This window comes from Phyllopteryx taeniolatus, chromosome 1 (assembly GCF_024500385.1).
Source record: "Phyllopteryx taeniolatus isolate TA_2022b chromosome 1, UOR_Ptae_1.2, whole genome shotgun sequence".
NCBI lineage: Eukaryota > Metazoa > Chordata > Actinopteri > Syngnathiformes > Syngnathidae > Phyllopteryx > Phyllopteryx taeniolatus.
The window spans coordinates 38,235,957-38,380,135 of record NC_084502.1 but is presented as its reverse complement, the minus strand read 5'-3'; the positions used below and the strand labels follow the sequence as shown (position 1 = coordinate 38,380,135).

The window sequence follows — 144,179 nt, the reverse complement described above, 5'->3', positions numbered from 1 at the left end:
AGGAATCTTACTCTTTAACATGATGACATTATATCACATTAAAGGTGCAAATCTTAACATTGTTCTAACCTGTAAGTTAAAACGAATGAATTACAACGATATTCAGATAGTTTTTGACAAGACTTTTTCTAAAATGGTCCAGGAGGATCTTGATCGAGATCTATCATCTATCTATCTAGCTCCACTGAATCGTACGTCAACCTCACTGCCATATTGTATGTGGCAAAGTGGAACGATCGGATATAACTACAAAATCCCATTTCTTTTGTTGCAATCTCTTCAGTCATTTCTCGATTTGCAACCTCCCTGGTCCTAGATCCTCGCGCCTCTGTTTACATATTAGTTCCTCCCAGCAGACATCCCATCGAGGGATCGACGAGAACAACAAACGAGCCAACAGCGAGGAGGAGCTGTCAGACAAATGTTTGGGGAAATCAGACGTTCGCTCCTCGATGTCGTCATTTCCGGGAGACGTCGATTAAAGATGACGCACGCCTATGCGCGTCTCCATAGCTAAAAAAGAAAAACAAAATAAAACACAATAGTCTTCGTAACTGAATTATAACACCTCAAGTCCACCGTATGCTTTGTTTCAAGGGGGATTAAATTTAAATCAAACATGATCAACACTGTTACTCTTCACAACTCGCAGAGCCTATTTATCGTGAGTGGACTGCCTCAGCCGTTCTCCACCTTTACCCCGCAGCGCATATTTGTATTTACTGTATGCATACCAGGCACGTGCACAGATTTTTGGGGGGCAAGTGCTCCAAAATGCACCTATTGCCAAATTACAAAATAATAATAATAAAATAATAAATAAAATAAGGAGAGAAAAGAAAACTGGATACAGTATATATAGGGTAACTCCATGGTCAAAATGAATAATAATAATAAATGGTCAAATTTAATAAATGAAAGAATAACAGGCAAAAAAAATAAATAAATATATTCAAACTTGAACATCTAAAGGGCTCTGATAAATGAAATAAAAACAAAGCATCAAATACATTTTATGAAATAAAACTTGTACAAAGGAGATAAAGGGAACAGCATCGTTCAGCTACTTCACAGCAGCGCCCTCCTTGGTGCCAACTCTCGGTAAAAAAACAAAAAAAAAACAAAAAAAAACTTTATGACCTCACTGGTATGTCTTTTTCAATGATGCAAAAGATAAAAAAAATCATAGCCCCACGTTAGATAAGTTAATGTTAACGACTGACCTATTATTATGCCAATAAAATAAAACAGACAGCTAAATAACATTTTCTTATTTATTTAGCATTTTTGTATGCTGCTTTGTATGAGCATTATAGCTTTCCCTCTACATACGTATACTAGTGTGTAATATTAATTGCCTAGCAAAAGAATTCCTCATTTGTAAACCTGAACTGTGGAAGTGTAACAAAATATTGTGTTTTTTTCTATTTTCAGCATTGTATTGTGAGAGCTACTTGACATTCAACTGCAAAGTCATTGCTGTCATGCTTTATTTTCTTCAGAATTTCACATTAAAATAAGATTTTTAATTAAAATAAAACTTGTGACTCCTCCTTTAGCTGTGTGTACATGTGTTCAGTGATCATAGGAGCTAAATTGTCAGGGCCTTTATGACCCAAGTATGGTCACCAAGGGCAAATAGTTCCTAGGGGAGGGACCAGACAAAGCACAGCTCTGAACCCCCAATAAAGAATAAAATACTTGTTATATTTATTTTCACTCGCCCAGTTGCGGGTCATCAGCTCCCCCTAGTAATAGGTTAAAATGGCAATTATATTGTTTGTCATAAATTGATTGATTCAGTTACTGGTTTGATAGAAATGAGGGGAAACTGTTGATCATTTTTCGCAAATGTTTTATTTTAATTAAATACAAAAGATAATCCGTCTGCTTTCATGAAGGATTACAGAAATCGGAGAATATTTACTGTTGAGAGGCTGAATCAGAGGATTTGGACAGTTTCAAGGTAAACAACGGACAATCAAAACTGCTGAAAGGATTGTCGGTACCACCCCTACCCACCATTGAGGACTTGCACGCTGCCAGAACTAAGACAAGGGCGTGCAAAATCCTCTCGGACCCTGCGCACCCCGGTCACCAGCTCTTCCAGCTCCTTCCCTCAGGTAGGCGCTACCGATCAATGCAAACTAGAACTAGTAGACATTCCAGCAGCTTCTTCCCTCTTGCGATCAACTTCTTAAACAACTAACCTATAATTCCATAACAACAAGCTGGCAATTTTTTGACTTGAGTTCGTTGTCACATTTCTGTGGGGCCAATTTTGTATTACTCGTGCACTCACTGTAGTTGTCTCGCCATGCTGCACTATTTGCATATACTGGCCACTCATGCCAGAGTAGCATCTGCTCCATTTGCACACTGATTGAGGAGTATCTGTAACATTTGCACAACCAACATTGTCCCAGATTATCGCACTACTCGTCACTTTAAACCGCATACAATCCTTGAAGTCTCAGCGCCCCTTGCACAATGTTCATTGCACCGGACTATTGCAATATTAGTCATTCAAACTACTCTAAGTGCGAGAGGACTCTGCATCTTTTTGCACAATTGTTTTTTGTCAATGTCTTTATGTCTCCAAAGTGTTCTGTAAATTGACTGTCTGTTGTACTAGAGCGGCTCCAACTACCGGAGACAAATTCCTTGTGTGTTTTGGACATACTTGGCAAATAAAGATGATTCTGATTCTCGAAATATCCATCCATCCATCCATTTTCTGAGCTGCTTCTCCTCACCAGGGTCGCGGGCGTGCTGGAGCCTATCTCAGCTGTCATCGGGCAGGAGGCAGGGTACACCCTGAACTGGTTGCCAGCCAATCGCAGGGCACATACAAACAAACGACCATTCGCACTCACAGTCACACCTACGGGCAATTTAGAGTCCCCAATTAATGCATGTTTTTGGGATGTGGGAGGAAACTGGAGTGCCCGGAGAAAACCCACGAGAACATGCAAACTCCACACAGGCGGGGCCGGGGATTGAACCCGGGTCCTCAGAACTGTGAGGCTGACGCTCTAACCAGTCGTCCACCGTGCCGCCGATTATCGAAATATGTTAAATATATTTTTTTAAATGTGTGTGTGTGTGTGCGCGCGTGTTCAATATTTCATTAACATATCGTTTTATCGTATTCAACGGGTTCATAGTATTTTCCGACAGATGGCAGCAGACAGCCATATGGTAGTTGGAGCCGTTAATCGTCTGTTGCTCGACAACAACCGGCACCGACAGACATTTCCGGGTTCCACATAAGCAAACGCGAAAAGCGTAGAGGGAAATGATGTCTTTTCGTTTTGCCACCAGCCTTCTTTTGCGCACGGAAGTACTACATTTCCAACAATGCACCGCAATTGTTTTAGGGGCCGTCCCTACCGGATGCTCAGGGCTGTCTAAACAGCGCGCTCAGCTGTTTCAATGACGCTACTTTGAATCACATGAAAGTGCCGGGAGTTGATGGAATTCGCCTTCGAAATAAAATAACAATTGTTTATATTTTGGTAAGACGTGATAATGTTTCACTTTTATTATTTTTGATTCATTTATATATGTATTTATATTATGAAAAAAATGAAAAAATGTTATGTAAATATTACACAGTAATACGATCTAGTATGATTTGGTGTATTTTATGTTGAAAGTAGCAAAGAGAATTAGTCTATCCGTACAGTGTCGTCACAATTAGTACACTCCCACTTCAGTGCGCGAGAGAAGCCGGTGGAGGGGCGAGGAAAACCTAGCCACACAACGATGAAGCAGTCGTAGGGGTTACGGTTTATATCCTCAGTGGGGTTCGAGCGGAGTCTTCTACATGACCAAAGACGCTACACCAGCCACGAAAGACGCAAATGTAGCAATCATGCAATTCAAATACAGACGAATTTGAGCAAGCTACCGTTCTTCAAGGTTACATCGCCTGAACGCGCACCGCATCCTTGCCGTCTGAGACCAGCTGGTTGTCCTGTCGTCATCCGTCACGACAATGTCCGTGGAAGAGCACAGCTATGCCGACTCTTTGCTGCTGCTCCAGGCCGCTCCGGAGTGGATGCGGGCCGAGATCCAGCGCCTATCTCGGGAGCTTGGCGAAACCACCAACGAGAAGATCCAGGCGGCTGAGTACGGGCTGGCGGTACTGGAGGAGAAACAGCAGCTCAAACAACAGTACGACGACTTGGAGATTGAGTATGAAGGTGTAAGGCAGGAGCTCGACTTGCTGAAAGAGGTAAAATCCACAAGAACTCCTGTGTACTGTACTCAGATACGGTATTGGCCTTGAACGATAATCACTGAAATCAATGAAGATGTCAGCTCACGCTTCATTGCCATTATTATGGGTTTTAAAAATGTTGTACTTTTGTAAATAGGTTGCTTAGTGCTTTATTTGAAATAACTTTCATCATAAAATCGTTGTTAACAATGCTGCAAGGTCAAGATGAGGATGGGCCCTGTCTACATCCAACCCCCTTTTTGCTCAGGGTATCCCTGTTGCATTTAAACCTTTATTTATTAATTCATGCTTCTTGTTCTACCTAGACGTGTCTGTCATGGCTATGTAAGACCTTATGTGTGTGTGTTTTGTGCCTTATTTCATCGTGTTAAACTTGTGCTTGTCTTATATTTTCAGGTGGTTAAGACTTGTTTGTTTTTCTACACCAATCTGTACTTAAAGAAAATCAGCACATTATTTCACGTTATCATACATTAAAATGAACACGTCAAATCATCTTCAAAATGACCACATTTACATTGCCTTTCTGGTTAAAAAAGTTGTAACAAGAATGACCAGTTTCTGTTGGAAGGGGTGGAGTAAGTTTGAATTTGAAACCTTCCCGCTCAGAAGAGAGGAGGATGAGCAACCGACAGAGGAAAGCAGGCTTGTTCCAATCCTGTGGGAATGGAAAGAATGTGACAGCTGAAGTTTGGTTTGAGAGTAGCATAAAGGAGGAGCCTGTTTCTCAACTGTGGCTGGAGTAACTCCCCTTCTCCCACACTGTGTCCAATTGTTTACCCCTGAGCTGCACTTTGTTATTCGATTGTGGCCAGGGATAGACATAAGAATTGGATGCTAGTCCTGGAGGGGGCAGATTCCTACCCTGACTCAGGTTAGTTTGTAGTTGCTCATATCCTGCGTTCCGATACTGCAGGACCTGGTCACACCATAGACAACCGGGTCAGACGAGGGACAGCAGGTTCAATGTGGTATCAAATTCTGCCCATCACTCCCAAGTTTTTGTTGTTCTTTGCAGAAAGAAACATTCAATGAACTGTTGAGTTATCTAGTTTTCTTTTTTTTTCTTCTGGTGGCCACCCCACAAGTACTTGTTCTGGCAACAAGGCCTTGGTTTTCCCAGGCATATCTATCTTTCTCACAAAGATGGAGGTCTACCATTGCTGACTATAACCTGGATATGCCCCTGTAATGGCCTCTTAAAGCCAGTTTTCATGAGAGAAATTAGTAGTTTAGGTCAACAAAATATGACTATCTCCTAGACTGGGAGAGTAGACATCAGTTTCAACACCAATGCTTAAACTCCCATGTTTCAATAGAAATTCAGTCAAAAAGTTACTTTAAAAAGCAGTGTTTTTCTCATTTAATATCCTTCCTCCTTAGTGTGATAAAAGTACAAAGTCAATACTGTACTGTAGTTGGCTCCCTGTCAAAGGAGGGTTTCTTGCTGGGTGGAGATTACTGGCGTTGTTATCCACAGATAACTGGAGCCATGTTCCTTTATCACTTCAACCCCATCCAACAGCAGTCTGAAGGAAGGACAAAAGTGATGTTATCCTAAATGAAATACAAACACATTCCTCTCCTCTCCCTCTTGATTTCATCTATACTGCCTCTTGAAGAACCAGTGACAGTCATGAGACTATAACGGAAGTGGAATAGTACGCTGTAACTCGAGAAATGTGTACTGTAATTTCTCGTGTATAATGCGCATTCCCCCCCCAAAAAATTGTCAAAAGTCAATGGTGCGCATTATATGTTGGTATAGGGGCAAATGGAAAAAAACCTTCACATTTTATAAATGTATGCCGCCATCTAGTGGTTATAAACAACTGTACACTTTCATTCCAAAATGCCACCGCCACCTAGTGGTTATAAAAAAGGTGTAGCCTACACTTTCATTCCAATATGACAGGGGGTACGTATGACTGCATATATGTACAGTTATGCTCATAGGTTTACATACCCTGACAGAATTTGTGAAATATATATATATTTTTTTAATATGACTGATTAATGATCAACAACCATCATTAATTTCTTTATGGTTATGTTTTGTTGAATGATAATGCTTTTCTGAAATGCTTGACCGTTTAATTTGAATCCCATTAAAATTAAATTAAATGTGTTTCGCCTGGTCCTTTTCTTTAAAGAATTGTACCCATCTTACGAATTCTGCCTGGGTAATCAAACATATGAGCACAACTGTGTGTTTTCTAATTTACTAAATAAAAGTAGGACTGTGAATTTCAAAATAAGAGCCAGTAAATTCCCAAAAAGGATTACGTTTTCAAATAAAGTGCTTAACTTCAGAATAATTATTTGAAAAAACTAACAAAATACAGATACTTAATGTTTTGATCATATGGGTAGAAGCAAAATCACGCATTGTAAAAATGCACTATACATGGGTAGAAGGGTTTTTCGGAATTTTGAGGTCAACTTTGGCGATGCGTATTATACATGGGTGCACATTATACACGAGAATTTGCAGTAATTGTCATTAGTGCCTTACTGAGTATCATCTTCTAAGCAATTTCTAAGTCTTTTAACAAAACAAATGAGATGCTCAGGTCTTTGGTCAGGTATGAATGGCTTGTTCTCTGAACCACACTGCTGCTATTTACAATGACAGCAGTGATGTTTCACTTAGCCTTGTTGTGTCTAGGACTTAGGCAGACTGGAATAGAATGTCTAGGAGATTTTACCTTTTAAATCAACATGTGATTCTCCTCAGTGACCCTAAACGCTTTTTGCATTTGATGCATAAATACAACAAAAATGTATTTCTACTGATTTTATTTGCATATGTGGTGTCCGACAGTTAGCAAGATGATCCTCTTTTGTTCAGTCTTGGACAGAAACCAAAGATGATGTGTAAATATCCATTTCCATCATGTCAATTCTCACATTCTTATCTTCCTGAGGATAGGGTGCTAATATTTCCACCCACACCTTCACACTACTCTCCAGGCAGTGTGATGGAGGAATTTTGTGCCGTGGCGTTGCTTAGTAACAGCACACTTCTATACCCGAAGTTTGAGGGTGTTGATTGGTGAGTGCCGACGGATCCTCTCACAGCTAGATGGATATACTCGCAATAATTAGTAGTTTTAATGGTTACCTACTTATTGGTTTATGCTTATCTCATGGTATTATGGTAAATACATATATATTCATTTATATTGTCAATCAATGGTATTGTCAGCCATCTGGCATCATGTCGGCCAGCCGGGTTTTCCAATCTCTCATTTCCTTTCAACCACGTTATTCGCTCTCCCATTATTTGCATCTCTTTAGGGACACTGTGTAATCCATTATGTTTATTTCCTCTTATGTGGACATCTCTTAGGCGAAAGAATGAGGTAAAACTAAACAAAAGCCTAACATGTGGACTGCCATTTTCCCTTTAGTCATTGGGAGTGCTACGGTGCCAGAGGCCATCTGCTGCTACTTTCTGCTATATGTGTGCTTGCAGGATCAAATCAAAGACAGAGTATATATAGGTATCAGCCAACCTACTTGATATGGTCCAAATCTATTATTTATTTCAGTGTCCTGCAATGCAAGCTATTTAATGCATTGAACTAATGCATTGAACTAAGCCAAACTGTTCTATGTGATGGAAACAAGGTCAAAGCTACTCACTATTTACATGGTGTTGAGATAAACTGCATGGCAGGCTGATAATGAAGTTGAGTGTGGTTTACTGTTGCAGTCAGGTGAAGGCACTAATGACATCATACTGCACTACACTGTATAGGTAGTTAAAAGGCTTATGTTCCCTCAGCTGTTGAGATTATTATCCTAAATCAGTCATAGATGATGACATGTGCCACGCCTTCAACTGTTAATGCACGAGTGAGGGAAGCTGTAGCTCCTGTCACAGTGGATAGTGAAATATTTTAATTGTTTCTCTGTATTCTTATTCATAAATTTGGATGCTGTCAATTCCTCACGTCCTTGGCACACTGAATTTGTTTGGTTCACACCATGTGTCCTTCATGTCAACACGGCAACAGCTCTGCACTGTGGAATTTTACCAGACAATCACAACCCTAAATATTTTTCAACTCTTATAAAGCTTGTAGGCTCTGTGGTCATCCCTGTGGCCCATTGTGTATGTGAGAGAGCGGGTTTCAGAGTCTGTTGGGGTTATGGGGTTATCAAGGCTTGGGTGTCACAAATCAAGACAACTTAAAAAGCCAGCAGAATAGTGTTGAAATCAGTGACTGTTGTGCGTACGTCTGAAAGGATTGGTCACTTTTGTCCCACATAGCCCTGTGTTGTTGAACAATGATATCTGGAGTTGCTCTTAGGCCTCAATGAAGTGATTCTTGAATGGATGTGTAAAACTCTGACATCTGGTCTCCTGTACAAATATCCATAAAATTCAGGTCAAAGGTATGCTTATGATTAGATTAACATTATTTTAGCTTGTCACAAACAATCACCTTCTCTCTTTCACTGAGCTTTCAATATATAGACCTAGAAAGTGCGAAAACTTTCAGCATTGTTGAGGTATTCTGATCATCCCTTTTATCCATTCTTGACTGCAAGTCTGCAGTTTGAGGGGTAATCTTTTCTAAATGGCTCTAAATAAAGACCCAAATCCCCTCCCCTCGGCTCATAAGAGGATGAATCCCCACCACTATACAGGGTTTAGAGGGTACTGGGCATCTGCCAGGCCCCCCCATTCTCTGCAGCCTTTGGCAGGTGCCTTTTCAAGGTAATGCCCCAGGTGCTCTTGAGAAGCTAACCTTTTTCCTGGCCCAGACCTTGTCCTGCTCCATCAGATGCCAAGTCTAGAGTGTAATTTCCAGCTTCAGTAAAGCTGTGGAAGTGATTCTGGACGAGCCACATACAGTATGTACCTTGATTATTTTATTTTTTTGCAGCAAAGTCTGAATTTACTTCTAGAGTGATGTGCCAGTCTGGAATATCACTTGCCTTTGTGTCACCAACAGACAAGACAACCATATTGTATTGCACAATAATGAGGGAATAATTCACCTAGTTTAGGTAAAACGACCCACTGCTAATCTGCAATTATTTTAGGACCTTTCGTCTTTCAGGAACTGCCTACAGTTAAGGCTACATTTGCTCAGAAAGATTAGTAGATTCTTTTGGCAATTTGTATTGTATAGGGATGTCTGACAAACGCAAATGTTTTCTGTTATCCCACTTGTTGGTTTTGGTTATTCCAATTCAAAATGCAATTTAATTTTAGTTTTGGTAAACGTATTTAAGTGCATAGTGCCAACCCCATATTATGTTTTATATAAACATTATGACATTTCACAAATTTTTCTCGGCAGTACATCTTTGCAGAAGTCAAGCGATGATGTAGAAAGGCAACAGGGCTGTCTAGCGTGGTTCCACCAGTGCGTAATCCAGTTACAGGAGACTACTGAGATCTAAAAGCAGATGATGAGGTCATTGAAAAGGCTGTGTGACAATATTTCCCTTATCTTCATTTCCCTTCTGTTTGACATGTGACCAAACCACAGAAACAAGGGTCTCGTGTCTTCAATATGTAATTTAGTTTTTGGATTAATTGTTTTCCTCTACGATTATGAACGAGTTTGTTTTAGGTCATGTTAAGTCATATTTGTGCTGACACAGCGGCATCTTAAAGGTGAATCAGCCTGGCATGTAGGAAAAGCATTAGTTTGCAATTGTGTGTGTTTTGTATCTCATTACAATCATACCTTTTTAAGAGTTTATAGAACAAACTTGTGGGTTTTATCGCTCTGCCAGAAAGCATGCTCATCTTTACCCCAATATGTAAACAACATGATCAGTATAGAAAGGCACCCCCATGGGGATGACAGAATGGTTTCTGATCATGTTAATTAATTGAGTTCAATTCAATTTCATTTAATTACATGGATTTCTGTATTACTTGTTCACAAAAATGGTTATTGCAAGTTACTCCTGCAAATATTCGTACCTCATGTTAAGTTAAATATTGTTGTTGTTCTATTACAGGGGAAAGAGGTTTAATTCCAGTGTCATCCCAAAAGAAAATAGAAATGTGGAACAAACATTGTTCTTAGTCCAGCAAATCTTCCTCCTATTGAAATACAGTATAGTCAAACAGGTTCCTCCGTTGCTGTTCAATCTACTGTACATCCTGTATATTTGAAAGGTGCCTTTAAAAAAATAGCTGGATGGGGAAGCATGTGAATTATGGCTTTAAAAAGACCGGATATCTTGAAATGGATCAGAGGAAATGATCATGTGGTTCAGCAGTGAAGTCATTTCAGCCAAAAACATGTAGGAAGTCAACACCCATTTTGTTTCATTTCCGTGCGATTACCTTTGTTTACAGCACCAATGTAATGCCACTGCGATTGTTTTAACCCCACAAACAAATTTAGTGTTAGCTTTTTGCCACCTCAATATAAACCGTCCAGCACTGCCATTTGTATTATACTTTGTAGTTTCCATAGATTATAGTAACAATTAATTTTCATCACTTGTATTACATTCTGACTCATGTCACTCTTACTCCTCAGACCGACTAGTTGCTCCCATCTCCTGTAAATTAATTAAACCAGAGAGCAGAAACTGAAAGGGAACTCCTCATTTTAATAGGGCACTTGTACGAATCCAATTTCAAAAAGTTGCTGCTTTATCTTTTTTTCTTGACACCACTATACAATCAGAAACTAGTAGTACCTCCATTCTGTCCGCACACTGTAACCACTCCCCACCGATTACCCCCTCCGTCCCCTTCCCAGACTCCTTTTATAGTTAGGCTAGTGGGTCTGATTCTGTTATGACAGTGTGTTGTTCCCAAGACACACAAAGTCTGTGTCTTTGAGTTTTCTAAGCCCTCATGCATGGTGAAGTCTGTGATAAATGGTAAAAGTATGGCACAAGTTGTGGGCCCGAGTTTACTGGCAAAAACAAATGGATAGATAAATGGGGGGAATGCCGACAGATAGGTTGGAGTTTTTAAAGGGAGGGGCACCCATCAATGCAAGTGTCTTCCGGGTTTCAGTTGAACTGAACAATGATTTCGGCATGTGCTGGCTTTAAATGGAACCTTGAAACGAACTGTTTATCCTTTACAGAGTTATACAGAGGAGAGACTATCCCATCTGATTTTCGGTGAGAGGTGGACTGATAGTCAGTCACAGTACTTACTTCTAGACAAGCAAACATACTGTTTCAAAAATTAGATCAGCATAAATAGAACAAAATAGGATGGAGCTGCGATTGACTGGCAACCAATGCAGTGTTAGCTGGGATAGGCTCGTGCTCATCTTCAAAATTAATGAGGACAACCGATATAGAAAAAAAAATTCTGACCAAAGCCCATGGTCCAAAGCCCATTATACTAATTTTCTCCACCATTTGTCCACCATTTTTCTGAAGTCTGTTGGAACATGACTTCCTTGTTTAAGATTGTGTTGCTGCAGGGATCTCGGCGATTGCCAGCGCAAACATCTTCATGATTTTTGAATTAAAATCGAATTATGGATGAAATATACCACTAAACTATTTCTATAATTTTGTTTTGAAAAATATTGATCTCTTTGAAAGATCGAAGGTGTTCCTGAGAATCTGTCTAGCCTTATTTTTAGGGCTTTGCATCAATGGTCACTTGTTCGAAATATTTTACATACCGTGCGTTTCACCAACACTGACCCAATTCTTAATGACTGACAGGTTGTTATGGCCTGCCAGTGTGACCCTAGCTGAAACGCCATTTGGTCGAAAGAATGTGAACAGACAGACATACAGGATTTTAATTGTTTTAAAGGAGGAAGGGAGGTCATGAGTTCGCTTGTGCCTGGAAGCAAGAGCAGGACAGAGACAAGACAACGTAAATAGAGAGGAGGACTTGATGACAGAACTGAGCTTCTTGAGTGTTCGTCACAATTGTCTAAAATTGAGTGCAAATGATAACTGTTGATTTATTGAATTCGTACAACAATACAACAAGGCATGTAGCTGCTGCTCTCCTCTGCTGTTAACAAAAACAAGGGCCTACTGGGAAATTCAAGGAAAAAAAACATCAACTAGAGACTTGGTTTGCTGTGATGGCTTGGCCAGATGCAGAGAACAAATTGGTGTAAGTTGTACATTTGACAAAGAAAGTAGCTTTTCAAGTAAATCTCAGTTTGGAGAGGCACAAGACAAGAGTGTTGATGGTTGACAAAACAGTATCGAGGAGCTCAAGCTGTGTTGAGCTGAGCCCTAAAACAACCATCTGTGCAACCTTTACCCCGTTCCCTGCCACTTTTGACTGCCTCTTGCGCAGTTAGTGTAATTAGCACAGCAACTGTGGGGACCACCATTTTCCAGGGTGTGGGTGTGTGGACCTACCTCTGCCTTCCAATCCAACAGCATGAAACTAGTTGAGATAAGGCAGGTTTTTCATTGCAAATTGAAACATCCCAAAAGGGTGTGGGACATAAAAGACATACAGAGACAATAAAGAGACTGTGGTCTCCCTTGAGTCACCGGCTCCTCCCGTTGTTGAAATGCTGATTTACCATCAGAAAAATAAATAAACAACACAAGCTTCCTTGTGATTAAATGATGGTTAATATGAAAAAAAAAAAAAGATTGTGGCTCATTATCACACAAAACACACACAAATGCACTGGAGCACAGTTTATCTTCTGGGTATGACTTGTATTTCATACAAGTATCTTAAAATGTACTTTCTCTCATTACATTCCGCTTCACTGTGTTACAACAACCTAAACATTCTACAGTTATGTAGAAGCTAATTAATCTCCTCAGACCCAGTGGCATAATGACTGTTTTTACTCCCGAATAGCATAGGAACCAACCTGTAAACACCTTTGTCATGTCATCCTTCTCCGGGTGTTTCCTATCAGTGAAGAGATAATTTACTCTTGTGCTCATGTCTTTGTTAACCTATAAAGCTTTGCTGAAGCCATGAAAACAAGATTTAAAATTGTAATGCCTAAAGCCAGCCGCACACAGAGGAACAACAAACTGTACAATCACAATCAAATTACAATCGGTGAGAGACACTCGGACACCTACCTACGATCAAGAACTTGCAACAAAAAATGCGACCCCTGGCGTTCTATCATGGAACAACGTTTTGAAGTGCCTCCTATGTTATTTTGTTGAACCACAGACAACATGACATGATTGTCAAGGAAAAAAAAATTGATTGGCATGCCACTTTTGCTTTATTTCTCCGTTGCTGGAGAACACACAGAGAGGAAAATGCGAGAAGAAAGGAGAGACTGTAGATAAAGCCCCACATATGTTTTCATGATGATAAAATGGGCATTTACCAGGTTTCAAGATGTACTGTACATTACAGACTTTTGTTTCCGACTAGATTTAAGTGCAGCTTCATGATCAGCACTTTGCTTTTTAGTTCAACCACACTCCCACGCACTTGAGTGCTTCAGGCCTTCTCTCTTTCACTGTCAAGAGAACCTCTGGTACGTTTTTAGAAGTGTCATGCCTCCCCAAAAATAGCCTGTGTGTTTGAGGCAAAAGTACAGGTACAGCTCAATAAATTAGAATATGGTAGAAAAGTCCATTTTATTCAGTACTCATACATTATATAGATTCATTAAACACTTGGAAAAATACTTTTCGGAGAGCAAATTCCGGCCTTATTTCTACATTAAAAATCATTTTCATTGTTTCTTGTTTCTCTATTTTCTAGAGATGGTGTCTTTTGCTTTTTGTTTGCTGTAACCATCCAAATTGTATATATATAAAATAAATATTTCACTTTGAGTGTGTGTAGTGTGTCTCTGAGTTCCACTTTTTAAATTTAACTACCTAAATTAAGCTTTTGACGCTATTCAGATTGATTGAGCTGATTGAGTTTTGTTTTCAAGGAAGTATAAAACTCCTTAACATTTTCGCTGGTGCAGGTCGTGCTTTGCCTTGATGCGTTTTCATTGATTTGTTTACAACAGGTTTTTATGCCACTCCTACATATCAAAGGCGAGTCTCTACAAGGGCTGAACACAAGGTGCTGCAGAATCTCAGACTGATTTTTTTTCGTCTCTGCAATAATTCCCTGTGTCGCAGTGCCATGGAGCAGCTTATATTTCACCCTCCCTCTGTTATTCCCCTTCTTGAAAGTCCAAATTCAGAATTGATGATGAAACTGTTGAGTCAATCAAGAGAGAGGCGATCTCAAACCAGTGGGGAGAAATTAAATGCAGATGGCCACTACAGAATAAAATCTAGAGCAAGCTTCTCAGTTACTCATTAGAGCAGTGTCATTGGAGTTGGCATTGCATCCACTAATCAGTAACTGGCTGTAAATTGAGTTAACTCCCGCCAGCACACAGTGGCACGTGACATGGTTCCTCACACAAATGTTGTTACAAAAATAGCAGTGTTGTTCTGTGCACAGTACTGGCTCATCCTGTAGTGCTGGATCATGGATGTTTTTTAATAAGACCGCTGTTCTCCAGATGCTTTTAAACCAAATGCCCCCAAAAGAACGGTATTGTGTAGAGTTGATAGTCTTCACCTTAATAAAGAAATGCAACACATCTTGGAGCAATGTTGCTGATTGCACAGTGGGCCGTGAGTGAATATGGAGACACAGGAAGAAGGAGGGAGGACGACATTCCTGTTTATTATGGCAAACTCTTACTCCACGTGAGCTGTGATTCACGGGGCAGGAGATTCCATTTATTGCGTGTGACTGTTTCTCCCCATTCCCGTTCTACTGTTCTTGCTCTGCAACCACATTCAGTATCTTGGCACTTTCTGAAAAACCACTGTAGCACCCAGTGGTCTCTGCATCTGAATGTCTAATCTTCTTTTAGAAAGCGGTTTATTGTTCCACACTACTTCCATGCCTTAATGCCATAACGAAAGTTGCAGGAAAGCCTAAACATCAGCACCAGTACACTCTGGTACTCATGTCTTGTCATGTCTATTGAGATATCACATTTCTACATCTCAAGGGGGTGTTATTCCATTTTGCCCTGATAGCATCATTTCATCAATATGTTGCCTCAATGTTATAGTCATGGTGTTTTGTTTTAGGTATTGATCAAAAGGATCATCTCCTGGTATTGATAGAAATTCTCAGTGCGTGTTGTTCAAACCCAGCCATTTTTTATTACACATGCAATCACTCATTTATCCATTGAAGAGAGACTGTGAATAGGTTTTTGTTTGGAGTTGGTTATTAACCATGAGTATTGATCTAGTGAGTGAACCAAAGCCCATCTCCTCAATGCTCTCTAGGCAATGGATTGGTGGTCATGGTGCTACATGCATGATGTTGCAGTCTAAAACCCTGGACCTCGAATTACAGCCACTTTCAGACCTTGTTCTAACATGTTTTCAACAATATGCATTTTTCCTAATTAACAAGTTTTCAACAGTACGCATTTTTCCTAATTAAAGATTTAACCATCAATGTTGTAGCAACATTTGAGTTGCTGAACTATCAAGTTACAAGTGGCAGGTGTAGAATTTTTTCACATGCAGCAATGTAGACCACAGAAACCACATTACCATTTAAAGTCTCGCTCCACATGTCAATCATTTGACCAGTATAGTCACATAATTTTTATAATGGATGTAGAATTAATTAAATGAAAAACATGACTGATGAACAGAAACAGTATTTAATTCTGGAAAAGGGAATCGATTAATTGGTTCTGGGATTATTTTCTTCTGTCACAGTAGGTTTTCAGTCAACCATATCACTGTAATCCACATTAGGAGAATCAAAGGTTGTTCGGGTCTTGATTGTTGAAGACGAACCCTTTGGTTCTACTCCCGATATACTGTATTTGTCTCTGGTGAATTTTGTGATAATTTTTTTCATAAAAAAATAAATGTCCTTTTATCCTGCGTGGGTGTTTAGAGACTAGCCAGGCAGGGTTTTGAGCCTCACCCCATGAGGTATGCACTCAGCTGGAATCAGACATCAGAGGTTGTGTAGAGGGCTATGACAGTCTGTTCAGCAGTGCCATAATAAGTGATGTTTTCTTCAGTGAACAAAATCTGTCAGGCATCCACACTATACAGTGTAATAATGACTAAAGACCAGCCTTTGATTAGCTTTACAAAAGATGAGTAATCCATGCTCTCATGTCCAATGTAAAACTGCAGCATATGTCAAGCTAAAGATGAGATGAATATTAATTTGGGTAGGCAGCTCACTGAGATTAGAGGCTTGGTGCCATGCGTCCCAAAGTTACACGCCCTAAATCCATGCTTTGGGCGTTGAGATTAGAGGCCTTCAATCAGTTTGCTTTTGTGTTGGGGTGCACATGCCTTAAAAGACAGACCTTTGATTGATGCTCCCTTTTCAGAATCCAACATGGGCCAAAAATTAAATGATGGTATTCCCCTGATTTCTCATTACAATCCTGTCATTTGGAATTACTTTGAAATCCATTGCAAAAATCTACTCCTTTTCTTCCTATGGTTCACCATAGTAATTGCCATCTTTCTGTCAGTTAACAACCATTTTGGTTTTGGAATATTGAAACACGCTCCATTTTTGTCATGAATGATGATGCCAAAGTACAAAACTGTCCTTTGGCTGGCTGACTGGTTGATAAGCTCTTGTTTTGACCACATTTTTATTGACCAGGTAAACTAGTATTACTTAAGGAGGAAATCTCTTCCTCTCAGCAGCCTTTCCAGACTCTAATCCATTATTTTCATTGGCGGAAGGAGGTTGTTTTTCCCAACGTTGGTTTGTCTGTCTGTCTGTTAGTAGGATTAGGCAGAAACCACATGCACAGGGCTTATTTCCTCCAAATTTGGTTTGCGCAGTGTAGCACACTGCGATTGGCTGGCGACCAGTTCAGGGTGTTCCCTGCCTCTTGCCCGAAGATAGCTGGGATAGGCTCCAGCACGCCTGTGACCCTAGTGAAGATAAGCGGTGCAGAAACTGGATGGATGGATGGATGGAGTGAAGCACAGTATAAAGAAGAACCTTTTAAATCTACTACATATGGTGCACTTTTCTTTGCTACATATTTGACTGGTTTTACCTGTGGGGACTAATATTATCCCCTTACCACTTCATAACACCTACATATTTAACAAAATATAGACTGTGGTATGACATTTTCCTTGGTGAATAAAGACACTAGTCTCACAGACGTGGACATTATGTGACCCACATTTACATACATACTGATCCACTACTGCCAAGGACTTGTCAAATTCTGAATTGAGATGGCTAAAATGTACACAGTTATGACTGGGAATGAGGTGATTTAGTTAACTAAAATTTACAAATCTCATAATCCAATACCGACAGTTTGTTATTGCACAAATCATCTCCATCCAATAACCCAGTGAAACTGTAGCATATTCTCATATTCGTCTACAAAAGTCATGAATAGGAGTTGATACAAATGTCCACCTTTTTCTTCTCTGACAGAATTCTGGAGCTTAATCTAATATAGTGGTAAATGGAAAAAAAATCTGGCAGCAACCATTCACGTGCAGGTCTGCAGTCAGAGATGAGCGCACTATGTGGTTGCAAACCAGGTCAGATAAAGGCCGCAGGTGATTGTAGGTTATGTGACGCACTTGACGGTGAAGCAAGATGAGAATCTGCATTTGTCAATGAAACGCTGCTGGTGACCGAGTGAAGAATTAAATCTGGGAGGACATGATTATGATGAGAGGGAATTGCCTAACCTAGTTTCTACTCTGAGCAATTCATTTCCCATTCTCTAACAGGCTGGGCATCTCTGCCTGCACTTTTTCGCTCTTCCTTAAAAGCCAGGAACAAATTTTGTTTGTATTTTGTGAGATGTAGTTACAGCTGTTTCCCAGCTTGCAATAAAGGATGTAAGCCCTCCAGAAGGTAGAATTCTCCTCATACGTGCCCTCTTTAGTTACTTAATCTGTATAAAATTCAAATATCCAGTGACCTTTCCCATCTCTGTCATGATCTCCCTATTAAGAGCATTAGAATACAGGCCTCTCATGATCACCCAGTCTTTGGACCCATTGCTCTACTTTTCCTGTGTGCTTTCCCATCAGTTCACTCACTGCAATGTACGTGCAGGGGTAAAGATTGGGGGGGATGGGGTGGAATGTATGAAGCGGCCCAGATGGAGCTAAACTGATTATTTTTCCAGGGTGATGCGAGTCCCAGTCCTTAGCTAAACCACTGTGATAGACCAGCAGTGATGCCGGCCTATGGACAATAACGACCTTTTTTGGAGTAACGTGTTATTCCAAAAATCTGCCATTTTGAGTAACGAGGGAAGTAACAAGTTACTTTTCCCGGGAAAGTAATTAGACTACAGTTACTTCTTCAATCCATCAATAGTTACTTTTGCATCATTGTCTCGCACCACACAGTAATTTGTAGCTGGTGATTCAAACGAAGAGCTGTCCAAGTGTGCAGACGTATTTAACCGAGACCGCCCATTTTTTTCCCCAACGAATGGAAGAAAGCGATTGGGAAGTGATTGTTGATTCTACAATGCACAATAATGATGCAGTACCATAAAAGTGCAAAGAAATGCCCGATTTCACTGTCGCCACACTATTTTTATTTTCCTTAGTAAAATAGTAAAAAGTGTGTTGGATTGTCGTTTTGTTTTAATTTACACATTAGGAATACAGTTTTACTTGCGTGTTAAACGCGCAATGCATTTTGGGTTAATTATTCATACCGAGTGCGTGTTATCAATCGGTCATGGAGGGTAAGGACTGACTCACTGAAGGACTTACAATACTTAGCTTAAATAATATTTACAATGAAAAGTGAGAACTCTCAACTTCGTCTGTGAGCTGGTTGAACGCGCTGCACGGCTGACGTCACGTAGTAAGAAAATAAGTTTTCTCGCTCTTCGCATCAAAATTACTGTGGTGGGAGCGATGGTGTGTGTTTGTCACTCTCACGTTTAGGTACACGCACGCACAAAAACACACACACAGTTCCTTTCATGGGCAACAATCGGCAGTGTACTGAGAATGGTGTGCATGTTTACGTTTAGGAATTTATTGTTTTGGCATGTCAAGTCTGCACTATGTTGCTGATTTAATGTGGCTTCAACTACACTAATATTTAAGTTTTTGCTTCATGTTGATGACATCATTCTGTAAGTTGTGTGGCATAAATGACCAACTAATGGGTATGGCTAAGCTAATGCTTTTTTGTACTGTGGATAAGTGTTATTACTGCCACCTGCCAGCTGCCAAAAGTAACTAAAAGGTTACTTTTTTTCTAACTTAGTTACTTTTGAAATCAGCTAAGTTAACTAAGTTACTTTTAAGCTCAAGTAATCAGTAAAGTAACCAAGTTACTTTTTCAAGGTAACTGTGGCAACACTAGACCAGTTATTTCAAAAATACTCCTGCTTAGTTTGAGTAATTGACTTTTTTTTTTTGCTTTCTGTATATTCTAACTCAAGTTGTTCTCCTATTTTCCAGGCATTTGGGCAAGCCTACTCCAACCACCGGAAAGTGGCAGCGGATGGGGAGAGCCGGGAGGAGTCTCTTATCCAGGAGTCGGCCTGTAAGGAGGCCTACTACGAGCAGAGGGTCTTGGAACTGCAGAATGAGCTGCGCCAAACTCGCAACATTCTCACCAACACCCAGTCTGAGAATGAACGCCTGAGCGCAATCTCCCAAGAGATAAGAGAGGTAACAATTTACCAAAAGTGTATTTTGCTCCAATACACATGATGACTGATAATCATGGTTATGTATTTTGGAGAATGGATTGTTTGAAGCAAAGTGTTATGTCTGCGCTTTTTGCCTACAGCGATTAAAAAGAAAATTGAAGCCATTTTGATTGCTAGTATTCGCTGCACTAAACATAGCAAATATTGAACTTATCCATCCGAAACAATGTGCAGTGGAGCTCTGCTGCGTGTTGCTCTGTATTAACTTCGTATTAATTTCATATTGTGCACGGAACAGTAGCTCATAGAAATGCATGCAGTGTATGAGTGTGGCATTTGGTCATCTCTGATACTTTCAGTGTTGTCCAAGCCTCGAGGAGTTGGGGTTTGATTGCAGCTTGCATAACCTGGTTTGTTTTCACCTGACTGCTAATTATTTCCTGTATATTGAGCTGACTTGAAGGAACATTTGCCTTTGGGCTCTTTGTGATGTTTTTCACCTCTATTGTATATGCAGGGTGTAGTTCACATTACATAATGAGGGGAAAACACTGAGGCCATGTGAAATAACTTTGAGTGCCCCTAAAGCCACATTATTTGGAATTCAACCTTAGTTTCCTGGAAAAATACACAGTTTAAGGATTACAAACTGTGTTTTCTTTTTCTTTGGCTTTCTTTTTACAATTCCACCACAGGAAGCTCGCAGTTATGGCAAAGACGAAAAGTGCGATGCACTTGACTGAATTGAACGTTCATAGGAAGAGTGGTATGGACGTCTTTGTTGTGACTGCTCAGTACACTATGAATCGATCTAAAAACCGAAATATTAGTCCTTACCGGGGAATTTGCTTTTTACAGATTCTATCCAAGACATTCTACTCCTTTTAGCTTCCCAAAAGTTAATAATGCATACCCTTATTGTCTATGCCCTACTTTGGACAATGTCTGACCCCCGTCATAGCATCCATTACTTGCGCTCACAACTGACCTCATTAGGGGAGACAAGAGAGCAGTGCAGAGGCAGTGTGTGCCTTGCGTGTCTTTGATCATGTGACGTGTGATGGAGCTAGGGATGGAGAGAGCAGCAATAAAGAACTTTGAAGAAGAGGCCGTGTTTGATTGAAAGACAGGGGAGACCTTAATGCAGGGGTGTCAAACTCATTTTTGTCACGGGCCACATCGCAGTTATGGTTCCACTCGGAGGGCTGTTATGGTTGCAAACCCATATGAATGTATGACTGCCTTGTATTATTACATACACACAAATTAATGGATAATTACTCTTGAAATCAAAATCCAGTAAAAACTGTTTGTTCAACTACAGTATGAATGAATTTTATTTTAAAATTGGGGTTGGTAACAAAAAAATGCTTGCAATATCTCAATATTTTTAAAAGTGAAGCCAATTTGGAATTTTGGTATTTTAGCAAGAAACAAAGTTGATGCACACTCTCATGGGCCACATAAAATGATGTGGCGGGCCGGATCTGGCCCCCGGGCCACCAGTTTGACACCTGTGCCTTAAGGGATGAAAAGAGAGGAACAAACTGGTAGGAGCAGAAGAAGTTGCTGTTGACCTTCAAAGCCTTTATTTGATGTCCATGTATACCAAATTTTAGGATGCTTGATTGGAAGACTTTTGGGCGTTTTCAACTACGCCAAATGTCATTCTCTTACACTTAAATGCATCATATTTTCTATCTATCACTATCTATGATCAGAGCAGAACCACAAGGTCAAATGTATAATTAAAGGGGATGGTGGTGGTAAAATAATAATTTAAAAAAAAAATAAAACCGTAGTGTAGCTGCAAGGGATCATTGCTGTTTTCTTTGAGTCATTGCTTGAGACAGATGTCAGCAGTGTTTCTTACTGAGATTAGTGCAAGACTTAAAAATGGCACATCCCTCACAACGACTTAAGTTCTGAAAATCTCTTGAGTCCCCCTTTTTAATTGGGTCAACTGCTGCTGAGCACTGCATCCAAGTTGGTGTATGTCGAATGTCACGGAAACAAGATGATCTTCACCAGATTAATTCAATAGAGCATTGATTTTCAAACATGTTTTCAAATCGTATTTTGAAATTCATGGTTCTTCAGATAACTTTAATGTATGAAGCAAAATGAAAGCCATTCAAACACAGCATGGTCGAGGTACATCCTTAGTCTTTGAAAACAATCACAGATGTATAATGATTTTCTGGTATGTAAACACTTGCAAATGAGTTAGTTACAGAGCATAAGCACGCCAAAAAGTGGTTTGCTGGTGGCCCACATTGCTGTATTGTCCACACCTTTCCAGCACCATGGGCCTCAGCCAATACCAATTGGTTTCATGGAACTGTCTGAATCTGTAAATAGCCCCATCTATGGCAGATAATGACCCCTCTAATGGTGCTTCTGGTGGTACTTGGCAGAATTTGTGTGGCAAGCAAATGGAGGCAGCACAGGCCCCAACGTTGGCATTGTGACCAGACCTGAAAGAGGCTTTTGTTGCCTCCATTTTAAATTAGCCCAGAAGCTGAAGCCAGGAGAGAGAGGGAAGTTATAGGAGGAGCTCAAAATGGCATGAATAAAGGAAAGAAGCCTAAAGTCTTTTAGGAAAGGAGACTGGCTTAGTGAGAGTGAATTTCATTTCATGGGGGACGGTGGTCCTTTCCTGAGACGGAATTTGTCTGAATAATTTAAATAATTGTAGAATAAAAGTGACAATTGTGCATTTTGTGTTTCCTCAAAGGGGAAAAGCTTTCCTGGCATCAGCAGTGCTTGAATAGATCCACACATTACACAAATCACAGCTAAATCTCACAGGCTGTCTATGATGCCAACATGTCCAAATGTATCTCACAAGAACACACATTTCACACAAGACACGCTATGATGCAGTCGACAGGATTAAGCCTTCACAAAGAGCGAGAAACATTGTAGCGTGGCGCAATCTAACAGGCATGACTTCATTAAATTAATTTGCATGTCATAAGAGGACTGTGCCTTCAGTGATAACTTCATTATGTGAACAAAATGGGGATTTACATTGCCAACGTCTTACTGCATGTACTACACTGAAGTAGAGGTGTGACAATTGATCAATTAATTAATCAACTAATTGACTATTTTGATAATGGATAATCGTTTAGATCCATTGTTTAACTGAAAATTGTCCGAATCCTCTGATTTCAGCCACTCAACAGTAAATATTCTCTGATTTCTGTAGTCCTTCATGAAACCAGACTGATAATCTTTTGGGTTTAATCAAAATTTCCAAACCTCTGCTTTTACGTAAAGCAATGATCAACATCTTTCCCCTTTTTCTAATGTTATGGGCCAAGCCAGCAACAATCAATTCATGACAAAAAAAATAATAAGTTTAATCTATTATGGAAATAATCGTTATTTGCAGCCGGAGTAGTATGAATAACCTGTAATTGTGTCAGTGCATATCAAACCAGTAGTCCTTCACATTAATCAGTACCCAAGAAGTAGCTCTCTTTCAAAAAGGTTGGTAAGTACAACATCACTCCCTCTTGTGCTGTTTATTTTGTTTTGTTTAACCATTAAAAATAACAAATAAGCACCGACGATAACTGCTTTATTATCAGCGTAATCTCGACTTGCTGTTTGCAGTCACTTACTTTCTGTATTATCATTCAATGCTTCTTTTCTGCAGTGGCATCACTCGTGGTGCACTCTTAACACGTTCACTCCTTCTAGTCCTAATTTCAATCACCATAATGAGAAGGCCATTCAAATGTCAAGTATGGTTGATTATGATATACACAATAGTCTACATTAGCCTCTTCCCATCTGGGTTTTTTTCACAGAGATGAAGATGGATGGATAGATGGATATTAGGAATTGTTTCATCAGCAGAACAGATGGATAGATTTGCACACTGCATGGAAGCTTGAGGTTGATTCCAGAAAGGTCAGAGTCGAGTGGTAAAACGAGCCATCCTTTGTTCCCTTTTATTATTCTCTAACGTAAGGCAAATATAACAGGACTCCTGTTATTTGCCAGATTACTTGTAACGCTGAAGTAGAAGGAGCTCTGCTCTTGTCTTGTGGGAGCATGAGGGCCATCAGCAGAAAAACATGAGCTTGAAAATTATTTTTTACTGTGATATGGAAGATTCCATCATAGCTAGGTGTCTCATTACCAATACATCATACTGCATAGCCAAATCCAAACGATACTAGTTTAATAAAACCAAACCTTCCTATATTCCTGCCTGCTTCAAATCCCTGAATTTTGTTTGAAGATTCATGCATACACAATTCTGGCAACCACAAACAAATGATGATGAAAACTGTAGTTGAACTTGGTGGTCATTGTGGTTGGCAGTATTACAGTTTGAGCAGTACAACAGAAGCAACAAATGAGACTGAAGAAAACTCTTTATTGACTGATGAGGTAAGAAGACATGTTAAGGGTACCACGTCAATAACCAGACTCACAAACTATTGAGACTGAGTGACCAACTGCTAATCAGAAAGCATTCTGAGTAGCTCTTTGACTTATTTCTGACTGCTTTAGGGACTTCACAGCTTTACTATTCTAAACCCTCCAGATGTTATTTGGGTTAGCTGGTCACAGCTATCAGCATCATTTAATCCAACTCTGCTAAATCTGTCAGTCTTATAACCATTGTGTCTATTTGTAACCTTTAAAATCACTAGACTATATCTGGTAGATTTGCCATCCCATTAACCCCAAAAGATGTCTAGTCTTTTGTCTGCTTTCAGGAAGCAACCAAAGTGTTAGTCTTGATTCAAGCCCAAGGCTCAGATGACAAGAGGGTGTTTCTGTGCTGGATGAATTGATTCAAACAAATCAACAGCACATAGACTAGAGTGTGACACATTCACTTCACTAATGGAGACATGTTTCTCCACTTTTGTCCAAGTGGCCTAAAAAACTGTTAAGTGCATAAAGGCATTTAGCAGTTGCACAATGGGAAACGTACAATCAAGAACACACTCCCAAATTCCCATTCAAACTTACGATGTTATTTTGAAAGTATGCGTCCCTGACACGAGTCAGGAAAGTCTGTGTCGAATGACAACACCTGGCGCTGGAGAGACGCATGAACGCATATCTCCTTTCACCATCACAGACAGTTGCTAAGGTTGACTGGGCGTCGATATTCCCCCTGCTCTGTTGGGTCATGTGATGGAACTCAAGTTGGGTGAGCATCTTCCTATTCTACTGAAGGTGATCTGAGCTGAGATATGAACAAACAAGATGCTGTGCTCTTGTGATGTTCATTTTAAGTATACTAGATGGAGGACATATAATGTAGCTATAAATGTACTGTACTACTGTAAATGTTGCACCTATGAAGATACTCGTCTGCCTGAGTCTGGACAGCACTCGCTTCGGAGCCATCAAATTAAATATCGACTGTAGAATGGCAAGTTGGATTCTCTGGTGTTAAGAAAATAGCCTTTAACAAAACGCTAAAATCCTAATCTACATTTGGCGTAATCTCAATACTTTGCCACTGTGACTGAGCTATTTTCAATTGAAGTTTCAACTATAGCAGCTTAAACACATTGGGAAATACCTCCAAGCTTTGGGGTGATTTAAGCAGGCTCAGCGTCACCACGCTGTTAAGCTTTTATTGGTGCATTTGACAGCCCTGTCGGCCATGACTTTTAAAAGCCTTGCCGAGTAATGTGCTTTTGTGACATTTTGCAGCACTCTGTGGCCTAGAAATATTATGAAAACAAACTACTCTAGATTCTTCCTTCAAACATGGCTGCCTTTAAGCATTTTTTGCAAAATGGCCACCCAGTTTGAATGGAAGTGGCACATTTGTCTGTTCGTGTGTGGTGCATGAGCAGCTGTCCAGACGTCACCTGCTGAGGTTGGGGGAAGGAGTGACGTCTCTTTTGGTGGCCCTTCAGATGGCCGTAGATCACACCCTGCTATCTAATCAGCCAAACACATTTTCATACCATCCCAGGATATGTTAGTCTCCCTTGCCTGTTTGGTTCACAATGTTTCCCCTGGTGACTTACTCAAATGACCTTCGGTCAGGCAGCCGGGCCATTTGACCTCCCCTTCAGTGTGGAAAGGGATTGTATGGCACAAGATGGTCAAAAAGGTCAAAGCTCTGGGATGCCATGTAATCTGATGGAGGGGGGGCTTTTAATCAGATTTACTACGAATACTGGCCTATATTCATATTAAATCAACAGCACGGTCCTTCCAGCTGAAACAAATGACATTTGACCCAGAAGATACCTAAGCAAACAGCTGCCATAAACCTTTAGAATTTCTGATTCTATGAAGCGGTTAGAAGAGGGCAGAACTCGCGTTCTACATAGTGCTGCATTTAGTTTAAGAATGGACATTTGACTAATTGTCTAATTGAGGTGAAAATAAACTCTGAACTGATTGTTGTGTTTTGAATAGATTTTTAATGGGATGGAAGGATCTGTCTCAGAATGTTTTGACCTTCTGTTTTGCATGCCAGTGTCATAGTGAGCAAAATCATGCTGGAGGTGTGTCAGTTTCAGAAGTCTGTGTGGTTGTAGCTTAATTCACTGTCAGCCTCCCCAGTTAAAATGGATATTTGATTTTTGTAGCCATCAATGGCAGTGAATAAGTTGATTGTAGATGTCATGTTTTTCTTATTTAACTAGTAAGCTAGTTGAAACTTCCTTTTGCCTCTACAAGACTGACAGAAAATCTTAAATTGTAAATCTTGTTTTTAAACTTTGGGAATTTGGGGAATGGAAGTCAGCGAAACAGTGTGAAGAGGAAATGTGGAAGGGGGTTGGAATAATGTAAAAATCGCTTAGTTTGGGATTTGTATTTTTAAAAAAATTTAGGAATTCAAGGAATGGGAATACACTAGTTACCAAGATGTCGAGAATGGGCTGAACATTTTGAATTTGGAATGATTTGAATTGCTCAAGTAATGTGTGTTCTACGAAAATAAGAAAACATCGACATTGTGGGAATTGTCTTTTTAAAAAACTGAGGAATTTTGAGAACAGTTCTTAAGATACCCTGAATGATTTGAACATTTTGAAGTTGGAATGGTTTGAATCTTTCAGTAAATGCAGAAGTTGGAGGTACAGTAAATATGTAAACATCACTTAATTTGGGAATCCCTTGGAAAATATTAGGACTGGGCTAAAAAATGTAAGTTAGAATACTTTAAATCGGTCAATAATTATGAAAGGAGGAACGAATAATGGAAATCTCTCTTAATTTGGGATTAGATTTGGGAAAATGTGGGAATGGGAATAATTCCCAAGATGCCCTTAGTGATCTTAACATTTTAAATTTGGAACGGTTTGAATCTGTCAAATAAAACTGGTAAATATAAAAAAATCTGTTAAATTGGGAGTTTTATTTGGGGAATAGGATTAGTTCCCAATAAGGTTTAAATTGGCTGGACATTTTGAAGTTGGAATGCTTTGAATCAGTCAATAACTGGAAGAAGTAATAATGTAAAATATGGCTTAATATGGGAATTTTATTGTGGAAAAATCATGACTTTTGCTGTGAAAAATGTGGGATTTTTGAAATGTGGGAATTCTTGGAATGTTGAAAATAGTTCCCAAGGTTATTTGAATGAGCTGAACATTTTGAATTTGGAATGGGACTGATGGGGAACTTTGTTGAATGCGTCATTTTGAAATAGTATATTTTTTTAAAATGGAAAATGTGGAATGCTTTCAGAATTCACACAAGTAATCAATTATTATAGCCATCTCTAATTTAAACAGAACTCTATGGTGGTGTATGGTTGCGAAAATCTTCCCACTCATTAGACATGCGCAACCCCTCCCGAATATGAATTAGACTTTAAACATCCACCCTAGCTCAGCTGTGCACAAGATGATTAATCATTTCATGCGGCAAACAAAAAGGGCGTCGTCTTCACTAGCAGAAAACACTTTCAGACACAGAGATTGTGTTCCATAGATTAAATTTCTCTTGAGGCACATTAATGGCGTCGATGTTGTCAATAAAAAAAATTAAAAAAAAGAAGATGAAGAGGCCATTTTAGTGGAAATAACAGTTGTGTTTGAGTGGAGAAATCACTGATGTGTTCACCGTAAGACATTTCTGACTATCAGGTCACCCAATTGGCACAAGTTATTACCTTGGAATGTTGTTGATTCGGTCAGTCAACCTGTCAGGTCTGATTTCATAGAATAATCTTGCATGCACTGGCTAATGTGATCACATGGTGCCAGCGTGACTGGCAGTGGCCACCTGGCAAAGGGATTGGAAGGCTAATTGTGCCTCTGCTACTAGGTTCTCTTTGCCAACTCTGCTGACAGAATGATACACATGCACGCACGCACAGGCAAAGTCACACGTGCTCCACACCCGGCTCAAGCGATGACACCATCCTTGGTGTGTGAGTGCATGTGCTTTACTTCCGCTTTCTAATGTGACCTGATAACATGGATTTTGCAGTTTGAAATTGTCTTTTCAGCTTTTACCGGTATGTGCTATTGCTCTGAGATGCGAATGTCCTGAGTAGTGTGCTATTTATCAAACGGTGGCAGCCATTTAAAAGTAGAGGTTTTGTTAACAAGGGCAATAGATGAGTTCGTAAAGAACCAGGTGGCCCAGTAGAACTGATGGTATACTTACAGATTCAGGTTTGTGGGTACAAGTGGGGGAAGGGGCTTTCTCTTGGCTCTCTTACCTTTTTATAATTAATGAAGGCTTTTTTACACTGCACAATCGCGCGCTGCACATTTGCCAGCATGTAGTCTCCAAAATGTACCTTCATTCTGTTAGATCTGTACAATTATGCCATTGAATACTTGTCATCAAAAAGGTTTAACTTTTTGTGGCGTCACAGCCGGAAGACACCTGGCATCTCACGTCTTCCATCAGGCGCATGCAGCAAGCACATGTTGGTTCCGACCAGCTGGAGATTTAGAATTAGTTAATGAGACAATCTGACACACAGTTACGATGAAGTACCATTATGCTTTCAATTGCCATTTTCTCCTATGCTTTTTTTCACATTTTTTTCCCCCTTTCCTTTTAAAAAGTTTGGAAAGTTGGTAATTGACAAGTTGACAACTCTTTCTCGTTCCCTGTGTCGCCGTTGGGCCATCACTTTGACGCCACAGAACAGCCAGACGGTGGAGCTCCAGAGGAATCAGTTGCGTGATGACATCAAGGAATACAAGTTCCGGGAGGCTCGTTTGCTGCAGGACTACACTGAGTTGGAGGAGGAAAACATCTCACTGCAGAAGCAGGTCTCAGGTCTCAAGCAGAGCCAGGTTAGTTGGTGCTTGTTCATGTCTGTAAAATTACAGCAGCAGTTTTTTTTTGTAGACTTTCTTGTTCATCCATGTTCAAGACACACTGCCAAAGAAGTGCTGAATTAAGATTATTGATGGTAATAGGCCCTTTTTCAGCAGGGATTTTTCCCAAATTCCTAGCTTCTTCCATATGCCATGGTCGTCCTATAATATGATTCTGTGCATAGCATTAAGGAAACAAAGCAACAGCACCACAAATATTTTCATACATTTGCTTGAAATGATCTCTCCATCCATGATAATTTTGGGTGTTGCACCCATTCTGTACCTGCTTACCCTACCCCACTGAAAGTATCAAGCACCACCAAGTACTGTGCCGTGTAGTTGGTTCAACTATAAAGGGGTAACTATGGATTTCCAACTTTTTCAATAAAATACACCAAAACTTATTAATACCAGGATCAAAATGGAAATGGGACTCAGTATAGTTATTGTGGAAATCATTTCATGAATATTAACTTCCTCGAGGACGTAATGTATCAAACCATAGCTATCTATGCTTTTCTTGCCTGCCCAGGTTGAGTTTGAGGGTTTGAAGCATGAAAACCGTCGTCTGGAGGAGGATATGCAGTTCTTGAACAGCCAACTGGAGGATGCCATCCGCCTAAAAGAGATTGCTGAGCGTCAGCTGGGTGAAGCCCATGAGACCATCAAGACTGAGCGTGAACTGAAAGCCTCTCTTAGGAAGGAGCTGTCCCACTACATGAACATTGGAGACACACTCTACAACAGGTAAATGATGAACAGGACGACAACCTCTGCATTGACACCAAATACCATTATGTTTTCATATTAATTTTCCCCTTGCAGTCCTCTTAGTATCTCTCTGGATGGACTCAAATTCTGCGATGACGCCATCACCGAGCCCAACAATGATGACGCTCTTCATGGTTACGACAATAGCTTCAGCAAGCTGCTCACCGACGACAACCGCATGTCCAAAAAAGAAGAGCTGTTCCACCCAGCACCCAGTCTTGTGGATGACCTACTGAGCGAGCTGAACATCTCTGAGATCCAGAAGCTTAAGCAGCAACTGATGCAGGTTTGCGTTTTGGCCAAGACCAAGGATATTCTACATATGTCCATTGTATTTTGTGTTGAATGCCTACAGTAAAGTCCATAAATGTTTGGACGTCAACACAATTCTCATCTTTTTGGCTATAAAGACAATTTATTTGAAATGAAACAAACAAGATGTGCTTTAACTGCAGTCTTTCAGTTGGGGGTATTTACAGCAAAATCAGGTGAATGGTGTAGGAATTACAACAGTTTGTATATGTGCCCCCTACTTTTTAAGGGGCCAAAAGTAGTGGGACAATTGGCTGCTCAGCTGTTCCATGGCCTGGTGGGCATGTATGGCTGACAATGAAACTGGTTCCATTTTATTTATTGATGAGGTGACTGCTGTCAAAGCATCATTATGAATTCTGAAGTCTTTTGGACAATACTATCTGCTCATATTGAGCCCAATGCTTCAGAACACATTGGACGGGGCTTCACAGTGCAGATGAGCAATGACACGAAGCATACTGCGAAAGCAACCCAAATCCTTTTTTTAAGGCAAAGAAGTGGAATGTTATGCAATGGCCAAGTCAATTACCTGACCTGAATCCAATTGAGCCTGCATGCCACATGCTGAAGACAAAACTGAAGGGAAAATACCCCAAGAACAAGCAGGAACTGAAGACATTACCAAGGATGAAATCCAACATCTGGTGAGGTCTATACGTTCCAGACTTCAGGCTGTAATTGACTGCAAAGAATTTGCAACCAAGTTTTAAAAAGTCAAAAGTTTTATGATTATTTCTTTGTCCCGTTACATTTGGACCCTTAAAAAGTGGGAGGCACATATACAAACTGTTGTAATTCCTACACAGTTTACCTGATTTGTAACTAAATACCCTGAAATTAACTACTGTAAGTTCTAGGATGAGGGAAGTGATGGGATGTTGGAGTACACGTCTACACACACACACACACTCACAGCCTTCAGACTGCTGAGCAGTGAGACAGCGGGTGGTGGCACCAGTTGACCTGCCATCTGCTTCATTGCCACTCCATGAGTTCAACTCTATGCCTGAATGGCTACCATGGTTACGAGAAAGAATCGGGATTGTTTTCGTAGAAGTTTTATCAAACATACACACGACTGTGAGATTTTCTTGTGACAAGCTATTGCCTGCTATGGCTGCATTTGCCTACATTGCTGTAAGATTCAAATTCCATACAGAAATTGAGGAGACTGTTAAAATCTTCCTAACGTTATCTAACTGAATGAGACGAAGTTTTTTTTCTCTGGCTTTTTGTTTTGAGTCACTAATGGTGTAGTCACAGTGGTTCATTCGCCTGACTTCCATCCAGGCAGCGTGGCTTCAGTTGCCGCTCAGTAACGAAGTAAATGCAATTGCGAATGGTTGTCTGTCTCTATTTGTGCCCTGTGCTTGACTGGCAGCCTTTTGCCTGAAGTCAGCTGAGTATTGGTCATCTATCTCATTGCACTCTGGGTTTGGTTATCTCTCCTCAGATGGAGCGCGAGAAGGTCAACCTGCTGTCCACTCTGCAGGACTCTCAGAAACAACTTGAGCAGGCCAATGGCGCTCTGTCAGAGCATCAGGAGAAGGTGAACCGTCTGACAGAGAACCTTAATGCCATCCGCAAGCTTCAGGCTAGCAAGGAGCGCCAGTCTGCCCTGGACAATGAGAAGGAACGTGATAGCAATGAAGACGGAGACTACTATGAGGTGGACATCAATGGGCCAGAGATCCTGGAGTGCAAGTACAAGGTTGGGTGTCTTGGAGTTGAACAGAGTAGAAAGAATGTCTTGAGGTCAGTTTTAGTTACCGTTAGCTTTGCCTTCCTAGGTTGCCGTGTCAGAAGCTGGGGAGCTAAAGGAGGAACTCAAGACATTAAAGGCAGAGTACCAAGCGTGTCAGTCCCGTTATGAAGAGGAGCGCACCCGGCTGGAGAACGATGTCACAACACTCGGAGAGAAGCTGTCTACTCTGGAGAAGACAAGAGGTTTAGAGAAAGACGAAAAGGCCAAGCTGGAGAAGGAACTGCGTAAGGTACCGTAATTTTTTGTGTATAATGCGCATTTCCCCCCCCCCCCCCAAAATGCCTAAAATGAACATTATACTGTACATAGGTATAGTAAAAGCTTGAAAATTATTGAGTTATATGAGTAGATGTGTATTTTAGTAAAGCCATCAATTAGTTTTAAATCTTGCAATTTAGAAGTTTACATCATATTTTGGGTCACATTAAAAATTTCATAATTCATCTATCTACTCCTTTATTGTGTATTGAGGCTGTGATGCACCCTAGTGTATAGTTTTGACACTGCAGTTTTATTATAATGTGAATGTTAATAGAGTTTATGAGTGTTTATCCGCCCTCTGCAGCTTTTATTTTATGTCTTAACATTTATTTTTATTATCTTGCACAAGGAGTGAATTTGCTATCTGGGCACATGACCTCTCTAGCTTTCATCACATTGTGCAAGCCGGCTGACATGCCAATGGTCACGTGAGAAGTGGAAAATACCTCCGCAAAGCCGCAGTGTTAAAACTAAACACTGGGTCCGCCACAGTAATTTATACATTACTAAAGAACAAGTAAACCTTTAGTATTAATAACAATACTGATCCACCCTAATTAGAAAAAACAAATAGGAGGAGATCACCACTAACATTTATTGCATATAAATATATCAATGGATAGAAAGTCATGGGTGTGCATCATTCATAGGAAGAAGGGCTTTCTGTATTTTTTTTTTTTTTTTGATTGAATTTTGGGTGTGCCCATTCTGACATCTTACTTGAAAGTCAGCATCAAGTTTGTTTATGCGCTTCATTTCTGTCCCTTCTCTTCCAGCTGAGTGACGTGGCCGGTGAATCTCAGGGCAGTCTGAGTGTGGCTCAGGACGAACTGGTCACATTCAGTGAAGAACTGGCGACTCTCTACAACCACGTGTGCATGTGCAACAACGAGACCCCGAACCGCGTTATGCTCGACTTCTACAAGGAGGGCAAGGCTGGGCGCAGCAGCCCCGAAGGCCGTGGCCGCCGCTCTCCCATCCTGCTCACCAAGGGCCTCTTCCCAGAGCCTGTTAAGACTGATCTCAACGATGGCGCTCCATCTCCGGGCTCATCTCTGCCTTCTCCTGTGTCTGACCACCGCCGCGAGCCCATGAACATCTACAATCTGGTGGCCATCATAAGAGACCAGATCAAGCACTTACAGCTGGCCGTTGACCGCACCACAGAGCTGTCGCGCCAGAGGGTGGCCTCTCTGGAGCTGGGCACCGTGGCCGACAAGGATAAAGAGGCCTGCATGGAGGAGATCCTCAAACTGAAATCCCTCCTCAGCACAAAGAGAGAACAGATTGCTACTCTGAGGACTGTTCTGAAGGCTAACAAGCAGGTCAGTTTGTCTTAGTTTTATCCTCTCTGGGTGTCTCTCACAGTTGATTCAACATTCCAAACATGCCTTGAAGGACACAAAAAGTAGATTGAAGCAGAAGCTATTTCAAAGCTTTTCAGCTGTTCAGCAAATGTGGATGAGGTCTATAGCTAACATGGGTGGGGACACCAGTCTTTTGGTGTCAATTGCACAAAGAAGGGGAGCTTAATTGTATCTACAGTTGTTGTCCCTGTAAAGTTTGTGTGCTACAGTCAGAACAGAGACATGAATACCCCTCAATTTGTAACCCCTGACTAACAATAGACGCAAACGAGCTTTCTACGAAGCTACCCTTATGATTTACGTGGCAGAATTAAGTAGCTCTGTCATAAAGGTTGTCGTTGGTTCCAACCTCACTAACGTTGTTCTATCTTGTTGCTGCCCACAGACAGCTGAAGTTGCTCTCGCCAACCTTAAGAGCAAGTACGAAAATGAGAAGGCTATGGTGACCGAAACCATGATGAAATTGAGGAATGAGCTCAAAACCCTGAAAGAAGATGCAGCCACCTTTTCATCTCTCCGAGCTATGTTTGCCACACGGTAAGATACTTGCCGTAATTTTCCCACCACTTTGCCGCTCTTCACGTAAAATGTGTTGTAATAAATGATCTTAAATAGAAAACAGTAACACAGTCATTCACACGTTTATGATGTCAGCTTCTCTCTGTGGTATTATTGTGATGTTACATATAGTAGGATTTTTTTGTTTCCTGAGATTCATGTACATAAATAGTACACTGTTTCTGAGGTACTAAGAGGAACAGAAGGCGAGAGAGCGAGAGAGAGAGAGAGAGATCGATATCTTGTTTTTGATCTGTGTGTGTGTGTGTGTGAGAGATGTTGTTTTTGACATGTATGTGTCAAAGGAGGGTCTCAAATGCCATCCCCTCACTAATCTTATCGTATTTCAAAGAGAAGACGGTCAAAGGTTCTGTGTGTAATCCCACCTCAGTTTGGTCTGGATTACAAATCGACCCCTTGACTCAAGAGTATTCTTACTCTGTTTTTTTCATATCATGCGTGCATGCATGTGTCCTGACATGTCTACTTTTGAGTTTACTGAAACTTTCACCCTCTTAGCCATTTCGAGATGACTAGTTGTAAGCGAGGCTTATTCCCCTTATGTGCCATTCTTAGTTTCTAATGCACTTACGGTCTTGTGAACATCATCTCTGACCCAAATGGCTGCACTGAGACAGCTTTCTGTTCCACATTCATGACTACTCTTGAATCCACAGCTGTGGCTCAGGCAAACTTCCGACGGGAGATGGGGGGTGGTATTAGAGAGTGTTGCTTTCCTCTTAGTGTACAGGAATTCAACATGGACAACTCCCAAGTCTGCATATTTAAAAGACTGGTGTCACTTTGGTACTGTGCAGAACAGGCTGTGGGTTGTCTATGGAATGCTGAAACACGATCTTTAATCACACTGTTGTTGCTATTCGTCATGTGTTTTCTCCCCAAAACACCTCCCTTGATGACAATATCTGTCAGCCTCTGGTTCTATCAGTGTTCTGTTTCCTATGCATGAATTACACTCTGTTTATGGGATCCCTCATATTGGTATGTAAATTCTGTCCTATAAAGCAGGAGGTTAGGTCGGGGGACTGTGTGAGGGACTGGCAGTTTTCCCACACTCCCTTCCCTTTGTGTACCAACCCCTCCGTCCTTCCTAACCACCAACCACCAGAGAAGAAAGAGAGGAAGGAGTCTTTCACATAGTAGTAGTAGTAGTATTAGTAATAGTAGTAATGCCTGTGATCAGGGTTCGCGCTGCCCGTTCGCCACCTCGCCAATGGCTAGTTAAAATAGGATGTAGTGAAGCGAATATTGACCATGTTAGCCACACTGGTGAATCAAAATCACCTGTGTCAAAAGCCTTTCCTGATAAAAGTTCAAGTGGGCGTGCTCATTCTGCTGTGTGTTTATGATGTTAATAGTTTAGTTTTTTGCCGGTTTCCTAAAATGCTTCAATCCACCGTCCAGCCGGCTAGCTGGCTGCCAAGGCAGTCAGGCTCATGAGCTTTCCCGACTGCGGGGATCGGCGCATCGGTGAAGACAAGACCCGATGCCAGTTGGCGCCGAATTGAAGCACGCATATTACCGCGACGTATGTTTGAAGTGTCGATGGTCAATGTGTCTTGCAAGTCACATTAGTTCTCGTAGCTAGCTAGCTGCCTTCTTCATCAATCATACATGCAAATCTGTCGCCATTCAGCAAAATTTGCCGTTTTGAACTCAAAATGGGCCATTTACGTAAATCGTATAGATCCGAAGAGTTTTTCCTGGAGGAGGGGGTGCGTCGCCGTCATTGACATCATAGGCTGTTTCGTACTCCTTGAACACTGGCAGCTTGAGCCATTCCACACATCCACCATCAACACACAGATGTATTTGTGAATATTACTCCGCGGCGGACTAATATGCGGCCTGAAATGAGGCAAATTTTATTTTAATCTTAAATTTGTACATCAACATGTACTTGAGCGGTGTAAATAAGTTTTTCTGTGTTTTTAGTTGTTTATTTATTTTTGCCTTATTGTACTCTTTAGTCTTCCAGATTGCTTAATTTATCTTCAAATCAAAACGATTCTCTGCAGGAGCTCTGGGTATCCCCCCAGACCCCACCTAATGATTTTTTTAAATTTTTTTTGTCACCTTTTTCATACCTTTGGTGTTTGCGTGTCTGATCAATGCACAAGCTGCTAATCCCTCTTTGCTTGTGATGTTGAGCGGTGGTGGAGGCAGTGGCGGCGCTGGCTCAAACAATGCATCACTACCTAGTCATTTGGGGGCCAAAGGCAAACATAGTCATAGTCACTCTCCACTTTACACTGCGACTGACGAGCAACATTATGCAGTATTACAGTTTTACAAAGCATTAAGCTAAATCAATAAGTCAATATTCTACTGCGATGGGAGGTTTTTCTTTTTACAATTCAATAGTAAAATAAAGATTTGTTATTCATAATTTATCATAACATTTAGGCCTGGCGTACAGGAAAGAGTTGTTTATTTGTTGGCTATATCCAATGTTGTGTTGGTCATACTATAGAATAATTTATTTATTTCTTGTTTACTGAATAATGCTGGCGGCACGGTGGACGACTGGTTAGAGCGTCAGCCTCACAGTTCTGAGGAGCGGCGTTCAATCCCCAGCCCCGCCTGTGTGGAGTTTGCATGTTCTCCCCGTGCCTGTGTGGGTTTTCTCCGGGCACTCCTGTTTTCTCCCACATCCCAAAAACATGCATGGTTGGTTATTTGACAACTCTAAATTGCCCGTATGTGTGAATGTGAGTGTGAATGGTTGTTTGTTTGTATGTGTCTTGCAATTGGCTGGCAACCAGTTCAGGGTGTACCCCGCCTCCTGCCCGATGATAGCTGGGATAGGCTCCAGCACACCCGTGACCCTAGTGATGAGAAGTGGCTCAGAAAATGGATGGATGGATGAATAATGCTGATGAAAACAACCCCCCCCCCCCCCCCCCAAAGAATTGCACACTAAATCACAATATTTGTTTTAAAAGAAATCTCGCAATTAGAGTATTTTCCCAAATCGCTCAACCCTAGTCCTGATTGATGACTTGGTAGTTTTAATTGGGCCCACATCGTTAAAAGCTCATCGGCTTCCCAGTGAGGAGGACTGGCTAAGTGTGGCTAAAGGTTTAGTCACATGAACACGTGATGTTGTAGCTAACTATACACAAGTGTGGCTAAGAGATTTTTATACTGTTTAGCCACACTGGCTAAGAGGTTTCATGACCAAGTGCTAACCCTGTGTGATGGTGGATTTCTGGGGAGAACTTGTATATATTGAATGATTTGACAGAGAAATAAAAAGGACAAAAGTGTATTTTTTGTGTGAGATCATGCTGCAAGGTCTGTATGTGCTTTTATCTCAGCTGCTGTAAGTGTGGCTTTCCAGCTGCAGCGTCTGGTGTCATGTTAGCTCTTGTTTCTTAACAGTCCAGCCATTCGCCTGAATCACTTTTGCTCCTCACCCTCGTCAGACCTGCTGTTGCTTTGTTAGTTGTTGTCTCCCCTCATCATTCAATTAAATCTCCTCCTCCACCCTTCTCTTTGAGGGATAGCCAACCCACCATGGCCAATCGAGGTCCAGACAACACAACAGCTGTGCATTTGTATGTTTGTGTGCCTCTTAGCGATTCAGAATTACGGCTGCATGAATGATGCAATAGTTGAGGGATCAAGTGACAAGTACAAGTACAGTGTCATCACATGATGCAGAAATGTTGCTGTTTGCTGAAGTTGTGAATGTGCTAACTATTTATCAGCCTTCCCTCTGCCATTGTGCCTCTCACACCATCACCAGCACAGAAACCCTCCTATTGTAGCCAAGCAGTCCCAAGAATAGACTCCTCAGTTTGTTTGTTTTTCGGGAAAAACCCTCTCAGCCCCCACCCACCCTTAAGTCGACTCGTCCCCCCTCCCACCCTCATCATGGTGGGTTAATGAAGCAGGACTGATCCCTTTTGTGTGTGTCTGTGTGTGTGTGTGTGTGTATGTCCATCCGTGTCTGTCCGTGTCCGTCCGTCCCCCACTGGGAATCAAACTGCGCACACAAGGTTGGGGCTAAGGTTATGTTTGTCCGGTAGTCAGTCGAGTTCACACTTTACAAGCACGTGTAATACGCAATATGCACGCAGCAAAACATTTGCACACTGTCACTGTTTTCAGATTGTGCCCTTGAGATGTTTTTAAAACAATAGTATCCTATTGTATGCTACTTCTTTTATTATATTTATAATCTTTTAACTGGAAGGAAAATAAAACATGAAAAGTTTTAAACCCAAAATTACATTTGGAAAATATTTCTCAAACATTTTTTGGCCTGGGAATATGTAAAAAAATAAAATGAAATAATAATAATAATCAAACAAAATGTTGTGACCGCATGATAAAATAATCTATTAAATGGAGAAGCATTATAATTTAGCTGGAAACCATAGCATCAAAATTAAAATGCATTTAGTTAACTAAAGACAGAGAGACAATGTGCACTGATAGAAATAGGAGATGGGTGAAGTAACCATTGGAGACCATACTAAATAAAAGACTCCTCCATCAACGGAGGTGAGTTGTCCCCTAAGGAATGTTACTTTGATTTATTTGTCAGCAACTTTATGAGTAAGTCACTGTCAGTATTTTACCTTTTCTACTGACAAGCATCAAATTGCACCAGGCGATTGATGACATTGCCACAGTGCAGCATGCAAGCAGTCATGTGGGACTGTTGTCGTGCACTATTCTGCTCATAGATGGTGAAGGATTGGCTGTACTATGATCTCACTTCTGTTTTGAAAAGTTATGATGAGGTGTGAGGAGCTAAACCGGGTGATGAACAATGTCTTGTGTTTTTACGTTTGTTCAGCTCATTCACAGTTTAACTAATTAGCCATTGGACAAGACTTTTTGGTTCCTCATTGAATCTTAATTCTTCTTCTTACTGAGCCATTTTGAACAATTCTGTTCTCCCGCCAGTTTGGATGAGTTTTGTGGATGAGCTTGTAAGCCCGAACCGCAACCTTGTTCAACAAATTTGAGTTGGAATAGAAGAGAGATTGCGAGCAAGACATAAGTGACCTCACAGTGTCCTCTGAATGAGTGGAAGTGGACAGCAATCTCACCAACATGCTGCAAAGTCTAACAAGATGAACATTTTAATTTCTTACCTCTTGCTTAGGTGTAATGTCTTCATGTATGTGGTTCTTAATTCTCAAGTAGAGAGTGGGGGAAAAAATCCCCATACATTTATGATGCAGTAATTACTCCAATGGAATCAGGTCAGTGATAAACTCTAGGAATTATGAGAACAAATGTGGCTCATGCCGCAGGAAGTCTGTACAGACTTGGCTGTTCAATAGCGCCGCCTGGTGGTGACAAAAAACGATTTGTGAAGGGTGTGTGTGTGTGTGTGTGTGTGCGCAATGCAGTAGTACATAAATGAAAGTGGCTCTATCTCACTTTTACAACATACAGTACAGTCAAGCGAAGCATGTTTTCATTCCTGTCAAAACCTAACTGTCATTATCCGATGGTTGTGTAATGGTCAAATGTTCAGGTGAATACAATGATAATCTTCCTGCTCCCTGTAAAATGTTTCCATGTTTCAATTCACCTACAGATGTGACGAATATGTCACTCAGTTGGAGGCCATGCAGAGGCAGCTGGCTGCAGCAGAGGATGAAAAGAAGACCCTCAACTCACTGCTGAGGATGGCCATCCAGCAGAAGCTGGCCCTGACCCAGCGCCTGGAGGACTTGGAGTTCGACCATGAGCAGACGCGCCGCACAGGCACCGGTGTGCGATCTAAGACCCGCAGCAAGGCCTCTGCGAACGCTGCCGGCAACACCAACGTAAGCCAGGGTTTCACCTGCGCTGGCTCCGGCCAAGCTGAGCACAGCAATGCCATGCCCAGCGGCCTTCTGGGAGGCCCTGCTGTCTTCTGCAGCGAGAAGTACAAGATCTACTGCGACTGAAGCGGCTGCCGAGTCTGCAAGGGACTGCTGTGTACAGAGGGGAGGGGGCCCGAGGGCCAGACCCTCCCTGCCATTGTGTTAAAGAGCCCCACTCGCTCGCTTTGCTCCTTGGTCAACTTGTGCTCCTCGAGCGACTGCTGTGTGACTAACCATCTGCTTGCGTGTGCTAGTGTAAAGGTTTGGTGATGCGCAGTTGTATGTGCAGAGTGCACTAGACATTTGGGCTGTAGTAGACAAACATGGCATGTGAATCGTATGGCCCTGATTATGTTCAGGGGACTCTCTGGATACTCTGGAGCGTCTATTCTTTCCATAGTCTGTGTGCTGTACATACGAAGTTCAAGGTGGCGTTGTGCTTTGTGCTTCAATCCTCTGCCTCATAAGTGTTGCCTGGCAACAGTAACACATCATGAAGATATGTTGAAGAGAAAGAACGATGTCCAAAGATGACATCTGGTGGCACGGGTGCTCCTTTCAACAAAAGCTCAAAGCTCAGCTGACCACTGTTAAATACATGTTTACAAGAAAGAAGATTCAACAAAAATATGCAATCTTGCCCTGCATTCCGGCCAGGGGAGTACTATTTGAAACGACACATGAAAATCTGAAATCAGGTTTTATGATGGGCAGTAAAGGAGCACCTGTGACCTTAGCTGTTTTATCATTTCAGGATTGCTTTCAAGTTCAAGCTGTGACGCTAATGCAGCGATACGGCTCAGGCTCAATAGAAACGCATGGCTTTGCAGTTGTATGCGCTATTTGAAGTGCTTTTCTTTTGTTGAGGTACATGATCAACTCGTGTCAGCGAGGAGTCATTTGCGTGTTGAAATGTAGGGGGTCTTTCCAGTGTGACCTATTCATGTTGGATTTTTTTCAGAGCCATATGAGGAGGGAGACAGGATATTTGACAAATCGATCTCCAAACCTAGAATAAGTGCGCTTCAGCATAGGTGCCTCAGGTCAACCTTCTGGCAAAAATAGATTGTTTGATTACTGTCAACAGAGCTTCGTTATAGTTTTGAACAACAATGATTATGATTATTTCAAATCCTAAAAGAGCACAAACTGGATGATAATTCTTCACACAGACAAACCACGTGGCGAAAGTGCCTGACAAAGCATATTCATCAGGTGATGTAACGCTTGTGTCCTACTCTCCCTTCCTCGGTCTTTGCGCTTCTGATGTCTCCAATTCGCCACGAGGAGCATTAGTTTGCCAGCATCCCTCCTCCCAAGGTCAACCTTAAAGTACAATTGAGGATTTGTGTCAGGTAATGTCCTCACACTTGTGTTTAACCCTTTATAACTCGTGCGTGTTGCTGAAGTGCGTTGAAATGGAACCTCATCGTCCTTTTTTTACTTTGTTGGTGTGTGAGGACAAAGCGAAGTGCTGTCTTTAGTAGCCCGAATAGCTTTAACTCCTTGCCGAACTTATGTTCCGCAAATAGTAAAAAAAAATATAAGTGGGGCTTGTGTTTTATAGTCAATGTACTGCTTGTGGATCATAAAAATATTAGCTTTATGATTCTAAAAGCAGGGTTGATGCGAGGGATTCCTGCAAGATTGAGCAAAATTTGCAATTTTTTTCTACCAATATATATTTGAAACTATATTCTTAACACAATGTTGTTCAGGTTAATGACCTTGCAGGATCTTGCTACGGTATTTGTTCCTCTCAAATGTGAAGAGAGCGGCACAATGTCTGCGTCGCGTCAACCCTGCTTGAGTGAGTACCAGTCAAGCGACCACTCACGGCATGGAGATGGGGGCCTCCACAGGCGTCAGTCACTCTTCTGTTGACAACTCACCTATCTCATGTTTATGACAGTGACAGAGAGAAGCAGAGGAGGGACAACTAGTTGTTGACTTGACTGTGAGAGGAAAGTTTATATGGCGGCATATTAGCGTGTCACCTGATCGGCTCCTCCTACCGCTCCATCTTTACATCATTCTACACACGATGATATCATATAAAACATTCTGCATGTCAAAAACATTACTCATGAATTTGTGTTTTTTGAAAAAAAGCATCATCTCCTCTGGTTTGGGCTGCTTGTTGAATCCTGTGAATTGATTATGATTGGCTAATCCCATTCACCAATGACAAGACAGGGGAGATGTTTGTTTGTTTTTTGTCTGTTTGTTTTTTCATTTTTTTTGGTTTTTGTTTTAGTTTGTTTTTAATCTGTGCACTTTCATAATATAGAATTTTAACAGACTATGATTAACCTTTAGGAAAGCATGGTAGTACTATGGTTTGTGAGATATTCAGTATAGGATGATATAAATTCAAATTATGTGTCTCCCACAAAATATTTACTCGACTAAAGTGTTCTCCACAAACCACAGAGCTACAATTGTTGCCTAATCCTAAAGGAGTTACACATCAGTTACTCATTCTTTAAGTTATGTTTCATTATATGTTGTGCTGTTATTTATCTGTTCGTTCTACTGCCATATTCACTACAAAAATCCAGGGTGATCTAATTCTGGGGTTTTTCATGTATTTATTATTCCTAGGAATAGTTCAAAATAACTCTATGAAACTTGACAACGCTCTCACTTGGACCGGTAAGTTATGTCTCGGGAATATTTGAGCGATATGACTTTTCCTAACTTCTTACCGAGGGCGTTCCACTGAAACGGGATCACTGACCTTCAGAATTCTCTGCAATAGCGACCATGAAATTCCAAATTGGAATTGTTTCATTCTCTCTTGGTTTATTGTGCCAAATCTTGGCATACCATTTAAGATCTGACAGACAAGCAACAACTGCAAAAGGTGTCAGTCGGGCTGGGGGTCTTTTTGCGTTGTTTAGTTCTTCGTTTTTTGACCAGTAGTGCCTTTCATTGTTTCAAGGGAGAATTTTAGACTAGCGTTTTGTTTTTGTGTCTCTGGGTGAGGGTTTGGCACGCAAAATGACTATGAGCAGCAATAAGTGCAAAGGGAATTGTGCCCCTTTCTACATGACTCAGAAGATAGTTTTAGAATTAGCTCAATAAATCCAACATTGTATTGAATTCTGCATGTCAGTGATCCTCTCAATAAATTCAGGGGTATTAAGAAAATGTTTTTTGTTTTTTTAATCAAACTTTGAGAACCAAAAGTCCCTTTGGCCTCCTGTTTTTGAACAAAACGGCTCCAAGCATCTTTCGTGTGTTTGTGTAGCTGAGTGTGTTATTGGAAACTACAAGCTTTGTTTGGTGAAGGTCATGGGGTATCAATAGTATTATTGGAAAAATGTGCAGAGAGCGCATTTTATCTTGCTTTTGTCAATTTTTTGGTTTTTCATTTTTCAGTCTTTTTTTTCTACATCGTCTTTAAGTAATTTGTTTTCAGGAAACAGAAAACTAAATTAGCATCAACAAGCGTGAGTAGTGCCATGATAGTCAGTGCTCGTTTGTTGAGGCGTCAAAGTCACCGATAAGGAAGTAAAGCTAACGAAAAAAGTGCAATTCTGATACAGTTGGACATTGAAAAAAAAATGATAATTTTCTGTTTGCTGGAAGCCACAGCATTGTGATGATTAAACTAGCTGTGCAAACTTTATATTGTCATATTGTGTTTTCAGTATTGATCCATAATAAGAGGGACATCTTTATATGAAATAATAACTTCACTAGTATGTTAATATTTATTTGAATTGTCATGCAGTACTGTATTCATATCAATAATGTGCATTATGATGAGTGGTCTTGATTACAAGTAAATGTCATATGCATGTTTATCAGCTTATGGGACCTTTACACAGCAGTGAAAACAAACGGGTAAACCTTTTAGGGTGTTGGAAAATTAAGACATAAATTAAGTGAGAATAATCTGATGTATTACTGCTGAACTAACCCAGTGAAAGTGTTTGGTTTGTTTTGCAGCTGGGACGTGTTCGAAACTGTGTAAAGGTAGTCATGCTGGCTAAAATCAATAAATGTGACTTAAGTCGCAGAACGCATCAGTGTTGTTTTTTGTGTATGCAGTAGCTCCTCTACAGCAGCCGATGAAGGGGTTAACAAGGGAAGTGTGGTGAAACGTAGCAACTTGTGCACTCCCAGATGGACGCCATGCACGGGAGAGCTTCCCAGCTGTGGAGGGCTTCAGGATCACATTTCATACAATGCACAACAACACTCCCACTGCCTCTCCCCAGCCTCCATACTCAACCAAAATCTCCCTTCTCGATTTTCCTCCTGTTCTCCTGCTTCCCTCCGCCCTAGCTTCCCTCTGGGGACACGCCCACACATCTCATCACAACGAGTTTCCTCTGACCTTTGGTGCCCCCAGCGCTTCCTGTCCAGGCTCTGGATACCAGCTCTCACTTTAAACACTAGTTGTTGTGCTCTTAAACACAGCCTGCACTCTGATTTAAGTGCAAATCAAACACTAATGAATGAAGGATATCACTGACAGAATGCTACGATTGGATTGACATAAGCAGAAGTCAAAATTAATGAAAAAACATAAGTACAGTTAAAATAACATTAAAATTGATATTTTGATATATATTATCCATTAATATGTGTGTGTGTGTGTGTGTAGGACTAGGGCCTGACCGATTAATCTGCTGGCTGTTTAAAATCAGCCAAAATCATTAATTTTTTCCAAGATAAAATGTATTTTTTTTTAACACATTACAACAGTGGTTTTCAAAGTGTGGTCTAAGTACCACTAGTGGTACGTGGGCTCCTTTTACTGGAGCCCGCATACCGCTAGTAGTACTGAATACAAATGTTTAACTGTGCATACTGTTACAGTGTCATAAACTACTTTTTTAATCAAGTAATGTGTATTTGTTAAAGTACAGTTCAGTTGTATGTAACTGTTTGGTACAAAACATTTATATTTAATATTTTAGAATGTTTTTTTTCTTCACACATTTAATTATGTATAACATTCATTCTTATTTATTAAATGTATTTTAATTTAATCCTTATTTAAGTAAAAAATTTTATTTTCCTGTATTTAAGTGCAATGTTAATGTTCAAACTGTATTGTTACAGTGGCATACAATATTAAATATACCTATTTTTAACACTAATGTTGCTCATTATAATGGTACTTGGAGACCCAAGTATTATTTGAGGTGGTAAATGCTGTACATGTACACTGTAAAAAAAATCGGGCAATTTTGCCTGATTTTTTATTTATTTTTTCTCCTAACACATTACAACATAAAACAAAGATAATGACATTCAGACAAAGAACAATACGAAGTTTTTAGTAAGTTGACTGTGGACACATTTCTTGACAGGAAACTTTGTTTTCTGGAAACTTTTTAAAAATGAATAAGAGAAAGATTGGCTCCTGTTTTATTTTAACTCACTCTCTGTACATCATATATTTAAAATGCAACTCTGTCAAAGATGATGTTTTGACATTTGAGAAAGGTGCCTCTGTTTATTTTGAAGTCATCATGACAAAGAAATTAATTATACAGATAGAATAAATGCGGTGAAGGGCATGGTGCATAAATAATGTTTTGCCAGTAACTTCATTCTTGATATTGCTAATATAGTGCATACATCTAAAGATAAATTGATCAGTTAATGCTTTTTTTGCATGTTTTTGTCCTTGAAAATTCAACTTGTAAAGCACAAAGTATTGTAAAACAGTCAAATGTTCTGCCTGTAATTCATAACTTTGTTATTGAAAGCGTGAAGGGACAAAAAATTAAGTTAATTTATTCATTAATTGGCCGATTAATTGGTTATTGGAATTGCATCAACCTAAGAAAATCCTTATTGGTCACGCCGTAATTAAGACATACGAAAATTGTCATACCGCCACCCCCCCAAAAATTGTAAAATGGCTCACAACAAGGCATCACTTGTAGGATGTAAAGGCAATCAAGAGATGACCTGACTTTTGACTTGACCCTGCTTGGTTTCCTCTCTAGGCTGAACTGGCAGACAAAATGTGGGTCAGTGGGACTGCTCCCATGGCTCCATGCAGTAATGTTAAGGGGCGGAGACATACAGCAAGAACAGCTGTTTCACATCTGAAATGGTGTAAGCGCTATTAAAAAGCACCACTTGATGTCGCTATAAAACAGTTGTTTCAGGTGAGCTTCAGGGCAGCACTGAAGTAAAGTTTAGATTAGATACTTGTGTTTGGGCCTACAAAGAGCCCTCTTTATAAGCATCAGCCATGTGATCAATCCTTGTGGAGCCTGAAGGAGCAGTGAGCCATGATCAGCTGGTCTGAAGGAGGACACACACTCACGTGGCTCTCCTTAGTACGCGCGCGCGCACACGCGCACACACATACACTTTTTTGGAAGAACTCCACCGGAGCAAGAATAAGACCAATGACCATTGATGGTGGCAACAAATGCATGACGAGTGGGGCTGTGAGCTCGCCTCATGATGTGATTCAACACGAACTCACTGGAGTTTTAACTCCACTGCACATTTTTGACTGCAGAGTCACTGTGAAGATGATGACTTTACAGAAGAAGCCTCAAAAGCTAAAACAAAACAAAAAAAGCAATCCTGTCAAATACAAGCATAACATCAGCTCTTTATGTATATAAATATATATTGATGTTGAGGGATATCAAGCATGCTTGAAATCATAACCCTTACTTACTATCAGCTATTGTGTACGGCTGTTTTTTGACTGTTTATTTTGGGAAAAATTTTGTGCAAACCAAACACATAAATGAAGGTGAATGTATAGTAGCTGATAGTAAGTCTAGGGTTAAGACTCATATTCATTACAATCAGTAGGTCTCTGTTTTGAGCATCTCATGAGATTATGGGGGTGTCCCTATTGTGACTATGGTGATTTTACCAAAACACGATGTTTCATGTATATAATGTTATAATGTTTACCACTGCTGTGTATTGGCTTCATTGCAGATCACCCTACCTCCTGTAACCCCATAGTAGTGTTGATTCAAACAGTAGGAGGCTTATTTGCACCTCCAAACGAGAAACAATGCTGACTGTCGTGTCTCATCGAAAGTCTGTAGGATTTGAAATTTGAAAAAAGAACCAGGTGGCTCAACCAACACGGATTGAAAAAGAACCAGGTGGCTCAACCAACACTTGTCAGTGTTGGTTGTCACACCGGTTTAATTGCTTTAAACCTAGTTGGCTCCATCTCACGCCTCCCCCTTTCTGTGATTGATCTTATTTCTCTGCGCTCTGTAGTTCTGAATAGAGGTCCCGCCCAAGGGAGCAGAGGTCAGAATGTACTGTATCCCAGAGGGGCTGTTTGTATGACTTGGTAAGGTTTGCTGTAAAGCAACATAGCCCTGGATGGCCTGATGGACATCTCTTTGTGCTTGCCAGCCTTTAAAACAAATTCACACAAAACTCAGCCTTTCGGACACAGCAGAGATACAATTTATGTTCATTTGCAACTGTACTCTCTAGTTTGAGAAAAAGGGAGTCTTAGTTTGCCAATTAGTGTGTCTGTGTCAGTGAATGGCTGCAACTGGACATTGATGCTGTATACGTTTGCTTAGAGAACAGGAGATACTGTCATTAGAAGTGTGTTGTAGTATGTCATCTGCTGGACCCCCTGCAGTTTGCCTACCGAGCAAGCAGGTCTGTGGATGACGGAATCAAATGGGACTACACTTCATCTTAGAACACCTCAATGGCACAGGGACCTACGTGAGGATCCTGTTTGTGGACTTCAGCTCTGCGCTCAACACCAGAATTCTCGAACTCCTCTTCTCCAAGCTTCTCCAGATCGTCTCGTCTGCCAGCTGCCAGTAGATTTACAGCTTCCTGATGGGCAGGACGCAGCAGGTGAGGCTGGGGGACACCACGTCATCCACACGCGCCACCAGCACCGGGGCGCCCCAAGGATGTTTCCTCTCTCTGCTGCTCTTCTCTCTCTACAGAGCGACTGCACCTCAACGCACCCAGCTGTGAAACTCCTGAAGTTAGCAGACGACACCACAGTCATTAACCTCATCAAAGACGGTGACGAGTCTGCATATTGACAGGAAGTGGAGCGGCTGGAGCTTTGGTGCGGCCAACACAACCTGGAGCTGAACATGCGCAAGGCTGCAAAGATGATCGTGGACTTCAGTAAACATCCTTTGCCACAGCTGCCCCTCACGCTGTCCAACTGCCCTGTGTCAACAGTTGAGATCTTCAAGCTCCTGTGAATTAGTCTCTCTCAGACCAACATCTTCAAAAAGGCCCAGGAGAGATGTACTTCCTATGGCTTCTGAGAAAGCTGTTGAGGCAGTTTTACACAGCAGTCATCGAATGCGTTCTTCCATCACAGTCCGGTTTGGTGCTGTCACAAAAAAGGAGGGAACTCCGACTGCAACGGACAATCAAGAATGCTGGAAAAATTGTCGGTACCCCTCTATCCCCCTTAAGGACTTGGACGTTGCCAGAACCAAGACAAGAGCATGCAAAATCCTCTTTGATCCTCCACATCCTGGTCACCACCTCTTCCAGCTCCTTCCCTCAGGTAGGTGCTATTGATCAATGCAAACTAAAACCAGAAGACATTCTAACAGCTTCTTCCGTCTTGCCATTAACTTCCTAGACAGTTAACTTACAATTCCATTGTAAGATGCTGCCAATTTTGTCTTCAGATTGTCGTCACAGCTCTGTCGGGCCAATTATACATTATTCGTGCACTCACTGTAGTAGTCTCGTCACTAGTCTGCACTATTTGCATATCTGTTGACTATTGGTCTTTGTAGTGCATTCAATCAAAGATAGGTTGAACATGATTTGCAAATCATTGTATTCTGTTTTTATTTATGTTTAACACAATGTCCCAACTTCATTGGAATTGGGGTTGTAGTTATTATTTTAGCCATAATCGTGCAGCCCTACTTCCAACAAATGTTGCCCTTGGTTGATCCAGAGTATGTGAGCTGAAAGCGCTTCAGTGATCAGTTCTATTTGAATAGTTGTTGGGGGCCAGTGTCATCCTGCTACATTCCGAGGATGACAGCAATTGGGCTCATACATTTAAGAGAGTCACAGCGAACAGCCAATCCCAAGGGTAGCAGAAGCAGCTAGTCCAATTTACAACAGAAGTGATGCACACAGAGTAGAACAACAGTTCTGGCCACAGGAAGCAACTGGTCAATCAGAGCTCGGCCCACAGCTGAAGGTTCCTACTAACATCACCATCACCTCTTTGAGACCAGACATTGTCTTGTGGTTGGTTGATGAGACGAGGGTCCTGATTGCTGAGTTAACAGTCCCATGGGAAGAGTATGAGAAAATGTGGCTCTGGCTACGTAAGAATAACAAGAGCTGGGGGACCCAAACAGTAACATAGTGAAACCTGAAGATCGAAATTCAGCTGCATGGAGCGGTCACCATCCTGAAATGTACTGGGATCAAAGGGGAGAAACATCAATGAAGTTTGAAGTCCCAACTGACGACCATGCAGCTGGCACCTATGGCACCAGCGGAGGTGCGACAAGCAGAGATGCCGTGCCGGAAATTACATTAAACTGTAAACCAAATGATACACAAGAAAATATTTATCATGAAACTATTACTGGACTCTGTGACTGGCTGGCGAACAGTTCAGCGACCCTAGTGTGGATAAGCGGTACGGAAAATGGATGGATGGATACGACTGAACTCTGAGTACACAAATTCATCCATCCATCCATCCATCCATCCATTTTCTTTTATCGCTTATCCTCACTAGGGTCGCGCGGTGCTGGAGCCTATCACAACTATCTTTGGGCAGGAGGCAGGGAACACCCCGAACTGGTTTCCAGCCAATCGCAGGGCACATAGAAACAAATAACCATTCACACTCACATTCACACCCACGGGCAATTTAGAGTCTTCAATCAACCTACCACTGATGTTTTTGGGATGTGGGAGGAAACCGGAGTTGCAGGAGAAAACCCACCCAGGCACGGGGAGAATATGCAAACTCCACACAGGCGCGGCTGGGATTTGAACCCCGGTCCTCAGAACTGTGAGGCAGATGTGCTAACCAGTCGGTACACAAATTCAGAAAATATTTATCATGGAACTCCGACTGAACTCTGAATAATGCTCCAACAACTTTACATTTATCCTATGATGTGCATGGGCTATACGATGCCTTTATGACACATAAAGGCAGTGACTCCTTCAGCTGATTGGAAAGTAGCACAAAGCATGCATGGAGACTGTTGCCATTCACATTTTTCCTCACGAATGGGCAACCCAGAAGAGATGAAGGTATGTCTATAATTGTATGTCTCCAGTCATTCTTATCCAACCTTCTCCAACAAGTATGCAGTGCTCAAATGAATGAGTACACTCCCTTTGAAATGTATGTGTTTTGTCACTTTCTCAGTGAAAACAACAACTTCTTGGAACCTGCGGTAGAATTCTTGTGATTTTTTTTTATTTACATCCCAAATTTAGCTTTGCTAGACTTTTGTGTCTTAATCACTTTTACATTAAATCAATTTGTTAGAAAAAAACGAAAACTTTTGTATTTACTCATTGAGCGCCACGGTCTTTTGTATTTATTAATTGAGCGCCACGGTGGATGACTGGTTAGCACATCTGCCTCACAGTTCTGAGGACCCGGGTTCAAATCTGGCCTCGCCTGTGTGGAGTTTGCATGTCCTCCCCGTGCCTGCGCGGGTTTTCTCCGCGTACTCCGGTTTCCTCCCTCATCCCAAAAACATCCATGGTAGCTTCATTGAAGACTCTAAATTGCCTGGAGGTGTGAATGTGAGTGCGAATGGTTGTTTGTCTATATGTGCCCTGCAATTGGCTGGTGACCAATTCAGGGTGTACCCCGCTTCTCACCTAGAGTCAGCTGGGATAGGCTCCAGCACGCCCGCGCCCTTAGTGAGGATAAGCGGTACGGATAAAGGAAGGAAGGATGATTACTAATTGAAAAATGTCATTTGCAATCAAAGGCCCACATTGGGGGGAGTATTATTATTATTGTTATTATTATTTTTTTTACTATAGAATACCATAGAAGTGACAACTTATTTCTGAAAGGGAACTATTTCTAACAAGTCTGTTGCGTAGTACTCATTTATGCTGAGCACTATACATGGCAGCATTTCAGCTAAGACTTTTTTGGGTTAGTATGAGACTATTAATGTAATTCGTTATACTAATATTTTTGAATACTTCTTCAAAATACCTAGTTTGTTTCAGTGAATAGTGTAGTTAAACACACTAGATGATCCAAAATAGCTCATTGTTTTGTGTGTGTGTGTGTTTTTTTGTACTGTATTTAATATGACACTTCCAAGTCGAGCACAATGAATGGGGTTTGGCGTGAGCGCGCTTGGCACCAGTAGCGCGCATTTTCATTTTTCCAGGAGGACATAGTTCTTTATGTGGAGAGGGAGGAGGAAGGAGCCACGCACGACCACGGCGCTTTTTAGAGGAAAAACATAAATAAAAAGAAACCCTCCACAATGACCCGCTTAAAATCTGAAGCCATGAAGTATCCGTAGCGGGTGGGGTTTTCGTTTCCTTTTTTTTTTTTTTTTTTTTTTTTTTTTTAAATGACTATTTATTTGAAAGCCGTAACAGGAATACGAGGCGGTCGGTGAAGAGGAGACGCTCGTCCGAGTTGCACGCTCCTGGAGCTCACTTTCTCCTTGGAAAGCTTCCGACCGGCGAGCAACTTTTATTCAAGATGCAGGGACTTTCAGCAACTACTGGTAAGTGTGGATGCGCTTTGGTATCCTGTTGAAAAGTCGCTTTTCCAAAGTTTGGAGTGTCGCGGCTCCTATTACACGTCCTGAAACGCTTTTTTTCTGGGGGGGAGGGGGAAGAGTGGGGGGATGTTTGTGTTGTTGTTTGCCAGCTGTCAGTGGGACAGCTGCGGGCTTTTCTCGGCTCCGGGGCGGCCTCGACTTGTGTTTCTGAGCCCACCGACACGCTGACGATGCCGCAGGGCTGACACGACAAAATGTAGGCGCAAAATTGGGCCGAACTCTTTGACCTCACCGTTAATATTACTTACAGATTCCATTCAGAATGTCTGAAAACGATGATTAAAACCAGAGTCATTCATACATCATATCTCAGTCCGCATGGTTGTGTGTGTGATGGGTTAGGAGGATGTCACAAAGCAGAGGTCACTACTTCCGGTCCGAATATAAAGTACTGATGTAGCGACGCCGTGACTTGGGTTATTCATTTATTCATGTGAATAACTGATGTATTCACGTGAAAGACAGATTGTGATGTAAATGTTTGCTGTATTAGTTGGCGTAAGCCGAGCGGTCAGCAAAGGCTAGCAGTAGTTTGCTTTTCCCACCCTTTCGTGGGTTTTCTCTGGCTACTCTGAAAACATGTATGTTGGTTTAATTGATGCAATTTTGAAATTAGTGTGTGAATGGTTGTTTGTCAGGCCACGGTGTACCTTTCCGCTCGCTCAAAAGTCAGATGGGATAGGCTCCAGCTCACCTGTCACCCCAATGAGGTCAAGTGATGCTGAAAACGGATGGATTGAACACATGCGTATGTTAACTGTGGATATTCTCGTATTAAAGTATACTCCATAGTCTCCACTTTGCCGCACCAGTGTGTTTATCCAATTCATTGCCCTCAATCTCCACTCCACTACGATCCGCCCAGCCGCATACTGAGAAGAAAATGCAGGAGACTTTTGTTCTCAGTCATTGTTGTGTGTTTGTGTATCTCCTTGATCTGATTCAATATGGCACACTTTCCTTCGATCCCTCTGGCAGCACTGCATCAAAAAACGACATCAACGTGTAAAGGATATCACCACATGGGCTCAGGAACACTTGAGAAAACCAATGTGAGTAAATACAGTTCGGCGCTACATCCGTAAGTGCAACTTGAAACTCTACTATACAAAGCGAAAGCCATTTATCAACAACACCCAGAAATGCCGCCGGCTTCTCTGGGCCCGAGCTCATCTAAGATGGACTGATGCAAAGTGGAAGAGTGTTCTGTGGGCCGATGAGTCAACATTTCAAATTGTTTTTGAAAATCGTGGACGTCGTGTCCTCCGGGCCAAAGAGGAAAAGAACCATCTGGACTTTTATGGATGTAAAGTTAAAAAGCCAGCATCTGTGATGGTATGGGGCTGTGTTAGTTCCAATGGCATGGGTAACTTACACATCTGTGAAGGCACCATTAATGCTGAAAGGTACATACAGGTTTGGAAGATGCATATGCTGCCATCCAAGCAACGTCTTTTTGATGGATGCCCCTGCTTATTTCAGCAAGACAATGCCAAACCACATTCTGCATGTATTACAACAGCGTGGCTTCGTAGTAAAAGAGAGCGGGTACTAAACTGGCCTGCCTGCAGTCCAGACCTGTCTCCCATTGAAAATGTGTGGCGCATTATGAAGCGTAAAATACGACAACAGAGACCCCGTACTGCTGAACAACTGAAGCTGTACATCAAGCAAGAATGGGAAAGAATTCCACCTACAAAGCTTCAACAATTAGTGAGTGTCCTCAGTTCCCAAACATTCATTGAATGTTGTTAAAAGAAAGGTGATGTAACACAGTGGTAAACATGACCCTGTCCCAGCTTTTTTGGAACGTGTTGCAGCCATAAAAGTCGAAGTTAATGATTATTTGCTAAAAACAATACATTTAATCAGTTTGAACATTAAATATATTGTCTTTGTAGTGTATTCAATTAAATATAGGTTGAACATGATTTGCAAATCATTGTATTCTGTTTTTATTTATGTTTAACACAACGTTCCAACTTCATTGGAATTGGGGTTGTATATTCTTTCGCTATCTTCCGGACATTGTGACGAAGAATTGCTTGCATTCTTTTTCCTGTCAAGTCTACTTATTGCCAGGCAGAGTTCATTAAACCTAGTAAAAAATATGAGCATATGCCAGCCAAGTTCACTCGGCAGTTTGAATCACCAACTAGGTGCTGCTGTCACTTTGCCCCTGGACAGAAAAGTAACATGAACGAGAATGCAGGTGTTCAGGTAATTGCAATAAACATTCATTAATATACATTCTTTTGAACAATTGAATCACTGCTCGGTATTATATTTACAATACATATTAGAGGGAACATATTAAAACAGCACCATCTGGTGGTATGAATACATGCTGGCAGTTCAGCAATGTAACTCTTTGCTCCCACATTTACTCTTGTCACAGATCAAACTACACAAGCCTCCACACACAAGAGTCTATAGATCCACTGTCGTGTATGTACTACACACAGAAACACACAATCTCACACACTTTTTTTCAGTATTCCTTCCACATGGGAACCAAAGCAGCATGCGCCACGTGCACTTTGTGGCTTATTTTCACTTAGGCATTTGGCCACTGGAGGGTCAAGTGAAAAAAAAAAAAAACTCATCGGGCCACATCATCTGCCTATGTGTTCAACTACATCACAAATATTGTGTTGTCTGATTTGAGGTGACATTTGTATCGCAGACTCAGGACTGTCTTGCGACCCCCTTCCCATTCCCCGTGCTTATATAACAATGGCGGTTCTCACTAAGCAGTGAAATGCTCCAGCATTGACGTCCTGGCTCGCTGTTTAAGTTATTTATTATTAACAAAAGCTATGCGAGCCTGTCTGTTTAACCAAGCCAATGTAAACTTCTCCTCCCTTTGTGAGATAAACACTGAGCAAGAGGAAAATGAACAGGATGGTGAGAATATTATCTACCCTGATTCCCTTGTTCCATCTTCTTTTTTAAGACTTAGAATGGCCATCTATGCTGACTTTTTTGCACTTTTTTTGCCAGCTCACTGTCCTATGCTGGGACACCAATAGCGATTTTGGGCCCCGTAAAAACAATCACACTGGGCCTTTCACTTGAGTGCCGTAAATTGAAAATACTGGACTGTTTTTTTTTTTTTTAAATCATCACTTTTCTACCCTTTACGGTGCCTCCAGTCTTGTGTATAATGTACCAAAAGCACTTGTCGCTGTTATGCTGACATTGCCACACACTGAAATAACTGAATGCACAGAGTCACATTGGCTGTACTGTCTGAAAGGCACAGGTGAATAAATCCCAGCTTTACTGTTGCGTACTGATGGCCCCCCCCACTTCAACGCTCATGCTGATGCTACAATTTACTGGGAAGCCAGTGTGAAAGTTGCTTTGAGGACAGAGACATCACGAGTAGCCATGCAGATGCTGGATGCTAATCCTGTGAGACAACTGGATTGTTCAGAAAGGCGTGTAATGTCACACATTCATCTTTGCTAAATTGCAAACTGATCGGACTGTGGTAAAAAAAATGAGCAGAGCACTCAGCATCCTTTCAGGAGACCGAGGTAGAAGGTGTGTGGTTTAAAATGAGAAATGAAAACAAGCCTGCTAACAATGATGCCCCCCTGAAGAAATTAGCATGGATGAAGCCATAGCAGCAGTCTTATTAGAATTTCTTCATGAAAGAAGAACAAATAGCAGCAGTGCTTAAATTGAGAGGATATTTTATTTTTCTTGTAATTTAGTATACTGACTACACTCACTGATGGTGTAGTGGTACATTTGCCTAACTTCCGTGCAGGTTGTGTGGGTTCAGTTCCCACAGTTCCGAGTGATGGTGTCAATGGTTATCTGTCTCTATGTGTGCCCTGCGATTGACTGGCGAGCAATCCAGGATGTAGTCTTGCTTTTTGCCCGATCCCAGCGCCCCATGACCCTGAACAGGATAAGCGGTATAGAAAATGGATGGATGGATATTCTGATTATAATCCCTCAAAGGAAATTCTATGTTTAAACTCTGCAGTATACACATTTTGTTTTGCATGCCACACACAGCCCCAAATGACTCACATGCACGTGAGAAAACATGTTGGACTAGTGCAAACATTGCTGTCCTGCTTGAGTTGGGATTGTGGGGACAGCGCCATGCTCAAGGACACCTCAAGAGTAGCCAGCAAGCAGACTGGCATCTCTCCAACAACCATTTGCCATTTTTACATTTTGTCAGCAACAGGACTTGAACAGTGAACCCTCTGGTTCCCAAGTCGTCACAGATGAGCTACTGCACTTAAACCTGTTGAGCTGATGCACCTGTATTGGATGCAATGGACTAACCGCTTTGCCCTTGAAGGTTGAGCTAATGCAATATCTAGGGAACATTGAAACTAAACTGCTTCACTGCAGTTTGGTTTCAAACGCAATTTCTCTCACGCCTGGCAGTTTCATGGAGCCTGAAATGAGTGTGGCAATAATGACAAATGGAACTACTTTATTTCTTTTACCACAAGCTTGATGTACAATTTCTCCTATATGACCGGGATTTTATGTACCTTGAAGTTATTTTCAGCAGCGGGCTCTCAGTAAATCAGTAAAACTCTGTAGAGAGGTTGTAATATTTTTGCTCTATTGTCTTTTTAATTTTTGCCTAAACAGAAAAGTTTGAAAACTGAAAAAAAAAAAGTTTTTGTTCAAAGTATGTTTTACCCCATACCAGGTCGAGAAACTACTCGCTAGATTTGTGCCCATCCACTTACCTATTGGCATGCATAAAAAAATCCACTTAACACCAGGTGGTATACTTTGAGGTCATGAACAAGCATTCCTTTCTAGTTATTGTTGTATTTTGCAGTGGTGTCGAACTTAGTGCACATTGAGGGGTGTTTCTGTCGCATACTGTATGCCTTCATAAGAAAAAAATATTCCCTTTGATTAGATTAAAAAAAACAACAACAAAAAAATGCAAAAGAAAAATGTTTCACAAATTCTTTGAGATGTTGACCAAGTATTTCGAAAACAGAAGTAAATCAGGTGTAAAAAAATCCATTGTTTTGCCCATTTCATGAAAATTGTAAAAAAAATAAAATGTGTGTGTATTGGCATGAAATCCTGACCGATGGCACTCAGACTTATCCTAGCAGGAACTTGAAACAGCTGATAGATCTTTTCATTGCAGGATGAGGTCTCCACTCAATGTACAGCTTTGACCACAATTTTAATGCCGTCTTGCTAAAATAATGATAATGTGGGAAAACAAGCAGAGGAAGAGCCGAATGGACTTGCAAACGTTTGTGCAGCCATGTTCCCTCTAAAAAAGTGTTATTGTCCCTGTATTGGACTTCAGATGGACCCTTGAGATTTTGAAAGATATTTTAAACAGATTTTTCTTCCTGCTAATCATGGCCTGACAGGGATACCACGCTGTTGCCTGCACCATTTCTGTCCTTCCATCCATCCATCCATTTTCAACACCACTTATCCTGGTTAGGGTCACGGGGCGCTGGAGCCTATCCCAGCTGACAACGGGCGAAAGGCGGACTACACCCTGAACTGGTCGCCAGTCAGTCACAGGGCACATAGACACGGACAACCATTCGCACTCACATTCACATTCACCGTCACTGAGTGGGAACTGAACCCACGCTGCCCGCACCAAAGTCAGGCGAGTGTACCACTACACCATCAATGCATTTCTGTCCTTTCATTTAAATTAGATAATTACAGGATTGTATTCAGATGCCATGTATCCATCTCTCCACTCAAGTTCACACAAGATCTACTTTGGCTTTTCACCACTGAAGGCGTTAACACGACAGCAGTCACTCATGAACTTTGTTTATTCCTCCAAGTGGCAATTTTCATCATTACTCGGCCCCATAACAGCACGTGCATGGTGCTCGCACACACACTCACACTCACGTTTCTCAAGTCCTCTATCTTGCTGTCACTCACGTTACATGAGTGAGACAGCATGAGTCACTTTCTGGGCCATCCAGAAGCTGAAGGCTTTTTCCACGCTCGCCTGTCACATAGATTTTCCTAATGGCTGTCATGTGCGGATACTGCTGCTACACAATCAAGACGTCACTGCAGCTAGTGCAAGTGTGTATGTGGGGAAAAGTGCCCTACATTGTGATTGATCACTTCTCTGACTGGACATTTTTCTATATTTTTTTCTGATTGGCCTAAATGCGTTCCCATCTGAGGCTCTTGACCCAATTTTATGAATTGCAAAAGTGTGTTAAAAATTGTTGACGTGTTAAATGACTGTATCTTTGCTCAAAGTACAACAATCATGAATTAGAATTGCTGCTAATCAGGTCTGTTTGGACATACTGTAGATTGTGCTTCCCGGGGTAAGAGTGAAGATACTTTACATTTCAAACTTGTGCCTGTGCAACAGGTTTGCTACACATCTTGCACACACTCAACTAAAGAATTATTAATAAAACAACAACAAGAATGAAATGCTCATTTGTGCAACAAAAACTGAATATATGTACAAGTATGTACATGGTCAAAAATTGATATACTGTATTAAAAATGTTTTTCAAATATGTAATTCACCGAAAAAAAATGCTATTTAACGCGAATAATGCAAAACCTCTGCCCGCTGCAGCCTCAATTATAACATCAGATAGTTGTTGAAGTTCAAACTGAACTAGAGCAGTAGCAAGTCAAATGCATGACAGAGCTGTCAGGTAGCATTATATACACAGGCGTACAGCTACTTGATGAAGTACGGCTAGAGCGTGCAGACACGCCTGTTTGACTGGTTCTTGGCTTATTGGTAGGTGAGCAGTTGTGACAGGTGTGTTTTCAGTTGTGTTGCAGTAACAGCAATGCATACAATGGCATAACTAATTATTTGGTCACGTTTTAAATAACGTATGATGCCGGAGGATGCGTACGGTTTGCGGCTTAACTGTTCTTCCCTCCTGATGAAGAGTGATGCCGTCCAGTTACACTCTTCACTCCCCAAAAATTATCTTACCAAAAACATAGACTTGAAGTGTTTTACTTACAGTAAATGAAGTTTTAAAGCTAGTTTCTTTAGGTAAGTCTAATGCAAAATTCCCATTTAAGTACGTGGCATTTACTTATTGTAATTGGATAAACTTTGTTTCATTACTTTCAAATATACTTTACTTCAACATAATGGTTCATGTTTATTAGGGCCAAAAATTCTTTGTTTTGAGTGTCCTAACTGAGTGATGGTTTGGGCCATTAGCAAAGTATATATATATTGCTGGCGCTGGGCCAAAACCTCCTATGTCCAAATTTGGTCAATTAGATATTTTGTCACAAATTGATACTATTGGTGCATCCCCACGTGGGTGTGTTATTTACTATTTTTTTTTTTTTTTTTTTTTACAAATTATTGACCAAACTAAAGTGTTGCAAATGGCTTGCTCTCTTTGACAATGCAATATTAATGATTTAACGAACGTGCCGTTTTTTGTTTTTTTATTTCCTGAAAAGTGATTTTATTTAGTACAAAACAATGGCAGTAGAGTTGGTCAGTGTGAGTTGACAAGAATCATGTTTTTGCAAAAGATATTCCTTCACCATAAAGAAATAGTTGTTTGTGTTTGAATATCAATTTTGGTCTATACAATCTACCACTCCAATGTGGTCCTGTCATTTTGCAGGGACAACTATGACCAAAAACTATTAGGAAATCACGCTGTTTATGATTCAGTAACGATATGTATGATACTATGGGACAGCTAGCCATTACAGCTACAGGATATAAAAAATGGAAGTAAATGTGAGGTTACTCTTTCGATAACAGCTTCTACCCTTCTGGGAGACTTACTCGTGTATCTTAGGGAATGTTTAGGCAACTAAGAGGTATTTATCTGTATTATATATAGTATAGTATAGTATAGTATAGTATAGTATAGTAGTATAGTATAGTGACCAACCTAATGGTATAGAGGAGCATAAGCAGCAACATGAGATTGTATGTATCTTTTTCCTCCGGTTTCACTGGGACTCAATAGTGACCATGAGTGTGAATGCAGCCATGATGCAACGATCACATTTGAACAGTGTTTGCCTCCTCTTTCCACACGTCTAACAAAATGCTCCAAAGTTTGTAGAGCTGAAGCTGCGGTATTTAAAAGCAATCACGTGTGACATGTGATATTCCAGCTTCAGTGGCACTTCGGCACCCACAGAACCTTGACTCATGAGTAGGCTGCATAGTTTAAGCACTTGAGCAGAAGAGACATGTTTGGTTTGAGGATGTTTCTGCTCAGAGTTGCAGAATATGTTTATACTGGAGGTCTCTCAGCTTATTGTAGGGTCTTGCAGAGGCGCAAACACTCTCTCGCATACACAGAAGCAGGAAGTGACCTAGTTTTCCTAAATGGTACCAACTGTTGAAGATGGACTGACTGTGTCACCCAATAAAGGTTTCAAGTGTCAGTGCTAGTGCCAGAATCAGTACCACCCTGGTCATGTGCGCTGGTGACAATATGCAGTATCAATATACTTTGACAAACCTAAGTCTGAGAATGTGGGTGGAAAACCGGTTGAGAAAATGAAAATAGGAGCCAGCTCACTTCAAAAGTTTTTTTTAAAAAGTCTCTCTTTGTGTCTTGGTCATGGGATTGGGGCGTCAAATTCTCTACATTTCACATAGTTTGTATCTGTCCCCAGTCATCTGTCTGTCTGGATTGAACCTTTCCCAGATGAGGGGGATTTTCCTGGGAAAGTCATATGGAAAAAAACAGCCCTAATAGTAAAAGCATGTTCCGTTCCTATTTCTCTGCTTTTGTGCGTGTGCATTTTATAAGTGCAGCTCCTTTAAGCACACTGAAGGCATTGTGTTTTTCCTCTGATCATCAGAAGCGCCGTCTCTATGGAAACAGGCTTCCTGCATACTGCAGGGTGGGGCATGTGGGATTTGGGGCGTGGGGGGTGGATGTGTCCAGGTCGAGGTCACTACTAGGTAACAGATGGTAAACCGTTGTTAGTATCGTGCCACTCTAGCTTAATTTTGCACACTGGTCTGTTTCTTCAGGCAGGGCAATCTTTTACTCATGTGCAATGCTCATTTTGATTTGTGAATAAAGTTATTGTTCTTGTCCAACTAAATTCAAAGTGGCCTCATAGGATTTGGCCAGATAATCATCATACTTTCGAGGTTTATTGTTACATGACAAGACAATAGTTATGCACATTTTAAAAAATATATCACAGGCTATGGTAATTGTTCTCACGCAGTGTTGAAGTTCATCTTTCCACTGATCTTGAAAGTTTGAGGGATTATTGCGAGAACCTTGATTTTAAAGACAAAATTGTTAATGAAATTAAGGGATCAGGCATGATTATTCTTTATCAAAACAAGAACACTACAGATCTTGTGATATCTGGCACAAGGTGTTCCTGTTCTTGCCGATCTTTAAATATATTTGTGAAATATCAATAATAGTTAGGATTTAGGATTTAGTAATGGTAGGAAGAATACATGCTTAGTAATGAATAACCTTTAGGGTGGTCCCATTCCACTTTGGTTTTAGAGTTAGGTTCTTGCACCTTTATATTGTTGTACAATTTGTCGTTCAGTTATGTTTGTCTTAATTGTAGTTTTTACTTTAATTTTGTGTGTTTGTACAATCTAGGTAATATCTATATCGGTATATCTACAGTACGTAAAATATCAATGGTATTGCGACTTTCGGCTTGACTCACATGATTTTTGTCATGCCAGTTTTTACACCGGATACCCCTCCTGATCTAACCCATCCATTTTTTTTTTAAATCCAAGCTTGGGACAGGCCATGGCTGGGTGTTGGGGTACAATGGAATTGAACCCACACATACACAGTCTGCATTGAAGACAGCAGCATGTACGAGACCAAATGTACATGTAAACTGTTAGTGGGGTCACCCTAAAAACTTGCCACTTTAGTCTCTTATAATTTATTTGTTTACTAATTGTATTCTGATAAAGAGAGCGGGAGAAAAATTATTGTACTGTATATGGACAGTATATAATTGCTAAATAAGAAAAAAAAAATCAAATGATGGGAATTTGAGAATATTGCACAGCATTGAGATGAATTTTCTTGCCTGCTAACTAAAATAAAACTCAAATACAGTACTTGGCACAAATGTCCGGATGTTTATTTTTCTGTTTGGAATGAAGGAACTCCATCTAAAAGTCAATTGGACTCATTGTGGAAAATGAACAGAAGAAAGGCCTTGCTAGATGGTGCTTACTCTTTGTATCGTTTTATCCTCTCAGCTAAATTTAGAAGCCTCTCCTCCCAACCTTGCTTGTTGTGCGTCCTAATCATCACGCACGTCCCCATTCATTCACCTGATGTGAAAATAAAGCATGTTGTAAATGTTGTCCCAGTGAGGCTAGCCAATAAAGGCAGCCTTTGTTGAGTCCTCATGTTTTCTCCCCTGGGTGCCCTTCGACCCTTCACCACTGTCTGCGGCCTCTTCACATTTTCGCAATAAAGTCTGTGTCAGTGATTGTGTTAACACACTATTGTTCCATGCCAGCAAAATGCCTTATATTGTGTCAGTCAGGCGTATCTATTTCCTCCCTGACATTCTTTATAGCCCCAATATTTCTCTTTTGTGTGAATTTTATACGTCACCTTTTAGGGGGAAACAAATATCCACTTTACGCAGGGATGCTACTGTACCAGTAGAGGGCAGTAATGTTTCATAGTTGTATTTTCCCCTCTACTGACTGAAGGATAAGAGTTGTTTTGAGAATAGGGTGTCCATGTTCTTACATATTGGGCAGCATTCTGTGGAATTGGAAGTCTTTAGCTGCTGGGTTTATTCAGGCAGATCCAAAGCCCTCTTTCCAGGTGACAAGGAGTGTCACACTAAAAGTCACATTGACATGAGCAGGCGAAGCCAGACAGAAGCATAGAAAGGTGACCAGGAGAGCCACCGCATCTTTTGTACCATTTAAAATGACACACAGGGATTTTGGCCCGTGAACATCATAGGACAGTAAAATATCTTCTCAGAAAACAAATTGCTGGTTGGAAAGAACAATGTAAGGCAGGTGTGTTAAACTAATTTTTGTCACGGGCCATATCGCAGTTATGACTTCCCTCGGAGGGCCTCTACGACTGTGGACCCATATCAATGAAAGATTACCTCATATACTGTAATTACAGTATACACAACACATTGACGAATAACCAGTTTTGAAATCAGAAGCCTTTAAATACATGCTTTTCAACTATTACATTTCTTTTCAAATGGGGATTGGTAACAAAAAAAAATGCTTGCAAACATCTCAACGGTATTACACCAGAACACAACAACAGCGATTTTGATTTGCTTTCGCGGGCCACATAAAATGATGTAGCAGGGCGGATCTGGCCCCCGGGCCACCAGTTTGACAGCTGTGTTGTAAGGTAAGAGCCTGGAGGTGGGACTAATTGCGGTCTGCCACACTAATTCACACTTTGTGACTGGGGGCTGGGCTGGAGTTTATTGGCTCTTTTCCACTGGACTACCAGCTCTATTCATCTTGGATTTTGGCTGATTTTTTTGCTATAAAACGACTGTGTGAAAGTGGAAAGAACATGTCACGTTGAATGCATCAGTTGTAATGAGACATGATGATAAAAACAACAACAATGGATACAAAAATGAGGGTCTCCTGCATTTATTTACTTGAAGGCATGTGGCTCTTTGATCATTGTAAGGAAGCACATTTATTTTAGGTTGAACTGAGGGTAAAACTGGCTGCTGCAGCAAAGTGGAGACTGGAGTACAATATGTAAGAATCCAGAGTTTTGGAACAGTAATGAGTCAAGCTAATTGGCATGTGTGTTTAATTTTACCTTTCCTGCTCAATTGTTGCAATGAGTGACCAGGAATGGTTTACATCACCGATATAGGCTAGGCCCGACATGCTTGCAATCCCGGATAAACTGATATTTTTAGAAAAGCACAAAAAGTGTGTCGAGCAGCGTAAGTTGTGTCAAAGGGCCAAAAGAGACAGACAAACATTCACTCCCACATTCATATCTGTGGACTATTTAGACCAGAGCCTTCCCTGAACCTGGCATGCTAGAGAAGGGGTGAGCAAACCTTTGTATTTAAGGGTCACATTTGCTTTTTAAAATGAACAGAAGGGCCAGGTCATTGGTAGATGAAGTAAAAATAAAATTTAAAAAAAATGCAATTACTGTATTCCATTTTCTATAATGAACCAATTACACTGGTAGTGTAATGGTACACGCTGCTACCGTTCATGCAGACAGGCTTAGGTTCTATTCCTGGCCAGTGCCCCAAAACCAGGCATTGCTAGATCCAAGCCGGGCGGTTTGCGTCAGGAAGGGCATTTTGTGTTTCCTGCATCCACTATTACTGCTGGAATGATGCAAATGTCCCCGATGTGGGATGAATAAAGGTTATATTATAAATATATATCATATTAATGTACTTTTAAATTATAGGTTCACTTGCACAAGTGACCGAGCAGAGATGACGTACTAATTCGTTTCTGGTTTCCGTTGCCTGTACGGCTGTCTAGTAATTGTATATAACAGTATTTTCCTCAATAAACACATACTAATTTGCCCCCTATTTTGCTCTTCAAAGTTGTCTAATCTCTGCTATAACGTGGTTCCAGCCAGATCTATGTTAAAAGTCTACTGTACCACCAATCACTTAGTTTGGTGTTTTGTGATGTCATGTGATAGCTTAGCAATTAGCATGGTGTTCCCGTCTCTCCTGTCTACTTGCCTGTCCTCCCCTCGGGGAGTCCTGTGGAGGGTGCTTCGGGAGTATGGGGCACCGAACCCCCTGATACGGGCTGTTCGGTCCCTGTACGACCGGAGCCAGAGTTTGGTCCGCATATCCGGCAGTAAGTCGGACTCGTTCTCGGTGAGGGTTGGACTCCGCCAGGGCTGCCCTTTGTCACCGATTCTGTTCATAACTTTTATGGACAGAATTTCTAGGCGCAGCCGAGGCGTAGAGGGGGTCCGGTTTGGTGGCCTCAGTATTGCATCTCTGCTTTTTGCAGATGATGTGGTTCTGTTGGCTTCATCAAGCCGTGACCTCCAAGTCGCACTGGAGCAGTTCGCAGCCGAGTGTGAAGCGGCTGGGATGAGAATCAGCACCTCCAAATCTGAGACCATGGTCCTCAGTCGGAAAAGGGTGGTATGCCCTCTCCAGGTCGGGGATGAGATCTTGCCCCCAAGTGGATGAGTTCAAGTATCTTGGGGTCTTGTTCACGAGTGAGGGAAGAATGGAATGGGAGATCGACAGGCGGATCGTGCAGCGTCTGCAGAGATGCGGCTTTGTATCGGTCCGTTGTGGTAAAGAAGGAGCTAAGCCGAAAGGCGAAGCTCTCAATTTCCCGGTCGATCTACGTTCCTACCCTCACCTATGGTCACGAGCTGTGGGTCGTAACCGAAAGAACAAGATCCAGGATACAAGCGGCCGAAATGAGTTTCCTCCGCAGGGTGTCCCTGCTCTCCCTTAGAGATAGGGTGAGAAGCTCGGTCATCCGGGAGGGGCTCAGAGTAGAGTCGCTGCTCCTCCACATCGAGAGGAGCCAGATGAGGTGGCTGGGGCATCTGATTCGGATGCCTCCCGGACACCTCCCTGATGAGGTGTTCCGGGCATGTCCCACCGGGAGGAGACCCCGGGGACGACCCAGGACACGCTGGAGAGACTACGTCCTTCGGCTGGCCTGGGAACGCCTCGGGATCCCCCCCGGAAGAACTGGATGAAGTGGCTGGGGAGAGGGAAGTCTGGGTGTCCCTGCTAAAGCTACTGCCCCCGCCACCCGACCCGGATAAGCGGTAGAAAATGGATGGATGGATAGTTTTAGATTTATTGTAATAAAATATTGTGAGTGCACAGTGGACTGGATTAAAGGATGAAGCTGGCCATATGTTGCCCGCACCTGTGTTAGAGGTTAAGTTTGTGTGAGAGAACCCACACAAGCACAGAGTGAATTTACAGACTATTTGTATGAGCACAAAATAAATATCTTTTATTTATGGTGATTCAAGCCCTCAGCATGGATATGGAAAAAGAAAGTTTTTGGCACCGTAGCCGATGCACTGTGTGCATTACTGGATTCATTCATTCATCAACCAATCCTTGTGCTGTGGGAATAGAAAAGAATAGAATAGTTTGTACTACCATCATCTCATCATTGATCAAATAGTTTCTCCATACTGTATGTAGTATTAATTTTGGCAGTCCCCAAAGCCCCCCCCCCCCCCCCACCCCATATTGCACCCATCACAGCTCTCATCACTGGACAGTCGTAAGACCCTGAGCCTAATGGGGAGATGAGAGCTACATCCACACAGATGGATCCTGTTCCTCTGGCCCACTGTGGATTATCTTCCTCAGTTGTTTCAGGCTTTTAGCTTTTTTCCTCCCCTCTCTTACTGAGGCCCTGATTCACTAACAAGCACTTTGTGATTTTATGATCCTGAAAGGTGGTTGAAATATAATAAATTAACAAACTGCCTCAGGTTGATTCGTACTTTTTTTGTTTGTGTGTGTGCCCATGTCAGCATATTTCCTAACATTTTTCTGCTGCTTTACACGCCCTAAGCAAAATTGTTACTCATTTCCTCCCCGAACATCTAAAAAATTACGTACATGCATGCACAGTACTTCTTATAACTGGCTTTTCAAAGCTGAATTAGTCAATGTCTCACACACGCGCACAGACACACACACACACACACACACACACACACTGTCCCATCACATTCAGTAAGATGAAAACAAATAATGTCTGGCTAGATGTGTGTGATTGCTCTCTAATCTGTGTGTTGGCGAGAAGAGTGCCAGCAATACACTTAAAGATGAAGATTTTATAACCCCAAAAAAGCTTCACCCCAGTGACAATAAGTAGCTTGTTGGCTTCCTTCAACACATCACTTTATGCCTCTTAGTGATTATCATACGAGTCTCAGAATTGAATTTGTTGATTCATGAGCAGCTCCGTAACGTTAGTTTTGTTGTTGTTCCTTCCAACCTTGGTTTGGTTTTCAAAGTACATAGTGTTCTAGGACTACAGAGAATGTGGCCGGTGTAGCTGTTGTCAAATAAACTAGTGTTCGTGGCTGTGAATATTCTCATTCATCCAGGTCATTTCAATCTCAGTACATTGAACCAATTGCAACTGGACTGTTCTGGTTGTCTTCGAAGACCTTTTGCCTCTTATCCGAGCAGGTTTCATCAGTTCATACACATAGGCTAGATAGGACAGCTCTGAGTGTTGGTGTGGAAACCCAACTACGTATTTATCCTCTTGAGTTAGAGGCAAACTCCAAACCACAAATGGTATGACTCTTTTGGGATACAAAACGACAATCGTTAAGATGCATTGATGAGAGGCCTCTGCCCACCAACAGTAGTTCTTTAGGTGGAATCACCCTTCTTAATATTTTACGCAGTTTAAAAATAGCGGTAGAAGGACCTGAAGTGGCTGATTTGTTTGTTATTTGTCCGACGCTAAATCATTGAGTCTGTTTGGAAGGGATCAAAGGACGGCATTGTACGTGGGAGATGCTGTAGGTGGTGTCGTAAGCCTCCTCTGTTGCGAGAAGGCTTTTCAACCTTAAAGGTGCCATATTTTACCAAACCAACTTTTTCCACTATTTGGGATGTCATATTGTCTCTGTGTTGGCTCAGTAAACATGTGAGTTCTAGATGTTTTTCTGCCGAGAGGCCTGAAATCAGGTCATTCGAATTTCTCGAGCTTATCGACGTCACTAGCGAAGATCTCCGCCTTCCCTTTCTGATCCCGACCCAGCGCAGTCAACATAACAAACACGTGTGCTCTCACAAGTGGGTCTTCTCCGTTGTACATGGAGGCAACCAATCAGAGGAAAGGCCAAAAATGGACAAAGCGGATACAAAACTGGGTCAAACAGAAGTAGTTGTCAGAGGGGCCTTTTCTGGACACTCGTATGACAAAACCAATGAAATTGACACGTTTATACAGTCCCTGTTACAGAGTCACTCTATGGAGGTCTAAATAGCCAAAATATGGGACCTTTAACAGAGATGGCCTCTCTCACTCCTTTTTCAAACCTTCTGTCTTCTCTGTCCAGAATATGATGCTGTTTCTCCCTGAGGTGCATGTAAACAGCTGATTCCTGACCTGATGGGTTAACTCGTCTATGTTGTGACATGTGCCTGCTCAGTGGTTGCTTGTGTTCCTGCTCAGTGCTCTACCAGCTACAATTTCCAACTGATCCATGAAATTTCAGATACCGATATGATTATACCACGTCATTGCAGAATTTTGTCTTATGATGTCATATGTAGCTAACGGCAAATATGCACATCTTTACACGATGCAGCAGTGCTAGCCACACGTGCTATTGTGGTGCCTCCACATGAAAGTCAAAACATTACCTGTTCAGGAGGCCATGTTCCTCTCTTTTTAGGTGTACTTTACTTGCAATGCGTGATCCATCATGTCTCATTTGCTGGTGATGACACATTCTCTTGTGTTTCATGTGAATAACACTCACATACTTTACAGTATGTGGATGTTTTGCAATCAAACTCCCACAATACCCTGAATCGGTGCTTGCCAATTTGGATGCAAGTGTTGTAGAATGAAGCTAAATTTGAAGCCAGTAACCTCTATTCAAGGATTTTTCTAATGAAGATGTTTAGCTAATTGTGTTGCATCCATTCTTGCTCTTTGGTTGCGGGTTTGGACACAGCAACCGCCGCCTTGCGGTGTTTCTTTGAACCTCAACACCGCCATGTTTTCATATAATGTCGTCCTAACTTTCACCTCATCGGAACTATTCATTTCTACTTTCAACGTTTCTATTTCCCTCTGCTGCACACTAATCTCCGCTGATCCGCGTGTAATCACAGGCCATCTGGGCGCTGCAGGCAAAGATGAGCCTGCAGCTCATCAGATGACCAAACCTACTGCTCGTGAACGCCTGCTCATGTGCATGTGCTCTCTCTGTCTCTCTCACACACACACACACACACAAACATGGTCAGACCTTCATTACAGACAAGCCTTCACTGAGATGACAACCTTCATCATCAGCTTTTTTTTTTAAACGTTAGCTCTGATTTTGGTATGCAGTGATGTTGTTTGATATGCAGGGGTGTCACATCTGCTCTTGATGATAATAAACCCACATGAATTTGATGATTCACAGAAAATGAATGTTAGGTTAATTGAAGACTCTAAAGTGTGATAGTTTGTCTTTTAATAATAACATGCAATGTTTGGGTAAACTTCTGTTCAAAGATTCTTGACTTTACAGCACAAACATGGCAGACATACTGTGATATTTCTTAGATTTTGCAGTCAATCATATGAGTGTAGCCATAACTGAAATGATGAATTAATGGAATTTTTTTTTTTTTTTTTTACAAATAAAGTTATATATAAGTGAAAGAATTCAATGAATAAGAAGCAGAAATAATACAAATGCATTGTTTTAATCATTCCAATTAAATCACAGTTAAAATAATAGACTGCTTTTAGTGTTAGTTGCAACTTGTCACTTTTGCTCCCTGAAACCCCCCTGGTATTGTCCCGCTTTCCCCTCTGTATCCATTTTCATCACCTTGCCTCACGCCCCAACCTCTAGTCAGCATAGGGCTGATTTGGGAATATTGTTGAATGTAGACTGTCATTTCCAAACCAAGCCAGTAAGGGAAAGTAGTTCTCAGTTGTCATCACTTTTTTTTTTTTTTTTTTAAACAGTGAGGTACTGTAGGTACTGTGATCATGCAAGGTTCGAACCTTTTTGCAATGCCGATAAGACCTTCCCCCTGCAGCACGTATTAATAATGAATTGAAGGATTCTCTTGTGGGTGAAATATTAATGGATTCTTCTTTAAAGAAGAGCTTTGACTCCTGTGGGAGGGAAGGAAGATAGCATGCTTGTTAGTATAATTTAAGACATCTCTGTGATTTTTATGTCCTGAATGAAGAGCTTATGTCAAGGTGGCACTTGGAAGGCAGTTGGCAGTTTAATGTACTTTAATGTTCAAGGGAAATTAGAATTAAAATTTCCAATCACTTGTCCACGCACAAAGGACTTACAATACATTTCATTTTGAAAGTCTTTATAATTCTGTAATCAGCCCTCGGTTTCTTATCAAACTGCTTAGTCAGAATGAATGTGTTTCAGTAACCATAGTAACAGTAGTTTGCTTGACCTCTTGTCTGCTCAGATGGGATGTTGTGTCTTGCTGCCGTTAGACCTTCAGAGAGATTTGAATAATAACAAGTGTGTTAGTCCAAGCACTACTGTGCACATGAATCCACACGCAACTGTTATGTCTTAGTGTATGAGGTGTATTTTTTAGGGAAACTTGCTTTGGAATGTGAATTGTCTCCATGACTCCTCATTCAACTATCATTTGCATGTGCAGCGGAAGATGCCATGGCAGCCCCCCTTTGAATGTTAGGAAGATTTTTATTTGTCCCTGTCAAGTGGAATTGTTCTGAGTCCACTGTGTCTGTCAAGCTCAGTAAATTGAACTTTGGCTGGACTTCAAACAAGCATGGACGGCATGATTTGAATACAGATTATGAGCGTTTTCATGGTGGTGGCAGCATTGTTGTATAAGGCTCAACCTAGTTTAACTATTTGCCTTTTACTTAAAAAACATACAACATATCCAGTGTGAAAAACGAACGAGGATGGTGATTGGAAGAACATTGTGTCAGTGAAATGGTAGAAGAGTGAACTACATTACACAGGGCTAGCTTGTCCAGCAGTCAGTTTTTGCTGAAGTCAGTCATGAGAACATCCGTCAAGAAAAGTCTTCAGTGTTGTTATTTGCTCTTCTATTAAGGAGGAGATGCACAGTTTTGATCAATGTTGGGGGCCATTGCTTGCTCCTCTCACTTTTAGCACATTTAAATCACACAAATAGCTGCCACCTCAATCTACTCAAAGCATACTCATTGGTCTTCACATTTATAACACTCATAATTGTATCAGTTGATCACAAATAGTTGGATGTGTGACATTACATGCATACATGTATTTTCACAAAGCCAGTTGCCTCCCACTTTACATTTGTCCAGCATATTCTTGAAAAAAAAAAAGACCAAACTGTGTTTTACTCGGAAAATTGGCAATCCAATAATAACTGATCTGGTTTGGTCCTTTTTTTTTTAATCAATAGGGTAGCTCTGATGAACGTGAAGGTGGATGTATTTCTTATACTATGAATGGAAACTGCTTGCATGGCAAAATGTTGCACTGGTTTAGCAATTGCATCTAGTTGGGCAGACAATGTTTACTCTTGCGATGACTGGATGTTAAAAGAATGACCCTTGTGGCAGATTGGCGTAGACATTCTACTAGTTTAGTCATTGAGTTTGTTCTTATTGCAGCCTCTAAAATGTCTGGTACAGAAGAATTGAAGGCAACGGCGGCCTTACATAAGCGGTAACACGATGGTGAGAGGTTTGACATTCCTTTCAAAAGCACAGCTCACATTCCTCTCTTCAGTGTAAAGAAAGGGGCATGAGCACCATGCCTCATTAGATAACCACACAGACCAGGGTTCTCTTACTTAAAGAAAACAAACCGGGGAGATTGTGGCACAGATTTACATCTTCCCTTCATGTGAGAATATTTCACCTCAGCAGGTGCACCGGCTTTGGAAGCAGCTGCTATCGCCATGGTGAGCAGCACTTGATCCCCTGTCTAAAGTGATGCATAATTCACTGTGTTCATGATAAGGTTAAGCTAAGTTATGGTAAGGTTGGTGAGTATCCGTTAATGCATAAACTTAAGGATCAATCTCCCAGGCAGACTTTCCTGATTGTAACACAGGCTCCCCCTTGGTCCTGCGACCCCTGACTTTACCTTACATCCTCTCCTCACAGCCACATTTAAAGCCATGTTCTCATTTTGAAGTTTCCAGCACTGTTGCTATGGTTATCAGTGGCATTCGTCTGTAGTACAACACAGGTTTCAGGAAATGTCAACCACTCTTTTCGTCCGACATTATTGAGGCTATTGAGTTAGACGGGGTAGGGGTTTGGGGGAGGCACATTGAGATCTGGAGTAAATAGGCTGCTTGTAATTATATGTGCATAAGAAGCAGGTCGGTGCAGCTTGGGCGCGTCGACCCACCAGCTTTGGTGATCTGTGTGTTTGTGGGGGGAAGCTACACAGCGACACGGATGCACTCCCCAGAGACTCCTGCAACACTGGGACCCCCTGGGATCCGCAAACCTTTAATATTTATCCCCCCTTTAGGAATGAGAAACAACTAGACACACAAAACATGACATTCATGAGTAATTCATTAGGCATGCCATTAATGCAGCCATTTTTCATCTTATATGAATGGTCACATCTAGAAAGCTAAAAGCTGCATATTTTAATAGGCTTTACACGATCAGGATTTTTGGGGCCGATCACCGATCAGCGAGTTAAAAAAAAAAAACGATCACAAGATGGAGAAATATGTCTATTTAAATGACCTGTTCATTTACTGTATATATTTGTGTACTTAATTGCTCTAAAAATTACATTTACAATAAATAATGTATATTTGTTCCTCTCTTTATCCAAGTGAGGCATCGTGACAGAACAAATGAGTAGTCTTCTATTAGATGGCTGGAAGTAAATACAGTAATTCATGTATGCACTTTTTGTGACATTTTTGTTTGTTTGTGTGCCTTGAGAGTTTTCAATTGTAAAATATGTTCCTTGGCTCCATAAAGGTTGGAAATCACTGGTCTAGTCAGATCGTGTATTCTAATCAGTCAGGTCAAACCAACATTACATGACAGAAATAATGGCTGCTAACTTTTTAATTCAATTACTTCACCCACACCGAAACTTTAGAGCATGATTCAACAGAACGGCGCCATGTTTACGTCCAACTGTTCGTAGTACCACTATCTTGCTAGGCTACATAACATTTTATTGCCTGCTTGTGACTCGTATCGTATTAAAACTACGTGAACATACCTCAAGCAAGCCTGAGCACTGGTAACCACCAACACACGTTTTTCCCCATTTTGTCCTTATAATACAAAGTCGACGCGCTCCACGCTTGTTGTCGTCGCCACGGTAACGAGGGTATCCAGTCGCATTTCAGTTGACAAGCTAAAGCCCAATGATTGTAAAAAACGGGATGCGGGGGTATCGGAATACAAGATTTTATTGCAGTAGTCTCACAGTGCAAGCGTGAAAGAGCAAATTTGTCTTGTCTGATCCGGCCGGACATTACGTGTTGCCTGTCTCCGACGTGTTGTCTGTCCCACACCGCCGACAGGCTAAAAATAAACTCGCTTTTGGATTCAAATATACTGTGCACGCGGCGACGCGGAGTCAATTTCTTTTGCAGAGCCGATCAATGACGTCATTGATCGGATCGGCGAATTATGACATTAAAGCTGATCAGCCGATCAACATAAAATGCTAAATATTGGCCGATACCGATAAAATCGGTGTAAAGTCTAATATTTAAATGCGATGACTGTGCACCTTTGTTCTTTAATGCTTAGAAAATCTACTTAAAAAAACTCTTGACATTTGGACTGTTTGAAGTTTTTACTATTGTTATTATTATATAGTTACAATTGTGTTGTATATAACAATTAATAAAGTCATTTTGTATACAGTATTTCATGTATGGGTTGCACCACCTTTATAAACCTTTATTTTTACTAAAATTGTACACTATTACTAGTGAAATGTTCATTCATTCATCCCTTTTCCGAACCGCTTATCCTCACTAGGGTCGCGGGCTTAGTGAAAGTGTTTTTAATAAATCACTAAATCCTTCCATCCTGACACCGCCGTGCAACAAATGTGCAGGCACACTCACTGATGCAAACACACACTTCCCCCATCTTTCATTCAGCCACTTCTTTTTCCTCTCTCACTCTACTCTTCCCTCCATCGCCATCTTGCCCCCTCAACCACACTCCTCCCGCCAGCCTGGGCCCGTCATTAGTTTCCATGGTGACAGTTGGGACGCATTATTGCCGGCTGAGAACTGCTCCTGGGTTCCTTTCAGAGTGGTGGCGGCACAGGCATTGTTCACTCCTTTGCTCTGAATGGTGCTGGGATCGGGAAGGGGAGAGCGGACAGGAGGACGGGAGTGCAGTTTTTCCTGGGCTGGCTCGGTGCATTTGTAGAGGGTGCTGCTAGGAGGAAGGAAACAAGGAGGAGGAGGAGAGATAGGAGGAGGGAAGAGAGAGAGACAGAGAGAGAGACAGGAAGCGTGGTGCTTACAGTGAGTCAGTGTGGGCACAGGAGAAGTGGCAGTAGCACACTCATGCGCTCTCAGTGAGAAGGCTACACCAGCATCCAGGCTCCTCGTGGCACTGTGCTGGACCAGATCATAGTTTTTGTTTTCTTGCTGCCATCAGCAGACTTCTGGATCTACAGAACTCACAGCGAAAACAGAGAAAACATCTAAGGCAGGTTCCTAATTGAGTTTAGCTGGTGAGCTTTACCTTCCCTCTCCATTTTGTGTTTGTATGCATTTGCACGTGAGCATCAAGCAGTTGTGCACATTAAGTTAAGTGCGGAGACTTGATGTTTATTTCTTTCTGCATGAGAGTGTATGTAGCAGGTGGTTATACACTATGCATGTCTCTGAAGCAAACCAGCGTCTGGTTTTGGGTGTGTGGGCTCCACACAGTCTGCTGAATGCAGAATAATTCCCAGTGCCCCCTGAAATATACATGCCAGTCTGCATGTTTTATTAGGGATGTACATTTGGCACTATTTTGAGTCTTCTGCACTGTTTTTTTTCAGGGAATTGCCTCTTTCATCCGTGCCACACTGGGTAATTGGAAGTGAGCGGCGAGCCCTCTGGCTTCTTGGCCAAGTGAAGTGTGCTGAGAATTGTAGGGAAAAGGTGATCGGTGCCAAGGTCTTCTTTCTTTGCCTCTTCATGCCATCTCACGATAAAACAGGAAAAAGACCATTTCCCCCTGACAATTACATCGACAACTAATGTTTAACACCTGAGGTTGCATTGTTACAAAATGATGACAATCAGTAGCTCCACCAGGTCACGTCATACCTTTAACTGTCATAGTTATTTCATTTGGAATCTATTTGTAGCTTAGGCATTATAATATCACTGGGAATCTGATGAAGGACTTGGGATTGTGAATGTTTCCATGACGACCGGCAGCAGCTGTGCGAGCTCTGCTGCGGCAGAGTGTGTGGCAGACACTATGGCATTGCCTAGAGACGATGCAGTTCGCTCTAATCGCTGACCTTTTGACCCAAATCAATGGCCTGATGCTGAGCCAAGCGTCCACGGGGGCCGCTTGACATATATTCGCTCGTAGGACCCCGGTGTTGAGCAGCTGTGGCCGCTTACGTGATCGCAGGCTTCATTGGCAAGAGTGGCTAATCCTCTCAGATTGGTACGATCATCAGTATAGCAACAGGCCTCTCGTGTATCAACATAATCAAGAGCATTAGACTGATTTATTTAGGTGTAATTAAAGTGTGACCTTGAAATATCCAAATACTTGTCAGTGCTGGATTGCTTGTAAGATTGCTCTCTGAGAAGTGGGGTGATTTTACATGCACAATTAACGGGAAATCAGAAAGCAAACCACAGATTGACTTTATTAGCTGGAGTAGTGATTCCTGTGTTCTGCCCCACACTTTGAGAACATGTCATTTGAAAATTACTAAATTGTCTTGTGTCCTCAAATAATATTATTGTGAATCCAATTGTAAGGCCTTGAGTTGGAGCATCTTCCAAAAGTATGCACCTAAACTACTGATACTAGCATGAGTGCATTCTTTATTCAGCACTCAAAGGTCACTTGATCACTCGAAGTATAAAAATACATTTCTTCTTCTTACACGTACGTACTCCTTGTACGCGTACAAAAGGTACATTGCACAAAATAGAAACCAAACCTATTGTACATACATAAACTATTCAGTTCGATCTATCAGCAATGTTATTTGTTTGTTTGTTTGTTTGTTTGCAAAATAGAGTTTTAATTTTGACATTTGAGATTTGATAAATCTGCTTCAAAAGGGTTAATAGGGCTGAAAGCAGAATTGGCAAATGTGAATTAATCCATAGACACAGATATTTTTGATGATGGAATGTCAAAATCTCACATACTGGTATTTTGATTCAGGCTGCAACTGCGTCCACCATTACAAGGTTGCTGTAATAAAAACATTGAAATGACAAATATTGATGCCATATGACTGTCATACAGAAATGTTCCTGACAAAATGGTGAAATTATGGGTTATAGGTTGGCAGCTCCGCAATATGCTCATGCTGTCTTGTGGATGATGCTCGTTGTCAAGGTGACGGACAAAGACTCACACAGTAGCAGTGTGTGAAAAGCAAAGTCTGAGAACCGCTGAGAAGTGGGAAAAAGTATTGCGTCATGTATCACCACCCTCCTTTCGGAGACTGGACAGGTTGACTTTTAGAGAGAGCCAAAGGAAGGCATGTGTACAACCCACAACTATTTCAATACATGGTGTGACACAGTGAGGGCCACTCGTCTGTGAAAGTGGGGGCACCGTATGACAGAGTTAGCATCACTTCTTTCAAAAAACGTACTTACGCTATTGTGAAGGTCTTTATTTTTATTATTTGGTCCACTCCCTGCAATTTTGAGCTCATGAACATCATTCCAGTGGTTTTTTTCCTCTTCGTTCTTGGCTGAACCAAGAGAAAGAAGCCATTTTGGTCAGAGTTGCTGGTGGTAATGTGGACCGAGCTGCACACACAGCAAAGAACGCACCAAAATGCAAGCGTTAAAGCAAAAATACTGAAGTGGGATGTAGTGGTACACTTTCAATATTATTGGGATGGCACATTGGCTTGTAAAACTGATAATTCTGCTGTTGCCATGGTGACCCCGGATCAACTGAATTAGTGTCTATAATAATCATACTGATTTATCCTTACTGTTTATCCTTTTTGGGTTGTTGAGAAGTGTTGAGAATTATTGGCATCACCATTAAAAATGAAGTCAAGTGATTAGATAATAATTGAGCAGCATCCTTTGCAGCCATCTTATTCACCAGAAGCCATTAAGCTTTTTTAATGTGCTGATCGAACAGTAAGAAGACACAAGTGCTTCGTTTCCCAGCATTGTGTCCTTTGCGTGCATGCGCCCTTTACTTTCTCATTTGTTGTGGGCAGTCAGTCAGAAAGTGTTAGGAGCCCTCTTGTCTCCATTGAAGCATATGTATGTTGCCTTTGAATAGGACTTTGGCATCTGACAGGAGTAGCTGAGGAATCACACGCAAACACACGTTCCCAAACATGACCAGTCTGCTGTCAAATGAAATCATATTTAGCGTCTGATAAATTGTGCATCCTCACAAATAGAGGCCCTTAATTGTGTCTCATTTTTAAATCCGCTGCTCGCAATTCAGTCTTTGTAGTTGTGTCCTCCTCATCAGAATCAGAATCATCTTTATTTGCCAAGTATGTCCAAAAAACACACAAGGAATTTGTCTCCGGTAGTTGGAGCCGCTCTAGTACGACAACAGACAGTCAATTGGCAGAGAACACTTTGAGACAAAGACATTGACAAAAAACAGTCACTGAGCAATAAAGGGTTAATAGTTATCTGGTAATGCCGGTATATATATATATATTTTTGGACAATTGTGCAAAAGATGCAGAGCAGTTCGAATGACTAATATTGCAATAGTCCGGTGCAATGACCATTGTGCAAAGGGCGCCGAGACTTCAAGGAGTGTATGCAGTTTAAAGTGACGCGTAGCGCGATAATCTGGGACAATGTTGATTGTGCAAATGTTGCAGATACTCCTCAGTCAGTGTGCAAGTGGAGCAGATGCTACTCTGGCATGAGTGGCCAGTATTGGTCAACAACAGATATGCAAATAGTGCAGCGTGGCGAGACTACTACAGTGAGTGCACGACTAATATATAATTGGCTCATAAAGAAGGACAGAGACTGGCTTCCAGAAGGCAGTAACCAGATAGCTAATGAGTTTTTCCTGCAGGACAAAGTGTGAGTGTATGTGTATATCTATCATGTGTTTCTATGACCGTTACAGTATGTGCACAACCTTCCAGACTGTTTCAAAACATATATCGTGCTTTAGGGATGTTTGAGTGGAGAGTCCGTTCCTGTTGTATTCCCATCAGGGGGGGGGGGATTTTATTACATCCTTGTAAAATGGAATCTTGGTACCTGTGCACACATGGAGCTGCTCGCATCGCCTGGACAACTACCATACATGGTGAATTGCAAGATGGAAAACTGTTCCTTGTGAGCTCTGTTTTGTACTTTATAGCCAGTTGATGTTTTTATTCTTCTTATCTTTCCGTGTGGCTTTCTACAATGTAGTCTGACATACAGCAGAATTGAAGAATGACAATTTGAAGAATGACAGAGGATTTTGACTCCTCATGGTGACAATGTACTGAATTTGATTTTGGAACCAGCATGCTCATCTCCTGTCCTGTTATTTGAGGGTTTGTGCGTAGACATATTTCTAATGATGTAGGTTAGCCCCCCAACATTTTGTAATGGGTGCGAAACTTAACTCACCATAGTCACAGTAGTTCTTCCAGACAAGCTTCCACTGTGTGAGTACACTTGCATGGCTCGAAGGCTACAGTGTGGTTGGTGCTGCTGAAAGGGGAAATACTGGAGCCATTAGGGAGGAAATGGAAGCCTTTATTAGTCTGTCTAGTGTACACCTGGATTCTATAACAGGCTTCTCTTGTACACTAATTTGTGTGTGCCCCTGAATCTTGTATGACTTGGCAATTTAAGGCTCCATGCAAGACTTATTTTTGCAAAATTATTGCTTTGTGCTTGAATGACTCATTTAAGAAGTTTTACCCAAGTGGACCAGCTTTCTTCATTAGTTGAGACTGTCGACGTAGCCTTTTAGCAGCCAAGGGACATTTTGAAAATGACTGTGACGTCAAAAGAGACGCAACGAGTACACGGTGATCTTTTGTCTCATCAGCACAGATGAACAGCGACGAGGGGTGATACTCTCCAGTTCCTCACCCTTATCTCATCTTCCTTAGCCACCCAGTCCAGGTCATGACGACACCCTTTTTGGGTCGGGTGGACCCAGGACCTGTTGACCTGTGCTGGGCTAGGCTCATGTGCACTGGGACAATTTGGCTGTCAGCGGACTCACAGACGCTCCCATCCACATGCTGACGTCCATCCTGCCTGGAACAGATGCGAGGTGGTGCAGTAGGCATTTCCTCTCAGTCGAGTGCCAGCACACACCATGCGACGGGGGTACAGCTAGATATTTTTGAATAATTGTTTTACATTTGGCAGACCAGTGGTTAGCACAAGTGCTTTAAACTGCAAGAAAATAGCTTCCTCCCACAGTTCAAAAATGTTTAATTTACCACCAGAAGCTAACATTTGCTTGCTGTTGGTTTTAGAGAAAATAATTATTTTGTGTTAACAGCAGGAGCATCCGAAGACATTGTTGTGGGTGATGACAAAATAAAAGCAGGTTTATCATAACTTGATCATATTTTTTCATTAATGAAGACGCCGTTCTCAATGTTTTACTCTTCTCCTGACCGACCACAGCAAGAAACGTTGGTTGTCTGTTTGTTGTTGTCGGATTGTCCCCTAATGGACATAACTTACGTCTATTAACCTTCCAAGGATTTTTTTTTTAGTTCCTGCCCTTTTCCAAACATTTTATCTTTTCCCAGATTAGCAACCCTTTAGTGAAACAAATTCTTTTTACATGTCAGTTTAATATTCACCCTCAGGCCACAATAGAAACCTTACCATATTTGAATGCAGTGGACACTGTTATCTTGATAATTTGAATACAAAGGAAGTGTGCTATAGTATCTGGAATTGCACCTCTCTCTCCCTTTTCTGCAGGTATAGTGTCAAGTAGATCAGCTTTACCAAAAGGCGTAAGTAATTCAGTGGCAATGAGGTGTGTGTGTGTGGGGGGTTTTCTGGGAAGTGTTGTCACTGTGTCAGCTGTGTTTTAATTGCCAGTGCTCACGGTAGCCACTCTGATCACAGTGGCGCTTGCAGATCACACTGAGTCGTGTAAACGTAATTACACGGTTTGCTCTGCAGCTGGGTTTTGGCTAAAAGGCTTTATGACAGAACATTGTGTACTGCATCTCCATATTTACGTGTGAATGCTTGTATGCGTATTTAATGTGCATAGCATTCATGTATGTAGAGGTTGCTACCCTTAGTGTCCTCTAACATGCAAATCGTCAATTTATTGATTGTGCAGTCAAATGCTTGTTTAGCCTTTGGCTGGTTTTCAATGCTGTGATAGTTGACTTATTTCAATCCAAATATGATACAATACTCAGTATTTTACTTCGGGAGCTTAAACTTTATCATCTGCATTACAATACAGCCTTTTTAGGACAGTGGATGATTGTAATTTGTTTTGAAAAATGCTATTTCAGACCTTGTACGCTGATGAGTCATGGAGCAAACCTGTGTTTGTTAAGACCCCCACCCCTAATGGCAATAGAAATAGCTAGTGTATTTTTTCCAGCAGGGAGTTAATAGAACATAGGTGTGGTGTGTTGTTGATCAAAATGGTCTGACAGGGAGCACTGGCTCCGACTGCACAGCTTCCGGCCTGCATTCTGTGCTAAACGTCCAGTTGGGTTTGAACATTGCACAGTGAAAGCCTCCATTGACAGTTGCTTACATTAGGCTTCAGTAGTTTCTGGGACGCTTGAGCAGTCTCCTCCATGGGCAGGTCTTGTTGTCTTTTGTGTCTGCCCTAATTGCTAATGTGTGGCTGCCTCCTTTACAGTAGTGCTCTGGGCTACTATAGTTCACTGCAGACAGAACAAAACTGAGCATTGCTTCTCTTATAAAATGATCCTATGTGGTCTTGAAGGAAAGCTTTAAACAGAGATCAAAGGTGCAAAATGTTGTGTTGTTGTCTATCAGTGTTGTGTACCATTGTTATTGTTACTGTAAAGTCTGACTGGTCCTCGTGACATCTGCTGCATGAGGTGGCTGAGTCGTGGGGGCCTTGAGTCATGCTGCTGGAAAAAGGTCTCAGGTCAGTGACTGTGTCACAACCTATCCCGTCTCTCTTCTGTGCAGGCACCAAGGACACCAGAGGTAAATAAAGACTACTACTTGACCTGATTCTTAGTGGCTCTTACCGCTCACTCCTCTGCTCCGGAAAGGGCAACAGCCAAGATGCTGTGGGATTTATGCTTCTACTGAGAGGTTTTTCTTCAACTCGTTCACCATGACCGACCTACTATATTAGCAATGTAGATCATCAGTGCTGGCAGAGAAAGAACCACATCTGCAGATTTTTTTAGGGCACATTAAAGAAAGATGCTTTAGACTTGAGAGTCTTGAGTTGAGGTATATTACTATCTTGATGTGGCTGCATCTGAAGCCAGAATGGAATAACGCTGTCCCATTAGAAAAGCTAATTTGGATACACGTGAGATTAGCATTGCCTTCATTTGGTTTATTCAGTTGATGGATCTCTCTTGAATCTCTTTGTATTTTTTGTAATTTTATGTTTTTAATGCAATATGATGCTGTCTCCAAACTAAACAGTGAGTAATGAGTATACATGAACATTCTAAGTACCAGATACAACTAAAACAGGTATATTATCTCACACATTCATTTGGCCAAGCTTGAAACTAATTGGGCCTGTCAGAAAATGAGCAGGAAAATCAGTATCCTTTGAGGTGGTGAGGTCTATGAGCGTAGTTTAGATCTGCTGAGTGCAAGCTTTGCTGCGTTGCTATTAGGCTTTACACGATCGGGATTTTTTGGGCACATCACCGATCAGCGAGTTTAAAAATAAAGAGAACCAATCACCGATCCGATCACAAGATGAAGCAACGTGTCTATTTAAATGACTTGTTCATTTACTGTGTATACTTGTGTACTGTTTTCTGCGTATCTTCATAAATATCTTGTTAGGTCATGTATTCTAATCAAACCAACATTACAACATCCATCCATCCATTTTCTGAGCCGCTTCTCCTCACTAGGGTCGCGGGAGTGCTGGAGCCTATCCCAGCTATCATCGGGCAGGAGGCGGGGTACACCCTGAAATGGTTGCCAGCCAATCGCAGGGCACATACAAACAAACAACCATTCGCACTCACATTCACACCAACAGGCAATTTAAAGTCGTCAATTAACCTACCATGGATGTTTTTGGGATGTGGGAGTAAACCGGAGTGCCCGGAGAAAACCCACACAGGCGGGGCCGGGGATTGAACCCAGGTCCTCAGAACTGTGAGGCAGACGCGCTAACCAGTCGGCCACGGTGCCGCCACATTACAACATGACAGAAATAATCGGTGCTAATTTACTGTAATTAAATTACTGATCACATGCATGTTGGTATGTGAGGACAGATACCAAAGTGAAGTATTTCCCTTGCATGCAATTAGAAAAAAAACAATGGTTAATGCACAAGCTGTGTAGTTGAATCTGTAATAATTGTATTTTCGTTAGTCAATAATTATTTACGTCCATATTACACGTGCCAGTTTGCAACAGATTTTAGTTTGAACGTTCACCTGTTTAGGTAATTGTTTGGAAATTGATAATACAGCTGTAATACTTTTATACATACTGAACAGACTCTATAGTCTCTTATGGACACAGTATGTATATATCAACAACATTCTATGGACAGTCTTTGCCTTTTTAAGCTACATCCAGTTTATCGGAAGTCAAAGCAGACAGAACTATTCGTACTTCCGCTGCTAAGTTCATTTGCTGCTTCAGCGCCACTTCACAGTGTGGTGTGACTTTTCTCACAGCTTCTCCGGTCAACATCTATTGTACCATCCTGTTTGTTCTGCTCTATTCTCAGCGATCTCTCCACGTCCCCTTGCAACCTCAAACCTTTACTCATTGCTGCTCAAGTAGCATGGTTAGAATTCTTCCACTTACACTTGCTGTGTAGACTGGCCTCAATGCTATCAAGATGACCTTTGGGTCCCATGCAAATGATGTCATGTTTTATCCTGATTTGACTTGGTTTCAATGCAGTTCATGTTTGCCATTACCGTCATTTCTCATGTATAAAATTCTGGAAAACCCTTCTACCTATGTATAATTCATGATTTTGCTTCAACCCATATGATCAAAACAAAGTATAATCTGTATTTTGTTAGTTTTTTCAAAGAATTATTTGATGTTAAGCACTTTATTTGAACACGTAATACTTTCTACACTACAGTTGTGCTTATATGTTTGATTACCCAGGCACAATTTGTAAGATGGGTACAATTCTTTAAAGAAAACATGAAGCGCCAGCCGAAACACATTTAATTTTATTTTAATGGGATTCAAATGAAACTGTCAAGCATTTCAGAAAACATTATCATTAAATAATACATAACCATTACGAAATTAATGATGGTTGTTGTTCAGTCATCAGTCGTATTTAAAAAAAACAATATTTAAAAAATTCTGCCAGGGTATGTAAACTTATGAGCACAACTGTACATATATGCAGTCATACGTACCCGTCATATTGGAATGAAAACGTAGCCTACACCTTTTTCATAATCTCTAGGTGGCGGTGGCATATTAGAATGAAAATGTACACATTTCTCATAACTTCTAGGTGGTGGCGGAATATTGGAATGAAAGTGTACAGCTTTTTCATAACCTTCAGATGGTGGCATACATTTATATAATGTGAATTCCCCCCCACCCCCAATTTCCCCTTTACCTATGTATAAAACGCACTATTGACTTTTGACAATTTTTTGGGGGGAAAAAAATGCGCATTATACGTGAGAAATTACGGTATCTCTTACAGTGTGGTTTTCCTTTCATCATCTTCATCACCTTTGCATCAGATTCTTCTTTCGTGCCTGTGGCCTAGGCTCATTATAAAGAGTCTTTCAGGGTGTAACTGACTGCAGATAGAAGATCAATATGAGCAAGGTCAAAGAAAAGGAGTATGTCACATGTAGAATGAATCCGCAAAGAAGTTTAATGCATCCAGCACCCGTGGCAAATGTGATAGCCATATGGGAATGCTGAGGTGTCATGGTCTTGGTTAGTAGTGAGGTCCTGTTGAAGCAATGGGCATAGGGTTGGGTTGCTCAGCAGGGGTTAGGTCTGGCTGACTGGCTGAAAGTCTTGTCTGTCTGTTTGCAGAAACACTGCTGAGAGTCACTGATATGTCTACCAGACAGGACTGTGGTGGGGGGACTCTAGTGAAGGGATTATGGGTGATGAATGTCTCTCAGGGGGTTGCCTAAAGGTTGACAGTGACTGACAACCAGCGAGGTTGGTGCAACACCTTGAGCTGCACGTTCCTGGGGCTTGTTCAGAAATGAAGCCTTTACCATAAAAGTAAAGTGAAATATGGTGCAAACACAGGTCAGCATCAAGATCGCTTGTGAGGCTACTGTATGTATTTCTTGTATTTCGCATACTCTTCATTATGACAGGAGGACGTCAGCGGCAGAATACAATATACTGTATTTCGACACATTAATAATCATTGACGAACATTGACATTTTCTTGAATGTTCAGAAAGTGTGTCAAAATCAACCCGGTTGATTTTCAAAATCTTGTTAAAATATTGCACAAATCTGTAGGAATTAACTCTGATTTTCTATATACCGTACTTAGAAATATTAACAATTTGTTTGGTAAAGAGCATGGATTTATCCAAACTAATTTGATTAGTTTCTGAACATTGAACAATGAAAGAAATGTATAAACAGTATCTTGGTTTCCAAATTGTAGAAATGATCAGAGCATGTGATGGAGGAATGCACAGTGCAATCAGAGGTTGTGGCCTTAAAATCTTTGCAAGTAGTTGTGCGCTGTGTGAAAGTTCATTGGTTTCAAGTCAATTCTATTTATGATGCAATATGTCAGTTAAAAACATTTAAGGTGCATGTTTTCGACAACTTTGCAGTTTTGTAAATTTTCTATTTATTCATGTTAATTCCTCTATATTCCCATTGATTCCCCATGTCAGAACAAGAATTTAAATGATCAATCTCACCCAACTTGACTAAAAGGTTGCCTAGTGGATGTCACAGCCCACATGACAGCTCAAGGTAAATAAACAAATAGGGTGAGTTAGGGCTGCATGATTATGGCCAAAATAATAATCACAATTATTCCTATCAATATTCTACTCATAGTTATTCCTCACGATTATTATTTCCTCACGAAATATTTTTATGGCACTACTTTTTAACAAACAATATGTAACAATGTTCAATTCAAAATGAATATTGAATTATGTATAAGTGATAGATAATAATTAAAAAGATAAATATAGCCAAAAATTTCTACTTTAGCAAGGGCTAACTGAATGTGCTATTACAGAGTGCAATCACGAATTGCAACTTAATGGAAGCAAATAGTTTATGCAGAGAAGGCAATAAGATTTTGCTGTAAGGACCAACTTTTCATTTGAAAAGTTCCGTCTTCAATATAATGAATTGTCAAGGACGGTACGTCGCTGTTGTTCTGCTTGACCATTGGTTAGTCGTGCATGGTCACAAACTGCAAAGAACTCAACATTTTGTGATTTCCCTCTCTATTTACTCCCCGAGTTGTTTTCATTACGGTCAGGCCAGCCAAAAAGTTGAAGTGAAGGCAGCCGCTACGATTGTTAGTAGTGTCTTACCGTGACATGCCCGCCCCTCCAGCAACCTGCTGAGAGGGCCAACTTCAAAATAACAGCTTCATATATTACTACACTTGACATCAATCCCATTTTAGGCTTTTATTTTGAAGTTGGCACCGGAGCGTATTGCATGAGCTTCATGAAGCCTTAACCATGCGTTCGCCCCCTGGTGGCTGGCTGACTAGGTTCCGGGCACTGCTGCAAATGAATTCAGCACTTTTCATATGCAGCAGTGCCCGCATTTGAAATGTAAAAAATTGCAAACAATCAGTCTAATTTAATCGTGGCAGCTGATCACAATTAAAATTCGATTGAGTGCGCTACATTAGTACGAAGGTTTTCTCTCATCATTTCTAAAATGTATGTGCTCATAGTGGGGCTGCCACTGTGATGATATCAAATAATTCAACGACTTGCGTAAGGATTTTATCCCACAGCATGGGGGACTGACTTTCTTTGCTCTTCCAATATACAGTAATTTGGTGAAATAGCTAAAAGTATCTGAACATTTTTGTTGAGTAAACAGCTGTCAGTCACATAGTCTGTCATACACTGTAATCTGGTCTCTCTCTTTTTATAGTGATAGAGGCATGTATTACATCACAAACATGAGATAAAACTAGCGACATGGCAGCTTTATTGTTACCTATTATTGTTTCACCCAATTAATATGCGGTGAGGAAATGTGGCTCAAACATTTGGAGCAGTGGATGGTTGTCATGGTGATGTGCAGCCAATAGAGCTTGGTGCCAGTCATGGTTCTCAGATGTGTAATTCCTGCCTAATTGTCCCATTCATTCCTCTCTCAATAACCGGGTGAGTTGAGTAAATTAATGAACCTTTATCCCTGTTTCTTTTGTTGTGTACGGGTAGAAAATCCCTCTTAAAATGACACACATTCAGTGTCAGTTACAGCTCTGGTTCCCAATGTGAGCATAGAAAGTCTAGACATCGACTGTAACTTCACTGTGGTGTAGGCTGGTCCTAAACGTGTCTTTGTGTTGTATGGGCTTTAGGCACTTTCACATGTCATTTCTTCCCTGGGTGCAGGAACTTGTATCAGGTTTGGCAGGAGAATGCGCACTCCTGCATTCACACACCTGAGAAAGGACAAGTGCATGTTTTTTAATGCAGGAATGAGCAGTGAAGGAAATCTTTGAGTGGGAGCTTGTTTTCCTCTCCTGGAGATATTTTCCCATTCCTGCTCTTTGAATTCCATGGATCTGTGAAACTAAAATAATTGATCCATCCATCCATCCATCCAATTTCAACACCGCTTATCCTGGTTAGGGTCACGGGGCACTGGAGCCTATCCAGCTGACTTCGGGTCAAAGGCAGACTACACCCTGAACTGGTCGCCAGTCAGTCGCAGGGCACATATAGACATGGACAACCATTCACACTCACATTCACACCGTCACTGAGTGGGAACTGAACCCTACGCTGCCCACACCAAAGTCAGGCGAGTGTACCACTACACCATCAGTGACTAAGAATTGATCCAACGTGCCAATTTCAATTTCCATGACGAATTCTGTATTTGTAATATAAGGATGAGCAAATATTATATATACACAGTGGGTACGGAAAGTATTCAGACCCCTTTCAATTTTTCACCATTTATCTTGCAGCTATTTGCTAAAATAATTTAAGTTATTTTTTTCCTAATTAATGTACACACAGCACCCCATATTGACAGGGAAAAAAAACGGAATTGTTGACATTTTTCCAGATTTATTAACAAAGAAAAACAAATATCACACAGCCAGTATTCAGACCCATTGCTGTGACACTCATATTTAACTTGGGTGCTGTCCATTTCTTCTGATCATCCTTGAGATGGTTCTACACCTACCTTGGAGTCCAGCTGTGTTTGATTATACTGACTGGACTTGATTAGGAAAGCCACACACCTGTCTATATAAGACCTTACAGCTCACAGTGCATGTCAGAGCAAAAGAGAATCATGAAATCAAAGGAACTGCCTGAAGAGCTCAGAGACAGAATTGTGGCAAGGCACAGATCTGGCCAAGGTTACCAAAATATTTCTGCTGCACTTAAGTTTCCTAAGAGCACAGTGGCTTCCATAATCCTTAAATGGAAGACGTTTTGGACGACCAGAAACCTTCCTAGAGCTGGCCATCCGGCCAAACTGAGCAGTTGGGGGAGAAGAGCCTTGGTGAGAGAGGTAAAGAAGAACCCAAAGATCACTGTGGCTGAGCTCCAGAGATGCAGTTGGGAGATGGGAGAAAGTTCTAGAAAGTCGGGAGATGGGAGAAAGTTCTAGAAAGTCAACCATCATTGCAGCCCTCCACCAGTCGGGGCTTTATGACAGAGTGGCCTGATGGAAGCCTCTCCTCAGTGCAAGACACATGAAAGCCCGCATGGAGTTTGCTAAAAAAAAAAACACCTGAAGGACTCCAAGATGGTGAGAAAGAAGATTCTCTGGTCTGATGAGACCAAAATATAACTTTATAAACCAGGAAAGATGAATGTGGCCAAGTACAGGGATATCCTGGACGAAAAGATTCTCCAGAGGGCTCAGGACCTCAGACTGGGCCAAAGGTTGAGCTTTCAACAAGACAATGACCCAAAGCACACAGCTAAAATAAAGAAGGAGTGGCTTCAGAACAACTCCGTGACTGTTCTTGAATGGCTTAGCTAGAGCCCTGAGTTAAACCCAATTGAGCATCTCTGGAGAGACCTGAAAATGGCTTGTTGCGTCATTCCCAAAAAGATTCATGGTTGTATTAGCTCAAAAGTTTTTTTTTCTGTCGATACGGGGTGCTGTGTGTACATTAATGAGGGGGGAAAAAAATGAACTGATTTTAGCAAATGGCTGCAATATAACAAATAGTGAAAAATGTAAGGGGGTCTGAATACTTTACATACCCACTGATTATATCATTTATATATATATATATATATATATATATTATTGTTCATAGCACAGCACTTTGGGAAATAATAACATGTATTTATCAGAATCAGAATCATCTTTATTTGCCAAGTATGTCCAAAAAACAGAAGGAATTTGTCTCCGGTAGTTGGAGCCGCTCTCGTACGACAACAGACAGTCAATTGACAGAGAACACTTTTGAGACATAAAGACATTGACAAAAAAAAAAAACAGTCACCGAGCAGTCAAGGGTTGCTAGTTATCTGCTAATGCCGGTACATTTTTTTTTTTGACAATTGTGGAAAAAGATGCAGAGTCCTAGCACTTAGAGCAGTACGAATGACTAATATTGCAATAGTCTGGTGCAATGACCATTGTGCAAAGGGCGGCGAGACTTCAAGGAGTGTATGCAGTTTAAAGTGACGAGTAGTGCGATAATCTGGGACAATGTTGGTTGTGCAAATGTTGCAGATACTCCTCAATCAGTGTGCAAATGGAGCAGATGCTACTCTGGCATGAGTGGCCAGTATTGGTCAACAACAGATATGCAAATAGTGCAGCGTGGCGAGACTACTACAGGGAGTGCACGAGTAATGTATAATTGGCCCCACAGAAGTGTGACAACGAACTCAAGTCAAAGAATTGCCAGCAAGTTGTAATGGAATTTCAACATCCTTGAACTTGAATATTTCAAATCAACTTCTATGAATCCATTTCTATACCACTTATCATCATTAGAGTTGCAGGTGAGCTGGAGCGTACCTCATCTCACTTTGCGCGAGAGGCAGGGTTCACCCTGGACTGGTCCCCAGCCAATCACAAGGCACATATAGACAACTATTAACCTCTATGGGCAATTTATTGTATTCAATGAACCTAATATGCATGTTTTTAGAATGCGGGAGGAAGCAGGAGTACCTGGAGAAAACGCACGCAAACACGGGAAAACATGCAAACTCCACATAGGGAGCCTGGAGTCCGGAATTGAAACTCCAACCTTGGAACCGTGAGGCGATGTGCCAACCACTCCACTGCTGTGCTGCCTCCAATCCTCTTCATTTGGAAAAACAATCTGCTACTTCACTAATTTATGTGCTCAAGTTTCTGTTTTGTGCCTTGATATCTGGGCCAGATTTTTTTTCTCTCCTGTTGCCTTGGCTACACAAAGTTGCCATAGGTACCAACCCCTATGCTGCCACCATCTTCCATTCTTGTTTGTTTTTCCCAGTCGCAACCCCAGAACGTCCCAGGTCACAGTTCTTGGCTAGACAGTTGTTATGTTGAGAAACATGCATGTTGACTTGGTGAAAGGGCTTCTCCTCTGACTCAATCTAAGAGTGGCATCTAATTAATGGTGTGCTAATAATGTGTTTTTTGGGGTCCATATGCATTAATAGTGCGTGAGAGCTCAGCGATAACATCTTTTTATCCTAGCACACTTCTTATTATGCCACAGAGCAGAAATGCTGGGAAAGCCTGAAGCGTGCCACATGGGGCCGAAGGCGTAACGGGACTCATTACTGAGAGAATTCTCTTCTGCAGCCTGGAGCATCTTGGAAAAGACACAAAATTAGATGTTTCTGTGGAGGCTCTGTGCCATTTTGGATTTGTTTCAGTGCTACTTTTTGCAGATCTACAGGCCACAACATGGCTACATACTTGATGTAGTAGTAATGTTAGCCGTAGTCCTACATACAGTAGCCTTACATCATCATTCCATAGTTTTACTAACACTGTTTTCAAAGCGCTTTCTCATGGGGGGGATCCATTGTGACGCCTTCAATGCCATGGAAATTGGCCAACTCTTCCACTCCCACTTGCCCGCACAATAACAATGGGCACACTTAGGTACAGAAATACGGTATTGATTGATTTTACGTGAATCGGTACTCGGTAGGACCGAATATGGTCGGTACCCCCCAAAAAAGGGCAGATTTCGGTACCCATCCCTAATTTAGAGTCTTTAATTAACATAACGTGCATGTTTTCGAAATGTGGGAGGAAGAAGGATTACCCAGAGAAAAGCAATATGCAAACTCCAGACATAAAGTTCAGAGTCAATATTCAAACCCAGAACCCCCTACTGAGAGGCAGATGTGCCATCCACATGATATACCGTGCTGTATAATCAACATTCTGTTCATTTTAATAGTCAAATTCACGAACGAGAGTTTTAAATTTGTTTTCAGCATTGTTCTTTTGACAACATTTGTGCAGTAGCTTCCGACCTTAACTCTCAAACTCATATAATACATAAATCAGACTTCACAGAAATCATTGTTATTGCTAAAAAATTATTTATTGTCGTTTCACTCATCTACAAAAACTCTCTACATTTAGTGAAGTGCTCTTGTCATGTTTTTGTTTTTCTTTTTTTCTCTGTTGATCTCAACTATAATTTGACCTTGTTATTTTCCACCCCTATTAGGTTCATTTTGGCAAACACAAAAAAACATATTACATAATGTAGGAGAGAAAACATTTGTAGTTGTGTTTTCCGACCACTTTTCACTTCCTGTAATAGCAATCTCACTGCTCTGGTACTGAAAGGTGGAACTACAAAAATAAACTTTGGATGCTGCTTCTTTTTAAAAATGTCCAATTTTAAATTTTCAGTCATTCAACTTAATGGATGTAAAAGACAGTAAATAGATGTGAGGCAAAACGGGCCATGTTCCCGTCAAACCCCTTTTGAGCTGAATCTTCAAGGTTAAAATATACACACGGGGATAAAATTGTTGGTACCCCTCTGTTAATGAAAGAAAAAACCACAGTGGTCACAGAAATAACTTAAATCTGACAAAAGTAATAATAAAAATTTAATTCAAATTAACCAATGAAAATCAGACATTGCTTTTGAATTTTGGTTGAACAGAATTATTTAAAAAAGCTTAACTCGTGAACCAGGCCTGGACAAAAACTATGGTACTCCTACAAAAAGGTTGGAAATAATTTGACCACAGGGACATGTTCAAACAAGGTGTGTCCTCTAATTATCATCTGAGGTGTCATCAAACTTGTAATCCGTCAATCAGCCTATTTAAAGGGTGACAAGTAATCACTGTGCTGTTTGATGACATGATGTGTAGCATACTAAACATGGACCAGGGGAAGCGAAGGAGAGAGTTGTCTCAGGAGATTACAACGAAAAAGCACGTTGAAGTTAAGGCTTTAAGACCATCTCCAATTATGGGTAATTTAGAGTCTTCAAACAACCTATCACGCATGTTTTTGGGATGTGAGAGGAAACCGGAGTGCCCGGAGAAAACCCGGGGAAAGCACGGGGAGAACATGCAAACGCCACACAGGCCGGGCCTGGATATGAACCCGTCCTCAGAACTGTGAGGCTGATGTGCTAACTAGTCGGCCACCGTGCCGCAAGGAGGACAACACTGATGAAAATTAATCATTAAAAAGCGAGACTGGAATTTGCCAAATTGAATGTTGACAAGTCACAAAGCTTTTGTGAGAATGGACAGACGAGACAGACGAGACACAACTGGAACTTTTTGGCAAGACATCTGCTCTATGTTCACAGATGCAAAAATGAACCATACCAAGGAAAGAACTACTGTGAAACACTGAAGAGGCTCTGTTATGTTCTGGGGCTGCTTTGGTATATCTGCCACAGGGTGTCTTGAATCTGTACAGTGTGCAATAAAATCTCAAGACTATCAAGGTATTCTAGAGAGAAATGTGCTGCCCAGTGTCAGAAAGCTTGCTCTGTCTTGCAACAGGATAATGATTCAAAACACATAGCTCAAAACAACCCAAGAATGGCTAAGAGCAAAACACTGGACTATTCTGAAGTGGCCATCTATGAGCCCTGATCTGATGAATCCCAATAAACATCTGAAACATGCTGCCTGGAGAAAAAGCACGCTTCAAACCTGAGACGCTCCAGAGTAGGCAAAAATACCATGTTTGTCGAGGCCTGTTTCACGAGTTGTTGTTTTTTCAATTCAAAAGCAATGTCTCATTTTCATCGGTTAATTTGAATTCCATTTTTATTTATTCATATTTTTGACAGATTCAAGTTATTTCTGTGACCACTGTGGGGTTTTCTTTCATTAACAGCGTAGTACCAACAATTTTATCCACTTGTGTTGACAGTATACATGTATTTGCCAGTCAAACAATCTCATGCACACTTAGTTTGTGCATTCCTGAGAAGATTAAATATAGTCAATCAGATACCAATCTGCAGCTCAGTCCGCTGCCTCAGGGCGGTAGGGCCGATCAATGTGGTGGCCCTGCCTCCCCACTCAACATAATCCCGAAAACACACACTGAGCTCAAGGTCACGCGCCTCCAGTACTGCCCCCACAAACTCATGCTCCAGTGTTTATTTATGGATAGTTTGTGTGCCTGTTGAGAGGAATCTCATCATACCCATCTTTCTTCATGTTTTTTCTCCTCAGACCTCCCGGCCGCCCCCCTACAGTACCAGTATGGGTCAGCGGATTACCCGTGTTCTCCACAGCTGCTAAAAAAAGGATCATGTCACGAGAAGCCCGCCATCAAGCCACGGCCCCAGCCGTCCACGTCCCCCAGACCGCCAGCTGCACAGAAACCTCAAGGTAAAGTACTGTAACATGGCCAGCCACCACTTCTATCGACATTCCAATGTCAAAGATTTTTCTATTTTGACTATCGCTTTTCTGTTAAAGAAAAAATGCGTCGGTGAAAAAATGCGTCGGCTCACTGGCCTCATGCCGTCACTCACTCTGCTCACTAGGTCACCTCCATTCGAGCTGCTGCTCAAAGCAGGCCAGAGGCTCCCGTGAGATTTTGTTGTGACATCTTTGATGAATGCTAATTAGGAATGTTGTGTTTGGGGAACTGGAAAACCACAGTGGAATGAACAGTACACTTGGCCTCAAATTTCAAGTGGCCTACATTCATCCGTTGTACGGTTTACTGCTATATTATAATAAATTACTGTATATTCCCCTATTTCCATTTTCTAGTATGGTAGTTAGTCCGCTAATTGTTTGACTGGATCACACACAGTTGTACCCGTTTGAGGCTTGAAAAGATGGATTTATATTATTACATTGTTCTAATCTCAGCAATTCAGTAACCATTAAAAACCAATGCTGCAACAAATGAGAATATATTCAAACAACAAAATGACTTTCCAAATTATACGAAACACACACCTAAATAGAGAAACTGTGTAAAAATAGTTCATTTGTACAGTATGGACTCGTGCACTTGTTGTCTAATTTGTCATGTCAGAAATTGTAAAATATCACAACTTTTCATCTTCAGAGTATGGATTTAAAAGCATTTAATTTGGATTACATTTTTCAATGAAGTATTAATGTGGAATAGAACATAATTTTGTATTATCCTAGATTTGGCATACAATATATTTTTAGGGACTTCCTACTTCAGTTGTATTGTTTTGACAGACAGTCCCATTTATCTTTGCATACAGATAATGAAGACAGACAATACACAGAGGAAGCTCACTATCAACAATAACATGTCACAAATTTGTGAAAATATCCACACTTGTCAGATGACAGTGAGCAGGGAAGTATGAGAACTGTGTGCATACTTAAGATAATCCAATGTGTCTGCGTATCTTTTCTAACTTTACAGGAACTGTGGTGGCTTACGTGCACACACATCTCAGTATCCTGTTTGAAATGAGGAAGTTGTCAGAAAGCTGAAATAGTAGTGCGGCGCTGCTGTCTTGTTACTCTTTTTTTCCCCTCAGGGTGTTAACAAGATAGCACCCGGCAGGCTTAATTCTCAGGAATAGCTATGGAGATTTTCTCACTTGGATTTTGACATCATACACGATTGATGACTGCACCCTCACTCTCTGCTTTTCTTGCCTTATCTGGGCATGTGCTCCTCTAGTGCCCCCTAAACCGGCGCACCTGCTCGCTCTCGGGCAAGACAAGAAACCCAAGAGGATCCCGCCGGCGCCCTGCAGGCCTCTCCCAGCACCGCCGCCCCCGCCGAAACCCAAACCCAGTGTTGTGCCCCCTGCAGTGGGAGCACAGCCGCAGAGGGAAATCCAGAAAGTGGGGCTGCTAATCGAGAGGTTTGAAAATTCAAGGTAGGAACATCGTCGGGAAGTCTAAAATCCTGCCTATTGTAGTCGTGAGATTCCAATTAGCACGCTTAAATGTTTATTTCATCATCAGGGGCGTTGAACAGGGGGGGGGGGTGTCATCATTGATGTGTTTTACATGTCAAATTTTCTCTCACATCCCACACGCAGTCATTACTTTCTTTTCTTCCCAGGGTCCCCATCTTGGGGGCAATCCCCCGCTCCCAGCTGCACCTGTGTCTTAGAATGGACACTGCATGTGACATCACTTCCTCCTGTGACCAGGACACCACGGCGAAGATAGCCAGAGACGCCGCTGCTTTGAACAAACTTGCAACCTTCCCCTCTGTAGGAGCTGACGATGTGCCCGAACTATCCTGTCTGTCGTCCATGCAAATGGACGGCTCTGATGACACCCCGTTGGACTTGGAGGTGGACATAACGCACGGTGATGGTTGCCTTGATGATGGGGAGCGGGATGAAGGCTCCTCGCACGGGTTTCTAGACAATCCAGACACCTCAGAGCAGATAAAGATTCCTAATCGGGACAGCGGCATCGACAGTCCGTCGTGTGCCGCAGAAGGGGAGGCGTTTCCCAATGAGGACGCCATTGATGAGGAGGATCATTACGACAGTGTTACGGAAACGGAGAGTGTTTCTTGTTGTGTTACCCTAAGCAACAAACGGGATTCAACTCAGGATGAGGACAGTGACTTGGATGAGGGCAGCGGTGGCGAGAACAACTCTCTAACAGACACACAAACCGGATATCTGACAGATGCACACACAGAGGCACAAAAAGTGAGTACCTACAGTAGATGCCTCAGTCTCATTAGCATGTAACCTGAATAACTGTAATAGAACATTTTAATACATATGCCTCCTCCCATAGTGGTGCTCCTCTCTCCTGGCAACTTCATTCCAAGCTGTCACCTTTAAATCTCTCCAGGTCGAGGATGTTTATAGAAATTGTTGTTTCAGGCAAAGCAAAGAGACAACTTTCATTACTTATTTTTCTTACCCTATAACCCTATCTCGTGCCAAATCAGATTATGCAATTTTTCACATCTCTACCATCTATAACTGTAGCCCTTGACGGGCAAGGAACCATGATTGATCATGTAAGTGGAAACAGACATCACATACCTCACAGTTAAGCAGAGAAATCATGGGATTTTTTTGCAGCCAAGTGGTGAAGAAAGGTAATTATAATAATAACTTGTGCTGTGCATTTCAGGGGACCTTAGTAATAATTCAAAGGTTAATAAGATAAAGAAAAGTATATCCATCCATTTTCTGAGCCGCTTCTCCTCACTAGGGTCGCGGGCGTGCTGGAGCCTATCCCAGCTATTGCCAGCCAATCGCAGGGCACATACGGTTTAAAATGATATTTGGCGAGAAGCATTTTCTTACAATTTAAATACGGCACCATCATGCTCAGCTTGTAGGTATGTTAAATCCGCCAGGTCGCACTCAGTTAAAGTGACATTCAGCAAGATTGTTGCTCCTGATGCTGTGTCATCCGTTTCCAAATGAAGTGAATATAAAATACAGTGTCATCGTTATTGTAATGGTGAGGAGGCCTTGTAAAAATGTCCGTTCATAAGAATTTTCATGGCACATTCGAATCATCCTCTAGCCATTCTCTATTATTATCTCAGTCTTATTGAACCTCTTCAAACAATACTCTTCATGAAATGCTATATGCTGTGACAACCTCAGTTTGGCGGCCACAAGTGATCGACTTGACTCTAAAAGCGGCTCTGCAGTTACATAAAGAGATGAATACCCGCACGAAAGTGGAAACAGGAGCTTGTGTTGGCAGCTGGATGAAAGACTCTCCACGTTTGAGCTAGTTTCACTTTTCTCTTGTCCTTCACTTCCACTATTGATCGTGAACAGCACCACCCATGTACAGAGTGGGAGGAAAAAGTATGTGAACCATTTGGAATTTCTTAAATTTCTGCATAAAATGTAGTCTGATCTTCATATGAATCACAAGAATTAAAAAAACAACAACATCTCCTTAAACTATTACCACACAAACGATTATGTTATCATATTTTTATTGAAAATAACGTAAACATTCACAGTAGAGGGAGGATAAAGTAAGTGAACCTCTCGGCTATTGATTCTCCAAGAGTTAATGAGAGTCATGTGTGAGCGAATCTGGATTCCAATTAAGGAGACAAGATTGGAGGTGTTGCTCTGGCCACTAGAAAACACACTAGTTGAGAATTTTCCTTGTCAAGTATTGCCTCGCTCAAAAGAGCTCTCAGAAGATCTACGAGTAAGAATTCTTGACTTTTCTATTGCTGGAAAAGGTTACAAAAGTATTTCTAAAAGTCTTGATGTACATCAGTCAATTACACACAAAGAAAGTTCAGCACCATTACTTCTCTTCCAAGGAGTGGCCATCCAGTAAAGATGGATGCAAGAGCACTGTGCAGAATGCTCAATGAGGTAAAAAAACTCCAAAAGAAACAAGAATCCTGGAGTGTCAGGTGAAGACTTACTGAAATCACTGACACATGCTAACATGACAAGTGACAAGTTTACCATGCGTAAAACATTAAAAAAAGAATGGGGTTCATGGGAAAACACTTTCTTTAAAATGACAGACGTTTTCTGCAAACGTCTGAGTTAATTTTGCCGTTGTCATCACGTGTGACATTATCAATGAAGATTCATGAGCCAGTCCCAGAAGAAGCCATGCAAGCCCAAGCCATTACAGTACTTCTTTATCACAGATAGGCTTGTATCTTTGGGATCAGGAGCAGATCATTTCTCTCTCTGTCACCTCTACATCTCTTTGGTAAAGGTTCATCTTTGTCTCATTAGCACATTAAACTTTGCCACAGAGGTTTTGAGGCTGGTCTCTTGACATCCATCCATCCATTCTCTGTACCGCATACCCTCACTCGGGTCGCGGGCGTGCTGGAGCCAATCCCAGGTATCTTCGGGCGAGCCAATTGCCAGCCAATCGCAGTGGTCGCTTGACATTTTGGCAAATTCCAGCCTGGCCTTCCAATTCTAATGGCTAATGTGTGGTTTGCATCTTCTGGTGTAGCCGCTGATGTCCGTTACTTAGAACACCAGTGGTTTCTTTCTACGTCATAACGTTCCAAATGATTCTTCTATGGTCAGTGTTTATGCAATGGCTCTAATTGATCTTCGCTTCACATTTGCTATTTTTCCCCCACCCTTGACACAGCTTTTTCTCGTGTGTTGATTAAACATCTAACTAGTATAAATGTAACCTTCAACGCGAAAGCCACATCTGCAACTGAGCGGAGACATTCTGTTTATTGGTTGAATATTCAGTGCAATGAAACAGGCCTGGGCAACAAATATTTTTGCTCACAATAGAAATGGTTGGGTTCAAACAAAAGGTGCCATCTCCTAAGTTGTGGGTCAGATCTGGATGTAAATAAATGAAAACTAAATTGTTCCTCACTGGTCTAATATTCATCTTTTGATGTCAGTCCCACAAATTTTCAGTATACAGCATAATTAAAGTAACTTTTGGAGGGGAGTGTAGGTTAGAGACTAAGCTTAAACAAATCAGTTTCAGATCTTAGTGATGCTCCTCAAAGGAAGGCTGTGTATGTGTTTCTGTGACAGTTAAAACATGACAACTTTGTTTTGGAGGATGTGGGTTTGGTGAGTGATGTACTTTGCGAAATTATATTGGAGGAAAAGTAGAATTGGACTATGTATCACAATTTGACTGCGATTGGCTGGCAACCAGTTCAGGGTGTACCCCGCCTCCTGCCCGATGACAGCTGGGATAGGCTCCAGCACGCCCGCGACCCTGGTGAGGAGAAGCGGCTCAGAAAATGGATGGATGGATGGATCACAATTTGAGTTGTAAAGTAAGTTATAAAATTGATTGGAAAACCGACAAGACGTGTCAGTCCTTTGTTTGAAATTCCTTCAGCTGCGAGCTAGGCGACACACAAGGTTTGACGACTTGTATTTACATTCATTTTGAGGTGGACTGAGGTGTGGAGAGGGAACACTGGCACTCAGATAGTTGCACATATGAAGTTGCTCTTGAGGTCAAGGATATCACAGAAGGCCAATCGGTTGGGGCATATTAGCAACTTGGTTCCCAGCGTTTAATCATAAATAATTTTCCTGTCAATAAAATACTACTCGTATTTTACATGTCTTACATTCACATTTTGGAACATTGCCACAAGAGGGTCATGGCTTTGCATGTATTTGATTTGGCTTCCTTTCACTCTTTTTGATGCCTCTTGTAATCCTTAGTGCATGTGTGTTGTGCCCATCAGTGCTCAGAGGCGCAGAGGTTGCTGAACATTGCCAAAGAACTTCTCCACACTGAAGAGGCCTACGTCAAGAGGCTCAACCTCCTCGACCAGGTAACCTGTGGAAGTCACTTTCTCCCAAATGGTGATAGCAGAAGAATGGTGGTCTGTTTGTGCGACTCTGGTTCAATTTTCAATATCCTGAGTGTGCCAGCGGTTGTAGTGATTGTGAACAGGTCTGAGTCGGATTAAATAAATGCACTGTGATCCGGGGGACAACAGTGTTCCTCTGTGGACTGATTTAATCCATGTAAGTGGGAGACACTGACTCTGCTTGTATTGCATGCATGTGATTCATACGACTGTACTTGGTTACCTCGTATCCAAGCAGTGTCAGCTCTGGGTGAGTGAGACATTTGCTGTAGATGTGCAATCCAAGTGCAAATGTGTGCAAATCCACGGATTACTGATGGATTAAAGATGTGTGTCCCTTAACTCTTAGCAGGGTTTCTAATTAGAAAGCTAATTGAAAGTCTAAGACGGTGCCTAGTAACAGATGATAAGATTGACTTGTTTGTGTGCAGAACACAGGTTATCGTTTTATTGAGAATACGTTCACATTTTGTGTGTTTATAAGAGTACTTGAGATCTTAACTATGTATGACATTTTTTGCTAAAGGGTTGATTTAGCTGTAAATTAACTTCTCACCAAATTTATCCCCTCCCATACTGGAATGCTGAAAGGAATTTCAAAGTTGTCCAGTGGGATAGATCATGGTCATCTACGACCAACCATTTCCAGTTAAAAGTCAGTTTTCCTGCTAAACATTTTCACCTTTTGTGTTCGTATCTGTTTTTGACAAAGGTTTTCCCTCTGTTCTCACTTGACGTGAGATACTGTAGTTCATCTCATGTTGTCGTCACGCAATGTTCATTTGACATTGATTGGTTTCCATGGAGTGCGGCACGGTGAACGACTGGTTCAAGTGTCTGCCTCACAGTTCTGAGGACCTGGGTTCAATCCCCGGCCCCGCCTGTGTGGAGTTTGCATGTTCTCCCTGTGCCTGCATGAGTTTTCTCCGGGCACTCCGGTTTCCTCCCACATACCACAAACATGCATGGTCGGTTGATTGAAAACTCTAAATTGCCCGTAGGTGTGAATGTGAGTGCGGATGTTTGTTTGTTTGTATGTGGCTTGCGATTGGCTGGCAACCAGTTCAGGGTGTACCCCGCCTCCTGCCCGAAGATAAATGTGATAGGCTCCAGCGACCCTTGTGAGGATCAGCGGCTCAGAAAAGTGATGGATGGATGGTTTCCATGGAAATGTTTGTGCCCATCCATGACTTTGCCTCTGGCTACAGTAACAAAAGGTTCCGCATGTAAATAATTACAACAGAAAAAAACAAAATCTGAGTCTGATCTCAAGTTAACTTCGGCTTTTCCGAACAAAATTTCCAAACACTGACATGATATATCGCTGATGATACATTTGGGCATATTATGGTATCGTAATATCTACCTATTTTACATTGTCACCATAAATAGGTGCAGAATCATTTGAATAAGTCACTGGCTTGTATTAAGGGGAATGGTGTTTCTGTTTTTTCAATAGCCACCATGGCTCATTTATTTAAATTGTTTGTAATATTGGTGGACTAGTCAGGACACTTCAAGAACTCTGTGTAGCTTGTACAAACTTTGCTACAAAAATGTTGATGTTAGTACGTTATGATAAGAGACATTTACTTCCGCTTTAAGTCACCCACTTTGAATTTTTTTATACTGTAAAAATCTGTTCTCTCTACAAAACATACATTCAAAGTACTTTTGAAAGAGACTATTAGATTTCACTACTGTAAATTGTATCATGTTGGTTTACTGTTAAATACTGTCTAATCATGCATCAGATTTGTGCAGACAGACGGCTTTAAGTAATCAACATTTAGCCTGCCTTCCTTCCTTCCTACCGGCCTTCCTTCCTTCAGAAAAAGTACATTGTAATTGTTGTAAGTGTAAGGTCCTTAGACATTTTTAGTTATTAATGGAAACTAGCCAAAGATTAATGTTAATGCCCCCTCTTCTTGAATTTAAACCATGAACCAAAATTGACATTGTGTTTTTCACAGTTACTGTATGTTGTGTTCACGTTTTCTCTGCAGGTATTTTGCACTAAGCTCACCGAGGCCGGAATCCCTCAGGATGTCATTACAGGGATCTTCTCTAACATCTCCTCCATCTACTGCTTCCATGACAAGTTCCTGCTCCCAGAGCTCAAGACGCGCATCACTGGAGAATGGTGAGGAAGGATTCGCCATCCGTATAATTCTAGAGACTGTTTTGTGCTCAGTTCGGAATCTGGGTGATTAGTACAGGATGCAATTGTCAGACGTTTACATTGTCAAAGTGTTAAAAGATTAAAACTGTAATTCACCGTATTAATTTATTTACTCTGTAAAGCAGCTACACTCTCTTAATGCTTTGATACAGAAATAAAAAATGACTATCTTACAATAGGATACATCGTAGTCATCTATAATTTATACGTTTCTAATTTTGTTTTTAGCATCTAGTTGTGATAGGGGATGATTTTAGAATTCATCATTGTTTATGTAGCAATTGATACTGTGCATGATCATACACTATATTGTCAAAAGCATTCGCTCACCTGTGAAATTAAAATACTGTTTTTAAATGGTGATTTCATTTATTAAGGGGAAAAAATTGTCAAAGTTGCCTGGCCCTGTGTGAAAAAGTAATTCCACCCCTTGTTAAATCATGAATCACTTGTGGCTAATCACAATTTTTGGTTCATTTTCATTGGTCACACCCAAGCCTGATAACCTCCAGACCTGTTCAATCAGGAAATCACTTAAACAGAATATGTTCCGACAAAATCAAGTCAGAGAACAGATCTAAAAAAGCTGCAACAAAATGACACTAGCCAAAGAAATTCCAGAACAATCGAGAAATAAAGTAATTGAAGCCATTTCGAAAGCTTTAGGATTCCAGCAAACCATAGGGATAGCCATTATCCTCACAAGGAGAAAACTCGGAACAGTGGTGAACCTTCCTAGGAGTGGCCGGCCTACAAAGATTACCCCAAGAACAGCAAAGACTCACCCCGGAGGCCACAAAGGAACTTGGGACAACTTCTAAAGAACTGCGGGCCTCCCTTGTCTCAGTTAAGGTCAAGTGTTCATGACACAACAATAAGGAAGAGACTGGCCAAAAACGCCATTATGGCAGAGTTCCAAGACGAAAACCACGACCTGACCAAAAACAACATAAAGGTTTGTCTTCCTTTTGCAAAACAACAACATCTGAATGATTCCCAAGACTTTTGGGAGAATATTTTATGGACTGACCAGATGGAAGTTGAGCTTTTTGGACGGTGTGTGTCATTCGTTGCATCTGGTGTAAACATAGCGCAGCATTTCAGAAAAAGGACATCATACCAACAGTCACACATGGTGGTGGTAGTGGTAGCTGATTTGCTCCTTCAGGACCTGGACAACTTGCTGTGATTGATGGAACCATGAATTCTGATATTTTATCAGAAAATCCTGAAGGAGAATGTTCAGCCATCAGTTTGTGACCTCAAGCTGAAGCGCACTTGGGTTCTGCAGCAGGATAACGATCCAAAACACTCCAGTAAGTCAACTTCGGAATGGCTTCAAAAACAAAATTAAGATTTTGGAGTAGCCTAGTCAAAGTCCAGAATTGAATCTGATGGAAATGCAGTGGCACGACCTTAAAAACGCCATTGATGCTCGAAAGTCCTCTATTTTTGCTGAATTCAAACAATTCTGCGAGGAAGAGTGGGCAAACTGTCAAATCTCTCCACAGAGATGTGAAAGACTCATTGCCAGTTATAGAAAACGCTTGATTTCAGTTGTTGCTGCTGAGGATGGCCCAACCAGTTATTAGCTTAAGGGCGCCATTACTTTTCCACACAGGGCCAGGTAAATGACAATTTTTTCTTCCCCTTAATAAAAGAAAATAGCATTTTAAGTTCACTTGGGTTATGTCCATCTGATATTTACATTTGTTGGATGATGGACAGTTTCAAAAAGAGGTTTAATAAACGGGCAGGGGTCGGTACACAGGCAGGCAATCCGAAAAGGCAACAGTATCCAAAAAACGTGAGGCAAAAAGGCAAGGTCAATAATCAGAAAAGGTTCTCGGCTTACTGTGAGTCGGTGACGTGGAAACAAGGAATGCTGGAATGTGACAACAAGGTACAACGAACTGGCGACCAGAAAGAATGAGACAGGAGGTTAAATGCATGGGGTAATTAGGGTAAACGAGGCACAGGTGGGGAAGATGCTCTCAGGAGCAGGTGTGTACGAGACAGGGGGAAGACAACAACCAGAACACACACCCATGACAGAAATATGGTGCCGATTGATTTTATGTGAATCATTACTCAGTAGTATTCTTGTTCTTAGAAGGATCAAGGGTGAACTGCAACCTATACCAGCTGACTTCGTGGGACAAGAAGAGTAAACCTCTGACTTCTCATTTGGTTTTTAATCATATATATTTCGTTTTCTTCCACAGGAACTCCAACCCTCGTATTGGGGACATCCTCCAGAAACTGGCACCTTTCATGAAGATGTATGGAGAGTATGTGAAAAACTTTGACCGAGCGATGGACTTGGTCAACACCTGGACGCAACGGTCTTCACAGTTCAAGAGCGTTGTCCAAAATATACAGGTAAGCGTGTGTGTGTGGTTACTGTTTCATTTTTTAAAAATCATTTATTTTTTGGTACAAAGCCAAGGAACTTTATTGCAACATTTTCCCATGAGTCCCTCGTGTTGCAGCTCACAGGATTGAAGTCATGTCTCCAAATTTCAGTCATTTGTAATTAATGCCCTCAGTTGTAGTTACAGCTCACACTTCATTAGGGACACCTGCACATCCAATACAACAGGAATTCAGTGCTCAGTTTTTAGCAGGCAGAGGTTAATTTCACTTTTTTTTTTAAGTGCAGTTTTACAAAGAATGGCACACCTTCATACTTATCAACACCAGTACAACCACAGCAATAAACATATTGTTAAATTGATAACTTTGTATCAGTGTCACTTAAAACCAAGCTTTTGTTTTGGGTCTGAATATACACTACTGCAGTTTTCCCAATTGTGTCTGGGTTGTCCTGAACATTTTTGTTTTTCACGCTGAAATGAACAGAAACAGGACGTGTGCGGCAACTTGACGTTGCAGCACCACATGCTGGAACCAGTCCAGAGGATTCCTCGCTACGAGCTCTTGCTTAAAGACTACCTGAAGAAGCTGCCCGATGATGCTCTCGACCAAAAGGATGCAGAAAGTGAGACCACCAATTCACTCAACAACCTTTCTACCCGTCCAGATTCACATTCACACATTGTAACGTGTGGTTCTATGAGAATGTGCGTAGCACTCTGGATCTGGATTTTTGTTTAGTTTATAGGGTTTCACATTCCACAGTAGTTTATCACAGTGGTTGCTGCTTGCTACTTTCCACTGGCTTTCTCCCGCAGTTTGTAGTGAGCATTTACATATCTTTCTGTCCTAACATCCTAATCTTTTTTTTTGTGTGTACTTTTTGGATTTTATGCCAACATATTTGTTTTCTCTACAGAGGCATTGGAGTTAATATCTACCGCAGCTAATCACTCCAACGCAGCAATCAAGAAAATGGTGAGACCAAACAAACTCTGTCTAAGGCACTTGTCACCATCTCATTGAACTCTATGCTAAGAAGACTCATCTGATGCACTGCTGATGCCGAACTTTTGCTGCAAGTGTCGGTCTCGGGGAGTGAACACGCTGAGTTGGTTCAGACAGGAAGTTGCTGCTTCCTGCCTCAAGTTTCGCAGCGTGCGGATGTCTGAGTGGCTTTCTGTAACACCCATTCTCTGCATCATTTTCCGCAGTCTGATTTGTATTTCTTACTTCCCTGAAACCTCCAAATGTTGTCAAATAATCAATAAAGAAATAGAATACCTTGCCTAGCCAGCAAACCCATAGATGACTGTTTTGATTAAACAGCGCCCTCAATGGTGATAAACGTTTTATTCGTGTTGGTGGTGTCTGATGTTTACAGGAGAAGATGCACAAACTGCTTGAGGTTTACGAGAGGCTGGGAGGGGAGGAGGACATTGTGAACCCAGCCAATGAGCTTATCAAGGAAGGACATATCAAGAAGATGTCAGCCAAAAATGGAACAGCACAAGACAGATACCTCTATTTGGTGAGAGGAAATGTCAGACAGACAGATCGGATGTTCACAAATAAGAGAACCATTATGACTGCTTTTCTTCTATTTCTCTCTCTCTCTCTTCCTCTCTCTGTCTCTCTCTCAGTTTAACAACATGGTGCTCTACTGTGTGCCTAAACTCAGACTGATGGGGCAGAAGTTCAGCGTCAGGGAGAGAATTGACATTGCTGGCATGGAGGTAATTTCTCAGCGACATTTTTTAAATGTAATTATTTTTAACTCGAGATGGTCTATTTTAAAGTTTTGGGAATGCTTTGTTTCCTCAGGTGCAGGAGAACGTGAAGCAGAACCTTCCTCACACGTTTGCCATTATTGGCAAACAACGTTCACTGGAACTTCAAGCCAGGTTAAAACACTTGAACTGGCACATAGAAGGATTACAAAGTTTTCGTTTCATGTAGATTGACAGTTGTCAAACAATGAAATTCTTGGATCACCGTGTGTCATTATGCGCTATATCATTTAAAAAAAACGTATAACATAATGTTACATAGTATAATATGACATAGTATAGTTATGTATGGGTACTCTAGCTTCCCCTTATTTTAATGTGAATCTTAATGTTTGTTTGTCTCTATGTGCCCCACGATTGGCTGGCGACCAATCAGCGGTGTACGCTGCCACTCGCTCAAAGTCAGCTGGGATAGGCTCCAGCTCACCCTGTGGCTCTAATGAGGACAAGCGATATAGAAAATGGATGAATTGATCATATCATATTTGATCATTATGTATCACATGATATCATATGTCATAAATAGGCAGTATTACATACAAAAAGTCCAAATGTTATAAAGACACTATAAAACACGTACAATATATATGATGTTTGTTTTCTCTCATAGGACAGCCGAGGAGAAAGAAGATTGGATTCAGGTGAGGATGACATGCTTTAGTGTTAAAGCAACACACATCTTTGGGTGGTACCAAACGACGAACTAGACTAAAAAAAGAGGCTGTAGTAGCGCTCGAAGGGAGCCGCTGAAATATTAGGGTAGAAAAAACTTATGGAAACCTGGCGAAAGGAGTTATGGAAACGTTTGGAAACACAACACAGCAACATCATTATGGGGAATGGTGTTGCACAATCTTCGTGTGTGTGTGGGGGTGAAGGATTTTGCTGGGAAATTGGGGGTCTATCCTGACCCTTTGGGTAGTTCAGCTGAATTAGCGAATGCAATTAGAAAAGATTTCCTGCCCATCCACATTGTGTTGTGGAATTATATTCTTCACTAAAGCCCCTCTATAATGGCTCATTTAGCTCATTACAGTAGAGAAAAGCTGATTATGAGTTTTGCGGGCTTGACGAGGAGGTGGTCTCTTGGAAAAGCGGGTTCGGGTGGAGGTGAAAGCTGGATGCTGACAGACAGTTGAACATACACACAAAAGATTTGGCTTAGTGGAGTGGTGAGGAGGTTTTAATCCATGGCGAGCCAAACAAGACTCGCTACCTCATGTAGCTGAATAGGGTAAGGTAACCAAATAATTAGAAACCACTGTCGGTATGATCCAATATAGTTCTACACCACTTCAAACTCCAAGCACAATAAACATTGTGAAATTAATACCTCTCTGACACTGTCCATCAATAATAGCATTGTTATTTTTGTAAAGGCATCATTTTGCGGGTGCAGCTCTTTTGGTTGAACTCATTAGATTCTGTCCTTGTATATCAGAGGTGTCACTGGATGATCGCAATTTCATCATGTGCTGGCAATCATATCTTCAATTACTTTGGATATTGACTGACTATTTTTGGTGTTTTAGGCAAAGGATTTTGGTGAAAATATCAATGATTGTGTCTTAAGCAGCAGCCGCTGCCGACATCCCCATTAGCTTGTGCCGTAGCGGTTTGCTAATCTTCCTGGGGTCCACATATAATCAACAGTACAAATAATAGATTGGTACAGCACATAGTTCATCAATACAACAGTAGTAACATGATTTACTGAAGCAATAGTTACTCAAAATACATGCTACAGAGTCGAACAAGTAAACAACATTAACACAAAAGACACCAATTCATTATTTGATACAATGTTGAGATATTGCAAGCATTTTTTTTTTGGGCGGAGGGGGTTACCATACACATTTTTACAGTAACTTGAACAATAGTTGAACAAACTATTATCCTTAACTTCTGATTTGAAAACTAGTAATCCATCGATCTGTTGCGTATAGAAATATTATGATCAGGTGACGAAACATTGAAATGGTTTCACGGTCGTGGCGCCCCTCTTGAGGGGCCAACGATACCAACAATATGGCCCATGACAAACATGGATTTGACACCCCTGCTGTAGGCGTCTTTGCCTCCGATCAAATAAGAGGCGTCGGCCTTCTTTTCGTCGTCGGCGTTCGCCAGTCACTTTCACTTTTTGCAGTCAGATCTGCGCTGACACAATCACGTGTTCTTCTGCAATGCGTCCATTCAAAATTAGGAGTAACCATTACTAGTACTTAAATGCACGAGTGGATGCATATGGAACCATGTGGCTCCTTTGAAACTGGTACCTGATTGGCCACCCTCAAAACCCCCAAGCTGCTGCGGGAATTATTTTGCCGTCAACAACCCAGATTCGAACACAAAGTTTAGATAGTGTTCACTGAAACGTGGGAGTGGCTTCTTTATGACTTCAACTTACATATTCTGCAAAGAAACGAAAATCACTAATTTCTTAAAAACAAAGAACTTTTTATTTTTTTAAGCGACTTGGCTCAAGCCGACTTGCTACGGGTTTTGTCGTGGCAGGTCACGTATGTAATATGAAGGCCTGCAGAACAGGATAGTTTACTTAAATCTCTCTATGGGTGAATACTGTATAGTGCATACAAATAAGACGCTGCTCATGGAATTACGTGGACATGTTTGGCTGTTGCCGTTTTGCGGGCCAAAGTTATGAGTTCAAATTGACCCTGCGGGTTGGACAAAATTGCCGGCCCGCGGGCCGCGAGCTTGCCGTGTCTGATGTATATGTTTAGAGCTCAGTCATTTCTCGTTTATCACTGTCCAGTTTCACCATCATCATCATCATCATCATCTACTCCAAATCTCTGTTTACACCCAGGTCATCCAGGCCACTATCGATCGGCACAAGCAAAACAGTGAGACTTTCAATAAAGCCTTCAACAGCTCCCTCTCGCGGGAGGACGACCATGGCCCCGAATCACCGGTAAGACCTCCTTCATCATTGAAATGATCATGGGATATAAGCATATTTACCCTCATCTAGTCTTTGTCTGCCTGGACAATTCTCCATGTATGGATATGGCTCATAGATGCAGTACAATGAAAGACATTCTTCTTTCCCTTGAAAGTCACTCACGTCGCGTCTAGTCTCCCACAACTCTCTCATGACCTTATAGGGAAAGAAAGTTTATTCCTATGGATCTGCTTTGACCCACTTTTAAGTTAGTGGGCCTGGCGCACAGCCAAACACAACTGGCTGCCTCTGTGATTTCACCCTGACATCTTGTGGAAGAGATGCATAACTGCAGGAAGAACCTGTGATGCTCAGATGTTTTGTTATTCTCAGGGTCCTTGGTCCAACACATCCATCGACTCAGATAGCGAAAGACTGCATGAAAGGGTGAGATATTACTATTCAAATTTTATGCTGAACAGTATGGATGTCTGGACATGTTTTGTTTTTTTCCACAGAAGAGTTCAAGAAAAAAAGACAAAGAGAAGCAGACATGTAAAGGATGCAATGAGAGTTTCAATTTCACCAAGCGCAAACACCACTGCAAGTCCTGTGGAGGGGTGAGCACTGACAGAACGATGTTGGAATTGCAGCGCTTGAATAACACATCTGGGGACAAAAGGCATGATTTGGCCAGTGGACAGTGAGCAGTGGAGCAACTGCCTTAATGCTGTTTCTCTTTTGGTGTCATTTTGTAGGCCATATGTGCAAAGTGTTCAAAAACCTTGGACAACAAAACAAGTCGAGTGTGCCCCGAGTGTTTTGAGGCGAGCCTGAGTCTGGAGAATCTTGGTGGTGGTGAACAGAAGAGGAAAGCAGCGCCTGAGGTGAGACACACACCAGGAACGCAAGCCATAACACTCACACACACGCACACACACGTTTTTCTGCACAGCCCAGCCAGATCCATACACTTGCCAAACACATCATTAGGTACAGCTGCAAACTGTATTGATATTGAGGGCTGTATCAACATTTAGGCTTTTACAAGGAAAGGAGCAAAATATTGCACCTACACCTACTAGAGTAAAATGTTATTCCAAAGTTAAACCAAAGCAAGTTGCAACCTTAAAAATCGGTATTGGGTCTCTTTAGACTGTGCAGGGGTATCTAATGAAAACCTACGGATCACGACACTGCAAAGAGGAAAAAAATGCTTGAAATGTGATTGAAGGGATAGCGACTATGTGCCACTTGAAATGTACAAGTCAATGTACAAGGGGTGCATTTCTATGGCGGTGACGTGAAGGGAATTTATGTGAAAGCCCGACTTCGAACACCACCATAGTTTTAGCACTAGCCTACGCTGATGCATAGTGAAGTCACTTGGACTTGCAGTGTAAATCCAGCCATTGACTTTGACAATGGTTCCCCATTGTACTACAATTCTCTTAACAGGAAGTATTGAAAAACAGATATCTGAAAGCTGAAAATTGAAAATGATTCAAGTGATGAATGAATGAAAATACATCTGTTTACAAGGTGGAGGAGGGTTTTTTGACCGACATTGCAGCCAACTACCAGAGGGTGAATACAAATACTGTACATTCATATTGCTAGATCAACTTATCCCTCTCTGGCGACTAATATCATAATAAGATCATAGCATACTTATGAGGACGAGCTTCTCTGCTAACTCAGCTGTCTGCCTGCTTCAGTCTGTGATCTTGTGGTTGGACATACAGACTTATCCTTTCAACCCACTGACCTGCGGACTATCCATACATAGTCTTGCTGAAGTAGAGGAATGATTCTGATTTGGCTTCATTCAGTCTCGACCTCTTCAAGGTCGAAAGGGGAAATGCACTGTAATCTGCAATGGGGTTACTCCTTTGGTAACCACATGGGAGAGTTGCGGACAAACATAGTTTAGGCAAGTACTTGAACTGCCATTGTGTCCTACTTTAATTTTACATATTGGTGAACAATAATAAATGTGATGTAATTTGCTCATCAAATACTGTATAAGACAAAGATGTTTACTACTGTAGCCCTTAGGAAGTCATGCCTGCTGTCTCCCAGATCCTCTTGCAGTATGTTTAACTATATCCATGAATGTACCGGTATTTTATTTGTACTGAAATGGCGTCGTGTCATCTGTTCAGAGACAAGCATCGTTAACAGGGGAGAACTGCCTCTTGTGTGGCCACCTCCATGTGCAGGAGAAAGGAAAGAGTTGGACCAAGATGTGGGTGGTTGTCACCAAGGCTGAGCCACTGGTGCTGTACATGCAAAGTAGTGGGCAGGTATGACCCAATTCACACGCACGCACACAAACACACACGCATGCACAGCATTTCAATCGGATTCAAGTCCGGACTTTAAGGCTACCCCAAAACTTTTTTTTTTTCAATAAGTTGACTTGCTGGTTTCGTTTGGATTGTTGTCCTGCTGCAGAATTCAAGTAAGTGTCATATTGCGGTCACAAACTGATGGGCGTACATTCTCCTTTAGGATTTTCTGGTAAAGAGCAGAATTCATGATTCCATCAATCAGAGAAATTCGTCCAGGTCCTGCAGTAACAAGCATTCTCAGTTCATCACAGTACCACTACCATGATTAACTGTTGATATGTTCTTTTTCTGAAATGCTGTGTTACACAAATGCCAGATGTAACGAGACCCACACCTTCCAAAAAGTTCAACTTTCGTCTTCCATAGAATATTCTCCCAAAGGTCTGAGGATAAGCGGTAAAGAAAATGGATGGATGGAAGTCTTGGCAATCATTCAGATGTTTGTTGTTGTTTCTTACAAAAGATGAGCATTTAGGTTATTTTTGGTCAGCAGTGGTGGCCATTTTTGCCCAGTCTCTTCCTAATTGTTGAGTCATGAACACTGACCTTAACTGAGGCAAGAGAGGCCTGCAGTTCTTCAGACGTTGTCCTGAGTTCCTTTGTGACCTCTCGTCACTGTGGTCTTGGGGTAAATTTTATAGGCCAGCCACTCCCGGGAAGATCTGTCACTGTTTCAAGTTTTCTCCCTTTTCCTGGAATCCTATAGCTTCAGACGTGGCTTTTTATTGTGAAGCATTCATAATCAAGACAGACAAATAGACAAACATTTGTGAATGTGACTGTGGGTGTTTGTGAATGTGGATAGCGCTGTTAGAGATCATAATAATTAAAGAAGAGCAAAAAAGTAGGCTTACTATTAATGAAAACAGAACAACATCAAACAAACAAATAAAAAAAACAAGAATAGGAAAAAAAAGTTCCAATGTTAAACAACTATGTAATGTAATGTGAAAAGAAAGTGGTGAGTACTGCACTAATTAAATGAATGATAGGCCAGTGTCCCTCCTATGCTTGACTTCATAGGAGAGGGGGAGCATCACTGAGCACCAGTCCAAAGACCCCCCGCCGGTCCCGCCCTCTAGCGCCCCTCGTAACCACAGGCCCCCTGCTACACACCCCTCCTGCCCAATCTATCAGCTATATGTATTTGTAAATGATCAGTGTTTTAAATTTTACTGGATGTTTAGGCTTGAGTTTAGATGATGCATTCAAAACATTGTTTGTTTATTTATATTTGTTATATATTTCTTGTTTTTTAAGATGATGTGTACTGCATTAAAAAGGAACAGGGCACATGATAGGGGGCAAGCTAAGGCGGACTACTGGGACATGCAGGGGCCAGAGATTTAAGTGATTTCTTGATTGAAGTGGTCTGTAGTAATCAGGCTTGGGTGTGGTCAGTGAGAATGAACTCAGCTTTTGATTAGCCGGGGGACAATTTTTCACACAGGCCCAGGTAGGTTTGAAGTTGTTTTTTTTCCCCTTAATAAATAACAAGCAACATTTTAAAACTGTGTTTTAGGTTTACTTGGGTTATCTTTTTTATTGTTTAAAGTGGGCAAAGTGTGCAAAAAAAAAACAATAAGAATTTGAGAAGGGGGCAAACACTTTTTCACAGCTTTGTATGTCCTAAATATTTATTTAGTTATCGTGTCTTTAAGGCGAAAGTACTTGAGTGCGTGTGTGTTCAACGTACTTGCCGTAGACGTAAGATTCAGATTCTGACTTGATCAGAAGATAAACAAGTCAAGGTAATGAGAGTACACTATATTGCCAAAAGTATTCGCTCGCCTGCCTTGACTCACATATGATCTGAAGTGACAGATTATATATAGGGTTTAATATGACATCGGTCCACCTTTTACAGCTTTAACTCTTCTGAAAAGACTTTCCACAAGATTCAGGAGTGTGTAGGGAATTTTCTACCATTCTTCCATTGCATTTATGAGGCCACACAGTAGGGCTGCACAATTAATTTAATTTTAATTGTGATGGTGATTTTTGCTGCCACGATTAAATGAGCCTGATCATCTGAGATTTTTTCACATTCAAAATGCGGGCACTGTTGATTCTGAAAAGTGCTTCATTTGCAGCAGTGCCCGCAACGTAGTCAGCCAGCCACCAGGGGGCGAACATATGGTTAAGGCATCGCGCCACGATGCCAACTTCAAAATAAAAGCTTAAAATGGCATTGATGTCCAGTGTAGTAATGTATGTCACGGTAAGACACTATTAACAATTGTTGTAGCGGCTGCCTTGACTTCAACTTTTCGGCTGGCCTGACAACAATGTAAAAACCCCGGCGAGTAAGTAGAGAGGGAAAGTTGCAGTTTGTGACCATGCGTGACTGACCAATGGTCAAGCAGAACAACGGCGACGTACCGTCCTTGATAATTCATTATATTGACGACGGACGTCCTTGACAATTCATTATACTGACGACGGAGATTTTCAAATGGAAAGTACATTTGTTTTGTATTATTATCTATCATTTATTCTTATTTAAAGATTCATTTTGCACTGAAAACTGTTACATTTTGTTTGTTGAAAAGTACTGCAATAAAAATAAAGATTTTTCCCAATCATGAAGAATAATTGTGACTAATAATCATGATTACAAAATTGATCAAAATAATCGCGATTATTATTCTGGCCATAATCGTGCAGCCCTACCGTACAGTGATGTTGGATGAGAAGGCCTGGCTCGCAGTCTCCGCTCCAGTTCATCCCAAAGCTGTTCTATTGGGTTGAAGTCAGGACTCTGCGCAGGATAGTTAAGTTCAGCCACACCAAACTCTCTCAATCATGTCTTTGTGGACCTTTCTTTGTGCATTGCTGCACAGCCATGTTAGAACAGGAAGGGGCCATCCCCAAACTGTTCCCACAAAGTTGGGAGCAATGAATTGTCCAAAAGCTCTTGGTATGCTGAATCCTTCAGAGTTCCTTTCATTGGAACTTAGGAGCCAATATTTTGCACAATTCCATCCTCCCAACTTTGTGGGAACAGTTTTTCCAGTTCTAACATGGCTATGCACCAGTGCACAAAGCACGGTCCATGAAAACATGGATGAGAGAGTTTGGTGTTGATGAAGCTGACGTGCCTGCGCAGAGTCCTGACCTCAATCCGATAGAACACCGTCTAAAGCTCGTGGACAGCCTTCTCAGAAGAGTCGAAGCTGTTATAGCTGCAAAGGGTGGACTGACATCATATTGAACCCTACGGATTGGGAATGGGATGTCACTTAACTTCATATGTGAGCGAATACTTCCGACAACATAGTGTAGGTGCTGAACACTGATTAAAATATGTCTGTGTTTTAACATTAGGTCTGATAATTTTTAGTGTGCAGCAAAGTTTGTACAAACACTGCACAAGACTGATCAATAATGCTAGTGCTAACACGACATAACGTGTCCTGGCTGGTCCGCCATTACGGAGGTAGCTGGTAAAGGGATGCCAACTTGGCAATGACTTTAATGTTTTTTTTCATTATTACTACATCTCGGACAACAACTTAAAATCACTGCTGATGACTAATGTGTTGAACTCATTCCTGCAGGACCTGAAGGGGGCACGAGCTGTTCCGCTGCCTGGGTTTGAGGTGACTACGCTGTTGCCGTCCACGAGCGAAAGGCCAGAGGTCAAACACGCAATCCGGCTCAGTCACAGTCAGCAAACTGTGCTCCTAAGTGTCCAAGATGCGGAACTCCAGGCCAAGTGGGTGGACCTCCTCTTAAAAGCAGCTCGTGGGGAAACTGCCGCGGATGCTTCAGCAAATCTGACTGAACACACAAAGAGCCAGTAGTGGACACCCCCTCCTTCCCGTACCTCCCCCACCCTGTGCCCTGTGTATAGAGCACACGTTACTTGAATTCGCTTACCTTGGCACTTTTTGTTTCTTGGAGAGGACCACGCAGTCCTTCCTATACACCACTTCAGCCTCATCCTCACTCACACCTCTTCCTCGCCACAAAGCCACAATAGCCTCTGAATGCGGCGTTGTGATAGTTTGTTCCTCTCCCCAACCTAAGAGGATCTTTGGATGGACTCATGTTTTATTTGTATTATAGCTTAAGATTCCCACATGGTTTTAATGAATAGTTTCCTTGTACATTATCACATTAAGTCTTTGTGGTTTTTTTCCATTATGTGAAAGCGTGTGTGTGCGTGTGTGTGTGCGCGTGTGTGTGTGTGAGCCTCTGCTCCTTCCTGTGTATATGAAGTATTTGAATATTTGTGTCATGAAACTCCGCCACTTCCCTGCCGTTGCTGGGGCAGAGTAGCAATGAGTTCAGTGGGTGTTATTGTACAGTATGTAAACTATAGTGTGATGTAAGGACAAGCAACAAAAGTACATTTTAAGTCAAAAGACACTGAGGTGTGTACACTTGTGGCTGGCCACCTGATGCTCCTACTGCCAGCTCCTGTTCAACAAACTCCATCACTATATTTCTCTCTCCAATACAGTATTTAATTCCTGTTATGTCTATATAAGTAAAGTTCTCTCATTCATATTTCTATCCTTACATTATTTAGCCTCATCATGAAGAGCACCATAAATGAGCCTGACCCCTGAGTATCTCCAGTTGTACACATGCTAAATATTTCATTTTTGTGTGTGTTTCTCTCTCAGCATAGCAACACTTGGCCTTCTCCTCACCCTTTGGTGATGTGATGGAGATGAAGTACTGTACTGTCACTTCCTTATGCCTTTCCCTCTGTACCCTGCTCCTATCAGCAGCAGCCTTTAACAAAAAAGTAGCAAAAAAGAAAATGTTGGATCTCATCTTGCATGTTAAGTCACCCATAAATCAGTAAAGCATATCATCAATAAACGGACAATGTGGTAAATGAAGTACAGTGTTCCCTCGCCACTTCACGCTTCACGTTTTGCGGCTTCAGTGCTTTGCGGGCTTTTCCATCAAAAAATGAAAAAATACAGCCATATCGGCAGCCATATTGCGGAAAGACGCGTTGTTTCATGTTGATGCGCGCGAGAGAAGGTTTCCCTGCATGCCAAACAAAGAGATGAGTTGACTCAGAGGCTTTGTACAAGCCTGTACTGTACTGTACATGCCACGGGCACTCATACAAGGTGTGTGATTGGTTCCCGGCGCGACATCGACCAATGAGAGCACGAGTGGATTTATACCGTGAGCTGATTGGCTGCGCATCTTTGCAGCCTCACTCAGGATCTTCCCTTTTTGTGTCTCGCCAGTCTTGTCCAGGCTGTTGACTGTCTCGCATACTGTATCTTAGTGTTGTGTTTGCGATAACGTTTTTTGTTGAAGCGATAACTTTTTTGGATTAGTTAAGCCCTTACAATGCCGCCTAAGCGCTGTGCCACTGCGAAAGCTTCATCCGGGGCGCCCAAGAGGAAGAAGAAGATGATGACCATCTGCGAAAAAGTGAAACTTTTAGATATGATAAAGAGGGCAGAAGTTATGCATCTGTGGTAAGCCATTATGGCGTGAATGAATCTGCAGTGTGGTACATCAAGAAAGAGGAAGCAAACATCCGCAAAACTGCTTCAATAACCTTCAATAAGGAAGCGAAACGTGTGGTAACTCCGCTTAAAAGGAGAATTGTGAAAATGGAAGCTGCATTGGCATTGTGGATTGCTGATTGCAGGGAAAAGACAGTGAGTTTGGACTCTCTGCGACCAGATTTTGCCCGATGACGACAATGAAGAGGCTGAAGAAGGTGCTGACGAACCTCAAGCCAGCACTAGCACTGCCAGGAGTGATTCGCCTCCTCGAGGACGAGGCTTTTCAGCCAGCAAAGGCTGGTTCGAATAATTTCCAAAAAGATACGGCCTCAGAAGCGTGCCTCTGTATGGTGAGGCTTCCTCTGCTGACAACGATGCTGCTCGTCGTTACATGGAAGAAGAGTTTCCTAACCTCATCAGTGAGGGAGGCTACCTCCCTGAGCAAGTTTTTAACACGGATGAAACAGGCCTCTTTTGGAAGAAGCTGCCTTTGCGTACATTCCTCTTCAAGGACGAAGTGAAGAGGCCAGGCTTCAAGCCCCACAAGGACCGTGGGACTGTCATCATGTGTGGCAATGCTGCAGGTTTTATGCTCAAGCCAGGCCTTATTTATCAAGCCAAAAATCCACGGGCATTAAAAAACAAAAATAAGGCTCTGCTGCCCGTGTACTGGATGCATAACTCCAAGGCCTGGATAACAAAAGCTCTGACTCTCGAATGGTTGCTCCATTGCTTCATTCCCCAGGTGAAGCTGTATCTGGCTGAAAAGGGCCTCCCCTTTAAGGTCCTTCTCCTGATGGACTGTGCAGGACGCCATGCAACAGACCTGCAATATAACGGGGTGCAGATAGAGTTTCTGCCCCGAACATTACATCTCTAATTCAGCCGATGGATCAAGGTGTCATTTGTGCGTTTAAGGCACTCTACACTTGCTCCACGATGGAGGGCCTCATCTCGGCAGTTGACGACGACATTGAACAATTCACCTTGAAAGCATACTGGCGCAGTTACGACATTGCCTCATGTTTGTCTATTATCCAGCAAGCATTAAAGGACATGAAAAGTGAGACCATAAATTCTAGCTGGAAGAAACTATGGCCGAACGTGGTGCACGACTATCCAGGCTTCACTCCTGACGAAGTTCATCATTCAGCGGTGGAGAAGGCGGTGAGGCTGGCTCGCATCATAAGAGAGGAAGGATTTGTCGACATGACGGAAGAAGACGTCAGCGCCCTTATCAATTGCCACTTGGACACACTGACAGATGAAGACCTCCTTGAGATGACAAAGTCTGCAAGTGAGGAAGAAAACGAAGAGGAAGACGAAGAAGAAACTGAAAAGTGTGGCCTTACCCTGGAGAGCCTGCAACAATTGTGCAACATGGCAAGGGCAATGCAACGATTTGCACGAGACATTGACGACAATATGCTTCGAGCTGTCGAGTTTAGCAATCGTGTTGACGGGGTTATGTCCTTGTACAGGGGAATTTTGAAGCAAAAGAAAAAACAAAGAAAACAACTGCCCATCACCATGTTTTTCTCCAAGGTGAAAACTCCACCTACACCGTCAGCGCCTCCAGCAGAAGAGTCTCCGAGTCAAGTGAGAGCCTCTCCGCCGCCACCAACACAAGCCTCTTCGCCTCTCTCAGAAGGCAATGTTGATTAATGTTAATTACTGTATAAGGATTTATAATTAAGATTTAAGTAAATACGTGTACGGTTGTAATCTTTGTCTCAAATATGTAAAGTATAAATACTGTTTACAAATCCAAATAATATAATAATAATATAATATTATATAATATCATACAAATCCTACTTCGCGGTTTTTCACCTTCCGCGGGGGGTTCTGGTCCCCATTAACTGCGAAAAACGAGGGAACACTGTATACCATTCTGTCCAACAAGCTGTGCACATGTCACAAATATCTTTGTCCACACCACAAACCTAGCAACACTTGATGAGATGGAATGGACATGTTATAAAAATGCATGTGTCTTGGTGTACGCTGTCATGTTTTCTAAATACACTCGATTCCATTTGTTTCTTTTTCATTTTGCCTTGTGTTTTTTTTTCCAGTGTAAGCATTGGGCAGAAGTGAATTTTAGCCTTCAGCCTTAACTTTGTCAACTCATTTGACTTATAACATCCCACCATAATTTTTTTGCACCTGTGTTATGTGTGCAGTGCACACCATTCACATTCCTATACAATTTCTGCAGCTTGCTTCATTGAATTCAGAGAAATCAATTGCACCATGCAGATTTACTACACTAACCCAAAATCTAAATATGTAGAGCATTTTATTTGGGTACCATGTTTCTAACAAGCTAGCTGAATTTAGGAAGAAGGAAACAGAAAACATAATTATTAAGAATGTAGTTCTGCTTGACAGAGTTATTATAGTAGAGTTCTGATTACATTTGGACAATGACAGCAGCCTAACAGAGAGGACTTAACTTTCGTCTCCCCAGCCACTTCGTCCAACTCTTCTGGTGGGATCCTGAGACATTCGCAAGCAAGCCGGAAGACATAGTCTCTCCAATATGTCTTCGGTCTTCCTCGAGGCCTCCCCATGGGACATGTCCAAAACTACCTCACCAGGGAGGTATCCAGGAGGCCACCTAACATATACCAGCTCATCTGGCTCCATATGTGGAGGAGCAGCACTTCTGCTCTGAGCCCCGCTAGGATGACCGAGCTTCTTAAATGTATTTCTCAGAGAGAGCCCAGACACCCTGCGGAGAATAATTTTTGTATCCATGATCACGGCCGATAGCTTGTGACCACTCTCTTCCCTGTGAGGCAGGATCTCATCGCTGACCCTTGGAAGGACTCCACACTCTCCCTAGCCACTTGGTCCAGCTCTTCCAGTGGGATCCCAGGCCTTTCCCGCGCCAGATGGGAGACATAGTCTCTCCAGCGTGCCATGGGTCGTCCCCAGGGCTTCATGCCTGTGGGACGTGCTCGGATCACCTCAACAGGGAGGCGTCCAGGGGCACCCGAACCAGATGCTCGAGCCACCTCATCTGGCTCCTCTCTTGCGGAGGAGCAGCGGCTCAACTCTGAGCACCTTCCGGGTGATGAGTTTCTTACCTTATCCTATCAGCAATCTTGCAGCTGTGGCCTAATGGTTAAGATCATCGCCTGCCAAAGTGGGGGACCTAGGTTCAAGACCCCGACTGGACCATCCGCCAACATCCCGCGGACTCATGGCTGTGGTGTCCTTGAGCAAGACACCAATACCCCGAGATGCTCCCTGGGCGCTTCAGCTGCCCCCTGCTCCAGTGTGTTCCACTAACGTGTATGTGTTCACTGTGATGGGTTAAATGCAGAGAACAAATTTCGTGTGCATGCATGCATGTTCATGACAATAAAAGGTGATTCTTCTTCTTCTTGTTCTTGCGGTCACGACCCACAGCTTGTGACCATAGGTGAGAGTAGGAACGTAGATCGACCAGTAAATCGAGAGCTTTGCCTTTGGGCTCAGCTCCTTCTTTACCACGACAGACCGATACAGAGTACGCATCTGCAAAAATTCAGAGGCGGAATACTGGACCGTGAAACTGGACCCCTTAAACACCACAGTTGTGCCTAGAAACTCCGTCTATAAAGGTTGTGAACTGAATCAGTGATATAAGACAGCCTTGGTAGAGTCCAACCCTCAGCGATTTGTTTATCGCTTCCCCCCTCCTCTCCTACTTGGGGAGAGGGCTAGGCGACGATGACTGAATCTGAGGCTGTTGCTGTATGGATTCTGGACCAACCAAATGGGACAAGATCTGAGGTGGACCAGTTGCCCAGAGTTGTTGTTGTGGAGGATTCTGCTCCGACCGACCGGGCCATTTCCTGAGGCAGAAGTTTCCCGAAGGATACTTACCTCATTTTAATTAACATTGTAGATTGTTTGTTTTGAGTTCCTCCATGCCCGATTGGGAGGTTTAGATTAGGGGACGTCATCAATCATTGCGAACTGTGGGCCTGTGAAGCCCTTTGAGACTCGTTTGTGATTTAAGAGCTATACAAATAAACTTCACCAAAAACAAACCCAATTTATTGTCGGCAATCCAGACAAAACTGTGACACCCGTTGTACAGGCACCAAACGGCCCATATCAGGGGATCTTGTACCCCATACTCATGGAGCAACCCCCGCAGGAGTCCACAAGGAACTCAGTCGAATGCCTTGTCCAAGTCCACAAAGCACAAAGGCAAGGTTAGGCAAAGTCCCATCATGCATCCTCCAGGGCGCTGACAAAATGTAGAAACTGGTCCACTGTGGCACAAGCAGGAAGAAAACCATACTGCGCTTCGTCTTTCCGTCCGACCATCCTCACAGGGCCGGCTCGTCCAATAGGCGAGATTAGCACATGCTAAAGGTGCCACAGCCTCAAGGGGGCGCCAATAAAATTGGGTGAAAATTCACCTTCAATTAATATAATTACATTAAAAAGAGGTATTGCCATTAACTAGTAAAGTAAAGTAAAAGTAAATTTTAATTAATATTAACAATTACATAAAACAATAGGAGCAAGATCAACTATACATACTTCGAAATCAGTGTTCCTGCCCAGAACATAAAAGCAATGTACCGAGCCACAGCTGAAAGCAAACGGGATGAAACAAACACCACTACGAGTACCATAGTAGGAAAAGATGCTTTCTAAAGATACTTGCAACAAGTTACTCGCATGATTTGTTTGGCAGTAACGATACAGTAAGAAAATGAAGAAAATGTTCTATTTTATATTTAGAGTTGTGTGGCATGTTAAAAATTCACGGCAAATTTGAAACCCGCTGCTATTCGCCATTTTTTGGTAAGCGTACGTAAATTGACGATGAAGAAAATGTTCTATTTTATATTTAAAATTGTGCGGCATGTTACCTTATAAATGAAAGGCAATGTTAAAAACGCTACTTTTCACCTTTTTTTGGTTAGCGTACGTAAATTGACGATGGAGAGGGGCGCCGTATAAAATCTCACCTAGGGCGCCACATTGGCTCTGCTCCTTTTCAGAACACCTGAATAGACCATACCAGGGAGGCTGTGGAGTGCGACACCCCCCCCCGTCCTCCAGGTCCCCCTTGCTCAGGAAGGAGAGATAAAAATGTTTGTCTGTTGACGGGCCCTCAAGTCTCATTGAGAGAGTTACAGAAATCATTTGATTACAGTTATTACCTCAAAAGGTTATGGAACAAAACTTAAGGCGACCAGAACGTTTGCTGAGGCTAGTTTCATTTGACGAACAATAATAATTATGTTGGAGCACAATTTCAAAATAATGGCTGATTTCCAGTACAGTACTTAATTTTCATTTACATGTGTATCTGTTATTACTTTAATCAGTTTCAAGTTGCTGAATATCAGAGATAATTGTGGGGTTGTCTTTCTTTAACAGCGGGTTACAAACAGTTATGTCCTCACGTACTGTATTCGTTCAGAAGTCTGAGAGAGTTGATCCTTTCCCATCACAGCTGAAGAGAATGGGTGTAATGGGAAAGCAGTCATTTGCCATTGAAACGTAAGCCTTTTACCAGATGTTGACTTTAGTGTGCGTGCGTGTTTTTGTGTGTGTAGACATCTGTGTGGCCCAGAAACATTTGCATTTCCAAATGACATCCCAGATGACCGATGTCTTTTGGTAAAATGGGATTTGGGGGATTTTTGTAGGACATTACAACATGCACACTAGCCATTCTTCTCCTAACAACGGCTGTAAACCAGAAAACAACTGTAAAAAATCCCCTAAACTGTGATTGTATTGTGATTAAGGAAGATCTAACATTCTGCACAAAGCCACAAAGAAGTGCTGTAATGTGTTTTGAACCTAATTTTCTCTTAGCGTGCAAAAGTCTCAAAGATGCAATTCCATCAGAACCACACCACAGGTTACATTCAAGCAAAGTAAATGATGCATTAAGTTGCCTCACTCGTCACATTTACAGAAAATGTATTTGCATTACAAATGTAGACAAAGGTGCTTTACATTGATTGGTAAAGTGGCTTCTTCTTTTGTGTGGTTGCACCTGTTTCCTGTTTCACGAGAAATACATAAGATGAGACTTTTCTGTGCCTTGTTTCATTACCCTGTTCATCCTTGTGAACCCCCCCCCCAAAAAAAAAATTATAAAATAAATAAAAATTTAAAAAAATCTTGTGGTGGGTAAATAATAAGAAACAGTGTGTGTGTGTGTGTGTGGGGGGGGGGGGGTAATGAAGTACAACTGTGTCACTATAATTAAGTAGAGTTTTAAGGTATCTGCACCTTATAACTTGAGTATAAATTTTTATGACAATATTTTTTTTTACTTGACTCCCTACGTTTGAAAACCTACAACGATATATGTACTTCCTACATCTCACTTTGTCAAAATAGCCTCGTTACATTTTCTTAACTTCCACAGATGACCACACATTAAAAAAAAAAAAAAAAAAGATGTATGTAAATAGAGAGAGTCCACTGCGGTTGAGATCTTGATTGTGGGGACTTAGTGTATATGGTAGTAAAAACAGAAACAGCAGTGACAGAGGAACGTGAAGCACAGAGTATTAACGACAATTTTGAGGAAGCCAGATATTCCGCACCTTACCGAATAGAATTGTTTGATTCATAGCAAATGTGTTGTGTTGTGCCAGCTAAAAAGAAAAACACCAGTATTCTGGCATTCAAAAATTATCTTTCTAATTTGAAAAAAATACATACAGCTAAGAAGTAGTCACTGATGGTGTAGTGGTACACTCGCCTGACTTTGGTGCAGGCAGCGTGGGTTCAGTTCCCACTCAGTGACGGTGTGAATGTGAGTGCGAATGGTTGTCCGTGTCTATATGTGCCCTGTGACTGACTGGTGACCAGTTCAGGGTGTAGTCCGCCTTTCGCCCGAAGTCAGCTGGGATAGGCTCCAGCGTCCCGCGACCCTAACAAGGATAAGCGGTGTTGAAAATGGATGGATGGACAGCTAAGAAGTATTTTTTTTCACTTGTTATGCTTAGCTAATTTGGCATTTTTATGTTGTTTTGCTTTTTTTCTTCTCAGTAAAGCACATGATGCAAGTTCATAAAAATGGGAAACTATTATGTGGTTTTTTTTCCGACGTGCCAAGTGATCAAAAAGGGTATTGTATATAGTTGACAGTAAACTTTTTTTTTTTTTTTTTTTTTTTTTTACTTAAGGAGTTGAATTAGTACTTCTACCTTTAACTTTTTTTCTTTTTTTTATATATCGTGCATAATGTTGAGCACTTTTACACCTCTGGTAAGAACCAAAACTCACAGTTGTTCTTGATTAGGATTTTTATGATGTTGATCAAATTCATCCACGTTACACCCAGTTCTGCATAATGAAAAAGAAGGCTGGATGCCATTTTTCTCTTTCTCCCCCCCACTTTAAGCAAGTACACATCAGTGCAGACTTCTTGACCCTCCCTCCACAGTGCAGGCACACTAGGCTGTGTGGAAGTATCACATTTTAGCTGGCTTACAGACTGATGCAATAAATACAATGAATGAATGAACAAAGAAATAAAGAAAAGAAGCGAACAGATCGCCAGATCTGTGTATTCAATGACGATGACGTCACCACGAGGCGCTCTCCCACTGAACGGACATGATGATTTCGAATCACTAAACCAAGCAGCGAGCCGACCCGATTTATCTCCAATGTCATGTTGCCGTCACGTGACAATCAAAGTCGCGCCTGCGCGTCGTACTTCTCCTACCACTTTACGCACTTGTTCAGTGTCTGGAATGTGTGCAGATTATTGGTGCACGACGCGCGGAGAGCCTCGTTTGGACCGTCATCATGCCCTTGGCTTCTAAAGCAAATGAGTCCAAAATGGATGGACGGATGGATGGAAGTTACCAGATCAACTCGGGTAAAATGATTGCTATCAACGTCTACATTGTTACCCGTGTTCAGTTGCTTGTTTTAGACCTTTGCCCTAATGACCTTAATCGAGACTATGTATTGATGATGATGATGTATTTAAACACGTGTCGTGAGATACTCAATGAATAAAAAGTTTTGTTTTTTAAAAAAAAGTCATTTCTCTTTATATAGTTACAGTAAGGTGGCAATAGTACTTGCTCACACTCTTTATAAGTAGAGTGTCAGTAGAAGTAGGCTACAGAAAAAGACTGGTAAAGTACATTCCTGTACTTCAATAAAAGCGCTCCTCTGAAATCTACTTTAGTACAAAAGTAAAATTATTATAACGGCACAGAATAGATCTAGATCTGCACACAAAATAGTTTTCCTCTTTTATCATTCGTACTGAGAAAAAAAACACACTGATGTTGCATGCTGTTGGTAGAAGACAACACATTCGCCATGAATCATTTTTATAGCAGACAACATGAATTATTCTCTTCATGAAGCCATGGATAGGGAGCATGTTGCCTCTCTGAATCTGTCGCTCTCGTCCTTAATGTTCCCTGGTTCACATTCACCCATGTTGCTGCTGTCTAAGACCTCAAAATCTTAATCATAAAATCTCAACTGCGTATATATATTTTTTTACATGGTGTCCTCTTCTGAGAAGGTTGGGGAAAAACAAAACAAAAAACAAGGAAGTACAGACAGCTACCTGTTTTCAAATGTAGGCAGTAAAAAACCACCAGAAAAACACTCGAGTAAAGCACAAATACCCCCCAAAAATCTACCTAAGTACAGAAACGAAGACATTTCGATACAGGATTTATATCTGGATCTGATACACAACTTAGAAGATAGGGCCTTTTGTTTTAGCCCACCCATTTTATGCATGAAAAAAAAATATTGGAACATGTGTCAGACAGGTGCATTTGTTGGGCTGTCTGTCAAATGTTGCATTGATTATTAAAATAATAAATTGCACTGAGTTTCACACTTGTGTTTTGCACATGCAGATTACATTTATACTATTTAGTGGTGTAATCAACATGAAAACCAGAGAGCTGTCCACGTGTGGAAAATAGTGAAATGAAGATGATACCGAAATGGAAATTCTTGACCAAAACCGAAAACCGAAACTGGGGAGCCCAATGCTGAAAACCGAAAGCCAAAACACAGAAAGAGCTTTTTAATCAAATTTAATTTGTAAATGCTTTTCATCCAAAAAATGCACCACAAAGAGCTTTAAATTTATTAAAATCTAAAAGGAAATGAAACCCGCCAATTATTAATTATAAAACTATGCCAATCATTCATAAAATTGCACTTATGGCTATGACTGCAGAGCTGTCAACCTATAGTAATTCACTTCCAGAATAATTTGTTTAATTTTACATATTTTTAAAATGATGTCAAGAACATTACCATGGGACAGTTATTGCTGTATGATATGAAGTAGGATAAAAATAATTCTGCATACTGTTCAGTTTCACAACATAATCATTACTCTATAATTGTAATAGTTAATAAATGATGGCTTCAATATTTGTTATTTGACTGTATTGATTGCATCAATCTTGTAATGCTCTTCTTATGAATGTTCTTTTTGTGTTTCCTGATTCCACTATTGCTGCTGAAATTATGCAAATTCCCCATTGTGGGACTAATAACGGTTATCTCATACAGTGCACTCGAAATATTTGTTTTCTCAAGTGATGTAGCAGAAGTGAGGTGTTAATTCATGTCCGGTTTATGGTCCCTGTCTTTATGTAGCTGTCTAGCGTTATCGGATATATTTCAGCATTTCCTTCAATAGACATACTAATTTGTGTACTGTACCACGCAGTGACTTATTTTGGTGTTTTCCGACTTCAGGACACAATAGCTTAGCAACGGGCTTCCCCGCTGTTTGTCTTCCGTCTTATACTCCCTCCGTCCTTTGTGATAACGATAATTGTCAACATGTAGTTTCTTCACGGTCATGGAGTCGATGATTAGTGACTTAGGCTGCACTGACAACGGACGAGTTGGGCACGTGCTTTTGCTTCCGCGGCTCGACATCGTATATAGCCACGTTAGCTGTAGCTCGAATATAGCCGGGGCGGCGCAAATACATAGCATGCAACAAGCATTCCACCTTAGTAGCGGATAGTAGCTATCAGTAAGCACCATTAACAACATGTTATTTCGGCCATTTTATTTTGGTGACAAAAGTCCTTCGGTCCGAAACCGAAAATGCACTTTTGGGCTTATTTCGGCTGAAACATTTCAGCTGCCAAAATTTCAGTTCATCACTCGTGGATAAACAACAATTGTGAAGCTGAGAAAATAATTTGCAATGTCTTGGAGGAGAAAGTAGTTACTGGTGTAACAGGCAACAGACATGTCACAGGTAGATCCAGGAAAACAGCAGGAGTTATTGATAGACCAAAAAAAAGCCTAAAAACAACAGTTTGTGATATCACCGACAACCTCCAGAGGGCAGGAGTGAAGGTATCACAATCTACGGTTTGCAGAGGACTTCATGAACTAAAGGTGGGAGGCTACGCTAGAAAATTCAAACCACTCATCACAAGAACAATAGGAAGACCATGCAGCAAGAGACAAGCCTAAAAAACCTGTGGGACAAATGTTTATGGACTAGACAAAGATGAACCTTTACCATAAGACTAAAGCTTTGTAAAAGAAAGGATCTGGTCTTGATCCCAAACAAGCAGTGTCATGGTTTGGGTCTGCATGGCTTCTTCTGGAATGGGCTCATTAATCTTCATTGATGAAGACTGTGTCTTTTTAGTGCATTTCCAGGATCAGTGCCCGCCTCTCCCCTCGCCTCGCTTGGGCAACCACATCATCAACGCGGGCAATGGCCGCAGTGTGGGCACAACCATTTCCTTGCAGTGCCCAACCAAACACAGGCTGGTAGGAGGTGAGCTCAAGTGCGTCATGGATGCCAACAGGCCCCGCTGGGTGGGGGAACTCTCCTGCAAACGTAAGTTGACAAAGAGATATCGTGATGGAAACACATTGTAATTGTCCCACAAGCAAATAGATTAGTTGTGTGTGGATTCTAGATCGGAACAATCTATAGAATAATCTTTAATATTCCATTAACTGCAAAGAGCGTTTTCATTTCACTCATTATAACAAACACAGAGTCATGTGCAAAGGTTTTAATAACTTTGTTATGAAGCTAGCAAAACTAACAAATCTATCCAGTAACATACTTAGCAAATATCATATCTCGAGTCACTGTCAATCTTTACTTCACACGAAACTATGGTATGCCATGGTCATGCTGTATTGCCTCAAAAAATGGTGCGACCAAATCATGTGCTGGAGTGACTAACTGAAAAAGTTAGTTGCGCAGCGCCAAATGCGTAATAACTATGCCGTAGACTGAGACACCGGAGGAGAAGATCATCTTATCACCATGCTAACAATTTATAATTCCCTTGATTTATCATTGCCGACATCCCTTTCTCGCTGAGGTAATAAAATACAATTAAAAAAATATTGATGTGGGACAAATGTGAAGTGGACAGAACTTTTGAACATTAATTTGCTGTTTTTCTGTGACTCACAACGTTTACTATATAATGATGGAACACATTCAGCTCTAAACATGAAATATATCCTCTCTCTCCAGCTTTGTCTCTGTACAAAGACAGTGGTTTCCGAGTGGCTGTTCTTGCATCCATTGTCAGTATTGGCATAATATTCATCATGTCTATGATGTTCATCACCTGCTGTATTTTGGATTGCGTCCAAAAGAATACGAGAAAAAAGCAGGGCAGGTGAGTTTGTTCGCAGAAAGAGGGTCATTCATCTCTCGGTGTAGTGCGTCTGAAAAGTGGAAAACTTTCCTCCCCAGGGATTCATTCAAAAGACATTTGGAGGACGGCATGTCCTGCTATAGCCTTGAAGGCGGATGTGACATTGACATCCCAGAGAACCTCTGTGACAACAGGTGAGAAGTGGGCCACTTGATTTTTGTAAATGATGAAATTTAAGGTGAGAAAATACAACTGTCTGCAAAGATCAACACTAACTTAAACCTCCATCTCTCCAAACCCACAGTCCTCCTCAATGGTTCACCTATGGTCTCGGTCAAACAAACGCCCCCACGCCTCCACGTCCCTCTGGATTCTATGATAACCAACATCCGGTCCCTCAAAAATCTGATTGTGTACAGGTCTTCGGTCCACCTCATTACATCGCTATTTCATCATGTTGCAAGTGTTCAAGCTCAGGTCTGGTTCAGATCCCCACTGAAGAAACTGATTTGGTTTGGCAGCCTTACAGCCAGCAGCTATGTTCAACACAAAGGAATCCTTGAATTACAAATATGTCAAAAACAACAACAAGGTGGGAATACAGTGAAGCCTTGCTCTTTGCAGGAGTTTGGGACCAAGCGCAAAAGTAATGGATACCGTGCCGGAAAATGTTTGAAATTGCCTATATTAATAGTTTTAACCCCATACTATGATCCCAAAACACTTTACCATTTCAAACTCATTTTACATGATCCTTAAAAATAAATTGCTTACAGATTACATGATACAAAGTAAATTGCATCAAATTTAGTACAAGTATGCTGCTGTGCAGTGTGTCTCCATGTCAGAACCTCTCATTTCTGAAATACATTTATTGCAAATGACTCCATTTTTAGTTTGGCATTTACTATACCTTACATTGAGCAGCTAGCCAACGCTCGAGCGGACCTTCCTCTCCATTATCTAGAGAGGCTTACCACTGGGTGGCACGCTGCTTTCTATAGCATCAACCACACAAGCAGCCTCGACACACTGTCGGACCTCCACTGGACTTTTCATCACTCTGCTGTTTGCTGTCAAGACTGCCAGTTATCAGCTCGTGGCCAATCCTAGCTACTCCTCCAACATGGCGACTGTTAGACGGAGCATGGCGTTTGGGAGGGGTCTAATAGGGTGTTACAAGAAGAGCACAAAATACGAAGATAAGCGCCAGTCGGTGAACTCTTCAATCAATAGTCGCTAATTCGGTTCTTCAGAATAAAATCACGAGAAGGTGAGTTCGGGAGGGGTTAACTGTATTTTCTGCGAACAACTTTGTGTTACAAGTCAAAAGGCAAAATCTACCATTTACAGGGTGAATAGCGTGCTCTATGAGCCTTTTGCAAATTAAGACTCCCACATCCCCATGCCTGAAATAGAAGCCATTAGAAGTACTGTACTGTATATTTATATCAGTTTATTGTACTGTGTGTGTGCTTTACATATACATATATATATATATAAAGCCCCCTTCTCAAATTCATATATTTTTGCATAGTTTTCCCTCTGTAATTTTTCTGATCATCAAACTGGTGATTTCATTTATTAAGGGGGGAAAAAGTATTCAAAGTTACCTGGCCCGGTGTAAAAAAAGTAATGGCCCCCCCAAACCTAGGAACTGGTTGGGGCATCTTCAGCCGAACTGAAATCAAGCATTTTCTATATGCGGCGATGAGTCTTTTACATCTCTGTGGAGCTATTTTGGTCATCTCTTTCTTGCAGAATTGTTTGACTGATAAAAATGGAGGGTTTTCGAGCATGAACGGCCTTTTTAAGGTCATGCCACTGCATTTCAATCGGATTCAAATCTGGACTTTGACGAGGCCACTCCAAAACCTTCATTTAGTTTTTTAAAGCCATTCAGAAATTGACTTGCTGGTGTGTTTTGGATCGTTGTCTTGCGGCAGAACCCAAGTGTGCTTCAGCTTGAGGTCACGAACTCATGGCCGAACATTCTCCTTCAGGATTTTCTGATAAAGAGCAGAATTAATTCTTCCATCAATCACACCAAGTTGTCCAGGTCCTTAAGGAGAAGCAGCCCGAGACACTACCACCACCATTTGACTGTTGGTATGTTCTTTTTCTGAAATGCTGTGCTACATTTACTCTAGATGTAACGGGAAACACACCTTCCAAAAAACTCAACTTTCATCTCGTCAGTCCATATAATACTCTCCCAAAAGTCTTGTGAATCATTCAGATGTTTTTGCAAAAGTAAGATGAGCCTTTATGTTCCTTTTGGTGAGCAGTGGTTTTCACCTTTGAACTCTGCCATGAATGCCATTTTTTGCCCAGTCTCTTCCTTATTGTTGTGTCATGAACATTAAAGTGAGGAAACTATGAAAAATGTATACATACGTATATATATATATCCATCCATTTTCTGAGCCGCTTCTCCTCACTCGGGTCGCGGGCGTGCTGGAGCCTATCCCAGCTGTCATCGGGCAGGAGGCGGGGTACACCCTGAACTGGTTGCCAGCCAATCGCAGGTCACATAGGAACAAACAACCATTCGCACTCACAGTCATGCCTACGGTCAATTTAGAGTCCTCAATGAATGCATGTTTTTGGGACACAGGTGAGGCAGGATTGAACCCAGGTCCTCAGAACTGTGAGGCTGACGCTCTAACCAGTCGCCCACCGTGCCGTGTATATATATATATATATATATATATTATACACATATATATATATATAATATATATTATATATATATAATATATATAATATACATATATATAATATATAATATACATATATATATATATATATTATATATATATAATATCTGGCAGCACGGTGGGCGACTGGTTAGAGCGTCAGCCTCACAGTTCTGAGGACCTGGGTTCAAATCCCGGCCCCGACTGTGTGGAGTTTGCATGTTCTCCCCGTGCCTGTGTGGGTTTTCTCCGGGCACTCCGGTATCCTCCCACATCCCAAAAACATGCATGAATTGGAGACTCTAAATTGCCCGTATGCATGACTGTGAGTGCGAATGGTTGTTTGTTTGTATGTGCCCTGCGATTGGCTGGCAACCAGTTCAGGGTGTACCCCGCCTCATGCCCGATGATAGCTGGGATAGGCTCCAGCACGCCCACGACCCTAGTGAGGAGAAGCGGCTCAGAAAATGGATGGATAGATGGATGTATATATATATATGGATGGATATATCTATATTTATATATATATGGATGGATATATACATGCATATATATATATATACATACATATACACATACACACACATATATTATATATATCTATATACATACACACATATATAATGCAGTTATGTTTCAGGTATTTTGGTTTGAAATGCTCTTTGACTAGAAATTTAAGCAAATTGATCATAAAAGATTTTTTTCCACAACATAGTAATTTAGCTGAGCGCCCACACCTAAACTACTTTCATTTGGCCGTGCAGTGGGAGAAAACGCAATTTAAAAAATAATTTATTCTGTGTCTTTATTTCTATCACAAAGTGACCATTATTCTCTATGGATGGTTAAAAACTAAACTATTGTGTATGAAAGCCAGGGTGTGTGGTCCTTTTAATGCCAGCGGCGTCTGTGGATTTGGTATCTGGGCCTTCAATGGGGATTTACCTGATTTAAACCGCCCCTAATCTCACCCACCCAAGCATTGCACACAGCCACTTGGTGGTGCTAAAGCACCCTCCATTTTCCCCTGGATGAATCAAGTCCCCATTTGCTACAGCCCTTTTTGTCTTCATCAATATTTGGAAAATATATGTAAAAAAATCACCCCTTCATCAATTTTATCCAAAGCGTTTTGAAATCTGACCAATATTTATGAGTCCTTAGAATTGTACACAGACTCCTGCCTTAACCCCAGGCAGAAAAACCTGTAATTTCAGGAGGGGGTTGTTGACTTTTTATATCCAGTGTGGCCTCCCTTCACCTCCTTTGTTAATAGTTGTATTACTGTGTTGATTGTGTTAAGAGAAACAATACATTAATTAACTACATTACTGTTTATATATATATTAATATAACTGCACAACTGTGCCACACAGAGCAAGTCAGAATTAATATTCATCTCATAAGACAAAAACACATTTAAATACACCATACTCACCAAAATTTTTTATTATTTATTGTATTCAATATTCATATGTGCAGATCACTACAGAGGTGTTTTGCTGATCAAACTTGGCTTGCGTCAACCAACCAGAGGAAGGAAATTATGCTGACATGATTGTGGCCAGACATGATTGTGAAGCTGTCTGTCTGGCCCGCTTTGCCATTATGTCACACGTACTTCAGGTTGGTCTTCCCTTTTCCCAGTGGCACCACAAGTAAACTCCTTTTTATACCACCAAGTCATCGTGATTTTGGAAAAAGGGTAAATGGCTTAAATAATTGTAGCTTTCTCTTCAGCCATAGTTTTGGTAAGTTGATTCAAAAATGGACTCCCCCCCCCAAAAAAAATAATATGTATAACTGATTGACAATTAAAAATACTGTCTTGAATCAATTGAGGGGGGAAAACAAAAAAACAAAAAAACGCTCACTAATTAAGCCTCAACCAGCTCACGGTCGAAAGAGAGAGAAAACATCAGTTATTAGGAAGCTGAGCTGCAGGCAACTCTTTCAGGAAAGTCAACTGCTCAATGTGACACGAAAAATGAAACTGGCAGGCAAAATCCTGACTCATCCCACCCTGGACACCACCATTCCCTCTGGTAGGCGCTATTAAAAACACTGCACACCAAAACCAGCAGACATTTCAACAGCTTCTTTTCCCTTGCCAATTACTTCAGTTAAGTTGAAGTTTAGTGCCACTTTGCCGTTTTGCAAATCTCTTGTTGTGTCATTATTGCTGTGTGGATCTTTGGAGATCTGTCACAGCATTTGCACACTCCTGTCACTGATAAGTATTAATGCATTACTGCACACTTATATTGCTTAAAGTACTTTGCCCATCTGTGCCTTTTTTGCTATCATAAACTGACCGTTCTGACTTGGATGAGTTAAAAAACTTCAAACATTCTCCCATTCCCTCAAAAATGAATACAAAACAGTCACTCAAGACAATTTAGTCAGGTGCCCACAGCCATGAAAACGTAAGGATGGTTGAAAATAAAGTTTGAACAAAAGGGTCAGCGTGATGCAAGCTGGACCACATTTATCTTTAGATATTGTAAATGAGCACCATCCTGTCTATAGTTGCCCTGCAGATGGGACATTTCTTTGGCTCTGGCAGAATCTCGTAGCATCTCGTGCACGTGCACACATGACCACACTCCAGAAAGACGCAGGAGCGCTCCTGGTACAAACACACGGTGCACCTGCTGGACTGCACGCCGCTTTCCTCCACATTTTGGTCTCCCTTGTTTTTCCTCTCTTGCTCATCCAACTCTTGAAGCATGCGCTTCACACGCTTCCTCTGTCTGTGGCACACATACTGTTTCCATAGAAGGTAGAAGAAGGTGGAACAGGCAGCGACGCCGGCGATCACAGTCAGAATCCGCCACAGTCTGACATCTCTCTCCTGCTTCCTCAGGAGACCGTCGTAGTCCAGGCGAGTGAGGAAATAAGAGAAGCCGTCCTTCGGGGGCTGGAGCTTAATGATGTTGTTGTCCAGCACCAGCTCGCCTACGCCTGTGACACTGTCTCCCACACGCAACATCTCCTCTGTTTCGTGAATGCCTTTGGGTCGCTCACCACTAATGAAGTTGCCAATAGCGCTGGACAGGGACTGTACTGCTGGGTGAAAGTTCTCATACGTGGTCTCTAGATTCAACTCTGCAGCCTCAAGCGGCCGCATGATACGTACAGTGGCAGTGATGTCATCATCGTGGGGGCCGAGCACAAATGGAACGGTGTTGGTGCGCTGGTGGATGACTTTCTGAGTGTTGCTCCTGCACATATGACACTTTTTTAAAACCTAATCATGCCTCCCACAACATGCTAACACATTTGACATGCTTGTTTGCTGGCTTACCACAGGTGAGTGGCATTGTTCCACACCATTTTCTCCTCCTTCAAAGTCAGTCTCTCAATGACACCTTTGCAGTTGTCAAGAAACTGACTGTTGAGACTTTCCTTCACAGACCTCACGACACCTGCAAAGAATGACAGATGGTACCCCAATAGTAGTTTGGCCTATTGAATATTCGGTCAGTTACTGGTCGTGGTGTGTTCATAAGTTCCAAAGGACACCAAATATGCATGGCTGCATGAAAGTGACTGGTGTTTGTTGGAGAACTAGGAAGTAAGCAGGGTGTGCATGTGGCAGCTTTGAGAATGAATAGGAAGAAGACTTTTTTTTAGGGTATTCGTGTTGGACAATAGGGGCTTGTTTTTATTATTGCCGTAGGTTATGGTCAACCAAAATAAACAGAAACGAAGCCTTGTCTCAGGGGCTTTCTGAACGCTCAGAGAACAAAAGAAAGAAAGAAAGAAAGAAAAATATTTTTCAGCAGCATCATTGAGCATGTGTGGGTATGAGGAGTAACTACATACAGATATTGCAGAGTCAGATCGGATCTTATTTGTGTGGTTCAGCTCAACATACCAGAGGGTCAAATGTGAGGGACGGATGAAAAATGTACAGGAGACGGAAGCAACTTCAGTACATACATACATGCAAATCAGTCGCCTTTCGGCGAAATTCGCCATTTTGAACTCAAAATAGGCCATTCACGTGAATTGTATAGATCCGCTGCGTTTCATATTTGTTGCACTGGTCTCCACCGCCTGTGTGGAGTTTGCATGTTCTCCCCGTACCTGCGTGGGTTTTCTCCGGGCACTCCGGTTTCCTTCCACATCCCAAAAACATGCATTAATTGGAGACTCTAAATTGCCCGTAGGTGTGACTGTGAGCGCGAATGGTTGTGTTTGTTTGTATGTGCCCTGCGATTGGCTGGCAACCAGTTCAGGGTGTACCCTGCCTCCTGCCCAATGACAGCTGGGATAGGTTCCAGCACGCCCGCGACCCTAGTGAGGAGAAGCGGCTCAGAAAATGGATGGATGGATAATCAAGTGCAAATACTGGAATGTTAAGCCAGTATTCTGACTGGCAGAATCTGAACACTTAAAAATAAAATTTTACAATATTAAACCTAAGATGAAGTCATTTTTAACAGGTAGAAAATACGAACATCGACTCGGGCCATTTTACTTGCACGTCTTTCAAAACACGGACTTTACATATTGCAATATATCACAGCTTAATTATTGCTTCTTGATAATTACAGAGATGAATTAGGTGATTCAATTTATATGGTGACCCACACTTTGCAAATCACTGTCCAAACCGATTACTCAATGAACTGAGTAAATAATCAGATTGACTGATAACGCCGAATTAATTTCATTTATGTTACCTATTAATTTGTAAAAAATGAGCTAGATCATTAAAGTTTTAACGGTTTTACTCAACTTACATGACATTTTGCTGAACATTTTTTCAGCTCTGCAACAGCCATTATGCATCTCATCTGCTGTCTCTTTGAATAATCCTGGTTGTGTGTGCTTGCAGACAGTTTATGATGCGTTTCAAGAGCATCTCAGAAACACGTCTTAAAAAGGGAATTGAATTATTTCAATGGCTGTACAACTATGCCCATGAACAAAGATGCCCTGTAATAAATAAGAAATTTTCGGACCAATTAAGTGAAATTGGATCATTTCCCATGGCACACCTGATAATCTCTCACGGCACTTATGTACCGCAGCAGAGTGGTTGGAAAGCACTGGTCTACTCACCCTCGATGACTGCATAAGGGAAACATCTACCAGGTGTTTCTGACAGGATAATTTTCAAATCCTGGTCAATGGAAACTTTCTTGGCTTCCTGTGCACAGGAGAGATTTCTATTGTATGTCACCTGTAATACACCCACATTATTGTGACATTGTGGGGGAGGGAGCGTGTTCTGAATGTGGCAGACCTTTATTTTGGTCACTGTTGCTGCTCTGTTCCTGTACACATTGTAGAAGACGGCTGTAAGGGCCGAGCTGGTAGCCAAGAGGACAACCTGCACAGCTGAGGGATTCCAGTCCATGATGCTGTCATGACAGAGGTAAGGAGCGCACCGTGGAGTCATAATGGGCTACACTGCAGATTAATATCATGATTATTGAAGATCAGACTACAAGACAAATTTCAAGTTAATTGGTTTTGCTGTTTATTATGAATTTAAAACCATATCTAGACTTCCACTATGTGTAATTGAAATGGAGGGTCGGAGGACAAAAATAAGTATATTTTCAAGTATATTATAGGTTATCAGACATGAATGGAATCTCTCTCTCTCTCTCTCTCTCTCTCTCTCGCTCTCTCTCTCTATATATATATATATATCTTTTACACGGACCAAAATTTATATATATACTAGGCTTTACACGATCAGGATTTTTGGGGCCGATCACCGATCAGCAAGTTTAAAAAAAACGATCACCGATCCAATTGCAAGATGGAGCAATGTTTAAATGACCTGTTCATTTACTGTGTATACTTAATTGCTGAAAAAAATATACTTACGATAAATAATTTATCTTTGTTCATCTATTTATGCCAGTGAGGCATAGTGACAGACAGAACAAAGGAATGGTCTTCTATAAGTTGGCAGGAAGTACATACAGTAATTAATGTATCCACCTTTTGTGACATTTTTGTTTGTTGGTGTGCCGTGAGATTTTCCAACTGTAAAATATGTTCCTTGGCTCCATAAAGGTTGGAAATCACTGCTCTAGTCAGATTGTGTATTCTAATCAGTCAGGTCAAACCAACATTACAACATGACAAAAATAATGGGTGCTAACTTACTGTAATTAAATTACTTTATTGTAATTAAATTACTTCACCCACACCGTAACTTTAGAGCATGATTCGACAGAACGGCGGCTTGTTTACGTACAACCGTTAGTGCTAACACTAGCTTGCTAGGCTACATAACGTTTTTGTTACCTGCTTGCATATTACATATTAAACGTATGTGAACATACCTCAAGCAAGCCTTAAACGAACGTCCTCTCCTGTCCTGAGCACCGATGACCACCAACACACGTTTTCCCCCCATTTTGTCCTTATAATACAGTCGGCGCGAGTCAATGTTTTTGTCGTCACCACGGTAACGAGTGTATCCGGTCGCATTTGAGTTGATAAAATAAAGCCCAATGATCGTAAAAAACGGGGTGCGGTGGTATCGAAATACAAGATTTTATTGCAGTAGTCTGACATAGTGCAATCGTGAAAGAGCAAATTTCTCTTGTAGTCTGATCGGGCATTATGTCTTGTCTGTCCCACAGGGTCGACGTTTATTGGCCGTCAGATATTTACAGTACTACGTCAAAAGAAACGCGACAAGGCTAAAAATAAATTCGCTTTTGGATTCAAATATACTGTGCACGATGGCGACGCGGAGTCAATGTCTTTTGCGGAGCCAATCAATGACATCATTGATCGGATCGGCGAATTATGACATTAAAGCCCATTAGCCGATCAGCATAAAATGCTAATTATCGGCAGATACCGATCAGGCTGATAAAATCGGTGTCAAGTCTAATATATATACACAGACACACACACACACACACACATACATATATACAGTGGGTATGGAAAGTATTCAGACCCCCTTAAATATGGAATTGTTGAAATGTTTGCAGATTTATTAAAAAAGAAAAACTGCAATATAACAACCATAAAAGTATTCAGACCTTTTGCTGTGGCACTCATCTATTTAACTCGGGTGCTGTCCATTTCTTCTGATCATCCTTGAGATGGTTCTACACCTTCATTGGAGTCCAGCTGTGTTTGATTATACTGATTGGACTTGATTAGGAAAGCCACATGTTTGTCTATATAAGACCTTACAGCACACAGTGCATGTCAGAGCAAATTTGAATCATGAAGTCAAAGGAACTGCCTGAAGAGCTCAGAGAATGAATTGTGGCAAGGCCGAAGGACGAAATCCTTCTCCAGAGAGCTCAGGACCTCAGACTGGGCCGAAGGTTCACCTTCCAACAAGACAATGACCCTAAGCATACAGCTAAAATAACAAAGGAGTGGCTTCAGAACAACTCCCTGACTGTTGTTGATTTGCGCAGCCAGAGCCCTGATTTAAATGCAATTGAGCATCTCTGGAGAGACCTGAAAATGGCTGCCCACCAACGTTCACCATCCAACCTGACAGAACTGGAGAGGATCTGCAAGTAGGAATGGCAGAGGATCCCCAAATCCAGGTGTGAAAAGATTGTTGCATCATTCCCAAAAAGACTCATGGCTGTATTACTCAAAAGGGTGCTTCTACTAAATACTGAGCAAAGGGTCTGAATGGCTTTGTGATATTTCAGTTTTTCTTTTATAATAAATCTGCAAAAATGTCAACAATTCAATTCAGTTAGTCCCCTTATATATATACATATATATACACATATACATATACATATATATATCAATGTAGAGGACTTTGTTGAGTTGCCTGGCGGACGTAGAGCCTAACTTGAACCTTCCAAGAACCAAAAAAGATGCAGTTTTGTGTTCCTTCACAAATAATATTGATACATAGGTGTAATTTACACCGCTACACCTACTTTTTTTTAGAGGCCTGCAGTTTTCCATCCAGCACCTATTGTTTTTTTTTTTCATTTTTTAAATATTTAATGAAATAATTGCAAGAGAATATACTCTTGACTGTCATTCTATCTACATCTCATCTATTTTATAATTTACGATCATATTTACTGTTATCTAATCTTGGAGCAAACTAGAGTTTAATCTTAACACTGCATTTTAAAGAAGGCATTGTTCTAACTCCAACGTAATTATTATCACATTAGCTGATCCTAGTGAAGTCATCTGCCAAGATATGCCTCTGACTCATGGTGCAAGTTAAAAAAAAAAAAAAACGGGGTGCAGAAACAGACATAAGATCATTACGTTCACATTATATCAACTATTTATGGAATTCGTTGTTTAACTTTCATAAAACAGCATTTTAAAAACTTAAAGATGCTATGGTTTCTGGGTAAATCTGATAGCGATCCATCGTCATGGCGACTCACCCGCCAATTACAGCAGGATTAGTTTATAGTACAGTAAATGACACTTGGCTGGCCCAACCACATCGCTTAGATGTTTTAATCACAAATTAAGATTAGTCCCCCAATACATTTACCCCAATACAACCTCAAAAATAAATACATAAGTTATAAGTATCACCATAATGACCAACATTAAAATACAGTACCGTCGTCGGCTCAAGTGTTCATCAAAAATGAGCTGCAGGTTTTATTCCTAAAAAGTGTATGTACTATGCACAGTTGGACTATTAACACTGTATTTAAATATAGAAAATAAAATATTTTACTTACTGATACAAATTAAATGTATTGCACATAAAGTTAAATAAAAATTGTACCGAAATAAATGTTTGAAAAATATTCCTAAATGATTAAATCCAAATGTATTATACTTAAAAGTTCAATACAAGTGAATTGTACTTAAGAAAAGTACTCAACTGTATTTAAAAAAAAACAAAACATAAATTGAAACCGCTGCAACATGCAGTTTGAACCGTTAATTTGGATTCTTGCATGTACCACTAGAGGGAGGCCCCACCACACCACACTTTGCGAACCACTGCTGTTTTATACATAATTGTTGTCCATATGACCCTCATAGTACATTTATGATTGTATTTAAAATTACATATATAAAGCACATTTTCGCAGACCATACAATTCCAACATTTGCCACGACGTTTACAATTTGATGATTCATTTTGTTTCAAAATATTGCAGTATAAGCCAAGCTGCGTCAGCGCAATGTGATATGGCGACGAAGAGACGACCTTACCTTTTACTGTCAATCGAAACAATGATAAAACCTTGAATCTTCTTTAGTTTTGCGCGTAACTGCCGTTTATGAAAGCTATCGTTTAGCGACAATGATTTGACTTGACTTGGCTTGCTAGCATTTTTGCTAGCTCTCTGCCAACGTCTCTTCATCCGACTAGATAATACGCTTCAAACGGTTTTATATGTTAATGTTGCTGAGACATTTCTCAATATTACCCATCATAATTACCATATGCGCGTCCAAGTTGAGGTCACGGTGTCTTATAGTCAAAGAAGCTTTGTCAACAAACCTTCAACTAGTGACGATGTTGCTGATGTGGTCCGGGTCATCATTCAAGATTGGATCCGGGTCCTTCGCCTATTGATGACGTCTCTCTCCATGATTGGCTGGAAGTTGGCAGGCTGACGTAGATTACTGTGTTTGGTCCGTTACGCAGGATTGAAATTGTAGTTTTTATGAGAAAACATGGAAGAATTTCACGAATTTATCTTAACGACAGTCCGACAACTGCCTTAATGACCCATCCATCCATCCATTTTCTGAGCTGCTTCTCCTCACTAGGGTCGCGGGCGTGCTGGAGCCTATCCCAGCTGTCATCGGGCAGGAGGCGGGGTACACCCTGAACTGGTTACCAGCCAATCGCAGGGCACATAGAAACTAACAACCATTCGCACTCACAGTCATGCCTACGGGCAATTTAGAGTCTCCAATTAATGCATGTTTTTGGGATGTGGGAGGAAACCGGAGTGCCCGGAGAAAACCCACGCAGGCACGGGGAGAACATAGGCGGGGACTGAACCCCGCACCTCAGAACTGTGAGGCTAACGCTCTAACCAGTCGTCCTTAATGACCCGAGAGCCGAAAGGCAAACATTCGTAAGGCATCAAAAAGTTTGGTTGGAGACTCTAAATTGCCCGTAGGTGTGACTGTGAGTGGGAATTCACCAGCTCTATGGAAATGTTAATTTTTATTTTTATTATTATTATTTTTTCCCCTCCACAGGTGTTGCTACATGGAGCAGGTTTTCTCCATGGTACCGAAATGCTTTCTATGCCATCTACAGCATTAGGGCCTGCCATGAAGTGGAAGGCTATATAAAAGCAGCACACCTGGTACACATCTTGCACTGGATGCTCTCGATTACACTGGATGTCTGATGTTGTAACTAGTCATAGACCACGTGCCATATTGATATTGGTCATTTTGATTTTTATTATTTCTTTTACAGGATATGTTGAGACAGGGAAAAGGCAAGTACAGCAAGCGGTGTACTCTGAAGACCTTCATCCAGGATACTGTGCAGTCACTTCTGCAGCCAAATGCGATAGCATATGTTTTACACACACACACACACACACACACACACGCACACACACACACACACACACACACACACAATTTATAATAGACTAAATTAGCTCATTGAAATATGTGCAGGAGGATGAAGGTCTAAAAAAAAGGAATTGACTCATCTTATTTATTAGAAGAGCCTTACAATTAATATTCATTGTGTTATACTTTGTATTTCTTGAGCTTACTTTTTTTTCAAACAATTTTTACAAATCTTGAACAGGGCATGGATCTGTCTGTTACAAATATAACAAAGATATAACACCTTTGTATGTTGTCACTCCTCTTCCTACATCTCCAGAATCTCATCGACACTCGGATCCTCTGTGACATTTGTATCAGCTCTTTTGCTCCTGTGTGTGTGTGTGTTTTACATAAATAAAATTAGAACTGAGAAAAAGATGTGCACTTTTTTCATCAGTGATTGATTTGTTAATGCATTCAACATTTTCAAAGGAAATTGTGAAATTTGCTACCATAGCTGTAAAAAGTGACCTTGTAATGAGGTTCTTAAATTATATATTGTGGGGTATAATGGTAAATGTTTCAACTTTATGGTGGGAGGTTACAGCCTTTGATTAATGTTTGTATCAATAGGAAGATTTATTTTTAAATATTAATATTGGAACTGATATTTGGTCCAATAAATCCCATACTGCACACCATTAATAAATACAATTATCTATACTAATCAGTCAAACGTTATTTGTAAGGGCTTCTCATACAAAGAAATGCAACACAGAGCACATTACATCAATTAAAATGTGAAATTAAAACAAACCCATAGTTTTTCTAACGTTGCGAACTGAGTAAGAAACATTCCTAAATGCATCTAATCCCAACAGAAAAATACACCTTACGATTGTGTTTTTTTTCTTCTTTTTTTCCGACTAGACAGCTAGAGAATTTTTGAACACCAAGCTTGTGGTCGTTAGGCTTGAACACGACAAAACACGGACGCCACAAATCATTCTAGAAGCCAACATCCCAAAAAAAAAAAAGGCATGAATGTGGAATAGCTTTCTCTTGCTCATGTCCAAATATGTTGCTGTCATCATTAATGCTGCCCGTTTTTGTTTTTTTTCCTATTTTATATAACTCCAAGATCTACTGAATCAAGATCTCAGCCACAGTTGACTTGACCTCTCTATTTACATGCTATTTATATTGTGTCGTCAGACATGGAGGTTGAAAAATTAACGAGCCTGTTTTGACAAAGTTAGGAGACAAAAGTACAGCTATGTTTTCAAATGTACATATAGGGAGTAGAAGTAAACAAAATAGTCAGAAAAATAAATACTTAAGTAAAGTATGGATACCTGAAAGATCTACTTGTTCTTCGCCACTTTCCACTGACAATTGTTCCTCAATTTGTTAACCTGTATTTCACTGTACATCCAGTACAATTCAAGAACAAAATTTTTGGGTGACCTGTTGGTGTTTTCAGCACAAATACTGACAGGAACAGTAAGTAAAATGTCTTTACATTATTGGAAAATCATAGTACTAATTCAGGGTTGCATATTTGCGTGCCGCCGGTGTATGGCTCATTATATACATTGCAACTCTATTGTCCTGTCTTCATTCTTGTAATTCTGAAAGGTGAGCACAGCACACTGTTAATAAACTACCAATATAAATAAACAAATTCAACAGAAACATTTACATAACATGTACATGAGGTACATGAACATAACCACAAGGAGTGTGAATGTAATGTGTCATACAAAGACAATGATTCCGCAATGATTTCATGGCTTCCCTATGCTGCTCACAGCCCCAAGGCACCAAATGTGTAGTATTTGGGGACTGGTATGACTTTTATGATGTGTTGTACTGTGATATACTAGACCACTTGTCAGCATTTCTTAGCATCCACATTGAATTTTAAAGGGAATTGAAATACAGTATCTATTTCTACAGAGTGGTAAAAATGGCAAATATATATCCATCCATAAGATGTCACATGTTACGTGTACTGTATATAAACAAGATGCAGAGAGTCAGTTTCATGAATAACACCACTATGATGATGCAAAGACAGCATCCTTTATGTTTGATCCAAAGCTTTTGCATCTCTCCAGGCTGAATGATTGTGACATGATCAACCTGACATGTGAATGATTAGACCTTTGAGAATTCTTCAGACAGGAAGAGGTGTGAACTTTTTGACCACAAAAACATCTGCGGGTCAATTGCTCTCCACACGAGTCACCTTGTTTTGGAATCCTCCTAGGATCTCGGGGTTGGAAGCCCTGAATGTGTCTCGGTGTGCCATTTGCGGCCCACTGCCCATTTTTAAGTGGCCCGCAGAAAATACTGAAAATAACATTTGACATGGCGCGCAAAGCTTTTCTTTTTTTTTTTTTTTTTTTTAAAGGTGGGGGCAGTGTGAAATGTGTGGAAGTTGAAAAAGTGCGGAGTTTATGACACCCATATCCTCCATGGGTGTGATGTCCCTAACAACTACTACCAATACTGCTAATTATAGCAATAAAAAGGCTTGACATAGACCTTTTCTAGATATGCAAAAAAATAACTAAATAAAAAAAAAAACTAAAATCAAAATTACTTTTCTTCATAACCCTAAAGATAATTCACCTTCAGAAGAAAAAATGGTTTGCTCCACTGTGCTCCAGCTCAAGGTCTTATTTGTAAACAAATCATATTAGTGATTCTCCAGTAAACACTGGTTTAAAAATTGTCAGTTTCCTACGGCTTGCTCTTGTTTTGGTTCTGAATGCAGAGATCTGCTCAGGACAGGGATGGCTGCATTCCAGTGGCAAACAGGGCCACGAGTCACCTGTGTCGTGTCGTATATATATATATATATATATGTATAGAATTGTTTGATGGAATGGTTTTAGCAGGTTTCATAAAATTTGAAGAATTTCAAAATGGTCCTTGTATCCTTACATTTTTTTTGTATGCGACCCTCGGAAGAAAAAGTTTGGATACCCCTGGTCTAAAACGATGTTGTATTCAATTAGATCTCAATGTGGGTGAAAGAAAAGGAAAATTGAACAATAGAGATACTAGTCTGCATTCTGACTACTATTGAGATGCTCTTAAGCAGAACACCAAACTCCTCGGAAACTTGGCTCAGTGGCATCTCCTTGCATGCTGCATGTTTATGATCTGTGTGTGTCCAGTAAAGTGCAAATTGAACTTTCACAGTCAGTATAACAAAATAATTTTTAAAAATGTTCCATCTGTCTAACTAAGCTTTTTTTCTGGAACTATTATTGAAATAGTCAGTTGGAAATTAACTTCTTACAGATTACAGAAAATAATTTGATATATGTATTCACTCAAACTTCAGTAAAATATATGGATTTGCAGCTGGGATTTTGACTAAAATCAAATAACCAGTGCAGTATGTGCTCTTGACCAAACACCGCCCCCCAAAAAACATTTAAACAAAA

At 41.3% G+C, this 144,179-nt stretch overlaps 5 protein-coding genes across 11 annotated transcripts in view; 3 read left to right on the top strand and 2 right to left on the bottom strand.

The window, feature by feature from the left end:
- The window catches only part of ptpdc1b (protein tyrosine phosphatase domain containing 1b), a 12,638-nt gene extending 12,175 nt beyond the window's left edge, over window positions 1-463 (bottom strand). For 3 of the 4 annotated variants that reach the window (XM_061794172.1, XM_061794190.1, XM_061794199.1), the window contains exon 1: window positions 1-462. This exon is cut by the window's left edge and continues 964 nt beyond it. The gene's annotated coding sequence lies outside the window, so the exon portion shown is untranslated. The other variant, XM_061794182.1, reaches the window with a different exon arrangement.
- Window positions 464-3,708: 3,245 nt separating this feature from the next.
- On the top strand, window positions 3,709-44,064 carry LOC133487502 (protein bicaudal D homolog 2-like). Its single transcript, XM_061794157.1, has 10 exons — window positions 3,709-4,240; window positions 19,652-19,864; window positions 28,959-29,111; window positions 29,671-29,885; window positions 29,964-30,195; window positions 31,678-31,935; window positions 32,015-32,218; window positions 33,027-33,575; window positions 34,003-34,154; window positions 39,760-44,064. Exons 1-10 carry the CDS (start codon window positions 4,001-4,003, stop codon window positions 40,112-40,114), a joined length of 2,571 nt encoding a protein of 856 aa, XP_061650141.1. The 5' UTR covers window positions 3,709-4,000; the 3' UTR covers window positions 40,115-44,064.
- Window positions 44,065-51,417: 7,353 nt separating this feature from the next.
- Window positions 51,418-117,948, top strand: fgd (faciogenital dysplasia). Of its 3 annotated transcripts, none has more exons than XM_061794139.1 (20): window positions 51,418-51,744; window positions 80,848-80,865; window positions 92,721-92,879; window positions 94,174-94,375; window positions 94,564-95,170; window positions 98,668-98,757; window positions 100,803-100,939; window positions 103,204-103,360; window positions 103,841-103,979; window positions 104,274-104,332; window positions 104,739-104,885; window positions 104,998-105,090; window positions 105,179-105,258; window positions 105,755-105,785; window positions 107,978-108,082; window positions 108,446-108,499; window positions 108,574-108,672; window positions 108,811-108,939; window positions 110,218-110,358; window positions 113,967-117,948. In XM_061794139.1, exons 1-20 carry the CDS (start codon window positions 51,720-51,722, stop codon window positions 114,210-114,212), a joined length of 2,718 nt encoding a protein of 905 aa, XP_061650123.1. In that variant the 5' UTR covers window positions 51,418-51,719; the 3' UTR covers window positions 114,213-117,948. The 3 variants fall into 3 exon arrangements, with proteins under 3 accessions (XP_061650123.1, XP_061650113.1, XP_061650132.1); XM_061794129.1 differs by having other exon boundaries at window positions 51,419-51,744; window positions 108,571-108,672; XM_061794148.1 differs by lacking the exon at window positions 80,848-80,865 and having other exon boundaries at window positions 51,420-51,744; window positions 108,571-108,672.
- A 4,833-nt stretch (window positions 117,949-122,781) lies between these two features.
- Window positions 122,782-128,418, top strand: LOC133487484 (uncharacterized). The gene is made up of 5 exons (XM_061794116.1): window positions 122,782-123,765; window positions 126,556-126,750; window positions 127,408-127,555; window positions 127,633-127,728; window positions 127,839-128,418. The coding sequence occupies exons 1-5, from the start codon at window positions 123,693-123,695 to the stop codon at window positions 128,095-128,097; spliced, it is 771 nt and encodes a 256-aa protein (XP_061650100.1). The 5' UTR covers window positions 122,782-123,692; the 3' UTR covers window positions 128,098-128,418.
- Window positions 128,419-131,659: 3,241 nt separating this feature from the next.
- Window positions 131,660-139,898, bottom strand: mul1b (mitochondrial E3 ubiquitin protein ligase 1b). 2 transcript variants are annotated; one of them, XM_061794091.1, is made up of 5 exons: window positions 139,694-139,898; window positions 135,491-135,608; window positions 135,307-135,394; window positions 133,541-133,661; window positions 131,660-133,457 (listed from the first exon to the last, which is right to left on the bottom strand). In XM_061794091.1, the coding sequence occupies exons 2-5, from the start codon at window positions 135,602-135,604 to the stop codon at window positions 132,728-132,730; spliced, it is 1,053 nt and encodes a 350-aa protein (XP_061650075.1). In that variant the 5' UTR covers window positions 135,605-135,608; window positions 139,694-139,898; the 3' UTR covers window positions 131,660-132,727. The 2 variants fall into 2 exon arrangements, with proteins under 2 accessions (XP_061650075.1, XP_061650064.1); XM_061794080.1 differs by having other exon boundaries at window positions 139,633-139,761.
- Window positions 139,899-144,179: the final 4,281 nt, after the last annotated feature.

Coding starts and splice junctions, on each gene's coding strand:
- LOC133487502 (XM_061794157.1), top strand. CDS start 4,001: ATGTCCGTGGAAGAGCACAGCTATGCCGACTCTTTGCTGCTGCTCCAG. Junction 29,886..29,963: donor GGAGACACACTCTACAACAG/GTAAATGATGAA, acceptor TTCCCCTTGCAG/TCCTCTTAGTATCTCTCTGG. Junction 32,219..33,026: donor TGGAGAAGGAACTGCGTAAG/GTACCGTAATTT, acceptor CTTCTCTTCCAG/CTGAGTGACGTGGCCGGTGA.
- fgd (XM_061794129.1), top strand. CDS start 51,720: ATGCAGGGACTTTCAGCAACTACTG. Junction 100,940..103,203: donor ACGCGCATCACTGGAGAATG/GTGAGGAAGGAT, acceptor TTTCTTCCACAG/GAACTCCAACCCTCGTATTG. Junction 105,259..105,754: donor TCACTGGAACTTCAAGCCAG/GTTAAAACACTT, acceptor TTTCTCTCATAG/GACAGCCGAGGAGAAAGAAG.
- LOC133487484 (XM_061794116.1), top strand. CDS start 123,693: ATGCCCTTGGCTTCTAAAGCAAATGAGTCCAAAATGGATGGACGGATG. Junction 123,766..126,555: donor AAGTTACCAGATCAACTCGG/GTAAAATGATTG, acceptor GTGTCTTTTTAG/TGCATTTCCAGGATCAGTGC. Junction 127,556..127,632: donor ACGAGAAAAAAGCAGGGCAG/GTGAGTTTGTTC, acceptor TTTCCTCCCCAG/GGATTCATTCAAAAGACATT.
- mul1b (XM_061794091.1), bottom strand. CDS start 135,604: ATGGACTGGAATCCCTCAGCTGTGCAGGTTGTCCTCTTGGCTACCAGC. Junction 133,662..135,306: donor CCCTTATGCAGTCATCGAGG/GTGAGTAGACCA, acceptor CATTCTTTGCAG/GTGTCGTGAGGTCTGTGAAG. Junction 133,458..133,540: donor AACAATGCCACTCACCTGTG/GTAAGCCAGCAA, acceptor TCATATGTGCAG/GAGCAACACTCAGAAAGTCA.